Source organism: Trichomycterus rosablanca, chromosome 11, assembly GCF_030014385.1.
Source record: "Trichomycterus rosablanca isolate fTriRos1 chromosome 11, fTriRos1.hap1, whole genome shotgun sequence".
In the NCBI taxonomy this organism is placed as follows: Eukaryota; Metazoa; Chordata; class Actinopteri; order Siluriformes; family Trichomycteridae; genus Trichomycterus; species Trichomycterus rosablanca.
Window position 1 is genome coordinate 8,995,668 of NC_085998.1, and position 118,857 is coordinate 9,114,524.

General features: G+C 40.3%; 4 protein-coding genes across 6 annotated transcripts; 3 read left to right on the forward strand and 1 right to left on the reverse strand.

Annotated features, from left to right (window-relative positions):
* Positions 1-30,394: 30,394 nt before the first annotated feature.
* On the forward strand, positions 30,395-40,873 carry pex16 (peroxisomal biogenesis factor 16). Its single transcript, XM_063005124.1, has 11 exons — positions 30,395-30,581; positions 31,594-31,629; positions 31,870-31,946; positions 33,210-33,343; positions 33,429-33,529; positions 34,997-35,068; positions 35,257-35,406; positions 35,930-36,002; positions 36,083-36,205; positions 37,788-37,852; positions 37,945-40,873. Exons 1-11 carry the CDS (start codon positions 30,455-30,457, stop codon positions 38,001-38,003), a joined length of 1,017 nt encoding a protein of 338 aa, XP_062861194.1. The 5' UTR covers positions 30,395-30,454; the 3' UTR covers positions 38,004-40,873.
* Positions 40,874-43,542: 2,669 nt separating this feature from the next.
* Positions 43,543-59,601, forward strand: si:ch211-71n6.4 (para-nitrobenzyl esterase). 2 transcript variants are annotated; one of them, XM_063005126.1, is made up of 9 exons: positions 43,543-43,587; positions 46,744-47,441; positions 50,724-50,819; positions 53,395-53,585; positions 54,817-54,995; positions 55,105-55,163; positions 55,258-55,425; positions 57,030-57,251; positions 57,353-59,601. In XM_063005126.1, exons 2-9 carry the CDS (start codon positions 46,748-46,750, stop codon positions 57,493-57,495), a joined length of 1,752 nt encoding a protein of 583 aa, XP_062861196.1. In that variant the 5' UTR covers positions 43,543-43,587; positions 46,744-46,747; the 3' UTR covers positions 57,496-59,601. The 2 variants fall into 2 exon arrangements, with proteins under 2 accessions (XP_062861196.1, XP_062861197.1); XM_063005127.1 differs by lacking the exon at positions 43,543-43,587 and adding an exon at positions 46,242-46,302.
* Positions 59,602-59,603: 2 nt separating this feature from the next.
* Positions 59,604-76,927, reverse strand: arfgap2 (ADP-ribosylation factor GTPase activating protein 2). Of its 2 annotated transcripts, XM_063005128.1 has the most exons (17): positions 76,842-76,927; positions 74,324-74,442; positions 71,485-71,557; positions 71,237-71,368; positions 70,339-70,419; positions 69,517-69,619; positions 69,192-69,248; positions 68,488-68,532; positions 66,829-66,881; positions 65,956-66,092; positions 65,283-65,414; positions 64,530-64,658; positions 63,703-63,855; positions 63,216-63,342; positions 63,002-63,092; positions 62,793-62,914; positions 59,604-61,795 (listed from the first exon to the last, which is right to left on the reverse strand). In XM_063005128.1, exons 1-17 carry the CDS (start codon positions 76,911-76,913, stop codon positions 61,775-61,777), a joined length of 1,647 nt encoding a protein of 548 aa, XP_062861198.1. In that variant the 5' UTR covers positions 76,914-76,927; the 3' UTR covers positions 59,604-61,774. The 2 variants fall into 2 exon arrangements, with proteins under 2 accessions (XP_062861198.1, XP_062861199.1); XM_063005129.1 differs by lacking the exon at positions 68,488-68,532.
* A 1,171-nt stretch (positions 76,928-78,098) lies between these two features.
* On the forward strand, positions 78,099-109,390 carry cep126 (centrosomal protein 126). The gene is made up of 13 exons (XM_063005031.1): positions 78,099-78,485; positions 79,212-79,331; positions 82,634-82,779; positions 87,404-87,506; positions 87,605-87,859; positions 89,139-89,142; positions 90,563-92,354; positions 95,335-95,508; positions 95,703-95,815; positions 98,009-98,066; positions 104,193-104,351; positions 107,782-107,846; positions 109,060-109,390. Exons 1-13 carry the CDS (start codon positions 78,454-78,456, stop codon positions 109,150-109,152), a joined length of 3,114 nt encoding a protein of 1,037 aa, XP_062861101.1. The 5' UTR covers positions 78,099-78,453; the 3' UTR covers positions 109,153-109,390.
* The last annotated feature ends 9,467 nt before the right edge of the window (positions 109,391-118,857 follow it).

The following is a 118,857-nucleotide window of genomic DNA, read 5'->3' on the forward strand; positions in this document are numbered from 1 at the left end:
TTAAACAGCAGCAATAGATAAGCAGTCATCTCTGACTTTACATCTACAAGGTGGACCAACTAGGTAGGAGTGTCTAATAGAGTGGACAGTGAGTGGACACAGTATTTAAAAACTGTCTGATCCACTCATACCAGCACAACACACACTAACACACCACCACCATGTCATTGTCACTGCAGTGCTCAGAATGATCCACCACTTAAATAATACCTACTCTGTGGTGGTCTGGCCATTGAAGAACAGGGTGAAAGCAGGTTAAAAAAGTATGTAGAGAAACAGATGGACTACAGTCAGTAATTGTAGAACTACAAAGTGCTCCTATATGGTAAGTGGAGCTGATAAAGTAGACAGTGAGTGTCGAAACAAGGAGGTGGTTTAAATGTTATGGCTGATCTGTGTATATATGTATACTGTATATACTGTAAGTATGTATTAAGTTTAATCTGAACTGTTGCTTGGAACAAAGGGAACCATTTGTAATGCAGCTCTAAAGTATTAAGTGCTGTGATGTTCTGGAAACTGAACTCTTTTTGCATGTTTGTTGGTTGAGGAAGTTAACGCGTGAATAAATGCATTACAGTCAAGCAGGAAACGCTGAGTGGCGAGCTACAGCATCGATGGAAAGTCCGTCTCCAGTCCCTACCTCCCTCTGGTGCACATTAACACTGCTCTAATGCTATTTATGAATCAATAACCATGTGCTGGAATCTATACGCTCACTCCTGTCATATCTCCATTTCAGGATATCTATCAGGGAACGACTAAGGTAATGGCAACAGAAGCTATATTAGCACAAGATTAGCACAAGATTTAATCTCATGCAATCTTTCTTTTTCTTTAATTAAATAGTGGATCCCAGGTATTTTGGTGGAATTACAGTCTATTAGCCTTGCCCACCACTACTGCAACCGATCTGACCAGACAAATGGCTGTGTCTGAGGGAAGAAAGGTTAGATAGATATTGCCGTTATGTTGGAATCTACTTGCACTAGTAACCAAAAGGTCACTGGTTCAAGCCCCACCACTGCTGTTGCTGCTGTTGGTCCCTTGAGCAAGGATCTTTAACCCACAATTGCTCAGACTGTATACTGTAACTGTACTGTAAGTCGTTTTGGATAAAGGTGTCTGCTAAATGACAAAAAAGTAAATGTAATGGGACTCTGTTAGTGGTCCTCATTGGCCAGCTTGGATGTTTGGTCATGAGACAAAAAAATGCACTGACAAGAATTGGACATGCCTAACTATTAAAGACATCAAAGTCATCTGTCCATGAGCTGAAGCTGGAGTGTAATTAATAAAAAGAAATGCTTTTTTCCACATATCCCTGTTTGGAAGCTGGGGTCAGAGCAGATGGTCAGTTATTGAACGGCACTCCTGGAGCTGAGAGGGTTAAGGGTCTTGCTCAAAGGCCCAACGATGGCTACATGACAGAGCCAGGATTTGTTCCCACAACCTTCTGATTGTTAGGCTCCACACTCTAGGCTATTGCTGTCCCAAATTAACCCAAAGTTCTGATTTGACCCTCATGAAGATTCTGTGGCAAGATCTGAAAAAGTACAAATCTAAAAACCTGCATTATCAAACAGACAATTTTTAGGGCACTCAGGGTGGCACAGTGGGATGTTACACGGGATCTGTGTTTGAATCTCAGCAGGTGCTATTGGTCAGTCGGGTGTCTACACAGACATGATCAGCTATGTTTAGGATAAGAATGGCCAAAGCCCTGTGACGGATCGATTGGCGCGCTGTCCGGGATGAATTCCTGCCCTGCGCCCAGTGATTCACCACGACCCTGACCAGGATAAAGTTGAGGTTTTTAGCAAACTCTGTAAACTTAAACTTTGTTTTTATTTTGCCCTTTTTATCCTTGTAGCTTCATCCTCCAGTCCTGTCATTCAAGTCTCCCCGACGGAGATGAGGACTTTATTACTAAGTAATCACACACTAAACTCTCTGTACAAACCAGAGTCAGCAAACATCTGAGCAAGTGTGTGTGTGTGTGTGTGTGTGTGTGTGTGGATTCATCAGATCTTTATTTTCTGAAGGTAAGCACTTTTCCCCCCTCTGCTCTGCATCATACTCTCTCTGAGCACCTTCAATTTTTAATAAGCTCACAGCTGAAAGCTTTTTTATTTATGTGTGCTTTTTTAAATCTGAGCTAGCAGGGAGAAAAGTCCACACACAGCGTTGCCTTGTTTGGGGAAAGAAAAAGCTCTGAGCCGGTAGAAACACGGCTGCGGTGGTGACTCAGTGGGTCACGTCCTGCGCTACTTTTAATTCCAGGTCTGTTACAGGGCTGCTGTTGGGTTCTTGGCTTCACTATACGATCAATATTATGTGGACACCAAAGTTAAATATTGAGTTCAGGTGTTTCAGCCACACCCATTGCTATTTATTTATTTTAATATACTGTATTAGCATTTTAACATCATGTTTACACACTTTGGTTACATTCATGACAGGACAGGTAGTTACAGGTTACACAAAATTAATTAGTTCAAGTTTTTAATGTCAAACACAGTCGCAGACAATTTAGTATCTCCAGTTTACCTCACTTGCATGTTTTTGGACTGTGGGAGGAAACCGGAGTTCCTGGAGGAAACTCACGCAGACACGGGGAGAACATGCAAACTCCACACAGAAAGGACCCGGACCGCCCCACCTGGGGATCGAACCCAGGACCTTCTTGCTGTAAGGCGACAGTGCTACCCACCAAGTCACTGTGCCACCCCACCCATTGATAAACAATATATTGAGAATAAAATATACGCTACCGAATTTATAGCAACAGTTTGGGGAGGGCCCTTTCCTGTCCCAGCATGACAGCACCTCTTGAACAAAGTTTGTTTGTTTGTTTATTAGGATTTTAACATCATGTTTTACACTTTGGTTACATTCATGACAGGAACGATAGTTACTCATTACACAAGAATTTTCAGTTCACAAGGTTATATCCAACACAGTCATGGACAATTTAGTGTCTCCAATTCACCTCACCTGCATGTTTTGGATTGTGGGAGGAAACCGGAGCTCCTGGAGGAAACCCACATGGACACGGGAAGAACATGCAAACTCCACACAGAAAGGACCCGGACCGCTCCACCTGGGGATTGAACCCAGGACTGTCTTGCTGCGAGGCGACAGTGCTACCCACTGAGCCACCCGTGCTTTCAACTTTATAGCAACAGTTTGGGGAGGGCCCTTTCCCAACCCAGCATGACTGCACCCCTTAAACAAAGCAAGGTCCATAAAGAAATGCTTCGATGAGTTCAGTGTAGGCTCACACAGTTTTGGAATGAATAAGGGGTACACTGTGTACCTCTGAGCAGTGCTATTAATTATTGATGGTTGCATTGTTCTATTTTTGAAACCCCACATACAAAATTCTGAATTTGACTTAGACTTGAGGGTTGATAGAGCATACCCAGCTAACAGGGAACGTTCCCACAACTTTCACTAAAGTTATGTGAAAGTTCTCCTAATATTATGAGCAAACGTTCTCACAATAACGTTAATAGAACGTTCAATATATTTAAAATTTTATATATTTTATATATATATATACAGTATATACAGTGTATCACAAAAGTGAGTACACCCCTCACATTTCTGCAGATATTTAAGTATATCTTTTCATGGGACAACACTGACAAAATGACACTTTGACACAATGAAAAGTAGTCTGTGTGCAGCTTATATAACAGTGTAAATGTATTCTTCCCTCAAAATAACTCAATATACAGCCATTAATGTCTAAACCACCGGCAACAAAAGTGAGTACACCCCTAAGAGACTACACCCCTAAATGTCCAAATTGAGCACTGCTTGTCATTTTCCCTCCAAAATGTCATGTGATTTGTTAGTGTTACTAGGTCTCAGGTGTGCATAGGGAGCAGGTGTGTTCAATTTAGTAGTACAGCTCTCACACTCTCTCATACTGGTCACTGAAAGTTCCAACATGGCACCTCATGGCAAAGAACTCTCTGAGGATCTTAAAAGACGAATTGTTGCGCTACATGAAGATGGCCAAGGCTACAAGAAGATTGCCAACACCCTGAAACTGAGCTGCAGCACAGTTTCATCCAGGCCAAGATCATCCAGCGTTTTAAAAGAGCAGGGTCCACTCAGAACAGACCTCGCGTTGGTCGTCCAAAGAAGCTGAGTGCACGTGCTCAGCGTCACATCCAACTGCTGTCTTTGAAAGATAGGCGCAGGAGTGCTGTCAGCATTGCTGCAGAGATTGAAAAGGTGGGGGGTCAGCCTGTCAGTGCTCAGACCATACGCCGCACACTACATCAAATTGGTCTGCATGGCTGTCACCCCAGAAGGAAGCCTCTTCTGAAGTCTCTACACAAGAAAGTCCGCAAACAGTTTGCTGAAGACATGTCAACAAAGGACATGGATTACTGGAACCATGTCCTATGGTCTGATGAGACCAAGATTAATTTGTTTGGTTCAGACGGTCTCAAGCATGTGTGGCGGCAATCAGGTGAGGAGTACAAAGATAAGTGTGTCATGCCTACAGTCAAGCATGGTGGTGGGAATGCCATGGTCTGGGGCTGCATGAGTGCAGCAGGTGTTGGGGAGTTACATTTCATTGAGGGACACATGAACTCCAATATGTACTGTGAAATACTGAAGCAGAGCATGATCCCCTCCCTCCGGAAACTGGGTCGCAGGGCAGTGTTCCAGCATGATAATGACCCCAAACACACCTCTAAGACGACCACTGCTTTATTGAAGAGGCTGAGGGTAAAGGTGATGGACTGGCCAAGCATGTCTCCAGACCCAAACCCAATAGAACATCTTTGGGGCATCCTCAAGCGGAAGGTGGAGGAGTGCAAAGTCTCGAATATCCGCCAGCTCCGTGATGTCGTCATGGAGGAGTGGAAAAGCATTCCAGTGGCAACCTGTGAAGCTCTGGTAAACTCCATGCCCAGGAGAGTTAAGGCAGTTCTGGGAAATAATGGTGGCCACACAAAATATTGACACTTCAGGAACTTTCACTAAGGGGTGTACTCACTTTTGTTGCCGGTGGTTTAGACATTAATGGCTGTATATTGAGTTATTTTGAGGGAAGAATAAATTTACACTGTTATATAAGCTGCACACAGACTACTTTTCATTGTGTCAAAGTGTCATTTTGTCAGTGTTGTCCCATGAAAAGATATACTTAAATATCTGCAGAAATGTGAGGGGTGTACTCACTTTTGTGATACACTGTATATATATATATAGTCAACTGATTTACATTGATTTAAAGAGGTCATAAGATGCACCACTGTAAGACCTGGTGATTATGTTTTTGATTAATTGTTTAGTTAAATTATTTATAATACAAAAACAGAAACAATATTTACAAAAAAAAACAATATTTAAATAAATATTAAAACATCCACAACACTATTATGATTTCCCTTCTTAATTTTGTTTAATCAAGCTGACTTTAATTATTTCATGGCATATTAAATACCGCCATGTACCTCATGAAATAATGCTATTTCACGATTTTCACTGTAAAATCACACATACGAGTAATTCAACCATTAAAAAAGAGCCACAGACACCTCTTGCACATTGAAAACTTAAATTAAATTAAAGACTGCAACATAACTTCAAGGAAGCTTTGTATTTTAGCTGCCCAGAATGACTTGGTTACAGTGTAAAATGTTTTACATGTACTGATAAATATGCACAAATACTTAAAAAACCTCTTTGTTTACTTGGAGAATGCAGAGACGCCCTGAATTACTACCTAACTTTATTTGTTTTTTTTCCCCATTTTCCATTTATTCATTTACATTAGAATTTATAGATATATTTTTTTTTAATTTTCCATTGATTAATTTAAATTAATTGCTTGATAATAATAATAATAACATATAATAAATACAATATATTGTAACTGATTTTACCTCAGTTTATAATGGATAGAAAAATTTAGGGATTGTTCTTTTTTCATTTTTCGTTGATTCAATTGAATTTGATTGATGATGATAAAACATCTTTAAAATAAATGTTTGCATTGATTTTGCCTCAGTTTATGTCAGTATTATCACATGAATTGTTTGAATTAGACCATCATAGCAAATGTTATCAGAGTGATTCAGATATTTTTTTTAATTAATGGTAATGTCTGAGGGGGTTGGGGGGTTCAAGACTGTAGTATATTAGAATTGTATTTGGTGATATATAACTGTAAGTTAGTTAACGGTTAGAAGGTGGCAGTAAATACTTAATGACTATATAAGATAATGAGGGTAGAATTACTAAGTGAATGCACATGTAACAGGTTGGAAGCATGAATGTGTGTGTGTGTGTGTGTGTGTGTGTGTGTGTGTGTGTGTGTGTGTATGTTGAGAATAAATGTGCATGGTTAAACGGATTCTCTCTCTGCCTGCAATCTCCTTCATCCAATATATCACAGAGACAGAGGGATTAACATTGTACTGGATTAACATTATCTGTAGTTATGTTAAAAGTATGTGAAAGTAACATTTAAAACATTTAAAAATGTTTTTGGGTATGTTCTTTAACTTGTAATAAATGTCTTGAGAATATTGAGAAAACTGACAAAAAACTGTCAAAATAACGTTGAAGGAACATTCTAATAAAACATTCATACAACCAAAATGGAACGTTAAGGGAACGCTCAGAGGACCTTATTTAAAATGTTCTTAGAACATTCCAAGACAAAGTTCCCAGAATGCTAAATTATGGTTGCAAATGAGGTTTAGGTAACGTTTTCATAACTTTAAAAAAGCGTTCTAAGAACATCAAGAAAACTGGACAAAATAACATTGAGGGAACATTCCAATGCAACGTTCCCACAACCAAAATGGAACTTTTGGGGAACGTTCTCAGAACGTAATTTTGTTAGCTGGGTATGTGTGGTCACGGCAGTCTGTCCGTCCTAAACATATTTGACAGGACAGATGAGCAGAGAACTGTGTACACATTTTAATACAAGGCAAGACTAAGCAATGACTAGGCTAAAGGCTAATGCTAAACTAACAACTATGCCAGCACTAAATTCTAACAAGGACTTAAGAGTGTTCAAAATCAATCTCTACAATAACCTGAACCCTAAACTGTACTAAACAAGGGATGCTAAATCTTAAGCTAAGGCCAAGCTATTTGCTAACAAAACATGGTAAGTACCAAGACAAGAACAAGACGGACTAGGACCAAGATTCTACTGAGTTCAGGCTATAACAAGGCGCCTGGACAACAAGGTAGTACTAGAGCTAAGCTACAACAACGATCATGGATCAAGGTACATGGACTAAAGCTAACTATAGCAAAGAGCATAGATCCTAAGGTCAGGATGTAAACAAGACCACAAACATAAAGGTTATATACAACAAGGAGGATTTAAAGCTAAGCTTTCCTATCCAACTTCAACCCAAAACTTTGACCAACAGCAACTTAAGGAACATGGGTAACTTATACACTAGACAATGATTACACAACAAGGAACAGGTGATCACGATGAAGGTGAGGGCAAATCAAGAGGTGGGGATGGAGACGAGAAATTTAAAAAAGAGAGATTTAAAAAATAAAATAAAATAGTTTAAAGCACAACTTGGCATTGTAAGGCCCCCGGGCCACATCTGGCCCTTTGGCTGTCCCCAACCGGCCCACAGTGTCAATTAAAAATCAGACGTAAATAAATGTACATCACACATGCAATACAACAGGACTGTATTTATTTTGACAGGGCTGCTATTTCTTTAAATTTAAGTAAGTTTTAATTTAGGTGTGTGTGCGAGTGTATCCAGCTTCAACATAATGTTCACTCTATTGGTTCGGCCCTCCACAACAGTCCCAGTTTCTTATGTGACCCCTAGGAAAATGTAATTGCCCCCCCCTGCTTTAGAAAGTCTGCCTGTAGCAGATACTAATTGGCCACCGTATCTGCAGGATGGAGGCCGGACTATGTGTGGGTGGGATCTTCATACACTGTGTAAGGACCCTGATTGGCGGAGAAGAGGAGGGCTGTGCACGTGTTGGAAGAGGCATGTACAGCGACGTGCTCTCCTCGGATGCAATCGGGTATCTCTCAGCTGCGGAAGACAAATTGAGAGCACTAAATCGGGAGGAAAATGAGGAGAAAATACATTAAAAAAATAAATAAATAAAATAAAATAAAAAGTCATTTCTTAGGCTCAAGGACGCCACCAAACCACATCTATCTATCTATCTATCTATCTATCTATCTATCTATCTATCTATCTATCTATCTATCTATCTATCTATCTATCTATCTATCTATCTATCTATCTATCTATCTATCTATCTATCTATCTATCTATCTATCTATCTAACTAATCTAAGAGATAGACATCTCAGTAAAATATCCAGCATCCTCTACCACAGTAATTCAAGTCATTAAGTGATAAATCATGCCCTACTAGTCCACCCAGGGCAGGGTCAGATGATCCCAAACTAGCATCTGTGCAGCAGTAATCACTGATGTTATTTATATTATTTAACAGCAGCCATTTTTCAATCCATTTGTGGTAAACATTTATGAGATGCTGCTCTAACACAGCAGGAGCTTCTACAACCATCAAACATTTTACGAGGTGGTCTGGGTCAATGAGACTGCCGATGGGAGTTAATGCAAATACATTTAATACAGTTTTATTTCTTAGGTCGCTCTTTAAACAAATAAAAGGCTCATAACAAGACCACTTGTAGAGATTTGTACCACAAATGTCTCCTGAAACGTTAGCTAACTATAGCCAAGTGTTGATTGCTGATATGACTGTTATAAATGGTTCTGTTGACCTGCCAGTGCTACAAAAATGATATACCAGACATGGCAATTATGGCACTCAGGTCTATTACGCTAGCCCACCACCGCTGAAATACACGTTTAAATCTCAGCAGTGCTATCAGCCGGCTGACTGTCCACACAGACATGATTGGCCTTCTGATGGATTGGCACCCTGTCTAAGGTATCCCTGCCTTGTGCCCACTGTTTCTGGGTGAAACAGACCCACTGTGACCCTGACCAGGATAAAGAGGTTATTAAAAATTATATGAAATGAAACATCATCTGGGTCAAGACATACCACTGTTAACAAGTATCTTTTGGGTTAGTTTATTCATTCATTATTTATCTGTTTTACCACCGCTTTATCCTGGTCAGGGAGGAACCAGACCAGACACAGGGAGAACATGCAAACGCCACAGAGAAAGGACACTGGCCACCCAGCCAGGAAATCAAACCCAGGCCATGCCGCTGGGGTAGTTCATGTGTGATAACTGGTGCCTTGTACACTGGGAAGTGAGTTGGATGTCCAACAAGGCCCATATAAAAAATGTCAAACCTGCTTGTGTCTGTGGCCTAGACTGTGGTCTAGACTGAAGGCACCTGTTTAGTCAATTTGCTAATAGTTTCTCCCGTGTGTAAAGGGGCAGATTGAAGACATAACGAGTTTCGGAACACTGGGAGGAGTTGTTGTGTTTCTGCCTCTCACACACAATTAAAACATGGTTGTTGATAGTTAACCTAGCTATCTACCATTACCCAAAGAAAAATAGGTTTCAGTACTAAGCCTGGCTATTTTTACATTTTTTCTATTGTGTCTCAGAGAGGTGCCACAGTCACATTTGGCTGCTTGCTTGGTGTGTTGACCTAGATCACCTAGTAAAGCCGACAGTGCCTGGAGTTTAAATCTTTATACAAATAAAGCTAAAATTAATTACAATTTTATTTTAGCCACCCTCACAGTGGCAAGTAAACCCTCTCAATGAAACTTGTCCAGGTACAGTAGAGGTGGCGGGGAGTGCATTAACTGTCCGGAGGGACAGCTTACTAAAGAATAAAAGTGTTCCTACACAAAGAATAACCTACTAAAGAAATTTGATTAGTTTCCAGAACTTTCTCTCTTTCATCCATCGCCGTGTTGACAGTGGATTGAAGTGGTTAGCTCTGTTATGTTTACTGGAGAAATCAGGGTCTTTTGAGTGACTGCTGGGTGAAGCATTCATGCCACAGTGCACTGTGGACACTAATAGGGACTGTCACTGCCAAGGACCTGCTGAGGGGTTATACGAGGTCATCGTAAAAGTTGCTTTAGGCTACTATAATAGAGCTAATCTAGGATAATCTACAACAGTAATGCTTTTGTTTATCATATATACACTGATCAGCCATAACATTAAAACAACCTCCTTGTTTCTACACACATTGTCCATTTTATCAACTCCACTTACCATATAGAAGCACTTTGTAGCACAGTTACTGACTGTAGTCCATCTGTTTCTCTACATACTTTGTTAACCCCCTTTCACCCTATTCTTCAATGGTCAGGACCACTACAGAGCAGGTATTATTTGGGTGGTGGATCATTCTCAGCACTGCAGTGACAATAACATGGTGGTAGTGTGTTAGTGTGTGTTGTGCTGGTATTAGTGAATCAGACACAGCAGCGCTGCTGGAGTTTTTAAACACCGTGTCCACTCACTGTCCACTCTTTTAGACACTCCTACCTAGTTGGTTCACCTTGCAGATGTAAAGTCAGAGATGATCGCTCATCTGTTGCTGCTGTTTGAGTTGGTCATCTTCTAGACCCTCATCAGCGGTCACAGGACCTGGATATTTTGTCAGTGTCATTGCAGTGCTGAGAATGATCCAGCAATGGGTCCTGACCATTAAAGAACAGGGTGAAAGCAGGTTAAAAAAGTTAAAAAAGTATATAGAGAAACAGATGGACTACAGTCAGTAACTGTAGAACTACAAAGTGCTTCTATGTGGTAAGTGGAGCTGATAAAATGGGCAGTGAATGTAGAAGTGGTTTTAATGTTATGCCTGATCGGTGTACATAAACATGTGTACAGTACAATGTATTCTTTTTCTTCTTTGGAAGCTGGGGTCAGAGTGCGGTACTTAGCATTAATCAAAACTGTGGAAATTTGTAACCATGTAGTGAAAAGGATGAGGATTGTTGTAGGACAAGAAGTCCTGGCTTGTGATCAACGTTACACCTACCAAAGTTGTTGAGTAGGGTTAAGGTCAAGGCCAAACTCAGGTCACACCAAACTCATCAAGCCATGATTTTATGGCTTAGGTCTATTAGGTCCATTACACTAGCCGACCACCACTAATATCCTGGTTTGAACCTCAGCAGTGCTATCAGCTGGCCAACCATCTATGCAGATATGATCGGCTATGTCTGACAGATAGACACTGAATTGATACAAAATAATCGTGACCCTGACCAGGATAAAGAGGTTATTGAAAATGATATGAAGTGAAACATTACCTGGGTCAGGACATATCACTATTACCAGGTAACTACTCGGTTAGTTTATTCTTTGTGTGTTTTGCCCCTGCTTTATCCTGGTCAGGGTTGCGGTGGGTCTGATTTATTGGGTGTAAGGTAGGAAACACTCCAAACAGGTTGCCAATTTATCAATGTTAAAGCACACTGGAACAGGAAACAGTCTTCCCTAAACTGTTGCCAGTCAATTGAAAGCATGATTTTATACTCTTGTTGGCCACAGGTATGCCCGAAACAATACTGGGCCATACAGTGTGCATATACATACCCACCACTCTCACAAAAACAGTCCAATGTTACATTGGTTTCATTTCAAATGAATTCGTAACCAGATCATCATCCAGCTGGCAGTTTGATTGGTACCACTGCTATTCATCCCAGTGCATCAGTACAAACAGAAATGAGAAGCTGTTTTATTACATGTAGCTGAGATCATGAGTGGTGCCAAAGAAATACACCACAATTGGAAAGGTGGAAACCAAAAAAATTAATACATTTTGTGTAGCTTGTAGGGCAGCATTGAAAAACATCAAAACAGTCATGAGAGAAACCAATTTCAGATGATTTGTGCAAATAAGAAGTGGATTTGGACGGACACATGCCGGCATGTTGTACACCACAGACAGATGTTTATTTGGAAGAAAAGGCAGACGAGGAAGAGGAATCTCCAAATTGCCAGACCTTCACACTCAAATCAGGATGGATTTTTTTCCTCTACTAAAAAAAAGAAAAATAGTAGAATTGTGAGAAAGATGGAGGATGAGGAGTTAGAGAACAAGCCTAAGGCTTTAATAAAGCGCAGACAGTTTATTGGAAGGTTCAAATTATATTTAGTTTACTCCTTTATGGACTTTTGTGACCATTGCTTAAAATTGTGACCATTTGTTTAAAGGTCACCATCTATATACAGTTAGCTCCAGAATTATTGGCACTTTTGGTAGGGGTAGATGGGTAGGCTCATAATAAAAATGCCAGGATGCCTTAGCTTAATCTAACACTAATAATTTTAATGGAGTATAGCTCTTTATTTAAAAATAATTTATTGTAGATAATATACGTATACACCAATCAGCCATAACATTTAAACCACCTCCTTGTTTCTACACTCACTGTCCATTTTGTCAGCTCCAGCAGTGACAGTGAGGTGTTTAAAAATTCCAGCAGTGCTACTGTGTTTTATCCACTCATATCAGCACAACACACACTAACACACCACCACCATGTCAGTGTCACTGCAGTGCTGAGAATGATTCACCACCCAAATAAAACCTGCTCTGTAGTGGTCCTGTGGGGGTCCTGACCATTGAAGAAAAGGGTGAAAGCAGGCTAAAAAAGTATGTACAGAAACTGATGGACTACAGTCAATAATTGTAGAACTACAAAGTGCTTCTATATGGTAAGTGGAGGTGGTCATAATGTTATGCCTCATCAGTATATTGAAATATATATATATATATATATTGTGGCGCCGGCGAGTAGGAAGGAGAGCGTCGGGGCCGCGAGTGAGCTGCCCTTGGCAGTTCACTCAGTGGTTTAGGACAGACACTCATTCATACACACAGACACTCATACAACAGACAAACATATAAGCTGCCTATCCAGCCCTCACCGTAGCTACCCCAGTCCCAACACTGGGTTACACGGCTACGGTAAGCACGGACAGCATGGCCGCAAGGGCTTCTGGGTAAAGCCCATGGCGGCCCCCTAGCGGTGACGCTACAATATATATGAATATATATATATATATATATATATATATATATATATATATATATATATATACTGTATATATATATATATATCAGTGGCGGCTGCTGGTCTTTCAAACAGGGGAAGCTCATTGTCGGCTTACATCATAAAATTTGTCAATTTATTTACATATAAATTGTGCCCTCTGTTCCTGTTGGCCTGAAATGGGATGCAGTTTGTCTTTAGACTTCACTCGCAAAATCCGCGATGGGACTGAAGCTTTAAGTGATAGCTGTCAATCAAAACGGAATTCAGCCTTTCGACTGATCCTCCAATCATCTTGCAGAAGCTCAGCGTCCAGACCCGCCAACAGCTCCATTCACCCCCAGAGACGCTCAGCGTCCGGGGGCGGGACAAAATCGTGGCATTTATCCAATGACCGGTGAGTTTCGAAGCAATAAAAAAAAATCTCCATGCAGTCCCGTTGAAGTGAAGAGACGCTCAGCTTCTGCGGGCAAATGCATTGAGCTACGGGAATGTATGAGAAGTTCGAGTCAGTCGATTTGTGATAAGTAGCTGATTCTGAACAAACTCGTCTTCGAGATGAACGTGTTCTAACGCATTTGTCAATGAAATGTTAACACAACTGGACATATTTGACCATTTAATTTTTGACATTTTAGGGGAAGCTCAGCTTCCCTTGCAGTCTTAGAGAAATCGCCACTGATATATATATATTGTTATGAACAATGACAAGAGAAGATTAGAGAATACACAACTCTAACTCAGTAAATGTTTGTTGATCTTTTAGATCTACACCCAGAAAGATCCAGGGATCCAGGATTCAAATCTTTGCAGTACTATTGGCCTGTCAGGCCTCTGCACAGACATGATTGTCTAATGCCTGATGGGAAGGGGGATCACTTGTCAGTGCGCTCTTAGTGCTGGTACGGATCAAAATAGGACCATTGCGACAAGAAGATCATCCGGTCTAAAACCTTTGCCAAGTCTGGTGCGTGGACCAGATCCACTGTGGCAAAAAAGAAGTTTAAGACAATGATAGCCTAAATGAAACTGCCTGGAAAGTGAGGGGGGTATGAAAAATGTCCCATTTGCATGATGAGGAGGACTGTTAGAGTGGCAAAAATCTGTCAAAAATCTTGGTTGTAAATTTGCAGAAAATGATACCAGCCATTCAAAGCTTCAATTATTTCCCCTTTTTCCTTTGCCCTGTAGTTTGGTACCATGGCAAACCATGATCCCACAGCAGTAGTTGCTTCCACTGCCAAGTGATCCGTACAGAGAGGACATTTGTGTTAAATTTGGTTGTCGATTGGAAATTGGAATTGAAAACTCAATTGTCACAAAGTCGCCGCTAGTGGAAAACAATCAGCTGGAAGAGATTTTATTTACTTGATTAGTAGGACAGAGCTTCTAGGAAGTTTTGTGTCCTACATCAAAAACAATGGGAAATGCTGAGAACTGCATTTGGTTGGCTGATGAGGTGCAAACTCTTATCAGTGTAGATCAGAGGAGGACATTTTTACAGAATATGAAATACACAGGAAGCAGAGGTCATTGCTTTGAAAAAAAAACTTGGAGAAAAATGAATAACCGCAACAGCCACAAATAGACAAAGATGTTGAATTTGAAGGGCACCGAAAGATGCAAATGAGGCAACAGACACCACTTCAATGCCAACTACTTAGAAGACATGCCAGAAAAAAAAGCTGTGTTCTTTCTAAACACTACATGAGCTACACTACGGGAAAAGTACTTGTATATACATGACTAAGAAACCTTATTGTACATTGTTTTGCATTTTAAACACCTATTTTATATCCATGTACAGAAAAGAGTGCTCATCTATGCATACACAACATCTGTCTTGTTAGGTGCTTAACAGATTATGCATAATTAGAGAAGATAAGAAAGGAAATCCTGATAGCATAATTAGCGTCTTCACTTATAGGTATCAGGCTGGGTGTACCAAGCCGCTACGACTGGAGTAGTAGGAACATCCATGTTGGCTGTGTTCCAGTTCTGTTTTTAGCACACCATTAATCAACTTGCCTTCACCATTTCTCCTCGGAAGAATCCCCGTCGTTGTCTTAAAAGCTGATCCATTACTTTATTAGCCTAAAACTGCTGTCACTGACTTTTAAGATCACTTTAAATAAACATCCTGATAGCACTAAGCTGTCTGAGCTAAGAAAAATGCTATTTTAATAGAGCAGGAGACAGACTATAGTATCTGTTATACACGCACATTTGAGTAGGTGTTGTGTGTGAGTGGACCTTATAATCAAAATGCTGACTAAACATGGCTGACATGGCAATTAAAAACCTGGTGTGTTCATGTGTAAACAAAAGCTAATAAATTACTGGGTGAAAGAAACACTGAGGTAAACGATGATTTGTTTAGTCCATGTCAGTTAGCGAGCACGCTGGTATTACAGCAAAAGAGAAAACATACTTAATAATAAGACGTTCTAAAATATATGTACACATTTTTAATGATAGTAAAGGGTTTTATCGATCATATAATAAGCACACAAGTGTTCTCAGACTTCCATAGTTAGAAGAAGATTGGGTGAACTCCATATTAATGCCCATGGTTTTGGGCAGAACGGTGGCTTGGTGGGTAGCACTGTTGCCTCACAGCAAGAAGGTCCTGGGTTTGATTTTCAGGTTGAGCGGTTTGGGTCCCTTCTGTGTGGAGTTTACACTCCCACAGTCCAAAGACGTGCAAGTGAGGTGAACTGGAGATACAAAATTGTCCATGACTGTGTTTGATATTAAACTTGTGACTGTGTTTGATATGAATCTTGTGTAACCAGTAACTACCCGTCCTGTCATGAATGTAACCTTCTTCTTGTTCCTCAGCCTTTGTCCCATTTTTCGGTTACGGGGTCGGCATTTCCGGTTTCTTCCTGTTAGTGGTCGCCGGCAGGATTTGGCACAGTTTTACACCGGATGCCCTTCCTGACACAACCCTCCCTATATATCCGGGCTTGGGACCGGCACTACAATGCACTGGTCTGTGCATCCCAGCGGCTAGGTAACTATGGGACAATTCAGTGTCTCCAATTAGCCTAGCAGCATGTCTTTGGACTGTGGGAGGAAACTGGAGCACCCAGAGGAAACCCACGCTGACACGGGAAGAACATGCAAACTCTGCACAGAAAGGACCCGGACCGCCCCACCCGGGGATCGAACCCAGGACCTTCTTGCTGTGAGGCGACAGTGCTACCCACTTAGCCACCGTGCAGCCCCCTGTCATGAATGTAACCAAACTCTGTAAAACATGACGTTAAAATCCTAATAAATAAATGAATAAATACCCATAGATTTAAAATGAGATTTTTACCAAGAGTAAAATGAAATACATTTGGTCATCTAGGTTTTTTGTACCTGTTTTGTTTGTATTTTTACACATAAAAGCACATTAATGTATCATAAACTTTTTTAATGTACAAATTAACCCCAAGTCAGAAAAAGTTGGGACAGTATGGAAATTACAAATAAAATAAAAATGCAGTGTTCCTTACATTTACTTTGACTTTTATTTGATTGCAGACAGGATGAACCTGATATATTTCATGTTTTGTCCGCTCTGCTTTATTTCATGTGTTAATAAACCTCCATTCCTGCATTTCAGACCTGCAACACATTCCAAAACAAGTTGGGACGGGGGCATTTAGGGCTAGTAATGAGGTGAAAAAACTAAATGATGATGTGATTCCTAACAGGTGATTGTAATCATGGTTTGGTACAAAAGCAGTATCCAGGAAAGGCTGAGTCTTTCATGAGCAAAGATGATCAGAGGATCTCCAGTTTGTCAATAAATGCATGAGAAAATGATTGAATGTTTAAAAACAATGTACCTCCAAGAAAGATTGGAAGGGATTTTCATATTTCTCCCTCTACAGTGCATAATATCATTAAATGATTCAAGGAATCAGGAGGAATTTTAGTGCGTAAAGGCCAAGGGTGCAAGCTTAAGTTGAACGCCTGTGATCTTCAATCCCTCAGACCAGCACAACACACACTAACACACCACCACCATGTCAGTGTCACTGCAGTGCTGAGAATGATCCACCACCTAAATAATACCTGCTCTGTGGTGGTCCTGTGGGGGTCCTGACCATTGAAGAACAGGGTGAAAACAGGTTAAAAAGGTATGTGGAGAAACAAATGGACTACAGTCAGTAATTGTAGAACTACAAAGTGCTCCTATATGGTAAGTGGAGCTGATAAAATGGACAGTGAGTGTAGAAACAAGGAGTTATGTTAATGTTATGGCTGATCAGTGTAAAAAAGCACTTTGTTTTTAATGTTTTGTCTGGTTAAATAATGGTAAATAAATCAAACACTGACCTGTTAGAGACAGGACAACACAGGTCACTTAAACTCAAGTTGTCCTGCAACATTCCCTCTAACAGCTGCCTCACATAGCAACAAAATGGGCGTGTGATGACCAAATGACATTAAAATGCCAGCCAAACTGTTTGGAATGTGTATATAGTCCCTAAACATCTTACCAAACAGACTATTGGATACAGGTGATGCTTCTAGACTTTCTTTATCCCAGCAGATTCCACACAGACTTGTGAACTAAAATCATAATCCTGATTCAATTTCCTGCCTTTGGGGGATTATTTAGTCACCAGGCGCCGTCCTGGATTCTCTGTCAGAAGCCAAAATGTTTTTCGCTCCATTGGTTTGCCCTCTATTCCCAGTGTGGGGTCTTCTCAAGGCCCGAGTGCTGAGAGGTATTCCCTGCGCTGGCCTAGAAGGAGATGACAGATGGGTGGCATTACGTTTGACAAAAGAGACTCGAGGCCAAGCAGAGCAGAGCTTCTCGCTCGAGTCCTCTGGGTTTCGTCCAGATGCTGCTCAAGACTTTCAGTTGGACAAGTGTTAGATTTTCACACAGCGGATTGGAGACTGTTGTAGTTCTGGTGCTTTTATCTTCCAAAGACATGTTCAGAGCCAAAAAACACCAATCAAAGGCACTTTACTGGCTCGTCTAGAATATCGCCAAGGAACCTCGGTTAAGCATTTTATCAGAAGGTAGGTGAGACACTTCACAATTCGTGAATATTTACAGCCCCATGCTTGAGCTGAGTTTTATAGCCTCTGTAATACACTTACACTGATTCATGAACACAACACATAAGCAGCTGTCTACATATTGATCCTCGCTCTGTTCCAATAGACGAATTTAAAAAAAAGTGCTGGGTTTGTATTTTACCTGACAGAGGAGGTAAAGTCACATTGACACAGTGTGATTTAAGTGGTCTTATTAGATTATTACTTGTCACACTATATGAAATGTCTTGTCTATTGTTATATGACACGCTGTGTGATATCATGTGCATTCACATTATACAGTAAGTAACAGTCTTACGAAGATTATGACAGAACTTTCCAAAATATTACTCACTCGTCCTATTTTCTTTTATTAATTTGTTTGTTGTTGAGTGATTTTTTTCTGGGAGAGGTAAATTAAGCAAATTATCGCACCACGTTACACCAGCTTAACACTAACCACACCTCACACTAAACCCAAAGAGTGTTTCTGACATCAGCATGCTGAAGAATCTGATTATCAGAGTATCTGCGTCAAGATGCTGTATTTATATCAGATTCCATATCTGTAATAAAGTGTTGGGACCATGGGACACCAGAACAGCTTTTTTGTGCATTTGAATCAATTACGGTCAAGTCAGGTCAAGTCAAACTTTTGTCTTAAGAAAGCTTTTCAGGGCGCCCAGGTAGCGCAGCGGGATATCTAGCACACCAGCGCCGAAATTCCAAGCTCCTCGGTTTGAAACTCGACGTTGCTACTGATCGGCTGGGCGCCATCTAGCAGGCATAATTGGCAGTGCCTGCAGCAGGCACGTTTCTGCTATGTGGACTATGTGGGAGGGGTCTTCAAACGCTATGTAAGGACCCTAATTAGCAGATAGAGAGGCGCCTGTGCAGAGTGCATAGGTGAAAAGGGTTCCGCTAAAGGCTGCGCGTGGGTAGAAGGAGGCGTGAGAAGCAATATACCCAAATCGACTACAATCAGGGATCCCCCAGCAGCGGAAGACAAACTGACTACACTAAATTGGGGAGAAAATGCATGAATAAAATAGAAAAAAAGGAAGCTTTTTCAGAAATCCAGGTCCAAAACCCCTAATGAACAAGTTTAGGAAAACGGCAAGGAGAAACTCTTGGGTGGCTTAAATAATGTGGTAGCTTAGTGGTTAAAGTATTGAAGTAGTGATCAAAAGGTTGCTGGTTCAAGCCTCACTGCTGTCGAGTGGCCAGTGTTGGGCTTATGAGCAAGGTCCTCACTTAGTTGCTTGCATTTTATGTGTTGAAATTGTCTACATCTAGTAAATACCATGAATGTTAATGTCAGATTTTTATTATGAGTAGTGGCACTGTGGGGAATTTTTTGTTGATTCTTTTTGTATACAATTAAGACTTACATAATTATTAATCAATGGATTGATTAATAATGCAATAAAATTATTAGAGATAATTTGTTAATTTGTATAACTTACAGCCTACTTTAAACAGTGTAACTAAGGCCTGCAATCTGTTTAGAGTAGAATCAATGGTTTAATGGTTTTTGTATGTGTGTCTAAGAGGTGGCTAAGGACAGTCTTTGCAACGTGTGTGTGTGTGTGTGTGTGTGTGTGTTTGTGTGTGAAGGAGACACTTTAGAGTAGGAGAGTATTCAGTATAATTCTGAGTGTCTTCTGTTTGTGCTCATCAGACATGTTTCAAATTCCTACAAAACATTATTTCAGCAATTAAGCAAGTGGAATAGTATTCTGACCAACAATTGGCCTGTTGTTGTTCAGATATGGGCAGGACTAAGCCGGATGGGGTCTCTCCCTCTCATAACTAATGCAATTACAACCTCTGCTGGCTGATTGATGGCGCCTGCAGAGATGAGAAAAGAGTGCTCTCAGGGTGTGTCTCTCCGTACACAGTGCAAGTGTAGGTGATAAGATGCATGCGGCATGCTGCCCACGTGTCGGAGGGGGCGTGGGTTAGCTTCGTTCTCCTCAATCAGAGCAGGGATCGGCATTGGTGGAGAGGTAGCATGACGCAATCGGACGCGCTAAAAAGGGAAAAAATAAATACATTTAAAAAAAATAATAAAAATTAAATAAATCATAGCTAATGTGGGCAGCTTTCATCAAAAAAATCAAAGCTGTGCTTTAAATCTTTTGAACACAAGATTCTGTAATGGCTTTTTGTTTACACAAGAAAGGACACGTAGTGCCTGATTAATGCTGGACAGTTAGCAATCCCATCCGTGCTTGGAAAAATTATTCATCCCACAGTCATTTCAAACACTGAGCGTGTTAGCAAAGTATCTTTTTTCTTCACACTTCTGCAAGTTTGGAAACGTCAAGAGAAAAACTAGATATTGCATTTTCTATCATTTGAATAGAGGCACACTGGTGAATCCGAGATTGAGTTCTACACATCATGGGACCTGAGGATGGGATCAATCCTCACCTCCAGTCACTGCATGTAAGGAGTTCTTTTGTTTTCTCCTGTCTGTGTGGGTTTTCTCAGAATACTCAAGTTTTCTCCGACCTTCTAAAACAGAAAAAGGTGGATTGGCTGCTCGAAATTGCACCTAGATGTAAGAGAGTAAATGGGCGATTGTATTGTAAGTTGGATTGGTGCCCTGTGTTGGATTGGTGCCCTGGGTGTGTTCATGTCCAGTGTCCAGTGTTTCTAGGTGGCACCAGGCCCATCATGACTGACCAGGAGAAAGTAGTTAGCATAAATGAATGAATATATTTAAAATGTTTAATCTGAGTTGATGAAATACATGACAATTAAAGGTTTAAAGGTATAAAGGTTGAGCCATTTTAGTGTACTGTAGCCTACGAAAAACAAAACAGGAAATGAAACACACTGGATGGACAGACAGCGAAAAGATTTCCTGTCACATATCAAAAGCTGTAAAACAAGGACAGCAGGACTCCACACTTCAGATCCTTAGAGAGGAAAATGAAAGTGCCTGAAGACTGTTTTTACCAGTGCTGTCCTCACGGGAACACATTGTTTATCTGCATGGGTCAGAGGGACAAAATTGGATGTTCAGATCTGATGGAAATCCTACAAGAAGCTCTGTAGCTTACACACCAATAAACAAATCATACTAAAACTGGCATCTCCCTTGAGAAGGAGTGTTCTAAAAGAGAGCTACATGAATGTACTCTATATACACTACATGACAAAAGTATGTAGACCTGGTGCTAAGGTGGTGCAGCGGTAAAACATGCTAAAACATGCTAATGTTTAAACAGTGCTGACATCTCTGACAACTTGCAAGTTGGAATCTCAGTTCTGCTACCTGTCATAGAGTCAATGATTGGCTTGTCTGTGGGTGGGAAATGCAAGAAGGGTTTTCCCAGAACTTCTGCAGTAATGACCTCTGCTGGCTGAGTACTGGTGCCTTCACATGGATGGGGGACAATGGTGATTACTGGGGATATGGTTTCCATATGGCCTCCATATAAACCCACCTCAAGCAGGTGAAAAAAGTGGTCGGCTACTGCACACATGATGGAGCGAGTGTTTGTTAGTCATGACCCTCCTTAGGAGTGGAGGTCAGCAGCCATAAAAGAAGCCAAATGCAATTGGGTAAATGGATACGACTAGATTGGGAGGAAAATCGAAGGGAAAAAGTATGTGGAACCCACATGGATTTTATTTTGCGAACATTTGTGACCATTTCATTAAGTCATTGACGATCAGGTACAGATGGCTAGCAATTGTTATTCCAGGGGTATGTATAGACCTTGTATTTATTTGTATTTTATTTTTGTATATTTTGTTTATGCATTTTCTCCCCTTTTTCTCCCGACTTTTAGCGCGTCCAATTGCCCGATTATGTCATGATTCCTCTCCACTAATGCCGGCCGATTGAGAAGAACAAAGCTAAGCCATGCCCCCTCCGACACGTGGGCAGCAGTCGTATGCATTTTGTCACCCACACCAAACGAGACCAGCTGCAGACAAGCTCTGTGTATGGAGAGACACACCCTGATCTACACTCTCTCCTCGTTTCTGTGCAGGCACCATCAATCAGCCAACAGAGGTCGTAGTTGAATCAGTCATGTGAGAGTCCTTATCCGGCTCAATGCCCCACCCCTATATGAACAACAGGCCAATCGTTGTTTGTGTGGCTGCTTACACGATGTATTCAAGATCCCAGCTCTGGTGTGCCAGCGTGTTTATTTAGCGCTGCGCCACCTGAGCGGCCCTAGACCTTGTATTTATAAGCGTATGTAAACTTTTTAAACTCAAATGTGCATCATCAAACCACATTTTTTTCTGATGGATGCTAAAAATGTTTTTGTTAATGTGGGAATTTGATTTAGGAAAGTCAGAAGTACCGTATTAATGGAGCCAAACTGTAGCCAAGCAATAATCTGAGCTACATTAAAGTTAGAAACATTTTAAAATTTGGTTACCCCTCTTGACCAAGGACCAAGACTACTAAAGGCTGCATGTTCGGGACAAGAAACGCACCAGTAAAATGAGATAATACAAGCACCATATTTAAACCAACGCAGTAGATTTTGTTAAAGTGGAGTGACAAAATTGTCCATCTGTTACTATTGCTAATGTTTACAGTTACCATGGTGTATTAGCTCCCAGTGTCTGGTGGAGAATGCCATCACAGTTTTTTATCCAGCAAACTCCACCAGAAGCTGGACACAAATACACCACCAGTTGGGTTTTAAATGTAAATAAATATCAAATTTTCCACAGGTACTTAGATACAGTATGGGTGAGTGGTAAGTAGGCATTTAATAGATCATATCCATCAAAGTCCACCTACTTTTCCAATTACCCGTGTGCAATTAGAAACTGAAAAAAGCATATTAGATATGGCACGACTAGTCCTCGATATGGATGTTTTCCGTGCTGTACAATATGGTACTGTGCAATAGAAAAAGGACTAATAACAGCAGGCAGAGCAGCGCTAATTTACAGGAGTTCATTATCCAAAGAGTAATAATATCATCAACTGCTTCCTGTCATTAGGATTTATACTTCCTACATTTTTTACCCCGTCCTTCATCCAGCTGCATCAAAACTCTGCACTTACACTTTTAAGTGTAGCTCTGCCCTGCCCGACACATACATTTATCAGATTGCTTGTTAAAATAAGTCATTACAGATTGTAAATCATCTAAACCTGCAGTTACAGGAGAGTACGGGGGTGTGCCAATAGAGAGACCATCACACTGCAGATTCATTAATCTTCTAAATTAGAGGACATGTACTCTTTAAAGGAACATAGATTTAATGCCAATTTGTGATTCTTTTTCTAAAACTTATTTTTCAGACCCACTGAACAGCTGTGGAATGGAAATGGAATGAAACATCAGTTTAGGTTTCTTGACCATCATCAGTGCCCAGGCATATGCCCTCAGTTGCTTGCACTATATTCAATAACAATTGTAAGTTGCTTTGGATAAAAGGGTCTGCTAAATGCCGTAAATGTAAATGTAATGTCCTTCTCAGACCTGCTCCAGCTCAGATTTTTTTTTCCAGTTAGTGTGCTGCATTAAGAGTGTAGACACTTCTGAAAGTTTAATGAATGGAGACTGACTCACTGGCACAATGGTAATGGAGTCCTGAGAATATAACTCTTTACTCTTCAGTCCAACTGGGTGTGCATTTGAAAACCACTATGATTATTCAAACAGGAGAATAGAAGGAGAATGAACTCAATCACCTGTAGAGTTCCAAACAATTATTAAAATATTGAGGGAAGCTGCTCAGGTGGCGCAAAGTCAAAACACGCTAGCACACCAGAGCTGGGATTTTGAATACATCGTATCGAATCTCAGCTCTGCCATCCGGCTGGGTTGGTAGCTACATGAACAATGTTTGGCTGTTATTCATTCAGGGTGAGGAGCCGGATAGTTGCTGGCTGATTGATGGTGTCTGCACAGAGTGGAGGAATAATGCTGATCAGGGTGTGGCTCTCCGTACACAAGACTGATGGTATGTGAACTCAACTTGTGCGGGTGAAAAAATGTAGTCGGCTACTGCTCACGTGTCGGAGGGGGCGTGTGTCAGTTCACTCTCCTCAATCAGGGGCGGGGGGTCAGCACCAGTAAAGAGGAAGCATAACGCATTTTTTACAGGTCTTTGCTGTACAACCATAACCTATAATATTTGTAGGCCCTCAGGTGGCGTGGCGGTAAAACACGCTAGCCCACCAGAGCTGACATCTCGAACTCGTCTGTTTAAATCTCAGCTCTGCTAACGGCAGGATGAGCATCTAAACGAACAACGATTGGCTTGTTTTTCAAAGGAGAGTGCTGAAGGGGATTCCTCATAACTGATGCAATTACGACCTCTGCTGGCTGATTGATGGTGCCTGCACAGAGACGAGAGTTAACGTGATCAGGGTGTGACTCTACATGCGCAAAGCTGATCCACATTTGAACTCGCCTTGAGCAGGTGAAAAGATGCAGTCGGCTACTGCGCTCGTGTCGGAGGGGGCGTGTGACAGTCACGGCTCTCCTCAGTCAGAGTGGAGGTCAACATGAGTAGAGAGGAAGCATAATGCAATCGGGTAATTGAATACGACTAGATTGGGAGGAAAAATGGGGGGGAAATGCAAAAAAGTATCTGGGTACAACCTCTTCACATCTGTTATATACATGCAATTATTGACCCTTTTATAAATGAATTTAAAAAATGATATTGGCATCACCTTCCATTACTGTTCATCTGAAGCTTCACATCTGCCTGCTTTCATCTGTCCTGGCTGCCACACCCTGATAATGACCCCTCAGCTACAGGGACAGATTCTGCACTGTCTCCATCTGAATAAGAACAAGGGAATGTGTATAAGATCCAGCCCGTCTTCTACACCACGGTTTAGGTGTGTGCGCCTACCAACTTTCATTACGCCAAGATTGGCCAGGTGTATGAGCTCATGGGAGATTTCATTACCGTGAGATTGCTTTCTCAACCACATACGGGATAGAGGAATGCACAGCTGGCTCCGTACCCTTAAGACGCCATGCTTTTCTATCTTCATTTCCAGAGTAAAAGAGATTTAGGAGAAAATCCTAAAAAGCCAGGTCATCTGCATAAGCCATTGAGCAGGGAGGGAAAGAGACAGAGACCTGAGGAATTCTACCGGCATTCATTTACAATAGCTGATAAAGAAACAGGAAACAGAGTTGTGTTACCAGAGGAAAGTAGAAAACCAGTAACATTAATGTGTCAGCATAAAACAATGAATTTTTGTGACCGTCATTTTTCTTAAAAAAGAAGGTTAACGAAAATTTCATTAGCTTATAATGAGTTTTCTGAAAATTAGTTGAGTCAAAAACATACAAACAACTAATCTCTCATTAGTGTTTATGACTGACTATAGCTACTAAAAAGGTCAATTTTGCTCTGTATAAATGACAGAAAGCATATAATTAACTTTTCACTTTTTCTAGTATACTATAATATACACTGATCAGCTATAACATTAAAACCACCTCCTTGTTTCTACACTCACTGTCCATTTTATCAGCTTCACTTACCATATAGAAGCACTTTGTAGTTCTACAATTACTGACTGTAGTCCATTTGTTTCTCTAAATACTTTTTTAGCCTGATTTCACCCTGTTCTTCAAAGGTCAGGACCCCCACAGGACCACCACAGAGCATGTATTATTTAGGCAGTGGATCATTCTCAGCACTGCAGTGACACTGACATGGTGGTGGTGTGTTAGTGTGTGTTGTGCTGGTATGAGTGGATCAGACACAGCAGCTCTGCTGGAGTTTTTAAATACCGTGTCCACTCACTGTCCACTCTATTAGACACTTCTTCGTTGGTCCACCTTGTAGATGTAAAGTCAGAGACGATCGCTCATCTATTGCTGCTGTTCGAGTTGGTCGTCTTCTAGACCTTCATCAATGGTCACAGGACGCTGCCCATGGGGCGCTGTTGGCTGGATGTTGTTGGTTGGTGGACTATTCTCAATCCAGCAGGGACAGTGAGAAACTCCAGCAGCGCTGCTGTGTCTGATCCACTCATACCAGCACAACACACACTAACACACCACCACCATGTCAGTGTCACTGCAGTGCTGAGAATGATCCACCATCTAAATAATACCTGCTCTGTAGTGGTCCTGGGAGAGTCCTGACCATTGAAGAACAGCATGAAAGAGGGCTAACAAAGTATGTAGAGAAACAGATGGACTACAGTCAGTAATTGTAGAACTACAAAGTATGTATTCTAAGTGGAGCTGATAAAATGGACAGTGAGTGTAGAAACAAGGAGGTGGTTTTAATGTTATGGCTAATCAGGGTGTACATCACTATCACTATTGCACATTGTTCACTTGAAACAGTATTGAGAGCTGCTACACGGTCGATGGCATTGCTACTGCTATTGCTATATTGCCTTGCTACTAACACACAACACCTTATATGAAAACCTGAAGCCTTCTACCACCAAGATTCTTCTACTACTACCTTATATTTCTCATTTTCTATGCCTGTCCATATGTACAAATGAAGCATTGCACTTTGCGTACTTTCTCCACTGGACTACTTTGTATGTATCTATTACATTTTCTCAGAAGAGCACAATAAGTCTCATTGTACTTGTACAATGACAATAAATGTATTCATATTCATATGTTCACTTTCACATTCTAATGGGCCTACAAGCGGCAGTGCAAAAAGACGCAAGTGCTCCTATTTTTTTGTCCATATACAAACAATAACAATATCACAGACTTTTCTTTCTTCTGTTCCAGCCTTAATGTGGGCAGTGGTAGCTCAGTTACTAAAGTACTGGACTAGTGGTCAGAAGATTGCAGGTTGAAGTCCCACCTCTGCCAAGTTGGCAATGTTAGGCCCCTGAGCAAGGCCCTTAACCCTCAATTAAAGCGCCCAATAAATGTAAATGAGATCTGTACAAAGATTCCAAGACTTTCCCATCAGAGAACCTGTGGCTCAGTCTAATGGGTCCAGTCAAACTAGAGCTAACTGGCACAAAGACTCACCAGCTGTAGTCAGTTATGATCTCTAATGAGGAATCAGGAGCCCTTGCCTCAAAGTTAAATGACATTGCAGAACTTTCTGCATCCCCAAACGATTTAGGTTGTTGTATCTATATTTCTGACTCAGACGATTTTGGCACATTTTCAAAATACCACTCAATTAACTTTCTTACTCTTTTCTGGAAAATTATTTTAATATTTTTTTTAAATGTGCCTATCTGCCAACTTATGTTGCTCTGAAATCCATACGTACATCTGTACAATTGTGCCTTCACTGATATGAAAGATATCCATGCTTTTGGCACTAACACCCCATATCATGACAGATGCTGACTTTTAAACTTTGAAATAATAACAAATGGGATGGTCCAGAGAACACAATGTGCACTATTTCCAAAACTACTTAAAACATGCACTTGTCAGAACAAAACACTCCACTTTCAGTCAGTGTTTTTAAGTTTATTTGGTTATTATATCTGTTACAGCAAAACATGACTTTAAAATCCTAATAATCAAACATATCTGTTACAGAAGCATGTCAGTTTTAAGATTTCTCTGAATCTTTTGATAATATTATAGACTGTAGATGGCAAAGTCCTTAAATTCCCTCCAATCAAGCATTTAAGCACACTGTTCTTAAACTGGCATCTGTCCTCATCCCCATAGAATATCCTTGGAATTAATTGAACGCTGATTGTGAGCCAGTGTGATTTTTTTTTCTTTAACATCAGTTGAACATCATTTTCAATGAATGGGTACAAATTCCTACAGTCACGCTCAAGAATCCTGTGTTTAGCTTTTTACTTAAGAATGAAGGCATTAATAACCATAGAGAGTGATGACATAACTCCATATTATTGCCCATAGTTGAGATGTCCAACAAGCTACAAGGTAACATGTCCACATACTTTTGGAATGTTCCTTTAACTGTGGCATCAAGGTTGCTTCTTTTTTCCTTCCCTACAGCAGGAAAAGGCAAGACTTGCAAAGATCCTAAAGTGAAAAAAAGAAGAATGTGAAGCCATAAAAACATTCAGGATGGCTGTTACTAAACCACTCCCCACTTAACGATCACTTACAGCTGATGGATGATGGGAAATGCAGTGCTATTGAGACAGAGTTGTCATCAACCTGCTTTATTAGATTAGGAGCATCATCACTCACCGTAACCTGCAGACTCCATCCGGTCCGCAGCGCTGTGGAGAATAATCCAGTCATGCAGCACTATGGGTTTAAAGGATGAAATGAGATTTTTATTTCTATAATCTGCTCTTCAGGGACAGAGGTTAGTCTGTACATACAATCTATCCTCCATATTCTGCACTAATATGGAGGAATAATTCCCAGCAGGAAATTTGGTTATACGGGATGATATTCAGCCTTCTATTTGTATATTCTACTATAGTGCCTTTATTTTAGCAATAAACAATAAATACAATATAATACAATTGGAAGGGTTTCACTGCACTGTGGGGATTTTTATTGATTTCCAAAACTGTTTTGTTTGTGACTTTTAAAAAAGCTTATATATTTGATTTTCTGTCATAAATTTATTATGAATTCTCTGTAAATATCACAAACTCTGCCACTTTATTTTGACACAGAAAGTTCTATAATGTAATTTAACTTTGCGACACGGCCTCTGCAGCAATTATGATTATCTACAGCTAGTGTTTGCTCTGTGCTCATATGCTCCAAATATGGCTAGTTTAACTGCTTTCAACAGACTGAGCCACACATATTAAATTGTTTGCAAAGCTTCGTACAATACTAAATAAGTGGAGTACAAGTTTTCAGAAGTCAGGAGTGTCATTCAAGGACTCAAGATTACAAACAATTGACAATTTGCACTATATAGACGTTCTTGTTAATTGTTAGGTTCAGGTGATTTAACCACATTGTTAACAGGTGAAAAAAATCAATTATCAGTCATTTATTCTGTCATTGTTTTATTGCTGCTTTATGCTGGTCAGGGTCGTGTTGGGTCCAGCTTTCCCAGAATCTTTAGGCTTGATGCAGTAACACACCTAATGTCCAGCTTCCCAGAATTTTCAGACCTGATGCAGTAACACACCTAAGGTCCAGCTTCCCCAGAATCTTTAGACTGACCAGGATAGTAATGGTAAAGCATGAAATAAAATATGGCACAGCAACATGGGTTCTGGGTACATGCACTTGATCTTTGTTTCAGGTTTTAGTTCCTTTGGTTTAAGTTAATAAATGTGGGAGTTAGGAGGTGATTGATCTCTGCTACTTCTAAAGCTCAAATAAATCCATGTTTTGGAAAAGCCGACCCAGCAGGAGCTACACGTTAAATCCCACAACCACAACAACTCCTTAAATCAGTTCAGGAACAAACATCCACAGTTCATGTAATTCCAATCACAGCTGTCTTGGAAAAATATTTGAGAGGATTAACTTACCATTTGGAAGGAAAAATGGTCTGTATAACATGGTCTGTATAAAATACTTCATGAATAAATTCTACTTGTTCATTAATGGTTGCAGTTTTGGGATTTCCCCAATCTCAGAATGGTTAGATTTGGTAAATAAATATTGTAATAACGGATCAGGTGTTTGCAAATCAAGACTAACTGATTAAACAGGTGGAATCTGATGTGCTTGTGCTTGGTATGTATGGAGCAACTTGGAGGTGGTTAGGCTTTAACTGGCAACCTTCTGATTACTACTCCAGTACCTTAATCACTGAGCTACCAGTGTAAGAAGAGTAATTAATTAATTTATTTATTTTTAATATCATGTTTTACACACATTTGTTACATTCATGACAGAAATAGTAGTTACCCGTTACACAAGATTCATTAGTTCACAAGTTTAATGTCAAACACAGTCCTGGACAATTTTGTATCTCCAATTTACCTCACTTGCATGTCTTCGGACTGTGGGAGGAAACCGGAGCTCCACGAGGAAACCCACGCAGACACAGGGAGAACATGCAAACCACACAGAAAGGAAGGAGATTAATAAAAATACAATAAGATCAATATTTGATCATTTGGTTAATAATGTATTTTTATTGCTTGTTAACTGTTTATGGACTGAATCACGGTTGCAGGATTTTGAAGGAATTTTTGAACTATCTACCCCGTTTTCCAAAAAACCTCAAGACACATGCTGAACTCGAGATGCATGCCGAACTGATACGGTACATGCCGAACAGGTACGATAAATGCCGAACAGCTACGATAAATGCCGAAAAGTTACGATAAATGCCGAACTGATACGGTTATTACCGAACATCAGACTGAATTGTGCACTGTCACTTTAAACGACTCTCCCCCTCTGCTATTGGGCCGGAAGAGTGATATTGCGGAAGTGTAATAATCACCGTGCTTCGTGTTTACATGCATGTGTTTGATGTTACATTAATGTGATTATAAAATGTCTGGGTTTTATTTAGATCGGATTGGACAGGTGTATGATCGCTACCGGAATTATGTAGCCCAAAACCCTGGAGCTACATCTCAGCTGGAGGCTGCAGTCAGGACCCTGTCATACCTCATAGCAGGTAGCATCATAACTGAAACTAAACAGCAGTTTAATAACCAGTTTTTCTTTTAATGAATTAAAACTAAACATCAGTCCATTCTTTAATTTTTCTTTTAATGCATTAAAACTAAAACTAAGCAACTTTAATGCAGTAATGTTTATTTTTTAAATCTTACATACTTAAAAATAAAAGATTTATTTTATTATTACGTTATTTGTAAGTAAGGCAGCTAAACAGAACTTTTACTAAGTATTTGGCTGCTTCCAAAATAAAATACATCACTGTTAAATGTTTTATAACAATAATAAACACCTCTACAGGTCGTGGACAAAATAACAGAAACAGCAGATGATAAAAGCTCTACTTCAAAGTTTAATAATCAAATTTCCAAACATCTTAGGCAGTTGTAGCTTAGCAATTAAGGTTCTGGACCAGTAATCAGAAGGTTGCTGGTTCAAGCCCCACCAAAGCAGGTTGCCACTGTTGGGCCCTTAACCCTCAATTGCTAAGACTGTACAGTATACTGTCACAATTGTAAGTTGCTTTGGATAGGAGTGCCTGCTATGTGCTGTAAATGTAAATCTTTACCGATACCTTTGAGTAAGCATCCCATACATAAATAGGGTTCATTTGATTTTGCCCAGGGCGGCACGGTGGCTAGCACTGTTGCCTCACAGCAAGAAGGTCCTTTCTGTGTGGAGTTTGCATGTTTTCCCCGTGTCTTTGTGGGTTTCCTCCGGGAGCTCCGGTTTCCCCCCACAGTCCAAAAACATGCAGTCAGGTTAACTGAAGACACTGAATTGCCGTCTAGGGTGTTACTGTGTGCCTTGCGCCCATTGAAAAGCTGGGATAGGCTACAGCACTCCTTCGCGACCCTAATTGGATGAGCGGTTAAGAAAGTGACCGAGTGACTGATTTTGCCCATAAAACATGCATGTAAACTTTTGACTTGTATGGTAATATGTCAATTGTTATTTAGGTGGGACTTTCAGCATTATGGAAAAACCTCATTTCTCTTTTGTTCTTGCAGGTCGCTTTACTGATTCTCATGAAATTTCAGAATTGGGTAAGGTAATCTGTTATTATTCCCCCCTTTATGTCTGCTGCTTTAATCTACTTTCATGATTTGAGCATGGGGCAGAATACATGTGTTTTCTTAAAGGCAGCCCAAGTAACTATGCCTGTATGAATTGAGCTTAAATCTAGGAAGATATGCAGAGCATGAGGCAGGACTATATTTTTACCTTGACCTTTGTGTGTGTGTGTGTGTGTGTGTGTGTGTGTGTGTATGTGTGTCTTTTTGCAGTGTATTCAGCCTCTAACTTGTTGGTGTTGCTGAACGATAACATCCTGAGGAAGAGTCTCTCCAAAACTTTACCTGTGGTAATTTGCTAACAGATCTCTTTCTCTCCAACACGTCTTGCAATTAGTCACGTGTGTGTGTGTGTGTGTGTGTGTGTGTGTGTGTGTGTGTGTGATTGTGTGTCTGTGTTGGCATGGTGGTAAGAGGTATAAAGATTGTAACCAGATGTGTAACCAGATTAATAAATAAATAAAGAAGTACAATGAGGTTCAGATCAGTAAGGTTCAGATCTAGATGTACACTCCATGCCCAAAATATGGACACCTTCCCTAATAAATTAGTTCAGGTGTTTCAGTCACAACCTTTTCTAACAGGTGCATTAAACTGAATATACTAAATTAATAATATGCCTCCAACAACAGTGGCAACCGTTTGTAAAGGGTCTTTGCTGTTACAGCATGACTGTGCCCATGTACACAATACGCGGTCCAAAAATGTTTTGTGTAGAGGACCTAGAGTGACCTGTACAAAGCCTGGACCTCCCCTGTATTCAACACCTTTGGGATCGCAACTGTAATGTTGATTTGCACTGGTGTCATTGTCATTGATGGAACTTACCTCACAGGGACCCAAACTGTTGTGACAGTGTTGGAATCACATCATTCATTTTCTTCACATTAGAATCAGGTGTGACTAAAACATCTGAACTTATTTGAATGGGTGTCCACATGCCTTTGGCTATATAACATGTCTACTGTATCTCAAAGTCGAAGTCATATCACCCTACTAAAATGGACAGGAAGGGCAAATTTACACCCCAAGCACTGGCCCGTAAATAATGATCTTCTGCTTCAGGTTTTATTGAAGCCGCACTTTTATTTGTGCGCTTTAGTCTAAGACTGAAAGCTATCTGCTGGATGTTAGTCTGCTCTTTATTTCTTCATTGGTGCACAAGAGCACTGCATCATGGAGTTTCTGTGCTTAGTGTTCAAAAATAAACACATTCAGAGACTTTCAGTGGTGCAATAAAAGCGGCACTCAGCTCAGGGCAAAAGGGGAATGGAATGGAATTCATGACTCTCAGCTCGCTGGATTTAATGGAGCTCTGGCCAGAAAGCTTGAACTTGTATTGAGTTTATGGTGGTATTTGAAATCACTCTTTATCAGCAGTTCTGACAGAAACCTTACAGTGTGTGTGTGTGTGTGTGTGTGTGTGTGTGTGTGTGTGTGTGTGTGTGTGTGTGTGTGTGTGTGTGTGTGTGTGTGTGTGTGTGTGTGTGTGTGTGTGTGTGTGTGTGTGTGTGTGTGTGTGTGTGTGTGTGTGTGTGTGTGTGTGTGTGTAGTCCCTTTCGCAACAGAGGCTGTTAACATGGCTCTCAGTGGTGGAGTATGTGGAGGTCTTTATGGAGATGGGTGCCGCTAAGCTGTGGGGTGAAGCTGGGCGCTGGCTGGTGGTCGTCCTCATCCAGATTACAAAGTAGGACTTCTATCTGTAAAGGTGCAACACTCTGAATTCCACCATGAATATCTCTCATTATTATCTACTTCCCTTCCTTCCACAGGGCCATCCTGCGCATCCTGCTGCTCTTTTGGTACAAATCTGGCATCCAGACTTCACCCCCCATAGCCCCCCTGGACAGAAACACAGGCCTGTACAACAGAGGTAAGAGAATGTTTTGGTAAACATGTGTTTGCATACATTAATAATAGGTTTGTCATGACACTTGGGATTTCTTTGATTTCTGCAAGTTTTTTGTCTGTGACTGAATGATTTGAACACACACCTATTTGCGTTGTTGGTTTTTTAAAAGTGTGACACAATTTTGGGTCAAAAAATACATACAGCAAGTCTCTCGGGTGGCAGTGGATTCATGTGCTAGGCTACGAATGCTGATGCTGCTTCAAACACGACCTCTGCTGGCTGATCGAGGCATCTGTGTGCATAGTAAATGATTTACAAACAGCATAGTGTGACTCTCTGTACTCGGTGTGACTCCCTGTGAGACTCTCTTCTGCATGCAAGTTGGAGGGATCATGTGCTAGTCTACAGCTCTCCTTGTCCAGGCCAAGGGTGGTGCAAGGGCAGTGCAGATGCATTCAGTAATTGACTAGATTGAAGGAAGGGGGTTGCAAAAAATAATAGTTATAGTCCGGGGTATTTTGTGGCTTCTTCTTTTAATTATTGATTTGCTCTTGGAGGAACTTTTGGAGGAATCCCCAATGTTTTAAGTCAAGTCAAATTTATTTATATAGCGCTTTTTAGAATGGACATTGTCTCAAAGCAACTTTACAGAATCCAGGACCAACAGACAAAAAACCCCTATTGAGCAAGCCAAGGGTGACAGTGGCAAGGAAAAACTCCCTTAAAATTACAGGAAGAAACCTTGAGAAGAACCAGACTCAGCAGGGACCCATCCTCCTCGGGTGGCTTGGAGGATACTTTAAATAAATAGGATTTACACAAATCATACAAACAAAATTAAATTGAACTGAAAGTTATAACTAGCAAAAAATAATGGAGTTCTTCATTGTTCAGTCCAGTCTGTGATAAAGTCTTTCGTAAGTTCTGGACATTTTGGTGCAAACCCGCCACGGTTCCATCCCATCTAGTAGGAGCAGCATTGTTGGCACTGCAGTCTCGACTTTTAACCTTAAGAGGGTAAACAAGTCCTCTTCATTTGAAGATAATGGCTCTCACTGTGGTTTGTGGGAGTCCTGGAGCTTCAAAATAAATACTTTGGGACTTCTTAGGCTAGTATTTTTTGGTACATTGTGTTTTAGTGTGATTCTGTTGATCATGATGATGTTCTGCTTGTTGTGACCATTTGGCTACTTTAGGTTACTGGAAATGCTGCTGTAAACAAGCCTGGTTGTGTATACATTTGGGTAACTGGCTGATTGATTAACTAAGGGACAATGCATTTTTTGCACAGGGCCATTCCCTGCATTTTGTTTTTACTCTGGTTGTCATTGTCTTATATCAAATGTTGTTTAAATAGCTGGACTAACTGATCATGAAAAATATGCAAGAATTGAAGAAATCAGGAGGGGGCAAATACTTTTTCACAGAACTGTAGCTCAATCTTCTGTTTCTTTTACATACAAGTGCTCATGTTGCTCTTTTTTTTAGATCAAGGTGAGGAAGAGGACGTCACATTTGTAGGACAGCGCTCGGGAAGAGTGATAAGACCCCTGAGAAATGGTAAAAACTCTTTTCCTCACATTGTGCACAGGGGCAAAGACGTGCTATTCATTTGGAATGGGTTTCACTTAAATGCCAGAATTGATTAATTAGACAGGGTGTCCACTTACTTTTTTGCCGTATATTTGTACTGTACCCTCTATTCTGTAAAATGTACTGTAGAACACAGCTCTGTTTTCTTGCTCCAGCATCTTCACTGCAATCTCGTCTTTGGGACATTGCTAGCGGAGAGAGGAGGAGAAGAAATCAGGAGGAAGATCTACGTGCTAGCCCCACCCCTCTGGGCCTACAAGAGACGATTGCAGAATCACTGTACATTGCTCGACCCCTCGTGCACTGTATCCAAATGCAGCACAATCACCCAGCACCCAGTCACTTAAGCACCACAGTCAGTCACTCAGACCACAGTCACTTGGCACAGTCGGTCACTCAGTCGATGCACATTTAACTACTCAGACCACAGTCACTTGGCACAGTCAGTCACTCAGGCCACAGTCACTTGCACAGTCAGTCACTCAGTCGATGCACAGTCAGCTACTCAGACCACAGTCATTTGGCAAAGTCAGTCACTCTGGCCTCAGTCGACACACAGTCACTCTGGCCTCAGTCACTCAGTCGGTGCACAGTCTGTCACTCAGGCCACAGTCACTCTGCACAGTCAGTCACTCAGGCCACAGTCAGTCACTAAGGCCACAGTCACACAGTTGGCACAGTCCCTCACTCAGTCGACGCATACTCACACTTACTCAGTGTACAGTCAGTCACTCAGGCCACAGTTACTCACTCAGTGCACAGTCACAGCATGTCAACCCTGTGATCTTACTAGCACAGTCTATTTTTCTTAACCCTTTACCCTCTCAGTGGCTGCTCTGGGGTTGTGTGGAAAACGCTCCTGGAAACCATGGCTTATCTCTGGCATCCTAGAGATAACAAGGTAAAGAAAGATGTTCTCCTCTCTCTGTTGTTACCTGTGTGAACACACATCTGTTTTATCTGTGTTCTGCCTGTGTTTAGTTTCAGTCTGTTGTCGGACACCACAAAGACGCTTAACCGTTGTGAGAAAGCCGAAATGAGAAGACGAGCCTTTCTTCTGCTCTACTACTTGCTCCGATCGCCTTTCTATGACCGATATTCTGAGTATAAGACACTTCACACCTTCAACGTTTATTCTCAGGCACCCAGTAGATATGAACCCATTAGACACAACATTCTGGTCACAAGAACACTCTTTAAAATACATTTTAATGTATAAAGATTTTGTGTGTTTATTAGGATTTTAGGGTCATGTTTTACATTTTAAGTGGGTGAAATCTTTCAGCAGGAGGAAGATCTAAAGTTCACCTCAGTCTTTTTACTGACCACAGAATTAAGATTTGTTGAATGTGGGATGAGCTAAAGAGAGAGTCCACAATCATGGACATGAGAATTTAAAGGATCAGGAGAGATTCTGTATAGAGGAATGTATTCAGATCCCGTCCCATTTGTTTTTCAATTTCATTAAACACTATGGGAGAATAGCGCTCAGGTGGTGCAGCAATAAATTACACTAGCCTTCTACCACTGGGATCCAGGATTCCAATCCTAAGCGGTGCTGTCAGCCAGTCTGACATTTCAGGGGGGTGGCTGTGGCCCCGAGATGGATTGTTTGGGGTATGTTGCTGCATTGCACCCATTGGTCCCAGGGAGGCCGGAAGAGTTGGAACATGAAAATTATAGGAGACCAGGTGCCCAGGTGGCGCAGCGAGATATTAGCCAGCACACCAGCTCTGAGATTCTGAACTCCTCGATTCGAAACTCTGTGTTGTCACCGGTCAGCTGGGCACCATCTAGTGGGCATAATTGGCAGTGCCTGCAGCAGACACTGCTAGGGCAGGATGACCAGACTATGTGGGTGGGGTCTTCAGACGCTGTGTAAGGACCCTGATTAGCAGATAAAGAGGCGCCTGTGCAGAGTGCATAGGAGAAAAAGGGTGCCGCTAAGGGCTGCCCGCGGGTCGGATGAGGCGTGAGCAGCAACAATCACTCTGCACAGTCAGTCACTTAATCGGTGCACAGTCAGTAACTCAGTCGGCACATGTTTAGTCACTCAGGCCACAGTCACTTTGCACAGTCAGTCATTCGGGCCACAGTCAGTCTGCACAGTCAGTAACTCAGTCATCGCACTGCCACTTAGTTGGTGCACAGCCAGTCACTCTGGCCTCAATCACAGGTGCCCAGGTGGCGCAGCGGGATATTTCTCTAGCACACCAGCTCCGAGATTCTGAACTCCTCGGTTCGAAAGTCACCGGTCAGCTGGGCACCATCTAGGCAGTGCCTGCAGCAGACACGTCTTTGCTAGGGAGGGATGACCGGACCATGTGGGTGGGGTCTTCAAACGCTGTGTAAGGACACTGATTGGCAGAGAAAGAGGCGCCTGTGCAGAGTGCATAGGTGAAAAAGGGTGCCGCTAAGGGCTGCGCACGGGTCGGAGGAGGCGTGAGCAGCAATATAGCCACCTTGACGGCAATCAGGGATCCTTCAGCAGCGGAAGTCAAATTGACTACACTAAATTAGGAGGAAATGGGAGAAAATGCATAAATAAAATAGAAAAAAATTATAGGAGAGTGTACTGAGCTGTTATCTTAGCAATGGAAGATTTTCCCAGGTTGCCAATATTTGCGACTGTATTTTAACGTTTGCCTTAGCTAACATTCGTTGTTGTATTTTTCTCTGAATTCAGAGTGAAGATCCTGTTCCTGCTTCGGTTCTTGGCTGATTATGTTCCTGGAGTTGGCTTAGTTGCACGTAAGCACACTGTTCAGTTTTCAGTTTGATAATGAAATAATTTCTACACTTGCTGTTCTGATGGCATCATTCTTTCCACTGCGTTTGTTCAGGTCCACTAATGGAGTACTTACCCTTCTGGCAGAAGGTCTACTTTTATAACTGGGGCTAATGAAGGTCATGCAGAACTGCACACAGAAGAGCATCAGTGCTAAAGTTTCATGAACAATACACAAACATTTGACAATCTGACATGGTTTCAGTTTGGTCAGCAGCGATTTGTTTCATAAATACACAGAGTTCTGCTTTAAAAGTTGATCAATATTGTTATAATCTTAGTTCTGATTTTATTTAGCATTCATATAGGACACGTCCTTAAATCTCTGTGCCATGTTATTCTTTTTATGCAGTATGATTTCTTATCAGACCATAATTTTGTTTTTAATCCCAAATTCATTCTGTAACTTCTGTGCTTTAAAATACCTCTGAACTCAAATGCATGATTTTTAAACTTGCTTGGATTAGCTATTCTGATTATATAGAATTGAATGTGGGTCAAATTAGAGGAAACAGGGGTTGGTGGGTTGACACAGATTTCTCTCTGTCCTGCATTATGTGCACAGAAAAACCTTGGAGCCTGGAGAAGCCGTCAATTTTGGTTCTTTGTTAATAGCAGATACAGACAGAAAGAGCTCAGTGTTTCAGGCTTTTTGGCCATTTTATCACCATTTTGATATAAAATAATGGGGATATTCCGCTAGCACACCAGCGCCGAGATTCTAAACTCCTGGGTTCGAAATTCAGCATTGCCACGGGTCGACTGGGCACCATGTAGCGTGCATAATCGGCAGTACTTGCAGCAGACACGTTTCTGCTAGGGCGGGATGGCCAAACCATGTGGGTGGGGTCTTCAAACACTGTGTAAGGACCCTGATTAGCAGATAGCGAGGCGTCTGTGCAGAGTGCATAGGTGAAAAAGGGTTCCAAGGGCTGCGCGTGGGTCGGAGGAGGCGTAAGCAGCAATATACCCACCTCGAGTCCAGTCAGGGATCCCCCAGCAGCGGAAGACAAATTGACTACACTAAACTGGGATAAAATGCATAAATAAAATAGAAAAAATAAATAAATAATGCATTTTGCTAAAAGCTCCAACATTACATGACTCTGCAGCCTATAAAATAGCAGAATGTGACTGTTTTCCTTGAGCTCTTACAGTTTACGACTCTGTTCACACAGGAAATATTTATAAAAATGTAGGTGCTTTCTGGGTGGAGGTTGTGGGGTTGCCTTCAATCCACATAAAAATGCAATTTCAGGTCACTGACGACAGAGCTTTTTGGAAAATTATTTCTAGATTTAACATTACAAGTTCAGAGGTACTTTAAAGGTTTCATAGATTCACTAAATAGGAAAATAATTCAAACTGACTTTACTGAGCTGAGTTAATAATACTGTGAGTAATTTTTAGCTATGTACTATTTTGGGTCGGGACTAAATGATGAGTGTTCTAATTTGTATGAATAAATGTAATAATTTTCACTGTGTGAAACAAAACTAGTTTTGATACTTGAGTAAACTAAGCAGTGCCCCTTTCACACATGCACCTTTATCCAGAAATTCACTGTGTTCTCTAAGCGAGGGATGTTTTTGGCATCCATCAGAAAATGCATTATTTTTTCACCATACTGGAAAACATGTGAATCAAACCACTAACTATAGAGTACAGAAAACAGTAATAAGACAAATGGTGTTTGTCATGTATTTAGTACAGAATGTTATGGATTGGAACACAGCCGTAGATGCTGCAAAGCTACTGCCTTTCCTGCAGACTGGATATAAGATTAGATAAAATTGGCTAAATTTGTATTATTTAACCCAAAAAGTAAATTTTGGCTATATAATACAGCGTCTTGTAAGTGTGAGTCCATCCATCAGTTTGTATGATCTGTTAATGCATCTTTCTTATTGAAATCAGTTGCAGCACTGCATGTTTGACAAATTGCAATAGTGTCAGGGCAGCCAGTCTGTAGGACCCAAAGTTGAGTTACAACTTGATAAAACAACGCTTCATTTGCTTCTGCTGTAATGTGTTAAAAATAAACACCACCATGAGATTCAAGTGATCAAGGTGTGTTGCAACCATGATAGGATCTAAGGAGCTGTCACAAAAGCTGAGAGGAGATCATTTCATTGCACCATAATGGCAGTGGGTGCAAGATTTCCAAGACCTTCAACATATCTAGAGACACCATCTAGAGTATTGTACCGATTTTCCTTAACTTATGACACGGTGAAAATGAGTGAAAATACCCTTTAAATACACTATATGGCCAAGTATTTTGACACCTGACCATGAGCGTCCAGCTGAGACCCTTTCAGCTATAACAACAGCCTTTTGACTTAGACTTTAAAGTATGTCTGTGGGAATTTGTGCCCATTTAATCAAAAGAGCATTTTTATGGCTGGGCACTGATGTTGGTCAAGAAAGCCTCCATTGATGTTCCAGTGGGACTGAAGTCAGGGCTCTGTATAGGCTGCTGGAAGTTCTTTAAATTGAGCTTTTCTTCATCTTTATAGAGCTTGCTTTGTAAACAAGGTCACAGTCATTCTGGAACAGGAAAGGACCTTCCCTAAACTGTTGTTTTAAAATTGGAAGCATATAATTTCCTTTATATAAATGATTCATTATGCATGTTAGGAATTGTTGTGGCTGAAGCACATATTTTGTTCATATAGTGTATAAAGAAATTGTATAAAGAAGTTGTTAGGAGTCACATGGTGTCTAAGGTGTCGTTTATGTATGAAAGGGAGCAACCGGAAAAATGACCATGTCAAAACTGCATGTGTGAAAGATTCAAAACAGATACTTACAAGGCTGACCTGGTTTGATTGTAAAAGAAGGCCATGATAGTACGACTTGAAACACTTTGTGTACATTTGAATAGAACATTTAAATTTAATCATAGCATCTCAAAAAATATCTAGAATGCATTTTGTACACTTTTATGTGTTGAATAAATCATCCAGTGATGGGAAAAGTAATTTACTCCTTTAGCATTTTTTTTTTCAAAGCAGATGGAGATCAGAAGGTTTTCTCCATCGAAATAAAATATTAAACAGTAATAAGAAATGAGTGCACACTACACATCGTTCCATCATGCAACACCTCATTTTGTAAACCTGCCTTTGCACTAAACAAATGAGAAGACACGACCATATGAAAAACTGCATAAACATGAAGCAGCTCTTTCTTCTTTCTGTTCAGCAAAACCTGTTTTGCAACAATATAATTGATGTGTATCGACTTGTATACTGGAGACTTAAAATAGTCAGCAACAAACCTCCAGGGGTTTAGATCAAAATGTTGAACTATAAATTCTGTTCCTTAAGGCAAATTGATTTTCAGGTGATTTTTCTATGAAGTGTACTCACTGTTGTAGATCATCGTTCTTTGATGCTGAAAGAGGATTTTTCATGTGCTTGAATTCCCATGAATATTTTGTATTCATTATTTTCATAGCAGGCAGAAATGCACACCCACACAATGTGTCCACCCTTTGAATAGATCAGGGTAATTTAAGGGGAAACCCTCTAATCTATCCATCTACTTACACATTCACCTAATTACACCTCGGGCCAATTTTAAGCAGCAAGTTCACTTACTGTTTTTGGAAGCTGGGAGGACACCAGAGTACTGGCGTATGCTTTACACTGATATGAGGAAAACATCGGTTAACATTAATGACTGAACCCAGGTCATCAGGGCCCATGTTGATGGTGGCACCCATTCTACCAGATGCTCCTTGATTTATTAGTACACAAGTGTCTGCTGCCCTGCAGTGGCAGCTCAGCGGTTTGTTTGTTTATTAGGATTTTAACGTCATGTTTTACACTTTGGTGTTTCCAATTCACCTCACTTGCATGTCTTTGGACTGTGGGAGGAAACCGGAGCACCCAGAGGAAACCCACACAGACACGGGGAGAACACGCGAACTCCACACAGAAAGGACCCGAACCGCTCCACCTGGGGATCGAACCCAGGACCTTCTTGCTGTGAGGCGACAGTGCTACCCACTGAGCCATCGTGCTGCCCGTACAGGACTAGTAAGTGGAAGGTCACTGGTTAAAGACCCACATCTGTCAGGTTGCCACTGTTGGGCTCTTGAGCAAGGCCTTTAACCCTCAATTGCTTGCAATGTGTACAGTATCAATTGTAAGTCGCTTTAGATAAAGGCTTCTGCTAAATGCTGTAAATGTAAATGCAGTGGAGTGGTGCCCTGTCCATAATCTATTTCTGCCATGCACTCATTGTTTCTGCCTCACCCAGAAATTCCAAAATTCAAGTAAATCTTCCAAAGATTAAATATTGTACTTATATTCTGTTGCTGATTATATGTTTTGTAAAGAAAACATTGCCTGTATTTAAAAATGGGGAGGCACGGTGGCTAAGTGGGTAGCACTATCACTTCACAGCAAGAAGGTCCGGGGTTCGATCCCCAGGTTCTGTGTGCAGTTTGCATGTTCTCCCCATGTCTGCGTGGGTTTCCTCTGGGTGCTCCGGTTTCCTCCCACAGTCCAAAGTCATGCAAGTGAAGTGAATTGGAGATACAAAATTGTCCATGACTGTTTGATATAACCTTGTGAACTGATAAACCTTGTGTAATGAGTAACTACCTTTCCTGTCATGAATGTAACCAAAGTGTTAAACATGACCTTAAAATCCTAATAAATAAATAAACAATACAATAAGTAACTGTATAGGCTCATTATTTTAGTGTTTTTGTTATTGTGTAAACAATACACAAAACATGTCATTAAAACTGCAATGCTTCACACTTTTACGTTCAGTTGGCAGTATGGGTGGCACGGTGGCTAAGTGGGTAGCACTGTCACCTCACAGCAAGAAGGTTCTGGGTTCGATCCCCAGGTGGGGTCCTTTCTGTGTGGAGTTTGCATGTTCTCCCCGTGTCTGTGTGGGTATCCTCTGGGTGCTCTGGTTTCCTCCCACAGTCCAAAGACATGCAAGTGAGGTGATTTGGAGACACTAAATTGCCCATGACTGTGTTTGATATAACCTTGTGAACTGATGAACCTTGTGTAATGAGTAACTATCGTTTCCTGTCATGAATGTAACCAAAAGTGTAAAACATGATGATAAAATCCTAATAAACAAACAAACAATATTTAAAAATGCTAAGATGTAGATCATTTCTATTCTGATGATGAAAACACACAGAGCCTCGAACCAGTCTGTGTATGGCTCAGTGTAGCAGTAGTCACTCTTACTATTAGTATCGGATTTGGGCATGGGGGCAATGGAAGAGGGTCGACTTGTCCAGCAAATCCTAGATCATGTGGACAGCCAGACACGTGTGCATAGTTTACCCTTGAAAGAAACACCGCAAATTACAGAACATAAAGGACCTGGTAGCAGATATCACAGGAGTCATTGTAGAGTCCATGTCTCGGAGGGTCAGAGTTGTTTTAACAGCACAATAGGCGGATGGTCCTAATGTTTTGGTTCATTAATAGGCTGCAGAAGTTATTGTTCGTTTGAGAGAAGGGGTGGAGATAATGGGAAGAACGTTAAAATGTGTTCTAAATAACACCGCAGTGTCTACATAGGCTCCCTACAGAGGAAATAAACTGCAATGTAACTGCACTCTGTCTAGTGCACTTCTTATCCGATAGAAATCGGGTAATACTTCAGCCCTTTGGGAGGAAAACAGTTCACTCAAAGCATAAACACTGTAAGGGTAAGTTAACTTTCGCTAATTAAATAATGTTTACATTTTAAATGTGAATGATTTATATTTTATTTTTTTTCTTAATGTTGTATATTTTTATAATGTTTTTTCCTTATATGGGCATTAAAATTAGGACGCTGCTACGTGCGCAGTTACTTTCTCTTGTTTCTGATGTTGCAATGAGCTCAGATTAGCAATGACACTCTAAACTATAAAAGTGAATCTAAAAGAAAAGATAAAAGGTTATTTTTCTTTTCAGACTTTGTTTAAATCATGTATGTCTGTCATTTTATTATTTACTTTTCATTTTCTTTGGAAACTTTCCTCTAGTTGCACTTATGACAGGTCGTATTGAGTCTATTCTGAAAATATGCTGGTTCCAAAAATATACAGACATCAGTTTAATTTATTAATTTGGTAGTATAGAAAGAATGTCATTTATCCCTGTAACATGTCCTTCTAATTATTTGGTAGTGATTGACTGGTTGACTGGCTGGTGACTTGTCCATGCCCATATAAAAAGTACTAGGTCAGAAAAAACAACCATAAAAAACAGATCTGCAATAATTCTACACTGCCAGAACACACTCACTGTCCACAGTCAAGCAAGGTTTACACCAGGGGTCACCAACCTTTTCGAGACCGAGAACTACTTCAAGGGTACTGAATAATACGAAGGGCTACTTGTTTGATACAAACTTCCTGAATGTTTGTTTGTTTATTAGGATTTTAATGTCATGTTTTACACACTTTGGTTACATTCATGACAGAAACGGTAGTTATTCGTTACACAAGATTCCTCAGTTCTAATATCAAACACAGTCACGGACAATTTTGTATCTTCAATTCACCTCACTTGCATGTTTTTGGACTGCGGGAGGAAACCGGAGCACCCGGAGGAAACCCATGCAGACACGGGGAGAACATGCAAACTCCACACAGAAAGGACCCAGATAGCTCCAACTGGGGTTTGAACCCAGGATCTTCTTGCTGTGAGTCGACAGTGCTACTCACTGAGCTTCCGTGCCGCTCAAACTTTCTGAATAACATAAAGTTGCACGGTTCACCTTTAATGATTATTATTATAATGATTATTGTTATTATTATAAATATATTCATATATATGGAGACTGTCTGATAATATGTTAATGTTAATTATTCCTGAGAAAAATTATTAACAATGATTTACCATGGTAGGAAACAGATACTGTATATTTCAACATGTAACATTATTTATCTCTATTAATCTAAATCTGTTTCAATGTTTGAAAGTCAGAGCTATCACATCTCTGATATTTTTGTAAATATTGTTCCTGACAGTTCTGTATGAATGAGCACATTTGTAGCATTTTGATCAAAATCACACCTTTTTTTTTTTTTACAAATGATCACTTCTGTACCATTTTTTAAGGAAATCATTAACAGTCACATCTTCAGATCATGTCCCGTTTGTACTTATCAAAACCTTTGCAACATTTTAGAACAAATCATGAACTCGGTACCATGTTAGTACAAATGATCAGTTATGTACGATTTTTTTAAAAAAGCTGCGATGTACATGGAAGTTTTTGTGACGTACTGAAGTGTCTCTCCACATTCCTCTCAATCGTAAAAAATATTACGTTTTCTTTCGCTTTTCTTGTGTTTTTTCATTATTTTTTAGGGTAAAACCCGCATCTCACTCCGCATCGTAGCTGCGCTCACTTGCTTGTCTCAGCGTTATGCACACGATATAAAACTCAGCACCCAGACAAGACCAGAGCTCATATAAACATCAAACATTTTTGTTTTTGAAATGTTATATTCAGTATTGTCATTTTCAAATCTACATCAATGCAAGTGTTATTGATTCAAAAAGAACAGCAACACAAATACAATTTTTAGACGGAGCTCTATGGTCACTAGTGCTATTATAGAACATGCCCTGCTCATGTTGGTGACCCCTGGTTTACACCCATGGGTTAGAAGGTTTTTCTTTGTTCACGTGATCAGCAGCAAACTTAAGTTGAGCTTTAAGGTGCCAGTTCTGGAGCAGGGACTCATACACTGCTTTTTGGTTTACATGTGGTTTGCACATATCAACTGTTTAAAAGTAGATTTTTTTCAGGCATGAATAGGGTACAAACCTCAAGTACACTAGCGACAACCTAATAACTTTCTAGTCGAACCATAACAACCACCTAGCGTTACTTAAGCACTGGGCTGAAAAAATATTTTGTGCAATGCAGAATGTGAGTAAAATTAGACTTAATCTGGTCACAGTTCCAATAAGGGTTTGCAAACATTTTGTCCCGTATCATTTTTGTTGACTAATAACAGTCTGTCGTTTCTTAGCTATTCTTAGAAATCTGAAGGTTGACTAGAATCTTTAGGCACTAGTAAAAGCCACCTTTAAGCAGCAGTATTTGTTTCCTTTTGCTGTGCTCCCCTAAAATAATTGTTCTCGCTGTTGTTCAGTTGAGTCTTAGAGCCTTGGAAATTGGTTTACACCCTTTTCAAACCATAATATTTTAACAGCCTTAATTATTAGCACTTTTTGTTTTTAAACACCTCACTGTCACTGCTTAACTGAGAATAGTCCACGAACCAAAAATATCCAGCCAACAGCGTCCTGTGGGCAGCGTCCTGTGACCACTGATGAAGGTCTAGAAGACGACCAACTCAAACAGCAGCAATAGATGAGCGATCGTCTCAGACTTTACCTCTACAAGGTGGACCAACTAGGTAGGAGTGCCTAATATAGTGGACAGTGAGTGGACACAGTATTTAAAAACTCCAGCAGTGCTGCTGTGTCTGATCCACTCATACCAGCACAAAACACACTAACACACCACCACCATGTCAGTGTCACTGCAATGCTAAGAATGATCCACCACCTAAATAATACTCTGTGGTGGTTCTGTGGGGGTCCTGACCATTGAAGAACAGGGTGAAAGCAGGCTAAAAAAGTATGTAGAGAAACAGATGGACTACAGTCAGTAATTGTAGAACTACAAAGTGCTCCTATATGGTAAGTGGAGCTGATTAAATGGACAGTGAGTGTAGAAAAAAGGAGGTGGTTTTAATGTTATGTCTGATCAGTGTATAAGATGCTGTATGAATATTTTTAACCCAGCACATTTCCAGGTCTACAATAAAAGCACATAAACTGTATTTTTCACTTAGAGAAATGAATGAAGACGCATTTGAGGTCCCTGCGAGGAATGAGTACCGCTACCTGGTTCAGGATGAGGCTGAAGAGGAGATTCATTATGCTCACCGTTATTACGCCAGCCCCTTCCTGACAGTGTCCCGCAGGTGCTTGTTTCTGATCGGCTGTGGCATTCTCGCCCTCCTCTCTCTGGCTGGTTACCTGGCTTACTTGGCTCAGACTCCACGGCTAGGATACGCAGAGGTGCTAACGGAATGCGGTTGGCTACGTGGCCGACGTGAACATGGAGCCTACTCATTTAAAGGCATTCCATATGCTGTGCCACCTGTTGGCGAACACCGCTGGAGACCTCCTGCAGACCTGAAGATGGAAAGAAAGTGCTGGCACGACGTTCGTGATGCCACTCGTTTTCGGAGCATGTGTGCCCAGGTGCGACCTCTTAGAAAAGATGGCCAAGTAATGGGTGAAGAGGACTGCCTGCATTTGAGTGTCTGGACCCCAAGCCTGGTATCTGCGGATGCCCTGCCAGTGATGGTGTGGCTACACGGAGGGAACTTGCAAATGCTGAGCGGGCAGGAGAAAGGCTACTCACCCACCGAGGAGCTGGCTGCAAAAACTCAGACTGTCTTTGTAAGTCTGAACTACAGGCTCAATGCGTTTGGCTTCATGGCGCTGGAGATCCTGAGAGAAGGTTCCACCACCATCACCTCAGGTCAGTCCCTGAATACCAGCTGTCACAATAGATCTGTATCTGATGCCCACACCAGAGCAAACCAGTCTCATCATGTTAGCATTCTGTCCTTGTCAGATTGTCAGATGTCTTTACTGGATAAGTGAAAGTCATAGAAACAGATGTTCCACATTAGCTTCCATATTTCTTGTAGAGACGTGCAAAAGTAGATTTTTAAAATCCACTAGCTGATAAATGATGATGATTTCTGTCAGATGCTCTCGTTAGGGGTCGCCACTGCACATCATTTGACTGCATATTTGATTTGGCACAGTTTTTACGCTGAATGCCCTTGATGATACAACCCTCCTATTTTTCCTGGCTTGGGAATGGCACTAAGGGTGCACTGATAACAGAGATGGGGACTCGAGTCAGCGACACACAGCGACTTCAGACTCAACTCGGACTCGTTTCAAATGACTCAGACTCCACTCATGACTCGCAAAAAAAATTACTTGTAAACAACTAGAGTCTGTAGCGTCATCATGGGTTAACATTAGTTACGTGTGATAATTAAATATATATATATATATATATATACCTGTATATATATATATATATATATATATATATATATATATATACTTACAATGGTGGAATACCCTACGTAGTGCACTTCACAGGAACAACTGGGGTGAATCGAACGCTCCTACAGAATTGGCGCTAATGGTTGAAAGAGCGCTTTCTGAACCAATCAGACCTTCTGATTTTAATTTTTAGTAAGAAATGTAGTTATTTGCATTTATTCAGTTTGCGTCACACAGATGATGTGTCAATGAAACGCTTGATTGGCTTCCCATCTTGAAGAACATAAGCTAAGGTAAGCAGTGGTTCTAATTTTTTTGCTGTGATTTGGATTTTGGCCGCTGTGCCATGATTTATCGCGCGCTTTTGTATTGCAATGAAAATAAAACGTATCAGTTTAAGCTTTTAACTGGTACCTTCGTGTTACGGAAATTACATTCATTTGCACAATGACTAGGAAAGAGTAAAACAACAAAATACAGTTGCTAATCTGTTGTTGTTTTTTATCTAAACTTACAGATTATTTGTTTATTTACGCTACATTTCCAATATATGTTTTGTGTATATTGTATTAACTCATGACATGACTCGGACTCTAGTCTAAAGACTCGTATTTTGTGACTTGTGAACATCTCTGACTGATAATATTATGTGTCCTACCACTGGCTAGGTTCACATATTGACATGCACCTTCTGTATTTGTGAGCTCAGCCCTGAATTTAACCCCCCTGCACTCAAGACTCTGCTGTTACCAGCAGCATGACTTTTACCATTACGCCACACCTGCTTACCCAATAACTGCTAAATAATTTTACTATTTAAATGGTTTTAGATTGACATAATGTTTGCATTCGAAGGTACGATTAAATTCTCCTTTTGCCTGAAATGGCACATACAGCAGAGATGTTCACAAGTCACAAAATACGAGTCCCAGTCGAGTAATGAGTCTTTAGGCTAGAGTTCGAGTCAAGTCACGAGTCAATATAATATACACAAAACATATATTGGAAATGTAGTGTAGAAATAAACAAATAATATGTAAGTTCAGATAAAAAACAACAACAGATTAGCGACTGTATTTTGCCGTTTTACTTAGTGCCTTTATTTTCCTAGGTACCAGTTAAAAGCTTAAACTGATGTTTTGTTTTCATTGCAAATCTCGGCACAGCGGCCAAAATCCAAAACACAGCAAAATATCCATAACCACTGCTTACCTTAGCTTATGTTCTTCCAGATGCTATTAAATGTATAACCACGTGTCCCATTAGAAATAAAATCCGTTAGTTTGTAAATGTGCTTATAATTTAAAACCTCCAAACTTTTCCTAGTTGTGAAGTAAAACACGAACCCGTTAGAAGGCCAATCAAGCATTTCATTGACACATCATCTGTGTGACGCTGCAAACTAAATACATGCAAATAACAGCATTTCTTACTAACAATTACAATCAGAAGGTCTGATTGGTTCAGAAAGTTTTTTCTATCATTAGTGCTAATTCTACAGAAACGTTCCATTTAAATGATCTGTTACTGTGAAGTGCACTATGTAGGGTACTCCATTATTTCAAGTGAGATTCATATTCAGCGGAGGGAGTAGGGAGCGATGCTTCATCACTACGCCGGAGGCTGGCTGGAACATTTACCAATTGCGTGTATTGCTGGTTAAGACGGCCAGAGCGTTATTATTAGAGAGGAGAAATGACACGATCAGAATGATGTCGGATCATATATATATAATTGTCACACGTAACTAATGTTGCTGACTTTTGTTGTCCACAAGTCATTTTTTTGCGAGTCACGAGTTGAGTCCGATTCATTTGAAACGAGTCTGAGTCGAGTCTGAAGTCGCTGTGTGTGTGACTTACGTGCGACTCTGACATACAGTAACATTATTATATGGAATAACATGAAGTCTGTGTGCCAAGTGGGTAAAAAGCACTGCAGCTCGTATCTACAGCGGGCATGTGGTGAAACATTTAAGCCAGTTTCATCCTTTTAAGCAGTGACTATACCTGCATAGGATTAGTGAGCTAGGTTATTAAGAAGCTTTTAACCCAGTAAAAGCCAGCGCTTTACTTTAGGATGTCTTTCTACCTCATTTGAATCTTAATTCAGTGGTTCTTTATATGGACAAAAGTATTCTAATCCCCTTTTAATTACTGAATTCAAGTGTTTCAGCCATAACAGTTGCTAACAGGTGTAATAAGTCAGTAATAATAAGCAAACTATATGCTTCTAACTTCTAACTGCAGCAACAGTTTAGGGAAGGCCATTTTCTGTTCCAGCATGACTGTACCCCGTTACACAAAGTAAGATCTGTAAAGACATGAAGAAGAGCTTAAATAAAGCCCTGACCTCAGTCCCACTGAACAGCTTTAAAATAAACTGGAACATCGATTGAGGCTTTCTTGACCGACATCAGTGCCCAGCCATACAAATGCTCTTTTGACTGAATGGGCACAAATTCCCACAGATATACTTCAAAGTCTTGTGAGCAGCCTTCTCAAAAGAGTGGGTGTTGTAGCTAAAAAGATCACATAGACGTCACTCTAATTTAACGTCATTTGGTTTTGAAATGAGATGTCCAACAGGCTCATGATCAGGTGTCCAAATACTTTTGGTCATACAGTGTACGTCAAATTGCAAATAAGTGGCTGTATGAACTGTGCCACCTAATAAAACTGTTGAGTGATTATGTGATTGTTCTAATGCAGATTTAAGTGAATTGTTGTGGTTACAGGGAACTACGGACTCATGGACCAGATTCAAGCTCTTAAGTGGGTTCAGAGAAACATCCATGTGTTTGGAGGAGATCCAACAAAAATCACCATATTTGGTAAGAATTTATGAAAGATGTCAGGGTCGCGGTGGGTCCGGTTTTCCCTGGATCACTGGGCACAATACACTAACACACCCAAGACAGGACAGGACGCAAAACACTCACCGGGTCCAAGCCATCTGTCCCCTATTAGACATAGTCAATCAAAAGTCTGTATGTAGACGCCCGACTGGCCGACTGCTGCTGGGGATTCGAACCCTGTAACCCTAGCATGATTTGCCACCATAATTTTGATCGATGGCAGAAGGCCTGTGATGGATTGGGGCACTGCACAAGCTATTCCTGCCTTGCACCCAGTGTTTCCCAATGGAACCAGACCTGCCACAACCCTGATGAAAATAAATAATGAGGAATTTCTCTTGGCTTACTAGGATGTGTACAGTTTATACATACATATGCAAAAGTCAAATTCTCTGTTTTGTTGATTTATTTCGTGTGTGTGTGTGAGAGAGAGGGGGTGAGTGGATGAGGGGTGATTGGCAGTAATGCCTGTAGTATTTCCTGTATAATCCCTTTATCTGATATTATTATACCCTCTGGTTAAAAATTTCACACAAGCAGGCCGCTCAGGTGGCGTGGCGGTAAAACACACGCTGAACACCAGAGCTGGGATCTCGAATACACCATATCAAATCTCAGCTCTGCCTGCCGGCTGGGCTTGGCAGCCACATGAACAACGATTGTTCAGATAGGGGTGGGATATTAAAAAGATAGGGACTCTCTCATGACTAATGCAATTACGACTGCTGGCTGATTGATGGCGCCTGCACAGAGACGGGAAAGGAGAGCTGTCAGGGTGTGTCTCTCCATACACAGTGCTGATCTGCATTGCACTCAACAAAATGTAGGTGACAAAATGCATACAGCTGCTGCCCACGTGTTAGCTTCGTTCTCCTCAATTAGAGCGGGGATCGGCATTGGTGGAGAGGAAGCATGATGCAATCGGGCAATTGGACGCGCTAAAAGGGAGAAAAAGGGGAGAAAATGCATTGTGCTTGTGTATTTATTTAGTTTTGAGATGCAAATGTTCCCAATTTAGCATCCCATCAAAATATAAAACACGAGAAGCACTCAGGTGGCGCAGCGGTAAAACATGCAAGCACACCAGAGTTGACATTTCAAACTCGTCGGTTTGAAACTCAGGTCTGCCATCCGGGACGCTAGGCACCTACATGAACAACGATTGCCGGAAGGGACCTCATAACTGATGCAATTACGACCTCTGCTGACTGATTGATGGCGCCTGCACAGAGTTGAGGAATAATGCATTGATCAGGGTGTGTCTCTCCGTACACAAAGCTGATCCACATATGAACTCACCTCGAGCAGGTGAAAAGATGCAGTTGATACTGCACACGTGGCGTAGGGGGCATGTGTTAGTCTCGGCTCTCCTCAATCAAAGTGGAGATTAACATCAGTAGAGAGGAAGCGTGAAATGAGGTACTTTGTTTTTGAAACCTTGCTCCTGCCCTGATGCTGACATGGCAATCAAAACTGAACACACACCCAGGTTTTGTTTTGCAAGTTTTAAACAGTCAGGTTCGGGTGATAAACATAAGCTATACAAGCTAGCTAACAGTCTTACATAAAAAATGTAAGCTGTTTAGCTAAACTTAGCTAAAGTTTACTTACACTGTATTAAATGGCAGGTGCACTCACTCACTCACTGTCTTAACCGCTTATCCAATCAGGGTCGCTTGGTGCTGGAGCCTATCCCATCTTTTTAATGGGTGCAAGGCACACAGTAATACCCTGGACGGGCACCAGTCCATCGCAAGGCAGACACACATACATACACACACACACACACACCCATAAGGCAATTCAGTGTCTCCAATTAATGTGACTGCATGTTTTTGGACTGTGGGAGGAAACCGGAGCTCCCGGAGGAAACCCACGCAGACACGGGGAGAACATGCAAACTCCGCACAGAAAGGACCCAGACCGCCCCGCCTGGGTATCGAACCCAGGACCTCCTTGCTGTGAGGCGACAGTGCTACCTACTTAGCCACCCATGGCAGGTACATGTTTCTCAAAATTTGAGAAATTTTAGTTTATTAAAAATCAGTTGGATAAAAAATATACAAACCAATGATTAATGTAGTGGTGGACAAAGTTCTGTATTGTCATTATTTATTGTGGTGTAGCTGGTGATTTTTGTTGTACTGATAAATGCAGTGTGGCAATAGTAGCTCCACAGTTACTGAATTAGTAATCAGAACTGCACTGGTTCACTCTTGGACTCTTGAGCATGGCTGTTAACCTTCAGATGCTTGAATTGTATTTGGGCACAACTGTACATCACTTTGGATAAAAAGCATCAGCTAAATACCAAAAATGGAAATAAGGCTAGTTTAACTGAACCCTTTTGATAGGGCCTAAAACAAAACTCAAGTAAAAATGGATCCAGGTGGTCAAGTAATTAAGATACAAAGAGAATGATTTACCAGCTGGAACCTACACCATTAAATTAACTGTATCATAACATGAGAGCCCTGATAACATCACAGTGAATCACTGTAAAGTTTAGTTGACTTACGCTGTTCTTCTGCTGTTCTTACTGTCATACAAGGAGGAACATCAGTCAGGGCTCTGATGACTTCCCCACTAGCTAAAGGTCTGTTTCACCGAGCCATTACCATGAGTGCCTCTTTCATCAATGCTTCCTCATCCGCTGAAAAAGGTAACCTACTATTTCTGAAGAGAACAGGATGCCAGAATGTAGTCTGCCTCCGACATCTCAACGTAACTCAGATCCTTCAGGTGAGATCCGGTCTACAGTTGTCTTCTGTCCCCAAACACAATTACATTTTCAAAACACATCTGAACTTAAATCTACTGTCTACGGCAGTCATTAAATAACATTTATAAACTGAATGATAGAGTAAATAGAAGCTACAGTACACAGCACAGCCTACCTTAATAGTTGAATGTAAACCTAGAACATACAGTGACGGTATGAGGCGTCATGTTCTTCAACATTTCCGCCCGTGTTTTGACATTCCCCCATCCCCCGCATCCACAGAATTGGTTGGGAGTTTTCCAAACTCAGTTACCTGAGACATGTTTTCATCTGTTTTAGACTTTAACATCTTGGACATTTTGACTAACCGATTGCTAACTGAGTTGCCGTAGGATTGCTAGTGTAACATACTTTTTTGTGGTGTAGTGTGCTGACAATGTTTGATGTGTTTATGTATTGAGTGCATTTTGTCCCTTTGGGGATTCCATAGTCAATGGAAAGGTGTGCTTCTCTACACACGTGATCATCTCTCTGTAGTCTGTGCCAGCATCAAAAGAACAAGTCAGTAAAGTTTATGCTCCCCATAGTTTATGTACAGTTTATGCCTTTTTTTACAAACTCAGCAAGACACTTGGTTACACTAGGACCCCGTGATAGTGCAAATAAACCAGTAAACGTAAGGCAGTTAAATGCTATGTGAATGAAAAATGTTAAATTGGTAAACACAAACCTTATATTAGTCCTTATTATAAGAACTTACATTAATTTCACAGCAAACTGCATAATACACGCGAAAAGGCTCATTTAACGGTCCGTGACTTGATTCTCACAGCCGTAAATTAGGTAGGGCCTTACTTATTACTGCTGCAATAGCAGCATCTGCTGGCTGGCTGATGGCATCTGCACAGAGACTAGGGATAACGTAGATCAGTGCCTGACTCATTGTACACAATACTGGTCCCTGTGTGAACCTGCCTCTGGTTACTGCACACATGTCTGAGGGGGCGTGTGGTAGGTACGGACTCCTCGGTCAGGGTCTGCAGCGGTAGAGGAGACACAGCTGAGTAATTTGATACAATTAGACTGGGAGAAAAAGGGAAAAATGTTGAAATAGAATAAAGATCTAATAAATATCTTTGTACTGTTCTTAATACAATACAGTTTATTTGCAGTTCGCATACTGTCCCAACATTTGTTAGAATTAAGATTTGTAGAAACCAACTCTTCATATCCTTTCTGCTTCTGTCCCAGGCTGTTCCATGGCAGGAATACCCATCATGGGCGAAAGATGGGATAACAGATATCCCAGTTAAAGACGAGTCTTATGGACCAGTTACAGTTGTGGATGGCCATGTTCTCCCATTTAACATTAGCTTTCACAATGATGTTCCATTGGTGGTTGGAACTACAGAGCAGGAAGCTGATTTCAGGTAAACGTTCCACCACTTTAGCTCCTCAGTGCTCTGCTTTATTAGAAAATCTACAAATTATTATAGTGTACTGTAACTGTCATCACTTAATCTCCTCAACTCTTCACAGTCCACCGATGAAGAATATTTCCACATGGACGTGGGCCGACTACGAGTGGTTTGTATCAGGTATCACAGATATTACTATATCTGCCCTCATACCTAAAACATCAGCAAAACAAAAAATGATTGTTTTCAACCCTTTGGTCACTTTGTCCTATAGAAAAACTCAAGCCGTTTGGAGAGAGTGTGGTGTCTCAGGCTCTGAAGATATATAACAGCTCAGCTCCATGTCCAATCACTGACCGCTGTCCTGAAAGACTTTACACCACCTTGGTGTCTGATATGAGGATCAACTGTGTCACAAACCTCGTGGCTAAGCAAGATGCAGGTTAGTAAAAACCGTCTTCTTCATTATTTTAACTGTGATCATGCCAAAATCACTCGTCACTAGTTACCATCACTAGTTAACGTCTCTGTGTGGAATAAAGGGCTGCGGCAGGGTTGCGGTGGGTCTGATTCATTGGGCGAAAGGCAACAGACACTCCAGACGGGTCGCCAGTCCATTACAGGGCAAACACACACACACTTAGGGCAATTGCTAGTAGCTCCAACTAGCCTAAGTGCACGTTTTCAGAGCAAATCCTCACAAACACAGGGAGAACATGCAAACTGACCATATAAACAGGAAATCAAATTCAGGCTCCTATTGCTGTGATTTGACAGCGCTACTCACTGCCCTACGGTGCCGCTGATGTTCTATACAACTGAAAAGTTTACATACACTTTATGTTTTACCACCATTTTATCCTGGTCAGGGTCGTAGTGGGTCTGGTTTCTCTGGAATCACTGGGCGCAATGCATTAACACATCCCGGACAGGACGCCAGTCTATCACAGGGCCTCGCAATCCCCCCCCAGACATAGCCAATAATTCTTTATAGACGCCTGGCTGGTTGATAGCACAGCTGAGACTGTTTCTCTGAGATAAACCTTTTCTGATGCATCAATTTTGACTTAATGTTTTGTAATGGACTTACACCGATCAGCCATAACATTAAAACCACCTCCTTGTTTCTACAATCACTGTCCATTTTATCAGCTCCACTCACCATATAGAAGCGCTTTGTAGTTCTACAATTACTGACTGTAGTCCATCTGTTTCTCTGCATGCTTTGTTTTTTACTCTGTTCTTCAATGGTCAGGACTCTCCCAGGACCACCACAGAGCAGGTATTATTTGGGTGGTGGATCATTCTCAGCACTGCAGTGACACTGACATGGTGGTGGTGTGTTAGTGTGTGTTGTGCTGGTATGAGTGAATCAGACTTAGCAGCGCTGCTGGAGTTTTTAAATACCATGTCCACTCACTGTCCACTCTATTAGACACTCCTACCTTTGTAGATGTAAAGTCAGAGACGATCGCTCATCTATTGCTGCTGTTTAAGTTGGTCATGTTCTAGACCTTCATCAGTGGTCACAGGATGCTGCCAATGGGGTGCTGTTGGCTGGATATTTTTGGTTGGTGGACTATTCTCAGTCCAGCAGTGACAGTGAGGTGATTAAAAACCCCATCAGCATTTCTGTCTCTGATTCACTCATACCAGCACAACACACACTAACACACCACCACCATGTCAGTGTCACTGCAGTGCTGAGAATCATCCACCACCTAAATAATACCTACTCTGTAGTGGTCCTGTGGGGGTCCTGTGGGGGTGCTGACCATTGAAGAACAGCATGAAAGGGGGCTAACAAAGCATGCAGAGAAACAGATGGACTACAGTCAGTAATTGTAGAACTACAAAGTGCTTCTATATGGTAAGTGGAGCTGATAAAATGGACAGTAAATGTAGAAACAAGGAGGTGGTTTTAATGTTATGGCTGATCGTGTGTAAGGTTCCAAATCTCATTATCTCACCAGATGAGCTACTGGTACTGACACTGCTGCAACTGAATAAATTATCCTGTTTCTTAATTTTATGGATGATTTTTAGATTCCCTGAGGAGCTTTGTGTACCGCTACCTGGTGACATACACGCCATCCAAAGCTGTGAACCCATCCACCTGGCTCCCTTATCCGAGCCGCTTCTCTTTTCACATGCTGGACAGCTTGGCTTTTTTCGGTGGACTCGAGATGGCACTCGGCACGTTGACGCCTGCAGACCAAGCCTTCGAGGAAACACTCACCAAGTACTTCATCCACTTTGCTAAGAAAGGTCAGTATCATCGGTCTCAGAAATAATATCACACACGAAAAAGATGCGTGAGCATTTTTACCAGCTGCTCAGATAATAAAGGCGACTCTTTTGTCGGACAGGTGAAATGCCAGAAGATTGGCCCGAGTTTCCATCCCACATCGCATTGCTGGATCAGAATATTTCACTGACTCAGAAGCGATTTGCAGACAGATGCAGTCTATGGAAGCAAGAAAGCTTTTATTCATACGCCTGGTTCAACTGATTGTTCTACCAGACTTCCTCAGAAAAGCAGCACGAGAAGCAGCGACCAAATCGAGTCAGTCTGGTGTGTTATGTATTATTGTAACCCTGCGTTCACAATGACAGCAACATGAAGCAACCAAACATTCCAAATCTTTCACGTTCATCAACACTTGGTGTATTTTATGTTAATGCATTTTCCCCTGAATCTAGTCATATCCAATTACCTGATTGTAATTCACCTCTACTGGTACAGACCTTCCACTACTGACCAAGGAGGGTCGCAGTTGTCAGACGCCCCCTCCCAAACGTGTGTAGCACAGACTGCGTCTTTTCACCAGCACATGACAGGTTCATGTGGGGATCCGTATTGCACATGGAGAGTCATGCACTGATCTCCATTATCTATCCACTGTGCAGGTGCCACTGATCAGCCAGCAGAATGAGAAAACCCTGTTCAGCTATTTACAGACTCACAGCCAAATGTGTATCTGTGTAGGTGCCTGGCCGGCTAATAGCACAGCTGAGATTTGAACTCGAGGGCTCGAGATCTCAGCACTGTGGGCTAGCGTATTTTAACAATGAGCCACCTGAGCACCTATGATCATCCATCTTGATGTAAATGTGATGCAAGTTGATGGACTCAGTTTGGACTCCCATGTAAAACCTGATCCATATATGTAGTTGCTAAACGAGTATAGTTTTTGTTTTTAATGCACTTGTAAATATCTGATGTTTTCATTATTTGAGGATTAAAGCTCGTTCACTGAGCACAGGTAAAAAAGTGAACGAGAGAAATGTAGCCACACTGAAAGGATGGTCATGCACTAGTTGCATGAACAACGTCTGCTAATAGTGATCCCATCGTTTGGGTGATGTGGGATTAAAATGTTGCTGCTGATGTGAACGCAGGTTTGATTTTATTTGACTTGACCAAATATGCATAGAGGAATTGATGTGAATTATTATGTGAGTTATTTCTGCACTGAAACAATATCTGTGTCCATTTTTAGTTACAAGTAGAGGGGTAGCAAAACCACAAAGTGTTTAATATAAAAAAATGCAAACTTTAATCGTTTTAAACTCAGGTGTATGTAGTTTGTGAACACTGAAACATGGCTTATTTTTGAGCATTCATTTGTTAAAAATGGAAAGACACGTTCTGCTTAGATTAATAATACGTTCACTTTTCAGTTCCACTTCTCACGTCATTAAAAACATGAGGCGCTTCAGTGGCGCAGAGGTAAATAGCGTGAACCCACTATAGTTGGGATGTAGGGTTCGAATTCCCAACAATTTACATACAGACGTGATTGACTCAAAGATGTCTCGAAGGCTTCGTGATGGATTGGCATTCTGTCCGAGGTGTGTTACTGCATCACGCTAAGTGATTCTGGCAAGGTCGGACCCACCGTGACCCTGACCAGGATAAAGTTGATGGTAAAACTTGAAAATAAAAGGTCATTGAATATGTTGATTAATCACATATACATCACTCGATTTATTACACTAGCTCACCCCTGTCCTGCAAGGGATTGGCAACCTGTCCTGGGTATTTCTGCTTTTTGCCAAGCATTTCCTGGTGCTACCAAACCTGCCTTGGGTGATAAAAATAGAATAAAATGAACCCTGTACAAAGATCGACACTAATCGCAAAGTAGGTCCAAAGAAATCAACATGTTTATGAAGCTAGAAAAGATAAAACATTTCTAAAGACTTGATCCTAAAAGCCAAAAAGAAAAAAATGTGTATGTACCAGATAGGTATACCTAATAAAGTGGTCAGGGATTATACTTTTGGCCATATATTTTTGCTACTGGTGACGATTGGATAAATAGACTGGTGTAATACTGAATGAAAAAGTTTTTTATTAAAAGCAATTATAAGCATAACTTTTCCTGTGTAAATTGATTAATATTGTCTTTCAGTCTGGTGTTCTTTTTACGGGCAGTGGTAGCTGATTCAAGCCCCACCACTGCCAAGTTACATGTCTGCTAAATGCTTTGCATGTAAATGTTTTATACTTTAGTTTGTAAATAAGCATGTTCATGCACACTTTCAGATGATTCAGGGAACAATTCAACCTTTATTTACATAAAACTTACAATAAATACCTGTTGTTCATTCAGGTGAAGTTTACAGTTCTCATTTATTTCTTAAATTGTACACTGTGTTACAAAGGGACAGGCAGATGAGTCTCAAAAGGAAAGGATTTAAATGTATCCCCTTTACCACAATTCAAAATAGACAAAAATTTAGTAACGCACGTGTTAAAAATCTGACATGCCATTATAAGAAGAGATGAACACTCTCTGTCTCTGTTCACTGCACCAAAATCATATGAGCAGATTAGGATTTTACAGTCACTGTAAAGGAAGGGGTAAAGGGAAGCTTTACATTGTCTGTTGTCTCAGATGGGTAGGGACAGCGAGAGGTTCTAAGTCAGGATAAAAGAATGCATCAGGAAGAGCAGCTGGTGTTTTATAAGTAAAACAGAGCTCCACAATGGACTCACGTCCTGTCTGGGGTGTGTTACTGCATTGCGCCCAGTAATTACAGGGAGATCGGACCCACCACAACCCAGACCAGGATAAAGTGGTAGTAAAGTAAATGTCAAAGTTACATACAAATAAATCATGTTCTACATATTTATGCTGCAAATAAAATTAAAAGAGTCACCGACCTGACCGGGCATCCACACAAATTGCCTGTGTTTAAGGGAGGGAAATTCAAACACGGTCATTTCCCACTGCTGCTGCAATATGCAATCTGTGTTTGTGTCTGGGGAACATGGAACTTAGCAGGGCTCTCTGTACATGATACAGCTCTCTGTGGGAACCCAACACTGGCAGATAAGAAGTGGCCGTATATTGGACATGCAAGAGGGGGTGTGTGGTGATACAGATGGGGGTTGTACAAGCAGCAGCGGATTCATGATTGGGAATCGGAAATGACTACATTGGGAGACAAAGAGGGGGAAAATCCAGAAAAAATTTTAAGGGCTAAAGGTTAAATTTTACTAACTACTGTGTGAATTTCAGTCTGCATTTACTTCCTTTGTTAAGTCACATTTCTGGATTTACAGTCGTGCATTTTACCACATACTGACAGTTTAAGAACTATCCTTAGACTTGATTATAATGGAGTTGTAAGGGAAGGTTTTTTAGTATTTCTCAGCACAGAGGGAGGTGGTGAGAGTTGTGTACATGCTCACTGCTCATATGCGCTAGGTAAGGTAAACAGAGACTGGGGTAAAAAATAAAAACACTGTCAAAATGGTTCAGAGTTCAAATCTTTAGTTTAAAATAAAAAACTCTTGTCTAAGCACTGATGCTAAATATATTAAAATGATCAGATTATTAGATTTGTATCATGTCTGCAGATCTGATTCAAGCATTAATCAAATCAGATCTGCTCCTCAAAACCTCAGAAGTGTTTACCCTTTTGAGAGGCATACGACAAGCCTGCACTGGCCTGTATGTGCATGTCTGGATAAACCTTTTTCTTTTAAAGTGGTACTGCAATGTATAAAATGCAGATAAACAGGCACCTGCACACAGGTGCTGGATTCTGTTTCCACACCAGACAGACACAGATTTTGCATGTTCTGTTTTTTACCCTAAACGTTGTTCCAAACAACTCGAATGAATGAATCTGAACAGCTAAAGCTACGTCACACATTCAGAGTATCACCAAATTCATTTCCACTCATGCAACCTCTAAAAAGTGGCTCACATAAACGAAACAGTAAAATCACCAACTCTGGTTCTGTTTCGTGTGAGGCGCGTTTCTCTTGAACGTAGAATATAAATCCATTTAAATACAGAAAAGCAAAGAAAACAAAGCTTTACGAATGAGTTTGGTTATATATGTTATAAAGAATACTTTAAATCAACCATATGAAATCTCAGCCTGGTAAACGATGTAGAAAACAGGGCTGTTAGTTTAAACAGAAAGCACCACGATGCTTAGAACACTTTCTACACCATTCAGTGCTCATTATCTGAAAATAACCTTTTTTTTTTTTCTTAAACAAATCCAAAAAGAAACCTGAAATACTGTCGGTCAGGCGGTGAGTGAGGATCCCTACAGTTCCTGGTACAGCCTGGGAGAAAAGTAAAGCATGGTGTGGTTTTGCCACCTCTTCTCTTCTTTTTGTGTGTGTGTTTTTTTTTATTTTGTTTTTCCTCTCCGTGTTTCATGTACGACACATAAAAGAGAAAATGAGTCCAGATCCAGTCAACAACATTGTGGTATGTCCTGTATGTCATTTCCTTCCTTGTTTAAATTATGCAGGCCTGTCAGTAGGAGCCATAACGATCCTAAAACAGAGCGAGAGAGAGAGAGAGAGAGAGAGAGTTAGGTGCTGAACTTTGCTTGAGTAAGAGGAAACCTGAATTGAAGACAGTTTTTTAGTTGTTTATCTGCATGTATTTCGGAAACTCTTGTTGTTGACCAACTGATCTGAATTTAATCTGTAAATTTACATTTTTGTTATTTAGCAGACGCTTTTATCCAAAGTGACTTACAGTTGTGACAATATACAGTCTAAGCAATTGAGAGTTATGAGCCTTGCTTAAGGGCCCAACAGTGGCAACCTGGCAGTGGTGTGGATTGAACCAGCGACCTTCTGATTACTAGTCCAGTACCTTAACCACTAGGCTACAGCTGCCCTAAACTTTCAACTATGCATTTACAACAGTGCACTAACAGACACTTTTATCCAAAGTAACTTATAGTACTGTGACAGTGTATTATCTAAGCAATTGAGGGTTAAGGGCCTTGCTCAAAGGCCCAGCAGTGGCAAGCTGGCACTGTTGGGGCTTGAACCGGCAACCTTCTGATTACTGGACAAGTACATTAACCACTAGGCTACAACTGCCCTAAATGTGACCCAGGCAACACAAGCAATGCATCTTCCTCTTTCTGTGGTTTACAAGATGTAACACAAAGCCTCCACCAGGGAGCATTCATGTGCAAGTTTATTGAATTATTATTATTTTTGGTTAGCGCCACAACCCAGGGTTTGAATTCATGACAAGCTTGATGGTGAGCTTGTAAACATGCCACAGAGGTGTATTGTATCAGTGTCACTGATCTTTTGGTATGATCAGACATGGGCAGTGGTAGCTCAGTCATTAATGTACTGAAGGGTCACTGGTTCAGGCCCCACATCTGAAGGTTGCCACAGCTGGGCCCTTAAGCAAGGCCCTTAACCCTCAATTGCTTCCATGTGTAAGTCTCATTAAATGAAGTGTCTGCTAATTGCCATGAATGTAAAAGGTTTAACAGAAATATCATGTGCGAAATGAAACTCACCTGAATGGTGTTCATCACCCCATTAGCCAGCACAGCCATTTTTCCAGCCACAGATTTCACACCCTGTTTGAACTGAGCGATGTCTGGCCCGGAGGGAAGCACACTCTCCAATCCTGAGCTCCCTAAAGTACAATGACACCCCAATCAGTATGGAATACAGGGGATCAGTCTTTCACATGAATACATGTGAATAAGGCACACATGCTCACCTGAGGAGCGACTGCTGCCATCACCAAATAGATCAGCAGAGCTAATAGAGGTACTCGCAGACATGCCCTCCAAACGAGTCTTTGCCTCATACTGAAAACACATATGAGATGTCTAAGAAACAAGCAATTTAACAATACCACCACTACTGGAAGATAAGAGCATGCATGAGATTCTCTTTATTGTACGTAAGAGAATGGTATTTGCTCTCCATACCTCAGAACTGCTGTCACGGCCGAAGAACATGTCAGATGAGATGGCTTTAGCATTAGCAAACTTCTGCCGTGCCTCGCTGGATTCTGCAGCAGGCACAGATGCTTCTGGCTTCCGCCTGCTGGGTAACCTGAAACATTTTATGCCAACACAAGGAACTCACCATGTGACCCTGTCATTATGTATGCACAAAAAATTATTGATGATGATTTTTCCAACGTGTCATGAATTTAATTTTTGGCAAAAGAAAATCTAATTTATTTTAAAGTTCTGTGGATCAGAAAGTTAAAACCCAAAAGCTCAGTGAGGTTCCTTTCTTAATTCATGATGTCAATTAAAAATGTCAAATTGATCAATTTCTCATTTCTAATACCTGGTCAGGTAATGATGAAGTTCAGCAGAAACACTGCAGCTGGGCATTTATTTAAGTGCCAGACTGCACCTATACAAGATGACAGACGAACATACAAATATGAAGTAAAAAACAAACCTTTCTCCGATTGGCTGGATGCTGGAGATGGTAACTTCAGTGTCTTTAGGCCCCTCTTTCTCTAAAGCCCATGAGGAAGTAAAGGAGGCAGAACCTGTATCCGAATCCCATCGGGAACCAAAGCTGTCTGCTGTGAAGGGGTTGTCCTTATATCTGCCATGACACACAGTGAATAGAGGTTTCAGTTTAAAGTCCCTTATACACTGTGGCTTAAATTACGGATCATTTTTAAACTGGTGATGAGGTGAAAGTGTCAACACAGAGAGCATCAAACCCTTCCGTTTGTGCGGTAGAGTCACCAGGATGCACCATAGGACAAACCAGCTCACAATTTACAGAACTTAAAGGACCTGCTGGTAATTGCCTAGTTCCAGGTTTATTTTATTTTATTACATTAGGATTGTAACATCATGTTTTACACACTTTGGTGTGTTTAATGTCAAAAACAGTCACTGACAATTTTGTATCTCCAATTCACCTCACTTGCATGTCTTTGGACTGTGGGAGGAAACCGGATTTCCCGAAGGACACACATGCAGACACGGGGGGGAACATGCAAACTCCGCACAGATAGGACCCGGACCACCCCACCTGTGAATCGAACTCAAGGTTTTCTTGCTGTGAGGCGACAGTGCTACCCACCAAGCCACCTGCCTGCTACCAGATACCATAAGACTCCTATAGAGGTCCTAGGGACCCCATGCCTCAGCAGGCACACTATGCATGTGTAGCGTAGCCTGACCCACATGTGTTTTAGTCTGGTACTAAGCTCAACAGAATGAGTTACAGTGAGGAAGAGCAACTGACAGATCAGCTCCAACACTTACTTTGGTGGTCCAGAGGTAAAGCCAGGCTCATCATACATATCCAGTTTAGATCGAGAAGACGACTTTGAGTTCACTGGAGTCTCCTGCTCAATCACCTGCATCTCTGACATCACAGAGTGTGACACAACACTAGACGGAAAAAAACAGTAATATTATGTAGAAGAGTATGTTTTCCAGAACACAGTAAAAACTAAGATCATAATGGCTAATAATATGACCGATAACATTGGAAGCACAAAGACCAAGAAGAACAAAACAGTGAACCAAGTCCCGTTGAACACCTGGAATAATGGGGGTTTTTAATAAATGGGAATGAAATGTAATGAAGCCACCTGAATCTCAGCCCAGGTACCCAGGCCAGGCCCAAGTTATTCTGTGCAATTATGCTTTCAAATTAATCTTCTATATTTTTAGATCTGCTCATGTTTTTAAGCTGCATCCTAAACCACATAGCCCAGTTCTAAATAGTAGGTGTTACTACCATGTGTACATATGATGTATACAATTGTCCAGTGTTTGAAATGTAGCCTGTCTTGACCAAACTGGACTGGACAGCAAGTTTAGAAAATGTGTGACGACTTCAGTATTCAGTATTGTCAATTTCTATGTGTACTCTGGCGACCTCTGCCAGCTCCATAACACCCCTGCTGACCGAGAAAAGCCACAGGCTAGCAGACGCTTGTATCATCACACAAAAGTGCAGGATGAAGAAGACAGTGCTGTTGAACAATAGAAAAGGTCAAATGGTGTTACCTCCTGCTTCCCAAGCCCATACCGAGCCTCTCAGCCTGCTCCCTTTTCTTCCCCTCCAGGTTTTTTAGCTTCTTCTCCTCCATCTTCCGGTCAATCTCCAGCTCTCTGTAGGCCAGTCGCATAGATGCCACACTAAACCCAAAAAAACACAAAAATAGATCTTGTTTTCACAAAGTATTTACTTTATTTCTTTAAAAGTGCCCTGATGATTAGGATTGTGTTCAAACAGTAACAGTGCTAATTATGGAAGTCTAGAGGTCATGCAGGTGCCTCAGCCCAATTTATTAATCTGGCTATCAGACACAGTCAGATATGTCTGTGGGGATGTCCGACCAGTTAATAGTATCTGTTTGGCTTGAACAAAAATCACTAGATTGTATATTATGGACAGAAATCAGACAAATCTGGTTTATAGAAGATTCAATCTTCCCAACACTTTTGGCCTGATTTACAGCTTTTTATTTTAAACAGCTGCTTCACTGTGGTCAGAGTTGCAGCAGGTTCCAGTGAGAAACACTAGATGCAATGCAGAAACACCCTGGAAAGGTCACCGATCCACTGCAGAGCATTCACCCAAGACATAACCAACTGTATCTGTGTGGATGCTCAGCCTAGCATAATAGACCACTGTGCCGTCTGAATACCATGATAATGACGTTTTGTGTTGACTTACATGGACACTTCAGCCTGTTTCTTAGTCTCAGCAGCTTGTTCCTCTCTCAGCTTCTCAGCCACCTGGGCCTGCTTCTCCACCTCACTGAAGTTCTTGCTGCTCACCTTCTGTGCTCCCAGACCCTTCTTTGCACCAAGCTGAGGACACATAAACATAAGATTCAGGACAAGAAGTCACACAAGAGTAGATGTAATTGTAAAATGTTTTAGTTAGTCACACTGAGCAAGACATGAGCTCTTAACAAGAATGCATGTCAGAAAAATCATGTATGGGATTTGTCTTGAAATTAGGTTTGAACAGTTTTGCTTGTGTATTAGATCAGGCTAAGAATTTTTTTTAAGGATAAAGCTTGTGGTATTTTCTAAAACAAGATTTATCTGGCTTACACTATACAGATGTCACAAATGATAAGTGACTAAAAAAAGGTAAAAAAATAAAATAAAATGCTGAGCATTTGTGTGTGACATGACATGCTTAGCTGTGTTTTGTTTTTACCAAGTGTTTTTGTAACTTGGGTGTCTATGCCATCACATAACTTTAAACACAAACTTATGTCCATGTACACTATACGGGCAATATTTCCACTACATATGGGTTATTGGACAACCCATTAAAATATAGAGCTGTGATTACTTAAAGATTAGAGTGATTAGATTGTGATTTTTATCAAGCTATAACTACTCTGAGGGGGTCAAACTTGTTGCTCGGTTCAAGCACAAAAAAATAGAAACAATAATTTGACAATATTGTGGCTGAATTGTTTTGAGAGCAGAGCAGTCAGTTCAGAGCATCGCTTACAACCTTTGACAGTTCCAGTAGATTACGACCACCTAAGGTGTGTTGAGAATTTGGGGCTAGTTTTATAACACTTACCCCTTTCTTTGCAGCAACTGGCTTCTTCTTTCCTATTATAGAGGGTCTTGCTTCTAAAACCACAAAGAAAAAACATTTGTAGTTCAGCAAGTAAACACTGCTCTCCAGACTGCGCTGCTGATTTTTTTTTTATCAGAAGACTACCAAGATTAGTCAGCAAAAGGCAAAAACAGCAGCAACACTTTCAGACAGACTTTAAACAGTTTGGAAATAGTGATTCAAGACTACACCCCTGTATTAGCACAGAGATTGTTGTTGGCTGCCTGATGAGTGCCTAACAAACTTTACCCAAACAGCAAAATGAAGCCTGAACTCAGAGACCCAAATTGAGAAGTTAGGCTTGATTAGCCACACATGCAATTATGCACTTTATATATTCAAGGACAAAGTAAAGCATGTTTAATCTCATTAATCCAGTGCATTAACCTTCAGTGGACCCTCAGCTACGTTCAGGAAGACAGGAAGAATAACATGCTAAGAGTTCATAGAGGAGCAGACAGGCTGCTATAGCAATTTTGCTGGAGCACTAATGCACTAGGTGATTGCATTGTAGAGCTTTCAGATTTTATTCAGGAGAAACATCCAGGTAAAAAGTAGAAATTAAAAAGGCATGTCAGCGAGAAGATTACTGAACGTCAGGAGTCGTTTGCTCGACTTTCAAATTAAGCTCAACAGGAGCAACAACTGTTCCAAAAAGTTTTTTATTATTATCATTTATGCATCACTTCAACCCATTACTCAATAAAGCAATGCATTTTTGCTTTCTGGAGGCTGGTTCTGGGGATGAGCATAAATCTATATAATTGCTTTAGAGCCATAACTGAGCGGAATAGAATAGTACGCCTTCATTTGTTATATATACATATACAAATGTAGAGTACAGTTAAATTCTTTTTCTGTCTATCCCAGCTTGTTTGGAAACTGGGGTCAGAGCGCAGGGTCAGCCATTTATGTCAAATGTCCATTTTTTTATGGTTGATAATGTACATGTATAATGTACGACAATTAGTCAGAGCATAGTGGTTAAGGTACTGAACTTGTGATCAGAAAACCCCTGGTTTAAGCCCTGCCACTGCCAAGTTATTACTGTTGGGCCCCTGAGCAAGGCACTTAACAACTCTAAGGTCTTGTGGACCTTGGTTCAATCCTCACCTCCAGTTACTGTCCAAGAACTCCATCCTATTATTTTTATTCATTATCTCTATGGGCATTCTTTCAGTACTTTAGTTTCTGTTGACATCCCATAAACACTGAAAAGGTAGACTGGCTGCTGTAAATTGATCCTAGGTGTGAACGAACAGTGCCTTGAGATGGACTGTTACCCACAGCAACCCAGATCCAGCTAAAATACATGGATGAATAAAAAAAATGAAGAATTAAGAAGGCTGTTTTAAAGCTACAGTGTAACAGCAAGTCAGAAGTGCCATTTGGAGCCTGCCACCTCGCAAAAGGAATTATCAAGGCAATTAGCAGCAAATCAGTTACGATTATATAATTACAGCCAAGTGAAGGCAAAGTGCTGCAAGGCTGGTGCTGTGTGGTTGGAGGAAAAAAAATAGATCAAAGAGGTAGGTTATAATCCTACCAAGCATCAAGCATGCACAGAACCATGCTTCTGATCTGCAGCAAGCCAGCTAATTCAAAAATCACTCGGTTCACCTTTAAAAGGCTGAAGCTCGTCAGACGCCAATCTCATTGAGTCGTCTACATTAACAAAGCAGACATGTCTGTCACAAAGAAGTTAAATACAAAAAATATAAGCCTGCTAGTTGGACTCTTCTCACCCTTTGATTTGTCACAGCCAAGTGATAAAACTAGCATAACTTTATGAATCTGCGAAATCTAATTCACTTTTTACAAAAGAGGGTCAGAAATAGGGCTTAAAGGTACTAACAGTCATATCAAGAGAACACACGGGTGCCAAAAAAGCCACAATTGTTTTAAAAATTTAACCACAAGTAAAAAGGAAGTCATGAATTTGACAGCTGATAAGAAATCACAGAAATAAATTAGAAAAGCCACAAAGGTTAAACCACATAAATGAAAGAAAACAATGAATAAGTATGCACAGAAACACATGAATCAGGGCAGCAAAAGCATGTGTTCTTGAATCAAGTGTGAAACTGTATGAGAGGCAGAACTAGACTAGATGTTTAGGGCTGAGTGGCACCCGTGCAGATGGCTTGAAGCTGTTCATGTTGAGAGGAGCAGACCAGTTAAAATAGATTTGTGTTTTGCAGCTGATTGATTTGGCATGAAAGTTCATCACAGGTAGAATAACCTCCTCCCATAAAAAGTGGAATAAATGGAATAAAATACTGTGCCAGTACAATATGTGCAGACACACAGAAGGTAAGTCTCACCTATGGTGGCTTTTGCATCCATGTTCAGTCCCTCAATGCTGGGTCCTTCATCTTGCTCTGTGAGATATAACAAAACGTTAAGGTTATGGAGGGTGGGATTGTGTACATAATGAGACTGTTTACTCAAACCCTTCAACACGATTCTGATTTCAGCATAAACCTGTCAAGGCTGTACAGGTGGATCGGTGGTCTATTACACTAGCCCACCCCTGCTGAGATCCGGGCTTGAATCTTAGTTCACTCTAGTTTCATTTAATAGTAATGATTTTACATATTACAATATCCAACAATACATTGAATATTTGATGTCACATTCCATACTCACGGTTGCTGATGGTCTCGGTCAATTTTTCCAGCTCAGGAGTTACAGAGGCGGATCCATTCTGCTGTGTGAGAGAGAGGGTGGCCATGTCCCAACTGTTTGCAGCCTGCAAAAAAGCCAACAGGTAAGCATGAGAAAAAGAAGTTACATTCTATCCACACGAACACAATCTGGAAGAGGGGCTTTAAAACACTGGGCCACAGGCAGACCACACATGAGTTTTATAGTGGACCCCAGACCAGCATAAAAAGCTACTGGGTCTGGGACTCCATGTAATGTAAAATAGAACAGTGAGCATCATATTATTGTGTTTCTTTATTATCAAAAAAAGAAAATACAACAGGACTACATTTAAAGCCAAAAAAAACAAATAGCTTTGATATGATGTTAAAGTTTAGATTTATTTATTGTATAATCATTAGGTAACTGTGTCTCTTGCTCAGAAGATATAGCTTATAATATAATATATAATATAAGCACATAAGAAATAAAGTTTTGATTCGTAAATGTTATAAACCCCTGGTCTATTGCACTATACACCACTGCTTCTCGATGTACTCCATAGCTTACAGGGGTCGCAAATTCAATTCTGCGACAGTGGTAGCTCAGTGGGTTGAGCTCTGGACTATCAATCGGAAGGTCATAAGTTTAATTCCTGGCTCTGCTAAGCAGCCACTGTTGGGCCATTTAGCAAGACCCTTAACCTCAAAGAGCACCGTACAATGGCTGACCCTGCGCTCTGATCACAGCTTCCAATCTGTTTATTTGTTTATGTGACAAAGACATTCTATTCTACTCATTCTACTATGCTCAAAACATGCCTACCTGAGTGTGTTCGTCGAAAAAGTCTGATTCCTTTTTCTCTGGAGCTGGGGTCGGAACGTTTGCTGAATTATCGATCCACAACTATAGGGTAGAAAAAAAAAAACAGTTTAAGATATTTCCAACAAAGGAAATATTCTTCTTACATATCAGTACATCATATTCCAGCAAAACATCAGACTTTATGATAAGCAGTCTGTCAATACCGTCTGACTGATCAATGCTTATGTAAGCTGGAGTTTGAACCACTAAGATAATGACTCACAGGCTCAAAGTTTAGCTACGGGTGAGAACGTGGAAACAAAATGTGTATGTGGTGTAGAAGTGTTTTTGTATCACTTGTACTATCACTATGTGATCATTTCAGAGTATCAAGTTGTGCTCATTAAACACACACTTATTTCTGCACTTCATTGATCTATAAAAAATAAAAGCTTGTGTGCATTTCTGGGCAGCACTGTCGCCTCACAGCAAGAAGGTCCTGGGTTTGATCCCCAGGCGGGGCGGTCTGGGTCCTTTCTGTGTGGAGTTTGCATGTTCTCCCCATGTCTGCGTTGGTTTCCTCCCACAGTCCAAAAACATGCAGTCAGGTTAATTGGAGGCACTGAATTGCCCTATAGGTGAATGGGTGTGTGTGTCTGCCCTGCGATGGACTGGCGCCCCATCCAGGGTGTTACTGTGTGCCTTGCGCCCATTGAAAAGCTGGGATACTCTCCAGCACCCCCCCACCCCACCCTAATTGGATAAGCGGTTAAGAAAGTGAGTGAGTGTGCATTTCTAAAAACAAGCATCCTGTGTTGTGACAAAAGTCGCTGTTTAATGGGATCCATTGTTTTCTATAAATGCATATAATTACACTTAAAAGAAGTACTCAGTCCAACATCATCTGCAACATACTCACATCAGTGCCATATCTGGAGAGTGCAGCATTGGCTAGCTGTCTGATCTTCTCGCGGTACATCTGCGCAGCACGGCTGTTGTACTTCGCATTGGTGTCGTTGGTGGTGCAGCCATGCTGATGGAAAAAGGCCGTCTTCATTCCAAAAAGAATTCCAAAACAGTAACATTAACAAAATACTGTACTGACATTCACAAACAAACAAAACACTTTGTTGAGAAATTCAGTGATGGTTGAGTATAAGAACCTACCGCATTGGCATTGCCTCCAACCTGCATACATCTTAGCTGAAACCAGCTCCAGTTGGAGTCCAACTCTGTGGATCTGCAAACAACAAATCACTGGAATCATTGAAAGCTTTAGGCTCACATAGTGCTTACTGCAGTACACAGCGAGTTGCTAATTTTTTAGGACATCTACATTGTACATGCACTCACTGGCCATTTTATTAGATAGTCCATCACATTAAAATTCAGTTCCTGAACAAAATGAACATTTTAAATGTATAAAAAAAAAAAAAATAAAGGTTCAAAGTATGCCCGTCACACCCATACTACAACCCCTGGCAAAAATTATGGAATCACCACTCTTGGAAGATGTTCTTTCAATTGTTTAATTTTGTAGAAAAAAAAGAAATTACAGACATGCCACAAAACCATTTCTCAAACTGTCAACCCTCTGGCATTAAGAAACAATAAAAAAAGAAACAAATATAATAGTTGTGGTCAGTCACAATTGCTTTTTTTTTTAGATCAAGTAGAGGAAAAAAATATGGAATCACTCAAATCTGAGGAAAAAATTATGGAATCATTAGAAAACACTGCACCATTATTACTTTGTTGCACCACCTCTGGCTTTTATAATGGTTTAAACTCTATGAGGCATGGAGTTAACTAATGACAAACAGTATTCTCCATCAATCTGCCTTCAACTGTCTCTTGCTGTTGCCAGATCAGCTTTGCAGGTTGGAACCTTGTCATTGACCATTTTCTTCAATTTCCACCAGAGATTTTCAAATGGATTGAGATCCGGACTATTTGCAGGCCATGCCATTGACATTATATGTTTTCTTGAAGGAAAGTTTTCACGTCCTTTGCCCTATGGCAAGATGCATTATCATCTTGAAAAATGAAGTCATCATCACCAAACATCCTTTCAACTGATGGAATAAGAAAAGCGTCCAAAATTTCAATGTGGACTTTGGCATTTATTGAAGACCATCTCCCCTGTGCCTTTACCCGACATGCAGGCCCATATCATCAACAACTGTGGAAATTAACATGTTTTCTTTAGGCAGTTATCTTCATAAATTTCATTGAACAGACACCAAACAAAAGTTCCAGCATCATCACCTTGCCCAATGCAGATTCGCGATTCATCACTGAAGATCACTTTTATCCAGTCACCCACAGTCCACGATTGCTTTTCTTTAGCCTACTTTAACCTTGTTCTTTTCTTTTTAGGTGTTAATGATGGCTTTTGTTTGGCTTTTCTGTATGTAAATCCCATTTCTTTTAGGTGATTTCTTACAGTTCAGTCACAGACATTGACTCCACTTTCCGGCCACTTGTTTCTCATTTGTTTTGTTGTGCATTTTCTGTTTTCAAGACATATTGCTTTAAGTTTTCTATCTTGATGCTTTGATGTCTTACTTGGTCTACCAGTATGCTTCCCTTTTACAACCTTCCCATTTTGTTTGTACTTGGTCCAGATTTTAAACACAGCTTACTGGGAACAACCAACATCTTTTGCGACATTCCACAATGATTTATCTTCTTGAAGGAGTTTTATAATCCTCTCATTTGTTTCAACTGACATATCTTGTGTTGGAACCATGATTCATGACAATCTGCTTTGTGCAACAGCTCTCCGAGGTGTGAGCACTCTTTTTAAACTGAAGAATAATTAGCAAATCTAATCTGCTGCAGATGTTTTGTTTTTAAACTGCAAATTACAGAGTGATTCCATAATTTTTTCCTCAGATTTGAGTGATTCCATATTTTTTTCCTCTACTTGATCTAAAAAAAGCAATTGTGACTGACCACAACTATTATATTTGTTTCTTTTTTTTATTGTTTCTTAATGCCAGAAGGTTGACATTTTGAAAAATGATAGTTTTGTGGCATGTCTGTGATTTATTTTTTTTCTACAAAATTAAACAATTGACAGAACATCTTCCAAGAGTGGTGATTCCATAATTTTTGCCAGGGGTTGTACAATGGACAGAGATTTACAGTTTTTTTTTTTTTTTTTATAAATTGGAAGACACTCCAGTGCTGGTGTGATAAAGTTAAAAGTCAGGCATTATTTTCAGATGTGAAAATGACAATATTAAATCCACAGATATAAGCACATTAGCAGCTTGTGTTAAATTAAAGACTCAGTAGTATTTCACTTAATATACCTGGTAAGCCAAAACATTACAACCACCCCAAAACACACATCACATGTTAAATGCAGCAGATATAAGACCTGAGCAACTTTAATAAGGGCCAAATCATCCCTTGGACCGAGGATGGACCGGTCACAAACCACTGACAATTTTTTTTTTAATTTGGTAGAGTGTCAAACCCGTCTGTGAATGGGGCAGCATAGTCTCAGGCCTATCAAAAAGCACATCGGAGCAAGGGAAGGTGGTTGACTGCTCTGGCAAATCCTGTTTTCTCCAAGATGAAGTGGATGTGCATTGTTTACCCAGGGAACAGGTACACCAGTGTGCACTGTAGGCGGATACAACTCACAACATACAGCTGTTAAAGGACCTGCTAATAATGAGATATCTTGTAAAGTCTATAATTCTGTGGGTATTCAGTATTAGGCAGGTGACGTTTCTGTTTCTGTGTATATGTACAGTATATATATATATATATATATATATATATATATATATATATATATATATATATATATATATATATATATATATATATATATATATATATAACACGTATATATATATAGTTAAGAACAATAAATTAAAAAAAAAAAATTCAATTTGCTTAACGTGCTGGAATCACTGTCCATAAATACCACCAACATCCAAACATGTAGCAAAAGCAGTATGGTGAACAAAACAACAGAAATACAAACCTGATAAAGCTCAGGTGGACACCAAGTGAGCGATGGACCCCTGAGCAGTCAATGCAAAGAAAAACACCATGGGAAATGCTGGCCCAGCTCGGGTTCTTAGCAGCACAGTCAAAGCAGGCCTGAAGAAAATTACATATTTAATTTAAAGTTTCCATAGAAAACATTTGTTAATGCCCAGAATATACACACACTAGGTGCATTTACAAAAGAAATTCAATAATTTCTGCAGATCTTTTGTGATAATATGACTGGAACTTTTATAAATGCATTGTGGATTTCTTTTTGAAAACATGCTGGGCCAAAAATACATACAGCACTCAAAAATACACAGATAGACAGCAATGTACGTAATTAATGTGATGACCTGGAAAGTTGTTATTTAATAACTTGTCATTGACTTGTCATTTACCTCTGTGAAATGATCTGAGAAAAATTGGAATTAAAATGATCATTTCATTTAATTAAGAATGAACAAGCCTATAACAAATGCAATTGCAACACCTACATTACCAATGTAAAAACAATAGGTAGCCCCCATCCTGCACTATAATCTCCACCTACAACTGGTTTCAGATCATTTACTAACGACCAGTCTTTCTCCTTTTATGACTTTCTAATAAAGAGAAGAATATGGTTGTCAATTAAGAAAAGTCGCTAAACTTTAAAGCAGCAAAGCATCCCCACACCAGCACAACACCATCATCACTATGTTCAACTGTTAGTATGATGTTCTTATTGTGTTAACTTTATGCCAGATGAAACGGGACACATATCTTTTTCACATTTCTACTTCTGACTAATCAGTGTACAAAACATTATTTAAAAGAAAAATGTTTTTGGCAAATATGAAATGAGCCTTAACGTTTGCAGAGGTTTTTGTCTGTATCAAAAAGATATAATTTTGCTTAGTCTTTTATCTTACAGTAAACCATAAAAGTTAACATCATCTGAGTCTACTGAGGGCTGCAGTTCTTTAGAGGTCTGTACAGGTTCTTTTATAACTTTCTGAATGAGTTCTGAATTTTGCTCATAAATAAATTTGGTAGGACAACCAACCTCATCTTAGAAGATATCAAGTGTTATGGGCTTAGAGACGGTCATGCAAGAAAGAAGTCGCTGTTGTTGCTTTTCCTTTGTCCTTCATGTAAGCAGTCTAAACCCTTGAGATGTCAAGATCACTTGACTGTGGACAGTGTTATCCAAATTCCAACAGCTTCCAATGTATTGCAGACCAGTTTTAGCACTTACTGAATCACACCTAACCATCCAGACCAGCCCATCAGCATAATATAAGAGTTTGTCTTTTTTTTTTTAAACAGCCAAGAGGTCAAATCAGCACTATTTCAATGGACACAGATAAGCCACCATTTGTAGTTTGTTTGTTTGTTTATTAGGATTTTAAGGTCATGTTTTACACTGGTTACATTCATGACAGGAACAGTAGCTACTCATTACACAAGGTTCATCAGTTCACAAGGTTATATCGAACACAGTCATGGACAATTTAGTATCTCCAATTCATCTCACTTGCATGTCTTTGGACTGTGGGAGGAAACCGGAGCGCTCGGAGTAAACCCACGCAGACGCGAGGAGAACATGCAAACAGTACACAGAAAGGACCCGGACTGCCCCACCTGGGCATCGAACCCAGAACCTTCTTGCTGTGAGGCGACAGCGCTAACCAATTGTAGTCAATCACTAACAAGAGAACTTTCTAACCAGCAAAATGATTCATCTTAGTTAAAATCTGCAAACTCTGAGCCAGCATATTTTTCAGAACTCACAGATTAATGAAATAACTTCAATTAGGTTTCAAAATAATTCAGCCACACACAAAAAACAGTTGCAGACAATACTGGGATGACATCTTATACTGTGAAGTGTCTGTAAAGTTTCTACACGACCTGAAGGTAAAGACTAGGATAGTAAATAACCTCATGTACATGTAAATAAACAGTAGCCTCTTAATAAAATTATGTTGAATTGATTTCTTAATGTTCTGACATAATAAATCGAACAATATTCGTTTGTTTTCATTTGACTGGCGTTTATAAATAACATTTTGTTCGAGTTAGATAAGTTATTTTATTCCATATGTTGTGTGTATACGTGGCTCAGACTAATGGAAACCTGACTATTGAGTCACTCCATCCAGACAGGTTAGCATGAGAGCTAACTAAAGCTAACCGGCCAACTGGTAGCTACTAACGCCAAATGTATTAGCACCCATTATTCAACACTTTTACTCACAGTATGAAGTTAGACACATAAATATAAGATATATAATATCCGTGTCACTATAATAAACAACCTGACAGAAAACACATGAAGAAGGACGGACGTTTATCCGGTCGTGATTAGCCGTCATGCTAACCGAGCTCTGTTAAAGGCCCAAACCGGCTTAGCCATAGCGAGAACTGACACGTAATCAAACACATTAAATACATCTATCATTACACAATATACTATAAATACAGCCAGACACATCCAGTTACTAATAAAATATATGTTTAATTACCTTGTTAGTGGGAATCGACCTAAGTCTTTTAAAAATAGTAAGAATTTCGGTCTTATTCGGTTCAGACGCCATGTCGCCGTTTAACTGTGTGATAGTGAGAAACACTCAGCAGCATCATTTACCCACTTCTACAACAAAATAAAAGCTCTAAAGTAATAATAATAATAATAATAATAATTGTTATCATAATAATAACAGTGATTTATATGTAATGAAATAAGTAAAATAAAATAACTTAGAAATGTAATAACAATTGTAATGAGCATCATTACTGTTTATGTTATTGTTGTTTTTGCTGTTACTGTTGTTGCCATTGCTGTTGTTGTTGTTGCTATTTTTGTTTTTATTGTTGTTTTTATTGTTTTGTCTTTTTGCTATGATCAGTTTGATCCTCTTGGTACAAAACAGGTGGTGGAAAAACTATGACTTTATTATTATGCATCACTCATCTTTTCTGATGTAGCAAATGAGTATTAATTAACAATCAGTTCTAATAATTATCAATTAATTTCAAAAATTTCTAAATAATTAACAAATAATAATGATTATTGCCGATGTTCTTGTTTTGTTTTTGTTGTTGTTAAATATAATTTAATTCCTTTACTGTGATCTTAAATTGAATATCACATGTAGGTACTATCTAAATCTATGTAATAAGCTCATTTAATGTCCTCTAGCTATAATATTGGCAAAATTATCACTATAATGAGCTATAGTGATTCCATTATAATTGGTAATCAAGTTAATATTGTTGTTTTGTTTGTTTTTGTTGTTTTTTTGAATGTTGTTGCTATAAAAACCGATATTATAAACCTTACCCAAGATGCTTTATTATATATTTATTAAATCCTACTTTTATTTTAAACATCAAACTAAATGTAGAACCTGAAGATTTGTTACTTAACTAACGAGAACAAATCATTCAGTTAGATTCTAAGACCAAAATAACTTGTTCTGAAGATCTACAGATTTATCAGGTAACTGTGCGGTAACAGTGACAGAACATGTATTACATATGTTACAGTTACTTGATGAACTTGAACGAATTCAGAACATTATTTCGTAATTATTTTGGTTAAATCATAAACGACTGGCTGATCCCTATTTAGTGTCACTTTTTAGCGTACAGAATAACGTCAGGCTGCACCCTACTAAGTGCACTACAACTTAATCTGTTTGAATTTGAACCGCCGATGTAGTTGTCAAGGAAGCGCGTCTGTAGTTGCTGGTTGCCATGCAAGGATAAAGAGTTGAGCTTTGTGTTTATACAAGTCTACATAATTATCTACATAATACTCTAGTTTTAATAGAGTGAGAATTTGTGTAGTTTGTGTTTATTGTGAGATAAATATATTAGTGATTAAAACAGCGCCGCGCGGCTGTGTGAGGTGTTTCTAAAGTGAAGTGTTAGACAAACCCGCTAGGTGTTGTTAGCAGGTGAATCGTAGGTAAATGTCTGCAGTGACCGGGTGATTGAGAGTAAACAGCATGGTACCTTCATCCTTCGAGCCCACCATCATCGCCCTCACCATCAACCCAACTATCCATATATTCATATTTGTACAGAAGACAATGGAAGACTGATGACGCTCTGATATCCTGCTGTATCGGGATGCAGGTGCTGAAGGACACCCTCTTGTATTCGTATCCTTTTTCCAGATCAGACTTAATCTGATGTGATCAACGTGTATAAACAATTATATAATGTCTGCAATGATTTACAAAAAGATCTGCTAACTGGGGAACATACAGCTATTTGCAAAAGTTTGACATCCTTGGCCAAATGACATGCATAGTCAAGGGAAGTAAATACAACAACTATTACAATTATATTTGTGATCATGTTAAATACAGTATCTTAATATCTGTCTGACTTTATTTGATTTATTAGACAATGTTAAACAGTTCAGTAACTGTCATTAAGACTTGTCAGATGATTTTAATTGTTGAAGATGATTTCGAACTGAAAAAAACTATATACGTTAGTTATGCTATCTAAAAATCAAGCTGATTCCTACAAAGCAAGAAAATAAATTGTCAGTTAAAGGAAACTGTCAAAGTCAAATCTAAAAGGCAAATGCAATAAATGGAATTGCTGGTGTACTGGAAGGAAGTCAATATGCCAGCTAAATGATCTGCAGAAAGGCTTAGCTGACATAAGTGTGACGGTCCATGTTTCTCATGTAAACATGACTGACATGAAAAAGTACAAGGTTTGAGTTTGAGAGGAGCTGTACTGATGCCTGTGTTTTATTGGAATTCATATTGCATATGCATATTATTTTGGCTGTGAATAATGATCCACTTCAAAAGCTCATTTGACACAAATTGGCTGGAACTCTTCATTTCTTTGACACACTACTCCCTCAGAAACATTCATGCTAGTCTGGATAAAGTGGCTGATGATGAGAGAGAAATCTTGGTCCAGGAACAGAAGGCTTGCCGAGCTCGTGCCCGTCAGTTCTCCCAGGAAACAAACCGGAGAAGAAAGTGAGATTTGTATCACACACATAGTTTATTGCAATACTTTACAGAGCCCATGTGCAATGTTTGGCAAAACATTTATTTCTTTTTAATTAAAATTTAGTCAACCAGCTAAGATGACCAAGGCACCATAAACACTAGAATATGTGTGCACATTATGGCTCAACATAGTCACTAAATCTAAATCCAATATGACCCTTTCTGGATGTGGTAGAGCAAGAGAATTCCAGAAAAAATTTCAGATCCAGTCATGTGTTTCCAACACTTTGTGAAATCATGCCACAATTGAAGCTGTTTTGAGAGAAAAGGAGGTTCTACACAGTGTTTATATCATGTTCCTAATAAAGTGGTATGTGATGGTAATCCAGTGGCTAAAAAGTAAACTGATTAATGGTAACAGCATATAGACAGTGTGTACCTCCTGCAGACAGTTCATGTAGTGTCTCACAGTGTTGGTGACCTGATGCTTACCCCTCAGTCAGCTTAAGACTCTGACCTGGGCTCTGTCATTATGTGCACTGTAAGAGAAGCTGGTCTCCAGCACACAGATACGGATATTCAACACGTTAGCTTTCAGCCAGGATTTACTGGCTTTTAATAGATGCACTAATCAGTAAAGTAAACCTAGTAAAAGTTCAGACACACAGGCACTACAAAGCCAAAAGACAAACCAGGTTCATAATATCCCTTGCCCATCGATGATTGATGGTTCTTGATGCAGTGTCCTCTCAGTTATCAGAGATCATTGTAGTTCAGTTTAGGCTTGTGCCCTTGCACTGACTTTCTTTCTGATTCTTTAAATCATTTTATTGTATTATGCACGGTAGAGTGAGAATTATGCAAACCCCTTATGATCTTTCTTTGATGACCATTTTAATAACTTTTTTTTAGTAACCTCATTACTTGTCTGAATTGCCCCAGGTTTTTTGGAATGTATGCAGGCCTGAAATGCGGGAATAAATATACATCAACAAATGTTAAAAGTTAACCAGACAAAACCTAAAATATCTTGGGTTCATTACCATCTGCACTGAAATAAATATCAAAGTAAATGTAAGACACACTGCAGGGTTTTTTTATTTACATTTTCCATGTCCCCATTTTCCTGTCCCAACATTTTCTGATTTAGACTTGTATTATTACCACAGTGCACTATATACTTGAGTGTGCATGCCAGACTGTATCTAAGCTGATCTGTATCATTGTCTTGATAGTCTTCATTCTTGCAGCTCTGGCATTTGTTGGTAGGCATCTCATTAACTAATGAATTGTTGAAATGGCAGCTTAAAGAGCTCTAGTTTCTTTTGGCTTAGCTGATACATACATGGCTTTCATCATGCAATGATTTTGGTTTTCTTTGGACTTTCATTAATGCTTCTACATTTAATATTTAGTGCTCTGTATGCTGGTTATGTGCAAGCATGGTTTAGTAGTTTAAACAGTAGTAAAATCATGTTTTTATGCTATTTAATGGGATGAGATTGGAAAACATTCAGTGTGTTTTTGTATGCTTTTTTTTTTTTTTTTTTTTTTTAAACTAGAGCCCTTGTGTTAAGCTGCCATTTCAACAAATTAAATTTGTTAAAAGGATGGCCTCCAACAAATATCAAGACAATGATACGGATCAGCTTAGATACAGTCTGACATTCACCCTCATATATATGTACTGCACTCCGGTAGGGTCTAAATCAGAAAAATGTTGGGACAGGAAAGTTTGGGCATGGAAAATGTAAATAAACAACCCTACAGTGTGTCTTACATTATTACAGTGTGTCAACATTATTGATTTGGCATAGTTTTTACACCGGATGCCCTTCCTGACACAACCCTCCCTATTTATCCGGGCTTGGGACCAGCACTACAATACACTGGTTTATGCATCCTAGCGGCTAGGTACCTATAGGTAGATTCAGCCTGGCTGCATGTTTTTGGACTGTGGGAGGAAACCGGAGCACCCGGAGGAAACCCACGCAGACACGGGGAGAACATGCAAACTCCGCACAGAAAGGACCCGGACTGCCCCACCTGGGGATCGAACCCAGGACCTTCTTTGCTGTGAGGCGACAGTTCACAGTTCGACAGCACCCACAGAATATTCACAAATATTACCGATTGAATTTCTCTTTTAACCACCAGATGGTGACATTAATTCACATTTCGTAACAAGAAATCTCATGAATTCCTTCTTAAAGACTCAGCGCTCAATAAAGCAAATGTTTTTTTTATGTTATTTACATTACATTTCTGCTTTTTAAGACAATATGGGTGGGTTTTAGGTGTTTTTGTTGTAAAACATCAAAATGAGTTTTCTGTTTGCAATATTTCTTTAAATGTATTGCTTTTTGAATACAGGATGGAGAGCACTGCACACAATCATAGATGTATGTGAGATTTTATATGATTTAATCATCGACATGAGGCATCTTTTGTTTAAATATTTTTTAAATAGTTCCATAGCTCAAATAGCATCCATAGCATTATTGCTCATGAAAAATTACTCTTTATTAAAACTCTTTATCATATATTTATCTAAATAAATAACAGATTCACAAAATGTATTGTACACATATACAAGAAAATGCTAACATACTGAAGTGTCCTAGAGGGTCACATATGTACAAAAGCACATATAAAGATTAGTTAGAAAACCCATTAGTTGTTTGCTAGTTTGTTATTTTTGCTACTTTTAATGTTTAATTTGTCTATATTATTTTTTATACATTTTAAATATTATTCTACATTTTTACTCCTCTGACCTCTCGGTGTAGGTGTAAATAGTTGTCTAACTAGGGCCAAAAAACAATGGTATAGTTACACAATATGTAGCACAATAAGATGCTGTTAAGGGCCCAACAGTGGCTGCATGGCAGACCTTTCCGCTGTTGTGGCTACAAATCACCAGCTCGCTTGTTGGTTAAATGTAAGGTAATGTGATGTGAATGTGGAGAACACATTAAATGCAGTTAAAGTAATGAATGTAATAAAAACGTTCAGTTAAAGCAGACTGCACTGTAGCGTTAGAAGAAACCTCTGTACAGAAAGTATAGACAGATAAATAAACCCTGATCCATGAAGAAAGTGGGTACATGATGATTCTGGATGTGCCCTTTTAAACTTTCAGCATCTGGTCCTCCAAAGGTCTCTGTACATCCCTGTGTTTATGTTTGCATTACAATCCCAAGACAGCCCAAGACTTGACCTTAATTCTTTATTTAGATTTTCTCCCAGACATACTTAATTTTCCTAATCCTATTCACTGTCCTGCTCTCTCTCTCTCTTTAAACTCACTCTCATCTCTTTGTGGAAAGGGCGCTGGAGGAGAGGAGGATGCTGTGGGATGTACAGGAGCAGAAGTTAAGAGAAAACATCCTCCAGCAGCGTAAACAAAGACTGCAGGAAGCTACAGAGCGCTTTCAAAGATCTCACCTCCCTTTGTCCCAGAGAATGAGACCAGGTTAGCCATTAAACCATCCCCTGTGACCCTCACTACCCCATACATTGTTAAACTCTACATACACTGTATCCTTAAAGCCATCAACATTAGTTGTGCAGGGTCAGACTGTATCAGTAACAAAAATAAAAGTCTGGAGAAACGTGTAAGTAATTTTGGCATTGAATGTATGCCTTCTGTAGGTCAAGCTTAAAGAAACAGTAGCAACTGGAATAGTGCATTTTACACAGCACCTTACTATAATGAATAGTATCTGTATTTAGTCAGTGCTAATTGTAGAGTTAAACACTGTGGTGAACATTGGATGTGGTTTGGGATACAGCCAGAAAATAACTCTTGTGCACTTTGTAATTAATGTCCATTAGTCATTGCCTTCGCTATCATGACCAAAAAAATCACCAGATAACACACTAATTTCATTTTAAAAGTTTTGTCTTGCAAGTTTGAGAACATATATATATATATTAGGGCTGTCGAAGTTAACGCGATAATAACGCATTAACGCGATTTCAATTTAACGCGATTAAAAAAAATAGTGCCGTTAACGCAAATTCTAGTTCATGTTGAAACTTGACTGGTAGAACAAACGTATTAATGTCGGACTTGCCACCGTTTTTCATTTGCGGTTTGTTATCATAATGTAACCGAGCGTTGTAGGGATGTACTTGCTTAATAAAGAAATAAATACACGCTATATTCACAAGTTGTCGGGAGCAGAATACTTTTTTTTTTTACTTATTCTGTTACGGTACCAAATACCGGAAAGCTGAGTCAAGCACGTTAGTCCATGAACTATGGAAGCCCAAAAGGGTCAAAACACACTCACTTCGTGTAGAAACGTCCATCAAACCATTGTCACAATACAACCACAGAAAAGTCTGTTACAATAACTACGCCTTATCCCACCTAAAGCACCGCTGATCTACAATGTTTGCTGATGGAGAAATTTTAACCTACAATCTGACATTTACTGCCTAGTATGTGAGTGAATAAAACTCCCTTTACAGTTTTCTCTTGTCCCAGCAGTTTTCAACATAAGTGCATATAGCATAAAATGTGTTCACCATTTTAATGTTAACATTTCACTTAAAAATCCTTGTTTTCTATAACATTTACACAGATTTTTTTTAATGCGATTAATCGCGATTAACTATATAAAATTCTGAGATTAATCGCGATTAAATTTTTTAATCGTTTGACAGCCCTAATATATATATATATATATATATATATATATATATATATATATATATATATATATATATATATATATATATATATATATATATATATATATATATATATATATATATATATATATATATATATATATATATATATATATATATATATATATATATATATATATATATATATATATATATATATATATATATAGGGCAGATGTAGCCTATTGGTTAAGGTACTGGACCAGTAATCAGAAGGTTGCCGGTTCAAGCCCCACAACTGCCCCACAACTATATATATATATATATATATATATATATATATATATACAGTGTATCACAAAAGTGAGTACACCCCTCACATTTCTGCAGATATTTTATTATATCTTTTCATGGGACAACACTATAGACATGAAACTTGGATATAACTTAGAGTAGTCAGTGTACAACTTGTATAGCAGTGTAGATTTACTGTCTTCTGAAAATAACTTAACACACAGCCATTAATGTCTAAATGGCTGGCAACATAAGTGAGTACACCCCACAGTGAACATGTCCAAATTGTGCCCAAAGTGTCAATATTTTGTGTGACCACCATTATTATCCAGCACTGCCTTAACCCTCCTGGGCATGGAATTCACCAGAGCTGCACAGGTTGCTACTGGAATCCTCTTCCACTCCTCCATGATGACATCACGGAGCTGGTGGATGTTAGACACCTTGAACTCCTCCACCTTCCACTTGAGGATGCGCCACAGGTGCTCAATTGGGTTTAGTCCATCACTTTTACCTTCAGCTTCCTCAGCAAGGCAGTTGTCATCTTGGAGGTTGTGTTTGGGGTCGTTATCCTGTTGGAAAACTGCCATGAGGCCCAGTTTTCGAAGGGAGGGGATCATGCTCTGTTTCAGAATGTCACAGTACATGTTGGAATTCATGTTTCCCTCAATGAACTGCAGCTCCCCAGTGCCAGCAACACTCATGCAGCCCAAGACCATGATGCTACCACCACCATGCTTGACTGTAGGCAAGATACAGTTGTCTTGGTACTTCTCACCAGGGCGGACACCATCTGAGCCATGCTGGACACCATCTGAGCCAAACAAGTTTATCTTGGTCTCGTCAGACCACAGGGCATTCCAGTAATCCATGTTCTTGGACTGCTTGTCTTCAGCAAACTGTTTGCGGGCTTTCTTGTGGGTCAGCTTCCTTCTGGGATGACGACCATGCAGACCGAGTTGATGCAGTGTGCGGCGTATGGTCTGAGCACTGACAGGCTGACCTCCCACGCCTTCAACCTCTGCAGCAATGCTGGCAGCACTCATGTGTCTATTTTTTAAAGCCAACCTCTGGATATGACGCCGAACACGTGGACTCAACTTCTTTGGTCGACCCTGGCGAAGCCTGTTCCGAGTGGAACCTGTCCTGGAAAACCGCTGTATGACCTTGGCCACCATGCTGTAGCTCAGTTTCAGGGTGTTAGCAATCTTCTTATAGCCAGGCCATCTTTGTGGAGAGCAACAATTCTATTTCTCACATCCTCAGAGAGTTCTTTGCCATGAGGTGCCATGTTGAATATCCAGTGGCCAGTATGAGAGAATTGTACCCAAAACACCAAATTTAACAGCCCTGCTCCCCATTTACACCTGGGACCTTGACACATGACACCAGGGAGGGACAACGACACATTTGGGCACAATTTGGACATGTTCACTGTGGGGTGTACTCACTTATGTTGGCAGCTATTTAGACATTAATGGCTGTGTGTTGAGTTATTTTCAGAAGACAGTAAATCTACACTGCTATACAAGCTGTACACTGACTACTCTAAGTTATATCCAAGTTTCATGTCTATAGTGTTGTCCCATGAAAAGATATAATGAAATATTTGCAGAAATGTGAGGGGTGTACTCACTTTTGTGATACACTGTATATACTGTATATATATAACTATAAACTGTGTATTAGACTAGAAATTAGAAATGACTATGCAATAGCTAAAAGTTAATAACAGTGCTGTGCCTGATTGTTATGTACTATTAAGACCATATAGTCGATGTAAATGTATGCTACTGCTATGTTCATAAAAATATACACTGGGTTTGGTACTGGAGCTCAGCACTATGCTGTTACACTAGAACACTAATCAAATGGTTAATGAAAATTAACCAAATGGTAAGCCTATTGCTGTCCAGAAAAAAAATTTCTTCCCTTTAAATGGAGAAGTTTGAAAAGAGCTTTGAAAATATACATTTAAATTATATAAAGGAAAAAGAAAATAAAGGGTATTCAAAATCTAAATAATAAGTAATCAAGAGGACATTGTCTGAAAGGTAAACTATTGAAATGAAACCCAACACATGTTACATAAAAGAGGGCAAGATCAGACAGAGCTGAAGGACAGCAACCAAAACAAAGGCTATTTTGCACACCGTTTTTTTTCCAATCCATTCTGAACAGACTAACCTAATACCACCCTAATATTTTACAGTAGAAACTGGGTTTTCCGACTGATATCCCTTGGTAGAGTTTACATGACCTTCTGCCACTTTATTAGGGAGTTTTTCCAAAAAAATAAAAAGACTCTGCTTGTTTTGTAAAGGCTGCATCCGTGCAACTCTTCTATTCTTGTTCTTTTTGTGCAACACCTTAAGTTCAAGAGAGTTCAAGACAGGCTTTATTGTCATTTTAGCTATATACAAGTACATACTGAATTGAAACAATGTTCCTCCAGGACCAGGGTGCAACACAGAACAAAATGTACAAGACAATACAGTAAACACAGTACAGATAAAAAACAGTCTAATAAATACAAAGACCTATAATAAATGCAAAAGACATTTCTAATCTAAAAGTAATTAAGGGAGACAAGACTAGAGACAAGTGTAGTGTTGGCCAGTACATGGTACTGAGTAAATGATAAGTAAGGTAGAACACATACTCTGATATACAGTTAGCAGCATAGGTTTTTTTTATAGCAGCAGAGATATAAAAGAGTAAGGTGCAAAAATGCAATATTGTGCAAAGATGCATCTTGGGTAGAACTGATCCATAATCATTGTATTCTGTCACAGCTACTGACTTCAGAGTGGCAAATAGTGCTATAGAAGCCTTATATGAAACTCATTTAACTTATTTATATAGTTATCAGTGGCACAGCAGATAGTGTAGATGCTAATAAGCACCAGTGTCCTGCAAACCTGGGTTTCATCCTTATCCCTGGTCAAGTTTGGCATGTTCTAACATGTCTGCATGGGTACCTTTGTTTTCTACCACCTCCCAAAACATTGAAAAGGTGGCTTGACTACTCAAAATCACCTATGGGTATAAGTGAATGGGTTAGTGTGTAATGACCCAAGATAGATTGGTGTCCTGTCCATGGTGTATTTATGCCCTAATAAAGCAGTAGAAGAAGATGAATTGTTGTTGTTGTTGTGTTTTAGTCTGTGGTCAAAATGCGCTTAATCTGGATGAAGCACTCAGTCATATTCAGGGGTACCCAGACTCGAACCCTCATCCTTCTACATTCTTCTCCTCCATCAACAGGTTGGTTGATGTTATTTTAGTTAGACCATATTTTCTCAGTCCACCTACAATAAAGCACATGGTGAGAATCGCTTGTTTGTTTTTGTTGTTTTACATAGGACCTACACGTCCTCTCCTAAACCTCCAGGAGGCTTCAGCAGTCCTCAGAGCGTGCATGCTATCTCTGCAGCTGAGGCCTATACGAAACTCATGCAGGATAGAAGCTTGGGTGACTTCAGAACCAATCAACTTCTCCTTAAGCAGCTGCAGGAAACTGAGACCCCACTTAAGGACAATGAGCAGATTCTAACACAGGTACATCTGGAACTGTTACAATGCAATTACAAATCCTGTAGAAGACTCTACATTCCTAAGTATTAAATAAAATATTTAATATGCTCAAAACTTGATAGTTCTGATTTGGGAGGCTGGATTTTTGGCTGGATTTAGCAGTAGTGTACAGAAAGAGGATTTATGTTGTCTAAAGTTTACATACATTTGCATGCATGTCACCATAGTCTTGGGATTTCAGTTTATTCCAGTTTATATAAATATATATTCTCGCCCCTGCTTTCTGGTGTCTCTTCCGCCAATCAGGGTACTTACACAGCGTATGAAGATCCCACCCCACACATAGTCCGGCCCCCACCCTGCAGATAAGATGGCCAATTAGTATCTGCTGCAGGCACTGCCAACTATGCCAGATGTCTGGTGGTAACGCCGAGTTTCGAACTGAGGAGTTCAGAAACTTGGCGCTAGTGTGCTAGCGGAATATCCCGCTGCGCCACCTGGGCAGTTTATTCCAATTTTAAAATAATTTGTCATTTTTCTTATTTGCCCATATTGGTAGGACTAGTTAGGAGACAGTAGTTAATGCACACATTAAAATTACATGGAACAGTAATCCCTTTGCCAAGGTCATAAAGAAACTCAACATTACCTTTAACTGAAAAGATTAGAGTTTTCTATCACTGTTTTTTATACCAGGTTTTTTGTACTGGATATATTTGACTGACCTTATTTATATGGGCACAAAAAGTCACAATATATTACTGATTATAATTACTAAGAAGGACTTAGAAGGCCATATCACAACCTTAAAAAACATAATAAAACTTTCTACACCACTAAATTAATTTGCTTTGTGGTTTTACTTAATTTTCTTTGACTCACAAAAAAACAGTTGGGGTCACTTGGCTCAGTTGGCTTGCAGTTGGGGTCAGGGCTCTTTACAGGCCACTAAAGGTCCTCTGCTCCACTCCCAAACTCAGCAAACCATGTACTCATGAACCTCGCTTAGTGCACAGGGGTCCAATCATGCTGGAACATGAAAGGGTCTTTCCCAAATAGCTTCCCACAGAATTGGAAGCTTGTAATGATCTGAAATGTCATTGTAAAAGCATTAACATTACCCTCTCTCAGGAACTAATGGGTCTAGCCCAAATCTGAAAAACAACCTTAGGCCATTTACCCCTTCTCCAACAAACCCATGGAAAATTCATCATTCAGGTTTGCATAGTCTAGCACTTGTGTCTGATCTGTTGTTGTTTCTTGATGCTTCCATTTCACAATAAGAGCATCTACAGTTCACTAGGACTGATGTAGCAGAGAAAAAATTTGACTCTCTGATTTATAGCCGTGATGGCGTTGTAGGACAGTGACTCTTTTAAATTACAATAGGATTATAATAGCAATAAGGTGCAGCTAAACACATGCATGAAATATTAGTAGGGGTCTCCATATACTTTTGGCTATAAAGTAAACATTTTCTTTACAAGTTTATGCAAACAGCATCAGTGCAGTGGGTGTGTGTTGAACACAGTGTGCAGGTGATTGAGTAAAAAAAACCTGAGTGTGGGTGTGGGGGTTTATGTTAAGAGCTGGTAAATAAGAAATGACACTTCCATTCTAGCCCTGAGCTCCACCTGCAACGGCTCGCCGGAACATCGTCTGAACAAGCTCGAGGCCCCTGAAAGGATCTACAATACAGACACACGTGCACATACACAAACACACCACACACACACAGTGGAATGTTACCTGTGCTGGGCAGAAGCCAGAACATAATCCTATAATTCAGACCAGACCCAAGCAGATATAATCCTGTTTGTAAATGAACAGGGTTTTTTTGTTTTCCTTGGGGCTAGTAATGCTGATACTCTGTGTTCAATACTTAAACTTAACCCCAAGTACACACTTGTGTAAATATTATTTTATTCAAACCATACCAATTATATTGTCTGAGAGTCAAACCTTGGCTCATGTCTACATATACATTTACGGCATTTAGCAGACGCTTTTATCCAAAGGGGCCTTGCTTAAGGGCCCAACAGATCCAACCTGAGAGAGATGGGGCTTGAACCAGTGACCTTTTGATTGCTAGTCCAGTACCTTAACCACTAGGCTACAACTGCTGCCTATGGCAGTACTAATGGTGACAATGTCTAGTCACCATCAGTAACAAATATACACTCACTGAGCATTTTAGCACCTATCTAATACATATATTTACTGATTATTTTATAATATTCATCTACCACACAGGTAAACTGTGGTTATATACAATTACTATTCTACACTTTGTATAAAACACCATTGTACACCATTTATTAATGGACGGAAACCTAATGGAACCCCCTGAACCATTCTCAGCATTGCAATAATAACATGGTAGTGGGTGTTATACTGGTATGAGTAGGTGCGTGCAGCAGTGTTGTTATTATTAAGCCAATTGAACTGACAGGGATGTTTAGGCTGTTTGCTTTGGCATTTTAGGAGTTTTGTTGTTTAATAATTGTGTCTCTGTAAAATTGGAAGATTGCCGCTAAAAAATCTCCCCAACCAATAACAATATCTTCTGTAATAACACTGAGTGCAGTTATTTTCAATATTTATATTTAAAAATTAGACATTTTTATCATAGTGACTGAATACTGAACATTTTTGAATTATTACACAATGTAATGCCACCATAAAAGGTTCACAAACTTTTTGTCTTCAATTGCAAAAAGTAAACAATCATGTCAGTTGCAATAATGACAATAATTAGATAATTAATCTCTCTGTGTTGATTTCAGGACGAGCACAGCAACACTCCCATTAGCCCAGCAGAAAGCCTGTCTAGCCTGGACAGCCTGGAGAATGAGATCCCTCAGCAGGACCAAAGCAATAAGCCTGTCTCTCTGGATCAATCAGAGGTCCATGATACCAAAGGAAGCTCTGCATTACCATCAAAGCCCCTAAATTTTTTATGCCCATTATCTAACTCCTGCCCATCAAAAAACTTCCTGGAGGAGGTATTATATCAGCAGAGTCAACTCTGTTCTTCTAACTCCTCATCACCATCACCTGGAGAAGATGAATCCACAGATGAGGACAGGAGAGTCCAGAGTCCTTTAGAAACAGCAGATCAGTGCGGTGGTATAGAGCATTCAAAGACCTCTAACATCAAGTGTACTCTTAGTGCTCAGCAGACGCTCACAGATAATTTAGGATATGCAGATTACACATCACAAACAACCCCATGTAACACACAGCTTGAGTTCTTAAGTCTTACCCAAAGGTCCTGCATAGATTCGGGAGAGCTGGGGCTGAAGGAACAAACTCCTCTGGAAACCAGAGACAGTTTATTTAATGGTTCTTCCAATTTATTACAAGGTTTCTCCTGCACTGGTCTTGATCTAGCCATAGATGAAGCAGAATCAGCTTCTGCCTGCCAGTCTACCAAGACCGAACAATGTATAGATAGTACCAAAGTTCTTGAAAAGGCAACCAAACTTCATTCTGAAATGACAGAGGAACCAGAGAGACCAGCAGAACCTTTGGAAAACCGTCTTGACTTCAAAAGCAACAATGTGCAGTTTCTCAAAGGAATCCTCAAGACAAAGTCCAAGTGTTTAGGAGATGTAGATTCCAAATTTATTTACACTCCAGGCCATTTTGTATTCAGCAAAGACATTGCAAAAGCTATTAGGGATAGCCTTGAGCTCAGGAACAAAGGCAAAGACCCAGATAGCAACAAATGCATGAAGAAGAAACTTCGATGGTTTGATGAGGTGAATATTGATTGGGTAGAAAGTGATGACAAAGTAAATGGTAAGTCAAGCAAGCAGGCAGAAGCTAAAAACAGACTACATCAGCAAGTGCACCAACACCAGGTGTCCAACCACTCAGGGTATATAAACATACCATCAAGAATATCTAAGACTGATTTGATATACTCTGGCCCAGCCAGATCCAGCTCAACCAAACAGGCCTGGTCAGATATAGGCAGGCAGCAGGAACCATCTGAGATGCAGGAAGCATCCAGGATGCAGAAAACTGTGCCTCGAATGAATGGCTATAGCATTCCTCGCCGGGCACGTTCAACCAGGAATGTCTCAGCTCCCGGTTCCTTCAGAGCCAGGAGAGGTACCATGATTAGAACGCAGTCTGCCAGTCAATTACAAAATGTGGTCAGAACCCAAGGGAAGACCCTGGTGCCTCGTCCTCCTCCCAGATCTGAGGGCAACTCAGTGCCAGCTACTATGTACGCAGCCAAAACAGCCAGCAACAATGAGCCTGCCCACTGTCAAAGACATTGCGCAGTGGAGCAGGATCTTTATAATGACTATGCAGAAGGTCAGCCTGTAGTTCAAGGAATAATTCTTAAAACAAATGAAAGTTCTGTATTAGCTCCAGTGCCACCGTCCTATGCCTACATGTATGAGACCATGTCTAAAGGCATCTACAGTCTCTGCGGGGCAAATGGCCAAACAAGTAAAGGCACAAATGGCCTACAGAACGGCATCTGCTTGAATCGTACACCAACCGATGAAGAGATCTCAATGCTGTGGAACGGAGTTCGAAGTGCCTTAGCCAGCAAAGATGGTAATGCCTGCATTTTACACACAATATTAATCAAACCTTTTCCATTTCCCAAGTGTTTGTTGTGTTTCCATTCACATCTCATTACTGTTCATACAAGTCTACTGAAGATGAACGCCTTTACTTGCTCTTTTTTCAAACATAAATGACCTAATACACACTTATGTTTGCATTTACACCAACGAGGTATAACATTATGACCACTTACAGATGAAGTGAATAACACTGAATAGCTCTTCATCACGGCATCTGTTAGTGGGGGGGATATAATAGGCAGCAAGTGAACATTTTATCCTCAAAGTTGATGTGTTAGAAGCAGAAAAAATTATCAAGAGTAAGGATTTGAGTTTGACAAGGGCCAAATTGTGATGGCTAGACGACTGGGTCAGAGCATCTCCAAAAGTGCAGCTCTTGTGGCGTGTTCCCGGTCTGCAGTGGTCAGTATCTATCAGAAGTGGTCTAGGGAAGGAAAGGAACAGTGGTAAACTGGCGACAGGGTCATGGTCGGCCAAGGCTTGTTGATGCATGTGGGGAGCAAAGGCTGGCCCGTGTGGTCCGATCCAACAGACGAGCTACAGTTAATGCTGGTTCTGATAGAAAGGTGTCAGAATACACAGTGCATCGCAGTTTGTTGTGTATGGGGCTGCATAGCCGCAGACCAGTCAGGGTGCCCTTGCTGACCCCTGTCCACCGCCGAAACCGCCAACAATGGGCATGTGAGAATCGGAACTGGACCACAGAGCAATGGAAGAAGGTGGCCTGGTCTGATGAATCATGTTTTCTTTTACATCACATGGATCTTGGTGCCAGATACCACAGCACACCTTCAGGGGTGGAGTCCATGCCTCGTCGGGTCAGGACTGTTTTGGCAGCAAAAGGAGGACCAACACAATATTAGGAAGGTGGTCATAATGTTATGCCTGATTGGTGTACATTTGCAGCAGTTAGCAGTCGCCTTTAACCCAAAGCGATTTATAATTATGACCGAATACAGTTTGAGCAATTGAGGGTTAAGGGCCTTGCTCAGAAGCCCAACAGTAATTACTGATTGCTAATCCAGTACCTCAATCGTTGAGCTACCACTGCCCTATTGTGTTCAGTGTGTCTTATGTGCAGTTCCACATACAAAAGGTCTAGTGAAAGGGCTACAAAAGCAACTCCAAATCACAATTTTTACTTTCTGAAATTATATTAAGAAACATCATTTAAGAAAGACTGTCAACATTCAGGCAAAATACAAAACAAAAAAGCAAGAGAACTCTTAGGTAGGACTGATCATTCTCAGCACTGCAGTGACACTGACATGGTGGTGGTGTGTTAGTGTGTGTTGTGCTGGTATGAGTGGATCAGACACAGCAGCGCTGATGGAGTTTTTAAACACCTCACTGTCACTGCCGGACTGAGAATAGTCCACCAACCAAAAATATCCAGCCAACAGCGCCCCGTGGGCAGCGTCCTGTGACCACTGATGAAGGTCTAGAAGATGACCGACTCAAACAGCAGCAATAGATGAGCGATTGTCTTTGACTTTACATCTACAAGGTGGACCAACTAGGTAGGCGTGTCTAATAGAGTGGATAGTGAGTGGACACAGTATTTAAAAACTCCAGCAGCGCTGCTGTGTCTGATCCACTCATACCATGTTAGTGTCACTGCAGTGCTGAGAATGATCCACCACCTAAATAATACCTGCTCTGTGGGGGTCCTGACCATTGAAAAACAGGGTGAAAATAGGTTAAAAAGGTATGTACAGAAACAGATGGACTACAGTCAGTAATTGTAGAACTACAAAGTGCTTCTATATGGTAAGTGGAGCTGATAAAATGGACAGTGAGTGTAGGAGGTGGTTTTAATGTTATGGCTGATCGGTGTAGATCATAAGAAGGAAACTTTAACCTGTAACATCATCACAAATCTGAAGTATTTCAGCATCTGAAGTACTAGTAGTACTGAAGTACTAAAGACTAGTAGAATACAAAACAAAACTTATTGTTTACAATCACCACATGCATTTAAAAAAAAAGTAGTAAATGCTTGATTAAGTCTTTCCAAAACCAATTTTGACATGTTTTGGCTTCATGGTTTGATGGTTTGAGGCTGCACTGAAGAATTTGAGGCAATCTTTCTTTTATCACTCAGTTCACTCTCTGCAATGCACCAGTTCCACTGAGATCAAAACAGCCCACAGTATCACACCAGCACCCCATGCTTGACAGTGGGTGCAGTGTTGTTGGGTTTGAATACCTCACTTTTTTTACCCCAAACATACCGCCGGTCATTGTTGCCCAGTCTTGATCTTTGGTTTATCCAAACTTCTGATCACAAAACTCTTCTCGAGTTTTTTTCTTTGTCAATGTGATCTTTTACAAACCTCAATTTAACTTGTGATTAAAGTGGCGATTGTCTAGTTTGGTCTTTTTTACACACAGCAAATTTTAAGACAATGACCAACTGTCAAATAGATCTGTTTTTTGGTATCTTGGATCTGACCGTCTAGACACATATCATTACCACATAGAGGGAAAGGTTTTGGTTTTGTTTACAAAGACCACATTTCCATTTAATTTGTACTTACAGACATTTGTTTGTACTGATGAACTTGTGACCTAGAGTTGCTTAGAAGCTGGTCCAGGAACTCTTGAGTTTGAATCAACCTGTCCAGACATCTAGAGGAGTTACACCTGGTACAGAGTATGCCAGGCTTTTCCGTTGTAATGCCCAAGTCTTAATCAAATGGGGAGTCAAACTAGCCCTATTTATATGGAACAGAGAAGTCACCAGCTGTAATAAATCATATTTACTAACAAGAAATCAGGGGGCCATGGCACAAAATGAAAATCTACACCACCAAGTTACTGTGTGTATATTTTTGACCCAGTATATGTTTAGAAAACTCATAATGAACTCTCAATTTTATTCATCCTGGACTTTTGAACCAGGCTGTATATTAGAATATATATTTAGAATCTCTGTCTCTTATTAGATTCGGGTGACCCACAAAGTGTCCAGGCTCACAGTGGCGCATTGTCCTCTCAGCCTCAATCTCATGCCAATTCGTCCCATGTTTCCATCAACGATAATAACGCACTCGGTAACGGCAAAGCACTTGCAAGAATGGGTGGCTTTCTATTCTCCTCTTCCAACAGCAAGGACACAGGTTAGCTATTTTTTTTTATAAATATCACTTACTGGATTCTCTTGTCTGTTCTCAATCCACCAGCTGAACTACATAATCAGTTTCCTGCTTCTGATATTAACACAGCAATGTACAAAGCTAATTGTAGAAGATTAGAATTGAACTTTTTAGGATTCTTTATCTGATTAACTCTGCGTTTTTCTTTTTGTGTCCAGTGAGAAGTCCAGTGAGAAGACCTGCTCTACAGGGTAACATGATGAAAAACAGTAAAGGTCAGAGAATCCAAGCTGCAGCACTGGGGGACAGAAAACCCTGTATTTTTTATCAGGTACTCAATTCCATTTGAGGTCAAATATTTATGTACACTTGTAGAGGGTCAAATGTTTTATAGCAGTCTCGGAATTTGTGTGATTTTAAAGGTAATTTAAAACCCAGGACCCAGGTGGCTCAGCGGTATATTCTGCTAGCACACCAGCGCAGAGATTCTGAACTCCTCGGTTCGAAACTCGCCGTTGCCACTTGTCGGCTGGGCACTATCTGGCTGGCATAATTGGCAGTGCCTGCAGCAGATACTAATTGGCTATCATATCTGCTAGGGTGGGACAACCGGACTATGTGTGGGTGGGGATCTTCATATGCTGTGGGGCGGCACGGTGACTCAGTGGGTAGCACTGTCGCCTCACAGCAAGAAGGTCCTGGGTTTGATCCCTAGGTGGGGCGGTCCGGGTCCTTTCTGTGTGGAGTTTGCATGGTTTCCGTGTGTCTGCGTGGGTTTCCTCCGGGAGCTCCGGTTTCCTCCCACAGTCCAGACATGCAAGTGAGGTCAATTGGAGATACAAAATTGTCCAAGACTGTGTTCGATATAACCTTGTGAACTGATGAACCTAGTGTAATGAGGAACTACCCTTTCTGTCATGAATGTAACCAAAGTGTAAAACATGACGTTAAAATCCTAACAAACAAACTTCATACGCTGTATAAGGACCTTGACTGGCGGAAGAGATGCCTGTACAGAATGCAAGGGCAAGAAGAGGAGGACTGTGCTAATTCAGGAGGAAAATGGGGAGAAAATACATTTTAAAAAACCAGCTTGGATTATTTATTTGGTGGTGTAAATAGTTTTATATAATTTATTTAAATTTGTAGCCTGGCCTCCTTTCATGTTAATGATTATAATTTACTATAGTTGGTGGCTACTTCACCGAATACAAAGTACATGGAACTGTTACATGCATTTTTTAAAGATCACAGTTAAACTAGCATAATTCTTATGAGCTCTAGCTATACTAAATCATAGCCACCAGCAAGGAATTAGGAGACCATGCCAAAAATTTAAGTGACATGAAAGAACATTCCAGACCATCAAATTAAATTATCTGTTCCTATATGTATATTTTATGACCATCAGGTTTTTATATTTTTGGAAAACATAAAATCTGATTTTTCAGACAAATAAGGACGTGTTCTGATCATTTACTCAGAGGAAAAGAACTGTTGCGTAAATCCTTAAAGACAGAGGCAGAGCTAGATGAAGCACTTACAGCTCCTCGCAGGGTGTGTTTCATGTTTATAATCCTGTAATTGGAAAGTCTTGTTCATTTTATTTTGTTCCAGTTCCAAATCTATTTTGACATAACTGATGACTGATGACTTGTTTTGTTAGGCTATTATAAAAAAAATAGTCGGTTTTATTTAAGGTTCTTTGATAATGCACTGTGGTTCTTGACTGAGGTGCTCAGGTGGTGCAGTTGTAAAATACTCCAGCCCACTAGCACTGAGATCTGGGGTTCAAATCACTGTGGTGACGAAAGAGTCACCCCCAAAGGTTCCTTTCCTGAACTGCGCACTCTCAGTGCCAGTCCCTAGCCCAAATGAAATAAGGAGGGTTAAATCAAGAGGGGCATCCGACATAAATTTGTGTCAAGGGTCCACTGTACTTTTGTCCATATAGTGTACCACTGGGCCACGGACCAGTACTGATTCAAGGGTCATATATGACAGGGCCACACAGAAAGAATAAACAATTAATTTTTTCTGTTTTATTGACAATCACACTCTGAAAGATGTTTTATTTAAAAACCGGATTCTCTTTTAATAACATCTGTCTGTTCCTCTTGATGCATTTGACACATACCTATTTCACGGCGTATAATTTTAGTATAAATCTTACCGCCCCTGCCAGAAATTATATCTTATTTGAAACCGGTCCGTGATGCAAAAAAGGTTAGGGACCGCTGGTGTAAATGATCAGAGAAAGAAAAAAAAGGGGGCATGTTTTCTTACTTAACATGTGCTGCCTGTAAATTCAGAAAGCTTCTATTGTTACACCTACATTCAGGCGTTCCAGCCAAATCAGTTCACATAGCTGATGGTGTTTTGGGAGAACTGGCTGTATTCATTTGGATTTTTTATTTTGAAAACAACTAACTGTAGCTAACTGCAAAATCACTGACTACACATTTAAAGTTAGGACTAAGAACATTAAATTATAACTTTCTTATATATATTGTTTTAATTTTAGACCCAAGTGCCAATCAACAGACACCTACACAAAGCTGACCAGATGGCGCCTGATCAAGGTATTGTACTGTAAACTACATGGTCCTTTTTATGTAAACAATACAGTGTATCACAAAAGTGAGTACACCCCTCACATTTCTGCAAATATTTCATTATATCTTTTCATGGGACAACACTATAGACATGAAACTTGGATATAACTTAGAGTAGTCAGTGTACAACTTGTATAGCAGTGTAGATTTACTGTCTTCTGAAAATAACTCAACACACAGCCATTAATGTCTAAATAGCTGGCAACATAAGTGAGTACACCCCACAGTGAACATGTCCAAATTGTGCCCAAATGTGTCGTTGTCCCTCCCTGGTGTCATGTGTCAAGGTCCCAGGTGTAAATGGGGAGCAGGGCTGTTAAATTTGGTGTTTTGGGTACAATTCTCTCATACTGGCCACTGGATATTCAACATGGCACCTTATGGCAAAGAACTCTCTGAGGATGTGAGAAATAGAATTGTTGCTCTCCACAAAGATGGCCTGGGCTATAAGAAGATTGCTAACACCCTGAAACTGAGCTACAGCATGGTGGCCAAGGTCATACAGCGGTTTTCCAGGACAGGTTCCACTCGGAACAGGCTTCGCCAGGGTCGACCAAAGAAGTTGAGTCCACGTGTTCGGCGTCATATCCAGAGGTTGGCTTTAAAAAATAGACACATGAGTGCTGCCAGCATTGCTGCAGAGGTTGAAGACGTGGGAGGTCAGCCTGTCAGTGCTCAGACCATACGCCGCACACTGCATCAACTCGGTCTGCATGGTCGTCATCCCAGAAGGAAGCTGACGCACAAGAAAGCCTGCAAACAGTTTGCTGAAGACAAGCAGTCCAAGAACATGGATTACTGGAATGCCCTGTGGTCTGACGAGACCAAGATAAACTTGTTTGGCTCAGATGGTGTCCAGCATGTGTGGCGGCGCCCTGGTGAGAAGTACCAAGACAACTGTGTCTTGCCTACAGTCAAGCATGGTGGTGGTAGCATCATGGTCTTGGGCTGCATGAGTGTTGCTGGCACTGGGGAGCTGCAGTTCATTGAGGGAAACATGAATTCCAACATGTACTGTGACATTCTGAAACAGAGCATGATCCCCTCCCTTCGAAAACTGGCAGTTTTCCAACAGGATAACGACCCCAAACACAACCTCCAAGATGACAACTGCCTTGCTGAGGAAGCTGAAGGTAAAGGTGATGGACTAAACCCAATTGAGCACCTGTGGCGCATCCTCAAGTGGAAGGTGGAGGAGTTCAAGGTGTCTAACATCCACCAGCTCTGTGATGTCATCACGGAGGAGTGGAAGAGGATTCCAGTAGCAACCTGTGCAGCTCTGGTGAATTCCATGCCCAGGAGGGTTAAGGCAGTGCTGGATAATAATGGTGGTCACACAAAATATTGACACTTTGGGCACAATTTGGACATGTTCACTGTGGGGTGTACTCACTTATGTTGCCAGCCATTTAGACATTAATGGCTGTGTGTTGAGTTATTTTCAGAAGACAGTAAATCTACACTGCTATACAAGTTGTACACTGACTACTCTAACTTATATCCAAGTTTTATTTCTATAGTGTTGTCCCATGAAAAGATATAATAAAATATTTGCAGAAATGTGAGGGGTGTACTCACTTTTGTGATACACTGTATATAATAGTGTGAATAAGTATTTGCACCCTTTCTGATTGCCTCTGTTATTGCATATACGTACATCGATCAGGCATAACATTATGACCACCTTTCTACTGTGCTGCACTGTGTATTCTGACACCTTCCTATCAGAACCAGCATTAACTTCTTCAGCAATTTGAGCTACAGTAGCTCGTCTGTTGGATCAGACCACACGGGTTAGCCTTCGCTGCCCACATGCATCTATGAGCCTTGGTCGCCCATGACCCTGTCGCCGGTTTCCCACTGTTCTTTCTTTGGAGCACTTTTGATAGATACTGACCAATGCAGACCGGGAACACCCCACAAGGGCTGCAGTTTTCGTTCACATCCAACTCGCTCACATCCTTACGCTTGCCCATTCTTCCTGCTTCTAACATCAACTTTGATGATAAAATGTTCATTTGCTGCCTAATATAACCCACCCACTAACAGTTGCCATGATGAAGAGATAATCTGTGTTATTCACTTCACCTGTCAGTGGTCATAATGTAATGCCTGGTCGGTGTATTTTTCACACTCACTGACTATAGATCATTAAATAAGATGATATTACACAAAGCAAACTTTAGTAAATACACAACAAATTTAGTCCACTAGCCCACTACTGCTAGGATGCAGGGTTTAAATCCCAAGCAGTGCTATCAGCCGGCCGATGTCTACACAGACATGACTGTGCCCAGTGTTACCTGTTAAAATCAGACCTGCTGCAATCCTGATCAGAATAAAGCAGTTAATGAAAATACACTATATGTACAGTGTATCACAAAAGTGAGTACACCCCTCACATTTCTGCAGATATTTAAGTATATCTTTTCATGGGACAACACTGACAAAATGACACTTTGACACAATGAAAAGTAGTCTGTGTGCAGCTTATACAGTGGTGTTCAAAAAAATTGCAGTCCAACACCATTAACTTGATAAATCAAAGTTTTTAGTAGAAGTGATATTTCTACATAGCAAAAATTTTACTTGAAAGTGTAGTAGAGTAATGAAAACAATACAAACCCAACAATTAGGACATGCATGCCGCTCATTCTGAGTAATCGAAGCATTGATTGAAAGGGGGTTGTTCAAAATAATAGCAGTGAGGAGTTCAATTGGTGAAGTCATTCATTCTGCAGAAGAACGGGTGTCAGTTTTGGCCCTTATTTAAGGTAGGAGGGTGGCAAATGTTGCACAGGTTGGTCATAGCGCATTTCCTTCTGAAATACTGGGTAAAATGGGTTGTTCCAGACATTGTTCTGATGAACAGTGTACTTTGATTAAAAAGTTGATTTTAGAGGGAAAAAACATACAGAGAAGTGCAGCAAATGATAGGCTGCTCAGCTAAAATGATCTCAAATGCCTTAAAGTGACAACCAAAACCTGAAAGATGCAGAAGGAAGCGTGGAACTACTGTTCGAATGGATCAGAGAATAGCCAGAATGGCAAAGGCTCAGCCAATGATCACCTCCAGAAAGATCAAGGAACATCTGAAGTTACCAGTAAGTACAGAAGATGATTAAGTGAAGCCAATTTACCAGCAAGAACTCCTGCAAAGTCCCGTTGTTAAGAGAAAGACGTGTCCTGAATGGGTTCAAATTTGCCAAGGAACACATTAACTGGTCCAAAGAAAAACGGCTCAACATTTTGTGGACTGGTGAAAGCAAAATTGTTCTTTTTGGGTCAAGTGGCCATAGACAGTATGTCAGACGACCCTCGAGCACTGAATTCGAGCCAAAGTTCACTGTGAAGACAGTAAAGCATGGTGGTACAAAACTATGATATGAGGATGTTTCTCATACCATGGTGTTACGTCTATTTATCACATACGAGGGATCATGGATCAGTTTAAATATATCAGAATACTTGAGGAGATCATGTTGCCCTATGTCGAAGAAGAAATGCCCTTAAAATGGGTGTTTTAACATGACAATGATCCAAAACATCTTGGTTACAGACAAACAAGATTGAGGTAATAGAGTGACCAGCCCAATCCCCTGACTTCAATCCCATAGAGAACTTGTGGGCTGATATCTGAAACACGTTTTTTTGAGGCAAAACCCAAAATTGCAGAAGAACTGTGGAATGTAGTCTAATCATCCTGGACTGGAATACCTGTTCAGAGGTGCCAGAAGTTGGTCGACTCCATGCAACACAGATCTTGGAAACAATTGTTATGCCACTAAATATTAGTTCAGTAATTTAAAGTAAAGTGAAACCTCAAACATTTTCAGTTTATAGATACATTTTTTGAGTTTTTAGAGAAAAATGCTGGCACTGCTATTTTTTTGAACAGCCTAATATTCATTTTTCTTAACTTTCTGTAAAGGATTGACACAAACTGGCTAAATGTTGTTAATGTTTTGATTTAGAATTAAAAGTGTAGTATTTTCAGTGCATTTGCATTTATGGAAATAAAAGTTATTATAATGATTTTGTGCTTTATTCACTTTTTTAAAATCACTGCTATTTTTTTGAACACTACTGTATAACAGTGTAAATTTATTCTTCCCTCAAAATAACTCAATATACAGCCATTAATGTCTAAACCACCGGCAACAAAAGTGAGTACACCCCTAAGTGAAAGTTCCTGAAGTGTCAATATTTTATGTGGCCACCATTATTTCCCAGAACTGCCTTAACTCTCCTGGGCATGGAGTTTACCAGAGCTTCACAGGTTGCCACTGGAATGCTTTTCCACTCCTCCATGACGACATCACGGAGCTGGCGGATATTCGAGACTTTGCGCTCCTCCACCTTCCGCTTGAGGATGCCCCAAAGATGTTCTATTGGGTTTAGGTCTGGAGACATGCTTGGCCAGTCCATCACCTTTACCCTCAGCCTCTTCAATAAAGCAGTGGTCGTCTTAGAGGTGTGTTTGGGGTCATTATCATGCTGGAACACTGCCCTGCGACCCAGTTTCCGGAGGGAGGGGATCATGCTCTGCTTCAGTATTTCACAGTACATATTGGAGTTCATGTGTCCCTCAATGAAATGTAACTCCCCAACACCTGCTGCACTCATGCAGCCCCAGACCATGGCATTCCCACCACCATGCTTGACTGTAGGCATGACACACTTATCTTTGTACTCCTCACCTGATTGCCGCCACACATGCTTGAGACCATCTGAACCAAACAAATTAATCTTGGTCTCATCAGACCATAGGACATGGTTCCAGTAATCCATGTCCTTTGTTGACATGTTCAGCAAACTGTTTGCGGGCTTTCTTGTGTAGAGACTTCAGAAGAGGCTTCCTTCTGGGGTGACAGCCATGCAGACCAATTTGATGTAGTGTGCGGCGTATGGTCTGAGCACTGACAGGCTGACCCCCCACCTTTTCAATCTCTGCAGCAATGCTGACAGCACTCCTGCGCCTATCTTTCAAAGACAGCAGTTGGATGTGACGCTGAGCACGTGCACTCAGCTTCTTTGGACGACCAACGCGAGGTCTGTTCTGAGTGGACCCTGCTCTTTTAAAACGCTGGATGATCTTGGCCACTGTGCTGCAGCTCAGTTTCAGGGTGTTGGCAATCTTCTTGTAGCTTTGGCCATCTTCATGTAGCGCAACAATTCGTCTTTTAAGATCCTCAGAGAGTTCTTTGCCATGAGGTGCCATGTTGGAACTTTCAGTGACCAGTATGAGAGAGTGTGAGAGCTGTACTACTAAATTAAACACACCTGCTCCCTATGCACACCTGAGACCTAGTAACACTAACGAGTCACATGACATTTTGGAGGGAAAATGACAAGCAGTGCTCAATTTGGACATTTAGGGGTGTAGTCTCTTAGGGGTGTACTCACTTTTGTTGCCGGTGGTTTAGACATTAATGGCTGTATATTGAGTTATTTTGAGGGAAGAATAAATTTACACTGTTATATAAGCTGCACACAGACTACTTTTCATTGTGTCAAAGTGTCATTTTGTCAGTGTTGTCCCATGAAAAGATATACTTAAATATCTGCAGAAATGTGAGGGGTGTACTCACTTTTGTGATACACTGTATGTGTGAATAGGGCAGTGGTTAAGGTATTGGACTAGTAACAGAAAGGTTGCTGGTTCAAGCCCCACCACTGACAGGTTGCCACTGTTGGGCCCTTAAGCAAGGCCCTTAACCTTTAATTGCTTAGACAATATGCTGTCACAGTACTGTAAGTCGCTTTGGATAAAAGCGTCTGCTAAGTGCCGAAAATGTAAATACATTCCTTCAACATCATTTTTATTTACTGAATTTCATTTTCATCGGCTGCTTTATCGTGGTCAGGGTCACTGAGAGTAAGGAGGGAATACCCTGGATGGGGAGCCATTGCTCATTTATGAAGAATATGATTCATTTTTAAAGAGCTCTGGCAGGTCAGCGATGATATTATTAGAAAATATTAATTGTGACAAATGGGCAGTAACAGAGGCAATCAGAAGGGGGTTATTACTTTCTCACATCACTTCTGAACTTTCTGATTTACCTAATTAGCTCTGATGTTGTTGTTAAGGCTCAGTGGTGATGGACGGTGATGATCAGGTAGCTGTAGACTCTCCTCGGCAGCAAAGAGGTTCAGCGTTCACACAGTCACAGAGAGGCATTTCTGCTCTCTCCCTGGAGGAACAAAAACTCCTGCAATCACTCGACAGGCTCAACCATCGCCTGCAGTGTAAGCTACATCACTTATAAACACAACTTGTTCAGACAGGCCGTGAGTTATAAATACTTTGTACATTTTGTACTCTGTCCTGAGTCAGAAACTACAGCTCAATCCATGACCTAACGATGACACAGAGGGGTAAACCGACAGGGCAAAACGAATTTGTTTTGGATGCGACACGTCAGCATCAGTCATGAAACTGCACAAGCTCAGCATTAGAAAGACAGAGATCATGCGGTCACAGTCAAAAATAAAGCTTTTTATGTGAATTACAATGATACATTTGCCCACCAGCCTGGCTGGGAAGGGGAGGCTGGATGTGGATTCACCTCCTGTGGAAGAGTAGCATAGCTCAGACTGTCTAAATCTGCCACTGGCCACTCTAAAGATGCATTTTTATGCAAGTCAGAGGGGGCGTGTGCTAGCCCATGGTTTTTCAAAGGTCGCGAGCCAGAGAAAAGGGTGCTGAGAAAAATAATAAAAATAATGAAATAAACAAATTTTAACAGGCATATAAACACAAAATTAACTTGTACACAAACACCCCTTGTGGAGGCTTTACGTTACAGCTTGTAAACCACAGTGGGACCAGATTGCCACCATTTTTAATAATTAAGTATATTTCATTTTGTGTTTCATTTTGATGCTTTGCTTGTGTTGTTGGGGAAAAATTATGGGCAAAATGTGGGTTGATTGAAAAAAGTTTAAAAAACGCTGTGCTAGCCTACACCCTTCACATCCAATGAGATGGCAGACTAAAGGTGGTCACCAAAATGTACAGGAAAATAAAGCAAGTGCATTTGCTTTACACATCCGGAAAACAAACCAGTAACTGGATTGATGCTCTGAACTGGCCCTGGGTGTTCATTCAGTTTTATCCTGGTCAGGGTTGTGGTGGCTTTGGTGTCAGTGGAAACACTGGGTGCAAGACAAAAATAAATCTTGGACAGGGTAAATCAATTGTAGGACATCACTCACATTTAGTCATTGACTTACTCACACCTTTGGTCAATTCAAATCAGCCAGTCTACATTTTGGAAGGTATTAGGAACCTACAGGAAGCCTACAGTCACTGGAGGGACATGTGGAACAGTTGCCATAGGTGAGACCCAAGTCATACACAGGTCATTGATTGACCAGCTGTGTCACCGTGCCGCTTAACCACGAGGTGTTGGTAACTAAATCATTGTGTGTGTGTGTGTGTGTGTGTGATGTTCTGCAATATGACTAGATGTTCTTGACCATGACAAAAATATAGCAGTGACTAAAGGTCAGTAAATTAAATTTAATTAATTAATTAAATTAAAGAAACACTATGTGAACCCTCTTCCTCCACCTCAAGGGTTTAAGCCACACCCATTGATGACAGGTGCATAAAATCAATTTTAAGGTGGTTCTAAAAACTAAACTTTGTGCCAGGAGTTTAGGGAAGGTCCTTTCCTGTTTCAGGATTACTGAGCTCCGGGATGCTCCTATGCACAAAGCAAGGTCCGTTAAGACAAGGTTTGATGAGTTTGGTGTAAAGGAACTCCAGTGACTTGCACAGTGCCCTGATCCTGACCTTACTAAAAAGCATTGAGATGAATTGGAAAGTTAATTACAAGGCAGTCCTTCTCATCCAACGTTAGTATTTGACTATAGCCACAAATTGGGGGGTCCATATTAATGCATATGCTTTTGGAATAGGATGTCTAGCAAGCTCATGATCAGGTGTCCACTTTCTCTTGGTGTATGTCATTGTAACATCGTACGCACTTTTTTAAACTCTATTTATTAAGAATTTATTAAAAACAAATGACATCACTTTTCTACACAGTCTCCTTCCGATGCATTTTCCCAGCGTCGTCCCAACTGCCATCGTAATGCCATCAGCAAAAAATGTTTTTGGTTGAGCGCGTAGCCACTGCTGCACCTCTGCTTTCACATCATCACATGAAAATGTTCTTCCCCTTAAAGCTTCTTTGAGCGACCAAAAAGGTGTCACCAATAGTGTACAGGAAAATAAAGCAAGTGCATTTGGTCTAAGTACTCTGATTACTTAGCAAATCCAAAAAACAAACCAGTAACTGGATTGATGCTCTGAACTGGCCCTGGGTGTTCATTCAGTTTTATCCTGGTCAGGGTTGTGGTGGCATTGCTGTCAATTTCATCACATGAAAGGTGGAAATCAGATGGTGCTAAATTCTATTATAAGCTCTCTCTCTGTCTCTCAGACACGACTAATTACTGCTCCTCCTGCCCTCACCGTCTCCATCCAAAATATAAAAGTGCTTTTTGAAGATCTCTCGTGTAAGCATAGTGTCTTTAAAATATACTTTTAATGAATGTAATCCATTTAAAATCTTTGTCAGTGTGATAATTACAGAACTGAAAAATAATTACATGTGACATTTTTGGGTCACAGATGAGACGTCTGTCAACTTCAAAGGCAACTGTAAAGTGTTTTTCTTCTGCCTAGCGAATGCTCATTTTCTTTAGAACAGAATGAATGGATACGTGTTTAGCTGCTGTAAGCTGTTTTAAATAGCAAAAACCTCTCAGGTGGTGCCCTAACCCACTACCTCTAGTTTTGAATCCCTAATCCTAGTGGTGCTATCGGCCGGTTGGTCGTCTCCATACAGACATGATTGACTGTGTCTGAATGTTGGATAGCTAAGGCCTACTGATGGATTGGTGTCCTGTCCGGGGTGTTTTACTGCATTACACCCAGTGCAACTGTGGAAACCGGACCTCCCGTGACTCTGACCCGGATAAAGCAGTAGTAAAACATGGAAATAAACGAATATATGTCATAAATACATTTCTATCGTTTTGGATTTTGTTATCCAATACTTAAGAATCTACTACAGTGTGTGTCCTATGTTTGCCAAAAGTATGTGGACACCCAACCCTGATCTTGTTGGATATTCAAAAAAATTATAGGCATTAAATTAAAGTTAACCACCCCTTTGGCAGCTATAATAGCATCAGATTTTTCCACATTTTGGAGTATGTCTGTGGGATTTTCTGCCCTTTCAGTCAAAAGAGCATAAGTGAAGCCACACACTGATAATTAAAGACCTGGTTTACAGTCAACATAAGAATTAACCCCAAAGGTGTAATAGAGTTAAGGTCAGGGCTTTGTACAGGCCACTGGAGTTCCTTCAGACCGGACTTGTCACACAATGTCTTAATAAATCTGATGGAGGTTGAAAGCATATTATTTATTTTATATAATTGTTTTACACATCTATTAGCAATGGGTGTGGCTGAAATACTTGAAGTCAATAATTAGGACTGGTGACCACACTTTTGGCCATCCAGTCTGTATGCCATATGTTATATTAAGTAAACATAGTGTTTAAATTAATATAACAAAGTTTTACATTCATTAATCAATTAAAAATAATGTATATAACTGTAATTATTATAACATTCAGTTTATATCTCTCTTGACCAGATGTGCAAGATGTGGCTGCAAGAAACACAGCACTGAAGGGTCACATTGCCTTGGACTCTGCATATGTATGTACTCTAAAGCACTACTTTATTAACTAATATGCACAAATTCCCATTTCCAGAACAGTTGGGACATAAAATGGAATGTAATGCTATAAAAAGAGCTGTGATTTGTTCATTCTCTTAACCTTTTTTTGAGCTGCTAAAAGTACAAAGAAAAGATTTCCAATGATTTCACTGATCTTTCTATTTTGTAAATATAAACAAATTTAGAATTCAATGCCAACAATACAGTCCAAACAAGTTGGGACAGAGCTGTGTTCCATTACCGTACCTCTAAATCAGACATTTTAATGGATTGGGAACTGGTTATACTAATTGTTGCAGTTTTGCAAGTGAAAGTTCTTGCTTGTCCATTCTTGCTTCTGGACTGCAGACAGGTCAGTCAAGCACTTACACACTGTGTCTGTGTAGCCATGCTGTTGTAGCTTGAGCACAATGATTCCTGTCATTGTCTTATTAAATAATTATCGTCCTCCCAGATAAAAAGACGTCACCTTAACGGCAGCATACTGTATGTCTCCTTTAAATTCTAGTATACACATATGAGTGAGTTCAAATGCTTTTTCCATTAAAATTGCACTACAGAAGTACCCAGGACTGGTCTCTGTATGGTTTGCACTGTATATCAGTATTGTATGAACTGTTTTCTATGCAGATTACATTATTTAATTCAGAGCTTTATTGTATGCTCATGCAAACAACCTTTAACTCAGTACATTTACCTGTCAGAGCAGCTTGTTTGTTTACTCTCTTCCCCTATTTTAAATGTGGAATTTATTTAGGTCTGATAAATGTTAAGACATGTTAACATGTTTGAAATCTTAGATGCTCTGTTTTCCCATTTTTGGTTTTTATCATAAAATTATGAGTGAAATAAAAATTTTAATGAATGAAATTAAATTTAAATATTTAATTATTAATGTATTTATTTTTTATTTGACATATATTGATTTTAGAGTGTGATTGTTTGAATAATAAGAATTTTTAAATCTCAGTAGCGTTTTATCCTATCCTATCTATTTCATGGATGCAGTCCAGTCCATTTTTTGCTGGTGTTACTAAATTTGATTGTTTACACATTTAACCCTTCAGTAGATTAAGACTGAAAGTCCATTTTGTACTTGTTTGTTTTTTACGTGGTGTGATGGAATGTGCAATCCTTCCTAAAAACTCAATTTCTTTGTCTCTTTCTTTCTCTCTCTTCCTGTAAAACCAGTCTCCCCAGACTGGCAAGGCTTCGTGTGCCACTCTGCGTAGGTACCACGCAGTTTCAGCCGACAGCCGCTCCCGCTCCAACAGACGTTACTGACTGAAGCTCCCAAAATGCACTTTTATCCCAGTCTCACAGAACACTTAATCTTTTCTGAAAAGCACTTTATCACTTTACCTTCCAACTGAACCAAACCACAGTTAGAGGTGCTTCAAATGCTGCTGCACCCACACACTCACCTGAGTTATAGAGGTCAGGGTTCAGTCCCTCTGACTCATAAGTTTAAACAATATGTTCATGTAGTTTTAAATATATATATTTATACACTGATTAGCCATAACATTAAAACCACCTCCTTGTTTCTACACTCACTGTCTATTTTATCAGCTCCACTTACCATATAGGGGCACTTTGTAGTTCTACAATTACTGACTGTAGTTCATCTGTTTCTCTACATACCTTTTTAACCTGCTTTCACCCTGTTCTTCAATGGTCAGGACCCCTACAGGACCACGACAGAGCAAATATTATTTAGATGGTGGATCATTCTCAGCACTGCAGTGACACTGACATGGTGGTGGTGTGTTAGTGTGTGTTGTGCTGGTATGAGTGGATCAGACACAGCAGCACTGCTGGAGTTTTTAAATACCGTGTCCACTCACTGTCCACTCTATTAGACACTCCTACCTAGTTGGTCCACCTTGTAGATGTAAAGTCAGAGACGATCGCTCATCTATTGCTGCTGTTTGAGTTGGTCGTCTTCTAGACCTTCATCAGTGGACACAGCACGCTGCCCACGGGGCGCTGTTGGCTGGATATTTTTGGTTGGTGGACTATTCTCAGTCCAGCAGTGACAGTGAGGTGTTTAAAAACTCCAGCAGCTGCTGTGTCTTATCCACTCATACCAGCACAACACACACTAACACACCACCACCATGTCAGTGTCACTGCAGTGCAGAGAATGACCCACCACCCAAATAATACCTGCTCTGTGGTCCTGACCATTGAAGAACAGCATGAAAGGGGGGTAACAAAGCATGCAGATAAACAGATGCATTACAGTCAGTAATTGTAGAACTACAAAGTGCTTCTATATGGTAAGTGGAGCTGATAAAATGGACAGTGAGTGTAGAAACAAGGAGGTGGTTTTAATGTTATGGCTGATCGGTGTATCTAAAATCTGACCTGTGAATATAATAATTGTTTTGTAGTTTTTAAAGTTGTTTATATTTTTAGACAGAATACAGTTTTACCACTGATTGAATTTCATTTATTCATTCATTTACTAATTTGTACTAACTCATTACTAGTCAGAATCACAAAATCACATCTTGCAGGTTTTTAGGAGGCTACTTGGTCCACTCTTGCAGATTTTCCAGAATTTCCATGGCGAGATTTGCCGACCTGGACAAATGGTATGGATCACTGTTTCTTTAGAAGATTCAGTCATAAATCTGTGTAGGTTTTTTTTTTTTTTCATATAACAAGCATTTTCCTCACTGTCTTGATCCTTCCAGACTCACCAGTATCAAGTGATTCCTTATATGAAATAAATGGTAGAATTGCCACACTACTTGGAGTTGGGATGCAAGATCGGCAAGAATAAATTAGATTATTGTTTTTGTTTTTTTTAACTCTAAATAAAATTAACCAAAATACTAGTACTAGTAGATACTAGTACACAGGCTGCACAGTGGGTAGCACTGTAACCTCACAGTAAGAAGGTCCTAGGTTTGATTCTCAGATGGAGCAGGCTGGGTCCATTTTGTGTGGAGTCAGGTTAATTGGAGATAATGAGAATGTCCTAGGTTTGAATTTGTGTGTGTTTGCCTTCTGATGCACTGGCGACCTGTTCAGGGTGTTTTCCACCTTTCAGTGAATCGCACCCACCTGAATAGAATACAGCGGTGGTAAAACAGACAGCCCGGCTGGCTAATATCACTGCTGGGGATTTGAACTCTTGATTCTAGCAGTAGTGGGCTAGCGAAATTTACCTCCTAGATATCTTGCCGACCTCCTAAAGTCATATAGCCCATCCAGGGTTTTTTGTCAGCAGATTTTGTCATATTGTCAATTAAAACATTTGGGCTGGGTCCATTCTGTGTGGAGTCAGGTTAATTGGAGATAATGAGAATGCCCTAGGTGTGAATTTGTGTGTGTTTGCCTTGTGATGCACTGGCGACCTGTTCAGGGTGTTTTCCACCTTTCAGTGAATCACACCCACTGCAACCCTGAATAGAATACAGCGGTGGTAAAACAAACAGACCGGCTGGCTAATATCACTGCTGGGGATTTGAACCCTTGATTCTAGCAGTAGTGGGCTAGCGAAATTTACCTCCTAGATATCTAGGACCTGCTGACCTCATAAAGTCAAGGTGTTTTCCACCTTTCAGTGAATTGCACCCACCAGAACCATGAATAGAATAAAGCGGTGGTAAAACAGACAGTGAATGAATGAATGAATGAATATAAAACATGATTATGGACTAACCCATTTATAATGCATACACAGTGTATTTAATGTGGATATATTAAGAGAAAATCGTTTATAATTTGTGTGGTTTGCTGTTTTATTAGTAGAGGATAGCTCTTATTTTCATACTGATATTATTTATATTAAGAACTGTAGCTCTGCACAGTAAACATTATATTTCATTCTCTTTTGTTTATTGTGTACAGTAATACGAATAAAAAAACTGTGATTTCTGTGATTGGAAAATGTTCGTGTGTTGTTTATGTGCAAATGTAATCAGGACAGGTTTAGTGGGAGTGGATACTTTTGTTTAAATGACCGTTAAGGGAGAATTAATGGTACCAGTGTTACAGACTGACTCCACTGGATCTACAGGGTCAGGCAGTGAATCCATCACAGGTTCCACCCGAACACACCCCCTGTTCCCTCCCTCTTCAGTTTATACAGCTGCTGAATGCTCTCAACCCACACACACTCACATTTATTATGAGTTTCCAACGTACTGTTTAATACTGTCTGATCTGCACCTCAATCTAATCCCAACAACAAAAAAAGAGGTTTGAGAGGTTATTTTGGAGTTTTTTGATCCCAGAAGTCTGATTATTATGTTTACTTTGAATTTGTTGGCACAAATAGTGTAGAACAGGATGAACAGTTTTCTCTTTGTACACACTGACTGCAATTTGTCGTTTGGAAAATATATACAAAAGACTTGTTATATTTAAACAGGGATTTGTTAAATACAGTATATAATTACAGCAGCTTTTAAAACATCGTGTGCTGACATGCATACAATATTTTATTTCACTTTTTTATGTTGTACCAGTGCTTCATCCTGGTCAGGGTTGCACTGGGTCCGGTTTCCCAGGAATCACTATCTCCCATCCTCAGACACAGCCAAATATGTTGGTATGTAGATGCCCGACTGGCTGATATCACTGCTGGGGATTTTAACTCTGGATTCCAGCAGTAGTGGGCTATTAAATTTACCTCCTCCTGCTGACCTCCTAAAGCCGTATAGCCCAGCAGCACTGCTGGAGTTTTTAAATACCGTGTCCACTCACTATCCACTCTATTAGACACTCCTACCTAGTTGGTCCACCTTGTAGATGTAAAGTCAGAGACGATCGCTCATCTATTGCTGCTGTTTGAGTTGGTCATCTTCTAGACCTTCATCAGTGGTCACAGGACGCTGCCCACAGGGCGCTGTTGGCTAAATATTTTTTAGGTTGGTGGACTATTCTCAGTCAAGCAGTGACAGTGAGGTGTTTAAAAACTCCATCAGCATTGCTGTGTCTGATCCATACCAGCACAACACACACTAACACACCACCACCATGTCAGTGTCACTGCAGTGCTGAGAATGATCCACCACCCAAATAATACCTGCTCTGTGGTGGTCCTGGGAGAGTCCTGACCACTGAAGAACAGCATGAAAGGGGGCTAACAAAGCATGCAGAGAAACAGATGGACTAAAGTCAGTAATTGTAGAACTACAAAGTGCCTCTATATGGCAAGTGGAGCTGATAAAATGGACAGTGAGTGTAGAAACAAGGAGGTGGATTTAATGTTATGGTTGATCAGTGTATGTCAGACATGTACATGTTCTAGTCATTCAGTTACAGAAAAAACTGCTGCAGGATTTCTTTATGCCTGTCATGACATGTCATTACAAGTGTATGTAAACTTTCAATGTCAACTGTAAATGATGATGATGCTTATCAATATTAACAGTGATTGTTATTATTATTATTATTACGGCGCTTAGGTGGCGCAGCGACCTATTACACTAGTCCACCAGAAGTGATTGGGTGTTACTCTGGAACGGGTGGATGGCCGAAGCCCTATGATGTATTTCTGCCTTGTGCCCAGTGCTTCCAGTGAAACCCTGACAAGGATAAATCAGTTGTTGAAAATGGAATGAAAATGAAATCATCATTATTACCTTTTGTCTCTGTGTTTTAGTTAGTGGTTTTTACGGCCTGTTGCACTTTTTCATTAAAAAAAAACCTCTTCAATAATTAACTTCTGTAACCGCTGATACCTGCATGAGTAGCCATGCAACAAAAACAAAAGGACAATAGAGACAAAAGGTCTCCCAATTCACCTTGCCTTAAGTAAAGGAAAGTCAAAGTTGCATGCGCAGTGCTGCCAATCTGTCACGTCTTTCCTGTACAGGTTTGAGCCTTGCCTCCGGTCAGCCTGCCCCGACTTGTTGCTACAGGAAGAGGAAAACCAGGCGGCGAGAAACAATCCGGCAGCGACTTGCCTTCTCAGAAAAGTAATGAAACCTGTGGCGTGTTGCATGGACACACCTGCTGAACAGGTTTTAGCTCTTTGTGCTTTAATCTTGTGAGATGTTGGGGGTTGTGTCTTACCCACATTATCCTGTCTGTTTGGGCACAGAGTGATTTTACAAGATTTCCTTCTGTGATGTTCAAAAGCCCGAGGATTTAAGTTGGTGCAAGTTTCAACAAGAACTTTTCTATGTTTTTTTTTATTTCTTAATCCCTAAAAGTTTCATTTTCTGGTGGAAAGATTACAAATTTGAAGATTCTGTTCTGCACATTTTATTAAAAAATACACTATATGGACAAAAGTATTGAGACACCCCTTCTAATTATTGAACTTGTGTTTCAGCCACAGCAATTGCCAACAGGTGTAATAAATCAGTTATATAAAGGAGTTACATGCTTCCAACTTTGCAGAAACAGTTTAGGGAAGGCCCTTTCCTGTTCCCGCATAACTGTTCCCCTTTGCGTAAAGCAAGCTTTATAAAGACATTAAGAAAAGCTTGGTTTAATGAAACTCCAGTGACCTGCACAGAGCCCTGACCTCAGGCCCACTGAACAGCTCTGGAATAAACTGAAACATCAACCAAGGCTTTTCTAAACAACATAACTGCCCAGTCATAGAAATCCTTTTTTTAAAGCGCCCAGGTGCCAACACACCAGCACGAGTTTCTGGACTCTTCGGTTTCGAAACTCGGTGTTGCCACCGGTCGGCTGGGCGCCATCTGGCGGTCATAATTGCCAGTGCCTGCAGATAATAATTGGCTTACCGTATCTGCAGGGTGGGGGTTGGCTGGGTGGGTCTTCATACGCTGTGTGAGGACCCTGATTGATGGAAGAGATGCCTGTGCATAAAGCTGGGGTGAGAAGAGGAGGGCTGTACACATGTCGGAGAGGCGTGCTCTCCTTGGATGCAATCAGGTATCTCTCAGCAGCGGAAGACAAAATTAAGTGTGCTAAATCGAAAGGAAAATGGGAAGAAAATGCTTTTTTTTTTTTTTAATCATCTTTTAAGTTAATGGGCACAAATTCCCACAGACATACTTCAAAGTCTTGTGAGAAGCTTCCGCAGAGAAGTGGCTGTTGTTATAGCTGAAAAGATTACAAAGACGTCACTCTATTTTAATAGCACTTGTTTTTGAAGCGGAATGTCCAACAAGCTCATGGTCAGGCGTCCATAAAATTTTGGCCATAAAAATCTGTCATTGTGTGACATTGCACATGCTTCAACACAATACAAACTAATGCACAAAATTCCTGACAGATAATTCAGCAAACTCAGACTGCACCAGTAACAGTATAAGTTTGCTGACAGGACAGTGATGGATTTATGTCACATAATGTGTCCAGACTAAAAAAGCCCCTTAGGTGGAATTGACCAGAAAATAACGCACTGCCCTGTCTGAGGTCATCACCTGGCCGTTTGACCTACCTGTCCTTCAGCATTGATCAAAACATACAATCAACCAGTGTAATAAGTTTTATTGCTAAATGAATAAATATAAATGCATTAAGTGCAGTGGTAGCTCAGCGGTTGTATTGGGTCAAAAATGTAAGTCAATTTGGACAAAGGCACTTGCTAAATACCAAAAAAAAAACTCAAGCATGTACTCTAACTGATGATTGGTTTAGTTTTCAGTACATTTCCATTAACAATTTTATCCTGGTCAGGGTGGGTCCAGTACCATCCAGAATCATTGGGCTGAGGGCATGAACACATCTTTGAAAGAGCACCAATCCATCGCAAGGCTAAAATATTTGAATATACATTAAACAGGCATAACATTATGACCATCTTCCTAATATTGTGTTGGCCCCCCCAACCCGTCAAGCCATGGACTCCACTAGACCCCTGAAGGTGTGCTGTGGTATCTGGCACCAAGATGTTAGCAGCAGATCCTTTAACTCCTGTAAGTTGCGAGGTGGGGCCTCCTTAGATCGGACTTGCTTGATTGGCCTTGACCGCCCATGACCCTGTCGCCGGTTTACCACTGTTCCTTCCTTGGACCACTTTTGATAGACACTGACCACTGCAGACCAGGAACACCCCACAAGAGCTGCAGTTCTGGAGATGCTCTGACGCTCGTCTAGCCGTCACAATTCGGCCCATGTCAAACTCACTCAAATCCTCACGCTCGCCCATTTTTCCTGCTTATAACACATCAACTTTGAGGATAAAATGTTCACTTGCTGTCTAATATACCCCCCCCCCCCCCCCCCCCCCACTAACAGGTGCCTTGATTAAGAGATAATCAGTGTTATTCACTTCACCTGTCAGTGGTCATAATGTTATGCCTTGTCAGTGTATATAAGGCATCATAAGTAGAAAGTACACATTAGTAGGTCACATATATTCAATACAGTTTATATTTATTGTTTTTTACTTATTATACAGTATATATGTATTAAAACAAATGGTTTATAAACCAGTGTAATACATAACATTGACCTGTAGAGGGCAGACATGTTTACATGTCACTGCCTCTGCAGGTATTAAATGCTGTGATGAACTGTATAGTGGGCCAGAGATACCAGACCCTTTATCTCAAACCTAAAAAGTTGCAACAACTAATTAAAGACAAAGAGGTGCTGAATGTCATGGACTTTCTGCCACAGTCCACATAAAAACCACTGAGTATTTATAGGGCCACTTGGAGACACAAGACGCTTATTGGAATACTGTGCAAATGTTGGGAAAACAAGGATCATGAGAATTCGCAAAGAAATTGTGGAGGCCATGCCATCTGGAGTCACTTGACATTGGAAGCAACAGATTAAAAAAAATCCTGAACAATAGTGTCATTATTAAGACTTTAGAGCAGCCAACCCATGTACTGGCAAGTAGATGGCAAATTCTAGCAAGTGAGCAGGAACCAAAAAACCATAATATAAGCATGGATAGGAAAGTTCCTAATAATTTTAACTTCAGTTAATGAGTCTTTAACTTCAGAGTCGTTAACCTCAGCTCATGGACACCTTTTACATTCTAAGCAAATGAGTTGCAAGGGGCATGTGACCTTCCACATCATACATGAATTATACAAGGGCTGAAATAATGGTGGAGAAAATATACAGTAACTGCTAGTAACTGCTGCTTTTTAACAAGGACACAGCAGCAGCTAAACGGCTATCTTGTTGGCCGCCCACCTGCATCATTTTACAGGAATAATTGGCCCATAGTACAAAAGTGTGGGCTGAACCTTCACTTGTATTATGTAGATTAATTGGACCATAAGAGGGAAAGAGACTAAATCATTTCTAATGTATATTTCATGCTCATGATTCATCTGAATGTGATCATCATTTCTCAGTGCAAAGTGAAAGGATGATTTGCATAATAATGGTGGGAACCTCATGGGTACTATTCCAGGGAAAAATGAACTAGTTCTTCATCAAAGAGGCTTGAGAATGTATGCATAAACTATAACACCATAAAATAATGTCATAAGCAGAACTCATTTATTGTCTATTTTACCACCGCTTTATCCTGGTCAGGGTCACAGTAAGACAGTAATTTACAGTATTTCATTGGGAAAAAAGTAGAACATCCCCAAGTACATAAGAGGGCACACAATTTTAGTAGCTCCAATTGGCAGGACTGCATGTCTTTGAACTTGTGGGAGAAAACCAGAGCACCCTGAGAAAATCCACATGGACACAGGGAGAACATGCAAACTCCACACAGAAAGAACTTTGGCCACCCAGATGGGAAATCATACCCAAGCTTTTCTTGTTGTGAGGTGACAGCGCTACCCACTGCACATGGGTTTTCATTCAGGTGCTCTGGTTTCCTCCCACAAGACATAAGCTACAAAAAATCGCCCTTGGTGTGCGAATGTGTGTTTCTGCCCTGTAGACTGGCAACCTGTCCGGGGTGTTTCCTGCATTTCATCCAATAAAACAGGCAGCATGGTGGCTCATTGGGTAGCACTGTCGCCTCACAGCAAGGTCCTGGGTTCAATCCCCAGGTGGGGCAGTCTGGGTCCTTCTGTGTGGAGTTTGCATGTTCTCCCCGTGTCTGCGTGGGTTTCCTCCCTGTGCTCCGGTTTCCTCCCACAGTCCAAAGACATGCAAGTGAGGTGAATTGGAGATACAAAATTGTCCAAAAATAAAACTGTGTTTGACATTAAACTTGGGAACTGATGAATCTTGTGTAACCAGTAACTACCGTTTTTTATTATGATGTAACCAAAGTGTGTAAAAAAATGACGTTAAAACCCCAATAAATAAATAAATAAATAATGAATCGGACAGACCGCGACCCTGACCAGGACAAAGCGATGGATAAACAGATACTGAATGCAGGGGCGGCTCGTTCCTTAGGGCGATCGGGCGATGCACCACCAAAGGGAAGAAAATTTTCTATCACAGCTGTGACTGTTCTGGAGTCTGTCTTGCCTCGGAATATCGTAGTCCAATCAGCGTCGAGTTGTGTTCCGTACAGTACCGCCCCTTTTGGATTGCTCTCATGGACTCTCATGGGTTCCGGGAGGGCTCGCACTTACGTGCTTGCATCACACGTAACCTGGTGTAGCGATCTCGTCACCATGACTACCGTGACCTCAGTTCAGAGCAACTCCATCGTGTAATCAGGATAAATTAGCAACTACAGAATTAGGGCCACCCAGACCAAATTTAAACATCAAGCAAGTATCTACAAAGGAAGAAAATCATATAAGTTACAAGTAAATTACAAGTAAGTAATGTCATTTTTAAATTGTGAATTGTGATTGCACTTATTGTATCTCCCCAATTGTTTAATTGTACTTCTTTATTCATTGCACATCAGCCCCGATGCCAATCTTTACTCTGGATCTGCTGCACCTAAAATAAAACGCTGATGAAGACTGAATTAAATTGTTAGTGTGAAGGCTTTACTTAATTTTATGATGAATGGTAAAGCTGGTCTCTCTCCATGTTCAAAGTTATTTGTGAGAGCAAACTGACAGATGCCTAAGATGTTAATTATTTAAGCTTTAATTTACCCATTGAACGGGTCACCTTGGCCATCATCGCAACAATTGCTCCCCATGAGAGATT

Coding starts and splice junctions, on each gene's coding strand:
- pex16 (XM_063005124.1), top strand. CDS start 30,455: ATGTCTGGGTTTTATTTAGATCGGATTGGACAGGTGTATGATCGCTAC. Junction 35,407..35,929: donor TGCTCGACCCCTCGTGCACT/GTATCCAAATGC, acceptor TTACCCTCTCAG/TGGCTGCTCTGGGGTTGTGT. Junction 36,003..36,082: donor GGCATCCTAGAGATAACAAG/GTAAAGAAAGAT, acceptor GCCTGTGTTTAG/TTTCAGTCTGTTGTCGGACA.
- si:ch211-71n6.4 (XM_063005126.1), top strand. CDS start 46,748: ATGAATGAAGACGCATTTGAGGTCCCTGCGAGGAATGAGTACCGCTAC. Junction 53,586..54,816: donor ACGTAACTCAGATCCTTCAG/GTGAGATCCGGT, acceptor CTTCTGTCCCAG/GCTGTTCCATGGCAGGAATA. Junction 57,252..57,352: donor CATCCACTTTGCTAAGAAAG/GTCAGTATCATC, acceptor TTTGTCGGACAG/GTGAAATGCCAGAAGATTGG.
- arfgap2 (XM_063005128.1), bottom strand. CDS start 76,913: ATGGCGTCTGAACCGAATAAGACCGAAATTCTTACTATTTTTAAAAGA. Junction 63,856..64,529: donor TTTACCTCTGGACCACCAAA/GTAAGTGTTGGA, acceptor GTGTCATGGCAG/ATATAAGGACAACCCCTTCA. Junction 62,915..63,001: donor TGGCAGCAGTCGCTCCTCAG/GTGAGCATGTGT, acceptor ATTGTACTTTAG/GGAGCTCAGGATTGGAGAGT.
- cep126 (XM_063005031.1), top strand. CDS start 78,454: ATGCAGGTGCTGAAGGACACCCTCTTGTATTC. Junction 98,067..104,192: donor CCAGATGGCGCCTGATCAAG/GTATTGTACTGT, acceptor GTTGTTGTTAAG/GCTCAGTGGTGATGGACGGT. Junction 107,847..109,059: donor TTGCCTTGGACTCTGCATAT/GTATGTACTCTA, acceptor CTGTAAAACCAG/TCTCCCCAGACTGGCAAGGC.